Source organism: Pseudophryne corroboree, chromosome 3 (genome assembly GCF_028390025.1).
Source record: "Pseudophryne corroboree isolate aPseCor3 chromosome 3, aPseCor3.hap2, whole genome shotgun sequence".
NCBI lineage: Eukaryota > Metazoa > Chordata > Amphibia > Anura > Myobatrachidae > Pseudophryne > Pseudophryne corroboree.
The window spans coordinates 765,431,853-765,553,748 of NC_086446.1; the positions used below are offsets into that span (position 1 = coordinate 765,431,853).

Below are 121,896 nucleotides of genomic sequence, written 5' to 3' on the forward strand. Positions count from 1 at the left end.
TTTACAGATTAAACAGAAACTGAGAGACAGACAAATCCAGTACTCTATGTTGATCCCAGCTCGACTACGTGTGGTGTACGAGGGCTCTACGCACTTTTTCAACTCTCCGAGAGAATCTGAAGCGTGATTGGAACAGAGGCCCCACGCTCCTCGCTGAAACCGTCCTGATGTCTATGTCCTTTGTGATAACACCTAACCCATTTTTTTTCTTTTACAGGTTTCTTCTTGTGTATAGGTTTTTGTGCCTAGGTATTTTAAAAGTTTGGAGGTTTGCTACTATGCCTTATTACTGGGGGCCATCCTTTTTTTATTGGGAGGCCTTTGCTAGGATATAGCGTTTAGGAGTGTTTTTCATTCCTAATAATCCCCCTTTCACTATTTTGGCGTTTAGTTTAAGTGACGGGAGTTATAGTTGGGTTATAAGTATATCTAGGTTCCCCATGGATATACAGGGTGGGGGTGGTTGGGTTTTTATTTTCTTGTTGTTATTTTTTCTTTCAATTTAATTCACTTTAAGGTATGGTCATGTGCTGTTTATTATTTGTGTTTGAAGGGTACTTGCAATGTTCTATTGGAGAAATTTTGGTGCCTACAGTTGGTGACTCTTTTTTTTTTTTATAGGTGTGCAGCTGCTGATCTTCGGTTCATATACTATGCTGTGTCTCCCCCTATTGCTGAGTCTCCTCCTTCTCTCCCTTCTATTTTCTATTTTTCTCCTGTTTCTCTTTTCAATCTCTTCCAATGCCGGTGATACTTGAGGGGCTCCACCTACTCGGCTGAAACGTAAGAGGTCTCAACAACAAAATAAAGAAAGCGCTGGTCTTATCGTAAGTAAAAAAGTATAAAGCGGATATTGGCCCTCATTCCGAGTTGTTCGCTCACTAGCTGCTTTTAGCAGCATTGCACACGCTAAGCCGCCGCCTACTGGGAGTGTATCTTAGCATAGCAGAATTGCGAACGAAAGATTCGCAAAATTGCGAATAGAAATTTCTTAGCAGTTTCTGAGTAGCTTGACACTTACTCTGCCACTGCGATCAGTTCAGTCAGTTTCGTTCCTGGTTTGACGTCCCAAACACACCCAGCGTTCGCCCAGACACTCCCCCGTTTCTCCAGCCACTCCCGCGTTTTTCCCAGAACGGCAGCGTTTTTTCACACACTCCCATAAAACGGCCAGTTTCCGCCCAGAAACACCCACTTCCTGTCAATCACACTCCGATCACCAGAACGAAGAAAAATCCTTGTAATGCCGTGAGTAAAATACCTAACTTTTGAGTAAAATAACTAAGCGCATGCGCTCTGCGAACATTGCGTATGTGCAGTAAGCGACTAATCGCAATATAGCGAATTTCGGCAACGAGCTAACAACTCGGAATGAGGGCCTTTGTCTGCTTCTCAGAGACTCATCTTACTGGTAGCAAGACGTTAGCCTTGAAAAACCGTGGGTGGGGTGGTTGTTCCATTTTACCTTCTCACAAAATGCCAGGGGAGTCTCCGTGTTAATTAAAAAATTTGTAAACTTTCATTTGGAATATAGCCAAATAGATCAGTACGGCCGCTTTGTCTTCCTTAGGGCTTTTGTTAACCCTTACTTTTTGAATATTCTTGCAGTATATTCCTCCCCCCCCCCCCCCCCCCCCCCTTATAATTATGAGGTTTTGATACAGGTTGTATAATTTATCGCATTGTCACCCTCCACTCCCACGATTTGTGTTGGGGACTATAAATATGTAATGGACCTAATTTTAGATAGATGGAGAGAAAATCCCCACGCTGATCTCTCTTCTTCTTCCCCAACCCCTTTTTCTAAATTGGTGGTTCAACTTGGCTTAGTTATGTTTGGAGAGTTAGATTCCCCAGGGAAAGCCAGTACTCTTGCTACTCAGCTACCTTTAAAACATTTTCTCGTATAGATTTGGCTCTTCTATTCCCTAAGGTGGTTCAGGTTAGCTACTTGCCCAGAGGGATCTCTGATCACTTCGCTGTTTTATTAATATTAGATAACTTGGCTCCTCAGGGTGTTCAGCTCTGGAAACTTAACCCATTTTGGCTGTCAGTAATGGATGGTGGGGCTGATATACTTGATGTTTGGCTGGATTTCCATGACCATAATGCTTTTTATTCTACCCCCACTATTAAACATGACACATTTAAAGCTTCTGTTCGTGGTTCCCTTATCAAAAAAGTGGCAGCTATTAAACAATACAGTAGAGAGGAGGAGGGTCGTATTAAACGAACCTGTTGTCTATTAGAGGCTGAATATATTATGCTTCGATCCCTCTCTGTGCATGACCATTGGGAGGTGGCGAGAAAGGAATGGGCACAGTTTCTATTAGATAAATTCAAGCGTAGGTTGTTATTCTCCAGACACACTTTGTATTCACAGGCTGAGGTGGGTGGCAGCTATCTTGCCTTTCTCTCCAAGGAGTTGATGGGCAGTGTCACTGTCCAACAAATATATGACTCTCGGGGGGACCTGAAATACTCATGTTCTGATATTAATGATATTAAGTTTTTTTTCTGCCTATTTTTCTTCATTGTACACTTCCAGAGTGTCTTATACCGCAGATCAATTGAGTGATTACCTTTCCCAAATTCAATTGCTGCAATTATCTGAAGAATCCATAGATTTTTTTGGACTCCCCCTTTTATGGTTGAGGAACTAGACGCTGCTATAACTTCGTTTCCTAACAACAAGGCCCTTGGGTGTGACAGAATACCCATCGAACTATATAAACAGTTTAGGGAATGTTATACCCCAGATCTAGTTGAGTTATTTAATGCTCTCATTGAATATGGTTCTTTGCCCCCCTCAATGTCTGAGACCATTATAATTGTAATTCTTAAACCAGGTAAGGACCCCACCTCCCCAGACTCTTACTGCACTATCTCTTTACTCTCCACAGACGTTAAAATTTTAGCCAAAGTTCTAGCCATCCGTCTGAATTCTGTAATCACGTCTATTGTCCACAATGACCAGACGGGTTTTATGTAGAGATGAGCGGGTTCGGTTTCTCTGAATCCGAACCCGCACGAACTTCATGTTTTTTTTCACGGGTCCGAGCGACTCGGATCTTCCCGCCTTGCTCGGTTAACCCGAGCGCGCCCGAACGTCATCATGACGCTGTCGGATTCTCGCGAGACTCGGATTCTATATAAGGAGCCGCGCGTCGCCGCCATTTTCACACGTGCATTGAGATTGATAGGAAGAGGACGTGGCTGGCGTCCTCTCCATTTAGATTAGGAGAGAGAGAGAGAGATTGACCTGAGGCTGATACTGTAGAAGAGAGTGCAGAGTTTAGTGACTGACCACAGTGACCACCAGCAGTGCAGTTGTTTTATTTAATATATCCGTTCTCTGCCTGAAAAAAACGGTACACACAGTGACTCAGTCACATACCATATCTGTGTGCACTGCTCAGCCCAGTGTGCTGCATGCCTGCATCATCTATGTATATATTATATATCTGACTGTGCTCAGCTCACACAGCTTATAATTGTGGGGGAGACTGGGGAGCACTGCAGTGCCAGTTATAGGTTATAGCAGGAGCCAGGAGTACAAGACAGTCACATACCATATCTGTGTGCACTGCTCAGCCCAGTGTGCTGCATCATCTATGTATATATATTATATATCTGACTGTGCTCAGCTCACACAGCTTATAATTGTGGGGGAGACTGGGGAGCACTGCAGTGCCAGTTATAGGTTATAGCAGGAGCCAGGAGTACATATTATATTAAAATTAAACAGTGCACACTTTTGCTGCAGGAGTGCCACTGCCAGTGTGACTGACCAGTGACCTGACCACACTGACCACCAGTATAGTTAGTAGTATACTATATTGTGATTGCCTGAAAAAGTTACACTCGTCGTGTGACTTCACTTGTGTGGTGTTTTTTTTTTTATTCTATAAAAAACTCATTCTGCTGACAGACAGTGTCCAGCAGGTCCGTCATTATATAATATATATACCTGTCCGGCTGCAGTAGTGATATATATATATTTTTTATATCATTATTTATCATCCAGTCGCAGCAGACACAGTACGGTAGTTCACGGCTGTAGCTACCTCTGTGTCGGCACTCGGCAGTCCATCCATAATTGTATACCACCTACCCGTGGTTTTTTTTCTTTCTTCTTTATACATACATACTACTACATCTCTTTATCAACCAGTCTATATTAGCAGCAGACACAGTACAGTACGGTAGTTCACGGCTGTGGCTACCTCTGTGTCGGCACTCGGCAGTCCGTCCATAATTGTATACCACCTAACCGTGGTTTTTTTTTCTTTCTTCTTCATACATACATACTACGACATCTCTTTATCAACCAGTCTATATTAGCAGCAGACACAGTACAGTACGGTAGTTCACGGCTGTGGCTACCTCTGTGTCGGCACTCGGCAGTCCGTCCATAATTGTATACCACCTAACCGTGGTTTTTTTTTCTTTCTTCTTTATACATACATACTACGACATCTCTTTATCAACCAGTCTATATTAGCAGCAGACACAGTACAGTACGGTAGTTCACGGCTGTGGCTACCTCTGTGTCGGCACTCGGCAGTCCGTCCATAATTGTATACCACCTAACCGTGGTTTTTTTTTCTTTCTTCTTCATACATACATACTACGACATCTCTTTATCAACCAGTCTATATTAGCAGCAGACACAGTACAGTACGGTAGTTCACGGCTGTGGCTACCTCTGTGTCGGCACTCGGCAGTCCGTCCATAATTGTATACCACCTACCCGTGGTTTTTTTTTCTTTCTTCTTTATACATACATACTACTACATCTCTTTATCAACCAGTCTATATTAGCAGCAGACACAGTACAGTACGGTAGTTCACGGCTGTGGCTACCTCTGTGTCGGCACTCGGCAGTCCGTCCATAATTGTATACCACCTAACCGTGGTTTTTTTTTCTTTCTTCTTCATACATATATACTACGACATCTCTTTATCAACCAGTCTATATTAGCAGCAGACACAGTACGGTAGTTCACGGCTGTAGCTACCTCTGTGTCGGCACTCGGCAGTCCGTCCATAATTGTATACTAGTATCCATCCATCTCCATTGTTTACCTGAGGTGCCTTTTAGTTGTGCCTATTAAAATATGGAGAACAAAAATGTTGAGGTTCCAAAATTAGGGAAAGATCAAGATCCACTTCCACCTCGTGCTGAAGCTGCTGCCACTAGTCATGGCCGAGACGATGAAATGCCAGCAACGTCGTCTGCCAAGGCCGATGCCCAATGTCATAGTACAGAGCATGTCAAATCCAAAACACCAAATATCAGTAAAAAAAGGACTCCAAAACCTAAAATAAAATTGTCGGAGGAGAAGCGTAAACTTGCCAATATGCCATTTACCACACGGAGTGGCAAGGAACGGCTGAGGCCCTGGCCTATGTTCATGGCTAGTGGTTCAGCTTCACATGAGGATGGAGGCACTCAGCCTCTCGCTAGAAAAATGAAAAGACTCAAGCTGGCAAAAGCAGTAGCACCGCAAAGAACTGTGCGTTCTTCGAAATCCCAAATCCACAAGGAGAGTCCAATTGTGTCGGTTGCGATGCCTGACCTTCCCAACACTGGACGTGAAGAGCATGCGCCTTCCACCATTTGCACGCCCCCTGCAAGTGCTGGAAGGAGCACCCGCAGTCCAGTTCCTGATAGTCAGATTGAAGATGTCAGTGTTGAAGTACACCAGGATGAGGAGGATATGGGTGTTGCTGGCGCTGGGGAGGAAATTGACCAGGAGGATTCTGATGGTGAGGTGGTTTGTTTAAGTCAGGCACCCGGGGAGACACCTGTTGTCCGTGGGAGGAATATGGCCGTTGACATGCCTGGTGAAAATACCAAAAAAATCAGCTCTTCGGTGTGGAACTATTTCAACAGAAATGCGGACAACAGGTGTCAAGCCGTGTGTTCCCTTTGTCAAGCTGTAATAAGTAGGGGTAAGGACGTTAACCACCTCGGAACATCCTCCCTTATACGTCACCTGCAGCGCATTCATAATAAGTCAGTGACAAGTTCAAAAACTTTGGGCGACAGCGGAAGCAGTCCACTGACCAGTAAATCCCTTCCTCCTGTAACCAAGCTCACGCAAACCACCCCACCAACTCCCTCAGTGTCAATTTCCTCCTTCCCCAGGAATGCCAATAGTCCTGCAGGCCATGTCACTGGCAATTCTGACGAGTCCTCTCCTGCCTGGGATTCCTCCGATGCATCCTTGCGTGTAACGCCTACTGCTGCTGGCGCTGCTGTTGTTGCTGCTGGGAGTCGATGGTCATCCCAGAGGGGAAGTCGTAAGCCCACTTGTACTACTTCCAGTAAGCAATTGACTGTTCAACAGTCCTTTGCGAGGAAGATGAAATATCACAGCAGTCATCCTGCTGCAAAGCGGATAACTGAGGCCTTGACAACTATGTTGGTGTTAGACGTGCGTCCGGTATCCGCCGTTAGTTCACAGGGAACTAGACAATTTATTGAGGCAGTGTGCCCCCGTTACCAAATACCATCTAGGTTCCACTTCTCTAGGCAGGCGATACCGAGAATGTACACGGACGTCAGAAAAAGACTCACCAGTGTCCTAAAAAATGCAGTTGTACCCAATGTCCACTTAACCACGGACATGTGGACAAGTGGAGCAGGGCAGGGTCAGGACTATATGACTGTGACAGCCCACTGGGTAGATGTATGGACTCCCGCCGCAAGAACAGCAGCGGCGGCACCAGTAGCAGCATCTCGCAAACGCCAACTCTTTCCTAGGCAGGCTACGCTTTGTATCACCGGTTTCCAGAATACGCACACAGCTGAAAACCTCTTACGGCAACTGAGGAAGATCATCGCGGAATGGCTTACCCCAATTGGACTCTCCTGTGGATTTGTGGCATCGGACAACGCCAGCAATATTGTGTGTGCATTAAATATGGGCAAATTCCAGCACGTCCCATGTTTTGCACATACCTTGAATTTGGTGGTGCAGAATTATTTAAAAAACGACAGGGGCGTGCAAGAGATGCTGTCGGTGGCCAGAAAAATTGCGGGACACTTTCGGCGTACAGGCACCACGTACAGAAGACTGGAGCACCACCAAAAACTACTGAACCTGCCCTGCCATCATCTGAAGCAAGAAGTGGTAACGAGGTGGAATTCAACCCTCTATATGCTTCAGAGGTTGGAGGAGCAGCAAAAGGCCATTCAAGCCTATACAATTGAGCACGATATAGGAGGTGGAATGCACCTGTCTCAAGCGCAGTGGAGAATGATTTCAACGTTGTGCAAGGTTCTGATGCCCTTTGAACTTGCCACACGTGAAGTCAGTTCAGACACTGCCAGCCTGAGTCAGGTCATTCCCCTCATCAGGCTTTTGCAGAAGAAGCTGGAGACATTGAAGGAGGAGCTAACACGGAGCGATTCCGCTAGGCATGTGGGACTTGTGGATGGAGCCCTTAATTCGCTTAACAAGGATTCACGGGTGGTCAATCTGTTGAAATCAGAGCACTACATTTTGGCCACCGTGCTCGATCCTAGATTTAAAGCCTACCTTGGATCTCTCTTTCCGGCAGACACAAGTCTGCTGGGGTTGAAAGACCTGCTGGTGAGAAAATTGTCAAGTCAAGCGGAACGCGACCTGTCAACATCTCCTCCTTCACATTCTCCCGCAACTGGGGGTGCGAGGAAAAGGCTCAGAATTCCGAGCCCACCCGCTGGCGGTGATGCAGGGCAGTCTGGAGCGACTGCTGATGCTGACATCTGGTCCGGACTGAAGGACCTGACAACGATTACGGACATGTCGTCTACTGTCACTGCATATGATTCTCTCACCATTGAAAGAATGGTGGAGGATTATATGAGTGACCGCATCCAAGTAGGCACGTCACACAGTCCATACTTATACTGGCAGGAAAAAGAGGCAATTTGGAGGCCATTGCACAAACTGGCTTTATTCTACCTAAGTTGCCCTCCCACAAGTGTGTACTCCGAAAGAGTGTTTAGTGCCGCCGCTCACCTTGTCAGCAATCGGCGTACGAGGTTACATCCAGAAAATGTGGAGAAGATGATGTTCATTAAAATGAATTATAATCAATTCCTCTGCGGAGACATTGACCAGCAGCAATTGCCTCCACAAAGTACACAGGGAGCTGAGATGGTGGATTCCAGTGGGGACGAATTGATAATCTGTGAGGAGGGGGATGTACACGGTGATATATCGGAGGGTGATGATGAGGTGGACATCTTGCCTCTGTAGAGCCAGTTTGTGCAAGGAGAGATTAATTGCTTCTTTTTTGGGGGGGGTCCAAACCAACCCGTCATATCAGTCACAGTCGTGTGGCAGACCCTGTCACTGAAATGATGGGTTGGTTAAAGTGTGCATGTCCTGTTTTGTTTATACAACATAAGGGTGGGTGGGAGGGCCCAAGGACAATTCCATCTTGCACCTCTTTTTTCTTTTATTTTTCTTTGCGTCATGTGCTGTTTGGGGAGGGTTTTTTGGAAGGGACATCCTGCGTGACACTGCAGTGCCACTCCTAAATGGGCCCGGTGTTTGTGTCGGCCACTAGGGTCGCTAATCTTACTCACACAGTCAGCTACCTCATTGCGCCTCTTTTTTTCTTTGCGTCATGTGCTGATTGGGGAGGGTTTTTTGGAAGGGACATCCTGCGTGACACTGCAGTGCCACTCCTAAATGGGCCCGGTGTTTGTGTCGGCCACTAGGGTCGCTAATCTTACTCACACAGTCAGCTACCTCATTGCGCCTCTTTTTTTCTTTGCGTCATGTGCTGATTGGGGAGGGTTTTTTGGAAGGGACATCCTGCGTGACACTGCAGTGCCACTCCTAAATGGGCCCGGTGTTTGTGTCGGCCACTAGGGTCGCTAATCTTACTCACACAGTCAGCTACCTCATTGCGCCTCTTTTTTTCTTTGCGTCATGTGCTGATTGGGGAGGGTTTTTTGGAAGGGACATCCTGCGTGACACTGCAGTGCCACTCCTAAATGGGCCCGGTGTTTGTGTCGGCCACTAGGGTCGCTAATCTTACTCACACAGTCAGCTACCTCATTGCGCCTCTTTTTTTCTTTGCGTCATGTGCTGATTGGGGAGGGTTTTTTGGAAGGGACATCCTGCGTGACACTGCAGTGCCACTCCTAAATGGGCCCGGTGTTTGTGTCGGCCACTAGGGTCGCTAATCTTACTCACACAGCTACCTCATTGCGCCTCTTTTTTTCTTTGCGTCATGTGCTGATTGGGGAGGGTTTTTTGGAAGGGACATCCTGCGTGACACTGCAGTGCCACTCCTAAATGGGCCCGGTGTTTGTGTCGGCCACTAGGGTCGCTTATCTTACTCACACAGTCAGCTACCTCATTGCGCCTCTTTTTTTCTTTGCGTCATGTGCTGATTGGGGAGGGTTTTTTGGAAGGGACATCCTGCGTGACACTGCAGTGCCACTCCTAGATGGGCCAGGTGTTTGTGTCGGCCACTAGTGTCGCTTAGCTTAGTCATCCAGCGACCTTGGTGCAAATTTTAGGACTAAAAATAATATTGTGAGGTGTGAGGTATTCAGAATAGACTGAAAATGAGTGGAAATTATGGTTTTTGAGGTTAATAATAATATGGGATCAAAATGACCCCCAAATTCTATGATTTAAGCTGTTTTTTAGTGTTTTTTTTAAAAAACACCCGAATCCAAAACACACCCGAATCCGACAAAAAAAATTCGGTGAGGTTTTGCCAAAACGCGGTCGAACCCAAAACACGGCCGCGGAACCGAACCCAAAACCAAAACACAAAACCCAAAAAATTTCAGGCGCTCATCTCTAGTTTTATGACGGGGAAGTCTACGGTACAGAACCTCCGCAATCTCTTTTGTCATATACAGAGGGATGACCGACCCGAGTCTGGGGCAGTGGTGGTATCCTTGGATGCGGGCAAGGCCTTTGACTCGGTAGAATGGGCATATTTATGGAAAGTGCTTAATAAGTTCGCCTTCGGTCATAAATTTATTCGATGGGTCCAGTTGCTATATTCTTGCTATATTCTATCTCCGTCAATGGTCACGTGTCGAGACCCTTTTCATTGTTGAGGGGTACGAGGCAGGGTTGCCCGCTCTCTCCGGCTTTGTTTGCCCTTGCCATTGAGCATCTAGCAAGCTGTTTGTGTATGTCCTCAGATATTGAGAGTATTAAGGTTGGGGACCATATAGATGTTGTCGCGCTCTATGCTGACGACATGCTTTTATTCCATAGAGACTCTGGGAACTCATTATTCTCTATATTACAGATCATTAATCTCTTCGGGACCTACTCTGGCTTACAAATAAATTGGAACAAGTCCAGTATCTACCCTACATCTGGTATACTCCTTGCTGTGACGGACCCTAGTCCACTGCAGTCCGCTGCAGTGGACTCTCCGATTTAAATATTTGGGAATTTGGATCTCTCCTGCCCACAGGATTATGTTGCACTGAATGTGGAGCCTGTCACAGCTGACTTTAAAAAGAAAACTAATTTGTGGAAGAAACTCCCACTTACCGTTATGGTCCATATTAATCTAATCAAAATGTATATTCAGCCCAGGTATCTATATTTACTGAAGCATTCCCCTGTATATATACACCTAAAAAAAATATTTTCTACTATTGATAGTGTTCTATCCTCCTTTATATGGGGTAGTAGGGCACCCAGAGTAGCCATGAAAGCTTTGGTTTGGTCCAAACTGGATGGTGGGCTAGATCTTTCCAATATGAGCATATATTATTTGGCCTCTTAACTGGTCCATCTCTCTAGTTGGAACTTGGATAGGGGTGATGCTACGTTCTCTGGGTTCTATGCCAAGTGGGTGGGGTTCCCTCTCTCCCGCTTCAATTTCTGCTATCTGGTTCTGCTACTTCTGGTCTTCCTCCTAGCCTCCGGCAGGCTCTCTTGGTGTGGCGTACAACGCACACCTTTTTTCACTGGCATGACCTTGATGAGGAGACACCCTTGTGGTTTAACGCTTCATATAAAGAATTACTTCCTTTGTCTCCAGATAATTAATGGCTGAAGGTGGGAATTACAACAGTAACTCAGCTGTATGATAGTGGTAGCTTAAGGTCTTTTGAACAGCTACGACGGGACTATGATGTCGCTAATTCTGCCTTTTTCCGCTACCTTCAGTTACGCCATGCATTACAAGCTCAGTTTGGTAAAGCGCCCCTAGCTATTTCACTGTCTCCAGTCAAACAAGTGCTTCTTAATTTGGGCTCCAAGGGGCACGTCTCTACGGTGTATGCTGCATTGAATGGACGTATCAATTTACATCTATTTGACCCTTGGAAAACTAAATGGGAACACAATTTAGGTGAACTTTCTGATGAGCAATGGACGCAAGTGCTATGTTCCATTAAGTATACTACCCCATGCGTCAGATACAGGCAGATTTATTTCTATATAATGCACAGAGTATATCGTACTACAGTTATGCTCCACAGGGCTCACCTTCGTTTTGACACGTGCTGTCCAAAGTGTGGGGTGGAGGGGGCTGATTTCTGGCACCTCTTGTGGTCGTGCTCAAAGGTACTACCCTTTTGGACTACAGTTTGGGGTGATGTTACTCTTACAGAACCGTCCCTACCTATGCTAGACCCTAGACTGTGTCTATTCGGGTTGGATATCGAAGAGATGCACTCATTGGTCCTATACCGATATGTTTTGTGTTTAACCCCTATGGCACAGGTATTAATAGCAAGGAAATGGCTTTCACCTGAAACACCCATTGTCTCCCACTGAAGAGCTCTAGTCAATGATGTCTCTGGCCATGAGAGATGTTTAGATCTCGGGGTGCAATGTCTAAATACCATGATAAATGGGACAGATGGAACTTTTTGGTGTGGGATGGTCGGGGTGAGGAAGAGCTGAGTGAGATTTGATAATAGAGCTCAGGGGTCAGACACTCACCTTGTAGTTTAACCGGACCGAGATCTTCATACACACTTTCTATGCTGTACACCTTTTTTTTCTTTCCCATTAAATTTGTCTACATTTTCTTGTATCATCCTTCTCTCCGTGACTAATGGTGTTTTGTCTGTATGTTTGTTTGTGAAAAACTTCTAATAAATAATACCCAATTAAAAAAAAAAAAAAGAGAGGAGGGGGGCACACTCTGTTTAGCAGGGTATATTCTGTCATTATGACAAAGTCTACTGCACATGCACAGGGCTCTTGGACCATGCCACATTCCCAGTGACTTCTCTACTGCGTATGTGAAAATCATCGGGAAAATGGACACCGCATCGTCATGGGACTCTAGAGAGGTAAGTAATTATACATGGGTGTGTGGTGTGGGCCCCCAGGGGCCAGTGTGCACCACCACCCTGCACTAATAACCCACTAATGATATTAAGTTATAAATGTATTTAATCACAGGTTCGACAAGTGTCTTCTCAATGGCAACCCCAAATAAACCAACCTTCATAGGAGAAGCATTTTATTTCAGTCAAATTACTAAAAACCCATACATCCACCCAAAATTTCTACACTGCTGGCTACCTCCATAGTAAGTGCTGGACTGGTTGCTTATTACATTCAGGGCAGTCAGATGCATCATCACTACATGTCTGCAACAATGTAACAAGTGTAAAATATACCCTTTGGAGTAAATAAATGAGCCAGGTTGCATAATTGGTAATAACCAGGATAAAGGCCCATTCTTCATTAGAAATGTCCACATCCCATTTACCCCTGACGGAACAAGCCATTCAGAGATATTTACGACAACATTTAGGCATATAATAAAGATCTGGCTTTACAAGAGACCACCTTATTCAATGGTGGGCGAAAGTCAATCAACAGAAGCAGTGTACCCCTGAATTGAGCTATAATCACGTGATGTAATTTGGGGTACCATTAGAAATTAGGAACATTGGACGTCATTCAGTAAGGATTGTAGGCTTTGTGAATTGCAATTCGGGCGATGATCGAATGACTGCGATTGCGCAGCATTCACACTGCGCTCATGCTAGCAAAAATAGAGACTAAAATTGCGTACAGATCGTGATCACAATGCAGCCGCTGTTTCACAGGAAGCCGGCATTTCTGGGTGTGTCTGAAAAAACGCAGGTGTGCCCAGGTGGTTTTATGGAGGGCCTCTGACGTTAGCGATGACCACTTCCAGCCTCTTGTGTAGCAAAAATTGTGGATGACCTGGCCTGGCGCAGATAGGAAAAATCTTTGATGTTCCGGTAATTGCGTATAGTTTTGCGATCAGCCCGCATATTGCGATGCATTCACAAATTTTACAGTGGGCGTTTTTTCTCTAATTCTGGGCGGCCAGTTGGCTGCGACTGAACCCGGATAAAACAGAGGTCCTTATGATAAGACCGCAGCATAGCCAACCAACTGGTGCTTACACTCGGGGATTCAGAATTACAGACCAGTGATCGTGTGCGGAATCTTGGTGTTGTCCTGGATGGTGGCTTGACACTTAAACATCAGATATCAGCCACAATCAAATCCTCATTCTTTCACCTGAGAAACAAAGCCAGAATCAAGCACTTAATTTCCTCAGATGATCTGCCAAAAGTCATCCACGCATTTGTATCATCTCGATTAGACTACTGTAATGTCCTCCTACCTTGGTCTCCCAGCAAAAGAATTGCACCGCTTACAGCTGATGCAAAACGCAGCTGCCAGGCTGTTACCCAACCAGCCCCGTTCTAGCCACAGTACACCCATCCTCTATTCCCTTCACTGGCTGCCTGTAAGATGGCGAATCATCTTCAAGATTGGCTTACTGAGTTTCAAAGCATTACATGACCAGGGCCCAAGGTACCTGAAGCAGCTTCTGACCCCATACTGCCCCACTCGATTACTGCGATCTGTAGATGAAGGACTTTTAGCAGTACCTAGAATCTCCCGTAATTCATCCGGGGGTCGAGCTTTTAGTCATGCTGCTCCGACTCTATGGAACTCACTTCCCCGCACAGTGCGAGAGGCCCCACCTATAGAATCCTTCAAAAGTAGACTCAAGACTTTTCTGTTTACTCAAGCATTTCAATAATGTCCCTTTTAGTATCTTCATGCTTCTGTATTTTATGAAAATGTACTTCATTATTTTCTGTACTATATTATGCTATGTATCTGTTAAGCGCCTTGAGTCCTACTGGAGAAAGAACGCTATATAAATAAAATTATTATTATTATTATTATTATTTGATCACAGTAACTGCTTTTTAGCAGAAATTGCAATCCTTACTGAATGTGGTCCTTTGTACACTAAATTTCTCAAATGATTTAAAATGTTGCACAGAATAAATCTGATGGACCTTTTCCCTTGTCTACGGTACACCAAATAGTATCCTCAAGGAGAGTAAGTAACTTTGCATGCTGAATATTTAAACACTGTGGAGGCTCAGGGTCAAATACTTCCCAACCAAATGTTGTGTAGAAAATGTATTGACCTGTCTGATAATGGGAGCCACCTTATAGTAGTTACAATATGACGAGGAGAATCTGCTGGTGGTACTTGAGCACTGGAGTTGAGAACCCTTGCACTTGTGAATCAAGTAAATGTAAATAACTGATACATCTGGCCCTATATTTGTTATCTCCACATACAGGTCGCAGGACACTCCAGTTTATACCATGGAACACCCTATCCAGCAAATAGACAAGGTTGACAGATGTATGTAAGGCTTCTCCACCATTTTGATCTGACTAATTCTGCTAATCTCCCATTAGCAGGAGCTTATTCCATGAATGGGTTGTGGTTTTAATGTGTTTTGTCACCTGCTATCGCCTATATATTAGCCCTGTGACTCTGTGCCTGCATTTCTAACGCTGGGTGGAGTCACAGGCGCAGATCTGGGTGGCTGGATGCAGGCCAGGAACATTCCCCTCCCTCGGTCCGCCCATCCCCACCCAGTCCCCTCCCCATCTCCGCCGAGTCCCTTTTTCCCTCCTCCCTGTACACTCCCTGCACCCTGGTGACACTGCAGCCGGTGAGCCTTGCAGCTGCCGGACAGTCCGGATGAGAATGCCGTGGACGATCTCTGCCTGCCGCACCCCTCCCACCCGCGGCACCCACAGCCTCCACAACATATGCCCCCACCCGCGGCACCCACACCTGCAGCACCCCCCACCCTCCCCCACCTGCGGCACTACCACCCCTCCCCCACCCGCGGCAGACGCCCCTCCACCCACGGCACTCCCGCCCCCACCCGTTGCACCCACACCTGCAGCACCCCACGCCCTCCCCCACCCGCTGCACTCCCGCCCTTCCCCCACCCATGGCAGATGCCCCTCCCCCACCCGCGGCACTCCCGCCCCCTCCCCCACCCATTGCACCCACACCTGCAGCACCCCCCTCTCCCACCCGCGGCACTCCCGCCCCCACCCGCGACACCCCCGCCCCTCCCCCACCCGTGGCACCCACCACATCTGTCCTCCACCCATGGTATACGCCCCACCCGCACCACTCCCACCCCCTCCCCCACCCATAGCACCCACAAACCCCCGGCACCCCCGCCCCTCCCCCACCCACGGCACCCCTCCCCATACCCACCTCTCCCCCCAGCTACAACCCCGCACCCTCCCCCCCACCCGTGGCACCCACAGTATCCACCACATCCACCCCCCACGGGCGGCACTCCCACCCCCTCCCCCACCCATACCACCCACACCCATAGCACCCCCTGCCCCTCCCCCACCCGCCGCACTCCCTCCCCCACCCATAGCACCCACACCCGCAGCACCCCCCGCCCCTTCCCCTGCCCGCAGTGCATCCGGACCCCCACCACACTCCCACAGCTGCCACTCCCCAACCACAGCACCTCCGGCCCCCTCCCCCACCCACATCATCTATAGACACCTTCCCCATTCGTGGACCTACCACACCTCCCCCACCCGCAGCACCTCTGGACCACCTCCCACAGCACCTCCGGACCCCATCCACGGCTCCCATGCAGCCACCCCTCCTCCACCCGCAGCACTTCTAGAACCTATCACCCAACCTCACCCCCCTGCAATCCCACCTCCCCAAACACCCCCCCCCCACTACATCGCCCCTCCCCCACGTACACCACCTCCAGACCCCCTTCTTCATCCACAGCCCCCCGCACCCACCCCTCCCCCACCAACACATCTACACTCCCCTTCCACACTCACACCTCCCCCACCCACAGCACCTCTGCACCCTTTCCGCCATCCGTGCTACTGCACCCACCCCTCCACCACCTGCAACACCTCTGGACCCCCTCCCGCACCCACCCCTCCACCACATGTAGCACCTCGGACACCATCCGCAGCCACTACAAGTGATTCCCTGAATCGGAGTGATCAGCGGCACGGATAGGCACCTCCACCTCACTGAACCCACCCCCTTTCCAAACACCCCACACACACACTGAACCTCTGTGAGTATAGTTGCCACCAGTGGACATTGGATTAATAAAAAAAAAGTAATACTGTGGCCATTATGTGTCTAAGCGACACTGCTACCTGTGGCCATTGTGTATAAGTGGCGCTGCTACCTGTGGGCACTGTGTGTATACGCGGCTCTGCTACCAGTGGCCATTGTGTGTATAAATGACACTGCTAACCGTGGCCATTGTGTGTATAAGCGCCACTGCTACCTGTGGCCATTGTGTGTATAAGTGGTGCTGCTACCTGTGGCCATTGTGTGTATAAGTGACACTGCTACCAGTGGCCACTGTGTGTATAAGCGGTGCTGCTAAAAGTGGCCATTGTGTGTATAAGTGGTGCTGCTACCTGTGGCCATTGTATGTATAAGCGGCTCAGCTACCTCTGGCCACTGTGCATATAAGCGCCTCTGTTACCTATGGGAATTGTGTGTAGAAGTGGCACTGCTACCGGGGGCCATTGTGTGTATAAGCACCACTGCTACCTGTGGTCATTGTGTATATAAACTGCTTTGCTACCTGTGGGCACGTTGTGTATAAACGTCTCTGCTACCTGTGGGCACTGTGTGTATATGCGGCTCTGCTACCTGTGGGCACTGTGTGTGTAAGCTGCTCTGCTACCTGTGGGCACTGTGTGTATAAGCGGCTCTGCTACCTGTGGGCACTGTGTGTATAAGCGGCTCTGCTACCTGTGGGCGCTGTGTGTATAAGCAGCTCTGCTACCATTGGGTATTGTGTGTGTATAAGCTGCCCTGCTACCTCTGGCCACTGTGTGGATACGTGGCTCTGATACCTGAGGCCACTGTGTGTATAAGATGCGCTGCTACCTGTGGGTGCTGTGTGTATAAGCGGCTTTGCTACCTGTGGGTATTGTGTGTATAAGCGGCTCTGCTACCTGTGGGTAGTGTGTGTATAAGCGGCTCTGATACCTGTGGGTATTGTGTGTATAAGCTGCCCTGCTACCTCTGTCCACTGTGTGGATACGCAGCTCCGTTACCTGTGGCCATTGTGTGTATAAGCGGCTCAGCTACCTGTGTCCATTGTGTGTATACGCGGCTCTGATACCTGTGGCCACTGTGTGTATAAGCTGTGCTGCATACACTAGCAGTATATACTACACTATGTTATTCATTGTGCCCTGCGGCCACTCTTCACGCCCTCCATAAAGGCTACGCCCTCTTGACAATTGCACGCCCTTCCCCCTTGCAATATTTACCCAATAGCATAAACTTTTTTTCTCTAACGTCCTAAGTGGATGCTGGGGACTCCGTAAGGACCATGGGGAATAGCGGCTCCGCAGGAGACTGGGCACATCTAAAGAAAGCTTTAGGACTAACTGGTGTGCACTGGCTCCTCCCCCTATGACCCTCCTCAAAGCCTCAGTTAGATCTTTGTGCCCGAACGAGAAGGGTGCACACTAGGGGCTCTCCTGAGCTTCTTAGTGAAAGTTTTAGTTTAGGTTTTTTATTTTCAGTGAGACCTGCTGGCAACAGGCTCACTGCATCGAGGGACTAAGGGGAGAAGAAGCGAACTCACCTGCGTGCAGAGTGGATTGGGCTTCTTAGGCTACTGGACATTAGCTCCAGAGAGACGATCACAGGCCCAGCCTGGATGGGTCCCAGAGCCGCGCCGCCGGCCCCCTTACAGAGCCAGAAGGCAAAAGAGGTCCGGAAAATCGGCGGCAGAAGACGTCCTGTCTTCAACAAGGTAGCGCACAGCACTGCAGCTGTGCGCCATTGCTCTCAGCACACTTCACACTCCGGTCACTGAGGGTGCAGGGCGCTGGGGGGGGCGCCCTGAGACGCAATAATAAACACCTTGGATGGCAAAAAATGCATCACATATAGCTCCTGGGCTATATGGATGCATTTAACCCCTGCCAAAATACATAAAATAACGGGAGATAGGCTCCGCCCCCTTATCGGCGGCCTTATCTCCTCAGCACACTGGCGCCATTTTCCCTCACAACTCCGTTGGAGGGAAGCTCCCTGTCTCTCCCCTGCAGTCACTACACTACAGAAAGGGTTAAAAAAGAGAGGGGGGGCACTAATTACGCGCAGTATTAAAGATACAGCAGCTATAAGGGGAAAAACACTTATATAAGGTTATCCCTGTATATATATATAGCGCTCTGGTGTGTGCTGGCAAACTCTCCCTCTGTCTCCCCAAAGGGCTAGTGGGGTCCTGTCCTCTATCAGAGCATTCCCTGTGTGTGTGCTGTGTGTCGGTACGTTGTGTCGACATGTATGAGGAGAAAAATGATGTGGAGACGGAGCAGATTGCCTGTAATAGTGATGTCACCCCCTAGGGGGTCGACACCTGAGTGGATGAACTGTTGGAAGGAATTACGTGACAGTGTCAGCTCTGTATAAAAGACAGTGGTTGACATGAGACAGCCGGCTACTCAGCTTGTGCCTGTCCAGACGTCTCATAGGCCGTCAGGGGCTCTAAAGCGCCCGTTACCTCAGATGGCAGATATAGACGCCGACACGGATACTGACTCCAGTGTCGACGGTGAAGAGACAAATGTGACTTCCAGTAGGGCCACACGTTACATGATTGAGGCAATGAAAAATGTTTTTACACATTTCTGATAATACGAGTACCACCAAAAAGGGGTATTATGTTCGGTGAGGAAAAACTACCTGTAGTTTTCCTGAATCTGAGAAATTAAATGAGGTGTGTGATGATGCGTGGTTTTCACCCGATAACAACTGATAATTTCTAAAATGTTATTGGCATTATATCCTTTCCCGCCAGAGGTTAGGGTGCGTTGGGAAACACCCCCTAGGGTGGATAAAGCGCTCACACGCTTGTAAGGGCTCTACCCTCTCCTGAGATGGCCGCCCTTAAGGATCCTGCTGATAGAAAGCAGGAGGGTATCCTAAAATGTATTTACACACATACTGGTGTTATACTGCGACCAGCAATCGCCTCAGCCTGGATGTGCAGTGCTGGGTTGGCGTGGTCGGATTCCCTGACTGAAAATATTGATACCCTAGATAGGGACAGTATATTATTGCCTATAGAGCATTTAAAAGATGCATTTCTATATATGCGTGATGCACAGCGGAATATTTGCCGACTGGCATCAAGTCAAAGTGCGTTGTCCATTTCTACCAGTAGAGGGTTATGGACACGTCAGTGGTCAGGTGATGCGTATTCCAAACGGCATTTGGAAGTATTGCCTTATTAAAGGGAGGAGTTATTTGGGGTCGGTCTTTCAGACCTGGTGGCCACGGCAACAGCTGGGAAATCCACGTTTGTACCCCAGGTCGCCTCTCAACATGAGAAGACGCCGTATTATCAGGCGCAGTCTTTTCGTGGACAAGCGGGCAAAAGATTCCTCATTTCTGCCCCGTGACAGAGGGAGAGGAAAAAGGCTGCAGAAATCAGCCAGTTCCCAGGAACAGAAACCCTCTCCCGCCTCTGCCAAGCCCTCAGTATGACGCTGGGGCTTTACAAGCAGAATCAGGCACGGTGGGGGGCCCGTCTCAATGAATTTCAGCGCGCAGTGGGCTCACTCGCAAGTAGACCCCTGGATCCTTCAGGTGATATCTCAGGGGTACAAATTAGAATTTGAGACGTCTCCCCCTCGCCGTTTCCTAAAGTCGGCTTTACCGATGTCTCCTTCTGACCGGGAGACTGTTTTGGAAGCCATTCACAAGCTGTATTCCCAGCAGGTCATAACAAGGTACCCCTCCTGCAACAGGGAACGGGGTATTATTCCACACTGTTGTGGTACCGAAGCCGGACGGCTCGGTGAGACCGATTCTAAATCTAAAATCTTTGAACACTTACATACAGAGGTTCAAATTCAAGATTGAATCACTCAGAGCAGTGATTGCGAACCTGGAAGAAGGGGACTACATGATGTTTTGGGACATCAAGGATACTTACCTTCATGTCAAAATTTACCCTTCTCATCAAGGGTACCTCAGGTTTATGGTACAGAACTGTCACTATCAGTTCAGACGCTGCCGTATGGATGGTCCACGGCACCCCGGGTCTTTACCAAGGTAATGGCCGAAATGATGATATTCCTTCGAAGGAAGGGAATTTTAGTTATCCTTTACTTAGACGATTCCCTGATAAGGGTAAGAACCAGGGAACAGTTGGAGGTCGGTGTAGCACTATTTCAGGTAGTGTTGCGGCAGCACGTTTGGATTCTCAATATTCCAAAATCGCAGCTGGTTCCGACGACTTGTCTTCTGTTCCTAGGGATGATCCTGGACACAGTCCAGAAAAAGGCTTTTCTCCCGGAGGAAAAAGCCAGGGAGTTATTCGAGCTAGTCATGAACCTCCTAAAACCGAGCCAAGTCTCAGTGCATCAATGCACAAGGGTTCTGGGTAAAATGGTGGCTTCCTAAGAAGCAATCCCATTCGGCAGATTCCACGCAAGAACTTTCCAGTGGGACCTGCTGGACAAATGGTCCGGGTCGCATCTTCAGATGCATCAGCGGATAACCCTGTCACCAAGGACAAGGGTGTCCCTCCTGTGGTGGTTGCAGAGTGCTCATCTTCTAGAGGGCCGCAGATTCGGCATTCAGGACTGGGTCCTGGTGACCACGGATGCCAGCCTGCGAGGCTGGGGAGCAGTCACACAGGGAAGGAATGTCCAGAGCTTATGGTCAAGTCTGGAGACATCACTTCACATAAATATCCTGAAGCTAAGGGCCATTTACAATGCTCTAAGCTTAGCAAGTCCTCTGCTTCAAGGTCAGCCGGTGTTGATCCAGTCGGACAACATCACGGCAGTCACCCACGTAAACAGACAGGGTGGCACAAGAAGCAGGAGGGCAATGGCAGAAGCTGCAAGGATTCTTCGCTGGGCGGAAAATCATGTGATAGCACTGTCAGCAGTATTCATTCCGGGAGTGGACAACTGGGAAGCAGACTTCCTCAGCACGACCTCCACCCGGGAGAGTGGGGACTTCACCCAGAAGTCTTCCACATGATTATAAACCGTTGGGGAAAACTCGACAGGTATTGCGCCAGGTCAAGGGACCCTCAGGCAATACCTGTAGACGTTTTGGTAACACCGTGGGTGTACCAGTCAGTGTATGTGTTCCCTCCTCTGCCTCTCATACCCAAGGTACTAAGATTGATAAGATGGAGAGGAGTAAGCACTATATTCGTGGCTCCGGATTGGCCAAGAAGGACTTGGTAACCGGAACTTCAAGAGATGCTCACGGAGGATCCGTGGCCTCTACCTCTAAGAAGGGACCTGCTCCAGCAAGGACCCTGTCTGTTCCAAGACTTACCACGGCTGCGTTTGACGGCATGGCGGTTGAACGCCGGACCCTGAAAAGGCATTCCGGATGAAGTCATCCCTATCCTGATCAAAGCCAGGAAGGATGTAACCGAAAAACATTATCACCGCATTTGGCGAAAATATGTTGCGTGGTGCGAGGCCAGTAAGGCCCGACGGAGGAAAATTCAACTGGGTCGTTTCCTACATTTCCTGCAAACAGGAGTGTCTATGGGCCTGAAATTGGGGTCCATTAAGGGTAAAATTTCGGCCCTGTCATTTTTCTTCCAAAAAGAACTAGCTTCAGTCCCTGAAGTTCAGACGTTTGTAAAAGGGGTGCTGCATATACAGCCTCCTTTTGTGCCTTCAGTGGCACTTTGGGATCTCAATGTAGTTTTTGGGTTCCAAAAGTCACATTGGTTTGAACCACTTAAATCTGTGGAGTTAAAATATCTCACATGGAAAGTGGTCATGCTGTTGGCCCTGGCCTGGGCCAGGCGCGTGTCAGAATTGGCGGCTTTATCCTGTAAAAGCCCTTATCTGATTTTCCATTCGGACAGGGCGGAATTGAGGACTCGTCCTCAGTTTCTCCCTAAGGTGGTTTCAGCGTTTCACCTGAACCAACCTATTGTGGTGCCTGCGGCTACTAGGGACTTGGAGGACTCCAAGTTGCTAGATGTTGTCAGGGCCCTGAAAATATATGTTTCCAGGACGGCTGGAGTCAGGAAAACTGACTCGCTGTTTATCCTGTATGCACCCAACAAGCTGGGTGCTCCTGCTTCTAAGCAGACTATTGCTCGTTGGATTTGTAGTACAATTCAGCTTGCACATTCGGTGGCAGGCCTGCCACAGCCAAAAATCTGTAAATGCCCACTCCACAAGGAAGGTGGGCTCATCTTGGGCGGCTGCCCGAGGGGTCTCGGCTTTACAACTTTGCCGAGCAGCTACTTGGTCAGGAGCAAATACGTTTGTAAAATTCTACAAAATTGATACCCTGGCTGAGGAGGACCTGGAGTTCTCTCAATTGGTGCTGCAGAGTCATCCGCACTCTCCCGCCCGTTTGGGAGCTTTGGTATAATCCCCATGGTCCTTACGGAGTCCCCAGCATCCACTTAGGATGTTAGAGAAAATAAGAATTTACTTACCGATAATTCTATTTCTCGTAGTCCGTAGTGGATGCTGGGCGCCCATCCCAAGTGCGGATTGTCTGCAATACTGGTACATAGTTATTGTTACCAAAAAATCGGGTTATTGCTGTAGTGAGCCATCTTTTCTAGAGGCTCCTCTGTTATCATGCTGTTAACTGGGTTCAGATCACAAGTTGTACGGTGTGATTGGTGTGGCTGGTATGAGTCTTACCCGGGATTCAAGATCCTTCCTTATTGTGTACGCTCGTCCAGGCACAGTATCCTAACTGAGGCTTGGAGGAGGGTCATAGGGGGAGGAGCCAGTGCACACCAGTTAGTCCTAAAGCTTTCTTTAGATGTGCCCAGTCTCCTGCGGAGCCGCTATTCCCCATGATCCTTACGGAGTCCCCAGCATCCACTACGGACTACGAGAAATAGAATTATCGGTAAGTAAATTCTTATTTTAAGGTAATACTCCATATAATAACAATTATAGCACAGCTGAAGCCCGTGCAGGGGTTAACGGGTCGTAACCTCTTGCAACGCTATTTTCTGTCTAACACCTTCCCTCTCTTTATCCTCTCCCTACCTCCCTGCCTCTCCCTATCCTTTACCCATCGCACAGCATTTCTGTACATTCCCTTTCTCCCCCCCTACACCTGTCTATCTTTTCTTAACCGGAACCCATTTCTGCATGCCCTCTATACTGTCCTGCATTTCTGGATCTGTTATCTACCGCCCTGCGTATGTTCAAAGGCGTGCAGGGGTTAAAGGGGCGTAGCCCCTAATGACGGTGTGAAGAGCGCCCGTAGGGCGCGATGAATCGCCTAGTTATGATAATATTAAGCTTGATTGCAGAATAGAAAAGACTTGTAGAAAATGAAACAGTTCTGAGATCTTTTAACAGTGCAGAATATCTCAACAAAGAGGTGGAACAATTCTTGAGAAAATATGGAATAGAGCATAAATTGACATACAGTAGAGCATAATTGCCTATACTCCTGAGCAAAATTGTGTTAGTGAACGAACAAACCATACACTAGTTGAGAAAGCAAGATAGACGCTGAAGGATGCAGTCCTAAAAATAAAAAAATGTTCTCCAACAGTTGTCCTAAAACACCTAACATCTATTGAAGCCTGGTCAAAGAAAACTCAAATGTGAAACGTCTAAGAACATTTGGAAGTACTGCATATGTCCATATACCAAAAAGAGAGAAGAAACAAGCTAGATTCAAAATCAGTAAAGTGCATCATGTTTGGCTACTTCTATCAAAGTAAAGGCTACAGATTGTGGAATCCAAATACAAGAAAACTTGTCAAGTCAAGGGATGTTTTATTTAAAAAGAGAGCGCAAGTTTTGGATAGAGATGAGCGGGTTCAGTTCGTCGAGATCCGACCCCCCTCAACTTCACCTATTTTACCCGGGTCCGAGGCAGCCTCTGATCTTCCTGCCTTGCTCGGTTAACCCGAACGTGCCCGAACGTCATCATCCCGCTGTCTGATTCTCATGAGATTCGTATTCTATATAAAGAGCCACACGTCGCCGCCATTTTCACTCGTGCATTGGAGATTGAACGGAGAGGACGTGGCTGCGTTCTTTCACTGAAAAGCTCCATATCTGTGCTCAGTGTGCTGCAAATATCTGTGCTCGGTGTGCTGCAAATATCTGTGCTCCGTATGCTGCAAATATCTGTGCTCAGTGTGCTGCATTGTGGGGACCACCAGTATATAATTATAGTAGGGCAGTACAGTAGGCCATTGCTGTATCTTGCAGCTCTGTGTCAAGTATACTATCTCTGTGCTGCATTATTGTGAGCAGTATATAGTAGGACAGTGCAGCATTTTGGTGACCAGCAGTATACATATAGTACAGTACAGTAGGCCATTGCTGTATCTTGCAGCTCTGTGTCAAGTATACTATCTCTGTGCTGCATTATTGTGAGCAGTATATAGTAGGATAGTGCAGCATTTTGGTGACCAGCAGTAGTAGTACAGACAGTACAGTAGGCCATTGCTATTGATGTATTACTGGCATGTAATTCCACACATAAAAAAATGGAGAACAAAAATGTGGTGGGTAATATAGGGAAAGATCAAGATCCATTTCCACCTCGTGCTGAAGCTGCTGCCACTAGTCATGGCCGAGACAATGAAATGCCATCAACGTCGTCTGCCAAGGCCGATGCCCAATGTCATAGTAGAGAGCATGTAAAATCCAAAAAACAAAAGTTCAGTAAAATGACCCAAAAATCTAAAAAATGTCTGAGGAGAAGCGTAAACTTGTCAATATGCAATTTACGACATGGAGTGGCAGGGAACGGCTGAGGCCCTGGCCTATGTTCATGGCTAGTGGTTCAGCTTCACATGAGGATGGAAGCACTCATCCTCCCGCTAGAAAAATGAAAAGACTTAAGCTGGCAAAAGCACAGCAAAGAACTGTGCGTTCTTCTAAATCACAAATCCCCAAGGAGAGTCCAATTGTGTCGGTTGCGATGCCTGACCTTCCCAACACTGGAGGGGAAGAGGTGGCGCCTTCCACCATTTGCAAGCCCCCTGCAAGTGCTGGAAGGAGCACCCACAGTCCAGTTCCTGATAGTCAAATTGAAGATGTCACTGTTGAAGTACACCAGGATGAGGATATGGGTGTTGCTGGCGCTGAGGAAGAAATTGACAAGGAGGATTCTGATGGTGAGGTGGTTTGTTTAAGTCAGGCACCCGAGGAGACACCTGTTGTCCGTGGGATGAATATGACCATTGACATGCCTGGTCAAATAACAAAACAAATCACCTCTTCGGTGTGGAATTATTTTAACAGAAATGCGGACAACAGGTGTCAAGCCGTGTATTGCCTTTGTCAAGCTGTAATAAGTAGGGGTAAGGATGTTAACCACCTAGGAACATCCTCCCTTATACGTCACCTGGAGCTCATTCATCAGAAGTCATTGACAAGTTCAAAAACTTTGGGTGACAGTGGAAGCAGTCCACTGACCACTAAATCCCTTCCTCTTGTAACCAAGCTCCTGCAAATCACACCACCAACTCCCTCAGTGTCAATTTCCTCCTTAGACAGGAAAGCCAATAGTCCTGCAGGCCATGTCACTGGCAAGTCTGACGAGTCCTCTCCTGCCTGGGATTCCTCCGATGGATCCTTGAGTGTAACGCCTACTGCTGCTGGCTCTGCTGCTGTTGCTGCTGGGAGTCGATGGTCATCCCAGAGGGGAAGTCGGAAAAGACCACTTGTACTACTTCCAGTAAGCAATTGACTGTCCAACAGTCCTTTGCAAGGAAGATTAAATATTACAGCAGTCATCCTGCTGCAAAGCGGATAACTGAGGCCTTGACAGCTATGTTGGTGTTAAACGTGTGTCCGGTATCCACCGTTAATTCACAGGGAATTAGAGAATTTATTGACGTAGTGTGTCCCCAGTACCAAATACCATCTAGGTTCCACTTCTCTAGGCAGGCGATACCGAGAATGTACACAGACGTCAGGAAAAGAGTCACCAGTGTCCTAAAAAATGCAGTTGTACCAAATGTCCACTTAACCACAGACATGTGGACAAGTGGCGCAGGGCAGACTCAGGACTATATGACTGACATCCCACTGGGTAGATGTATTGCCTCCCGCAGCAAGAACAGCAGCGGTGGCGGCACCAGTAGCAGCATCTCGCAAACGCCAACTCGTTCCTAGGCAGGCTACGCTTTGTATCACTGCTTTCCATAAGAGGCACACAGCTGACAACCTCTTACGGAAACTGAGGAACATCATCGCAGAATGGCTTACCCCAAATGGACTCTCCTGGGGATTTGTGACATCGGACAACGCCACCAATATTGTGCGTGCATTACATGTGGGCAAATTCCAGCACGTCCCATGTTTTGCACATACATTGAATTTGGTGGTGCAGAATTTAAAAAAAAAACCGACAGGGGCGTGCAAGAGATGCTGTCGGTGGCCCGAAGAATTGCGGGCCACTTTCGGCATTCAGCCACCGCGTGCCGAAGACTGGAGCACCAGCAAACACTCCTGAACCTGCCCCGCCATCATCTGAAGCAAGAGGTGGTAACGAGGTGGAATTCAACCCTCTATATGCTTCAGAGGATGGAGGAGCAGCAAAAAGCCATTCAAGCCTATACATCTGCCTATGATATAGGCAAAGGAGGGGGAATGCACCTGACTCAAGCGCAGTGGAGAATGATTTCAACGTTGTGCAAGGTTCTGCAACCCTTTGAACTTGCCACACGTGAAGTCAGTTCAGACACTGCCAGCCTGAGTCAGGTCATTCCCCTCATCAGGCTTTTGCAGAAGAAGCTGGAGACATTGAAGGAGGAGCTAAAACAGAGCGATTCCGCTAGGCATGTGGGACTTGTGGATGGAGCCCTTAATTCGCGTAACCAGGATTCACGGGTGGTCAATCTGTTGAAATCAGAGCACTACATTTTGGCCACCGTGCTCGATCCTAGGTTTAAATCCTACGTTGTATCTCTCTTTCCGGCAGACACAAGTCGGCACATGTTCAAAGACCTGCTGGTGAGACACTTGTCAAGTCAAGCGGAACATGACCCGTCAACAGTTCCTCCTTCACATTCTCCTGCAACTGGGGCTGCGAGGAAAAGGCTAAGAATTATATTTTGTCTGCATCATGTGATGTTTGGGGCTAATTTTTTTTAAGTGCCATCCTGTCTGACACTGCAGTGCCACTCCTAGATGGGCCAGGTGTTTGTGCCGCCCACTTGGGTCGCTTAGCTTAGTCATCCATCGACCTCGGTGCAAATTTTAGGACTAAAAATAATATTGTGAGGGGTTCAGACTAGACTGGAAATGAGTGGAAATTTTGGTTAATAATACTATGGGATCAAAATTACCCACAAATTCTATGATTTAAGCTGTTTTTGAGGGGGTTTCTTTAAAAAAAAACACCCGAATCCAAAACACACCCGAATCCGACAAAAAAAATTCAGGGAGATTTTGCCAAAACGCCTCCGAATCCAAAACATGGCCGCGGAACTTAATCCAAAACACAAAACCCGAAAAATTTCCGGTGCACATCTCTAGTTTTGGAAATGCTGGACTTTGACATGCAGAACAAATATGTGTCACTGGTCATACCAGTAGCTGGAGATACATCTGAACCAGAGATTACCAGCATGGAATTTCAACTACAGAAAATATCATCTGCTAGATGGCAAGCAACCTAGAAGATATGATAAGGAATTTGCAAACATTGCATTTGGTGTACAGTACCTCAGGATATTTGTGAACCAAAGTCAAAGACAGATCGGTTCAAATGGAAGACCAAGAGACTTTGCAAAATTTAGGAGTAAAAAGTACAAAAGAAATCTAGAATCGCAACAATGATAGCAGTCCACAGTTGGTGAGTTAAGAGACTCTTGCCAAGGTCTGTGCAGTTAGTGAGAGAAGTCTTGCGGATACATCTGTCAAGAAGGCCGAGCCAAAGTTGTCTGATATGCTGATGTTCTTTATGTGTCGAACCTCACCTTTCTTACAGCCTGCTACATGAAAGCTTCAAATGTGAGTTTGTGTAACATGAAGAAGCTTGTAGCAATGGTTGCGTTAGAGTAGGAGAGTGCTACTGAGCAGTCTCCAACATGGCTCCTCCGGGATGATGCTTCATTCCCTTACCAAGATGGATACCACTACCACCACTACTACTACTACTGTGCATGCGCAGAGCCATCTTGTTACTGTGTATGAGTGAAATAGTGGAAGACATATTTCTCCCCCTTAGTTCCAAGAGACCTGTGACCATTTACCCCTCGATACTGCTGTTCCAGTATCCTGTGCCACTACCCGCTTACAGAAGACAATCACCAGCTGTTGAGCTGTCTGGACCCAGCTCTGTTTCATGCAACCAGTATAACAGTGAGTACATTTATCCAATGAACCCACACTGTCTGAATAAGCCATTGGACTTGTGATTGGGTCAACTACACTTCTGCCAAACCACCCAACTACACACACATTTCCAACAGTTAAGACCTTCTGGCAGATTACCCACAGTTTTAGAAAAAGAATCTACAATTGTGCAGTTTAATTTGGAAATATAACCACACATTACAAAATCAAATCAAATGTTGTATTCATATAATTTACATGCAAATATCTTATATATGTGATGACAATGAGATTACAGTTTATATTATATTACTAGCTGGAGTACCCGACGTTGCCTGGGATTTTAAGAATGTCTGTTTACAAAAATAAATGTAAATATTAATCACACAGTATAAATAACATTGTATATAGCTGAATACCCGTGCTTCGCTATGGGCTGAGGATGGTAAATTAGAATGTTAGTTTGTTAATGTACGTTGGTTGGAGATCTAGTATATAGGCATATCTTGCTTCCCTGACGCACTTTGTGTAGTGGCCGGACCCCTTTTTGTTCGCCCAAGGGACCCTGCTCTTCCCACTATACAACGCTCAGTCTGTGGCTTCTTGCTGCCTCCATTCCCCTCCTCTCATCATGTCAGTGCCACTGTGAAATTATCAATTTATTTACAGTTTCTTATATAGCGCAGCACATTATATTTCTCCTGATATACTCTGTGCTGCTGGGTGACTCTGCTGCTTCCACTATATAACTCTAAGTGTGTGGGTTTGTGCTACCTGCATTCCCCTCCTCACATCATGTCACTGGCCCTGTCACATGCAGCCCTGTCATCACTGACATATCATGCATGTCCTGATATAGTCTGTGCTGCTGCCCCACCCCTAGGGGTGCTAGTGGTGTGTTACCCCCACAGTGTTTGTTCCCAGAGTGTAAGTCATATGTGTACCAATTTTGTTGTAAATTGTTACAGGCATGCAGGAGTTATGCTGTCTTCTGAAATACTCTGTGCTGCTGTCCCACCCCTAGGGGTGCTAGGGTTGTCTAACCCCCACAGAGTTTGTTCCCAAATTGTAAGTCAGATGTGTTCCAAGTTTGGTGTAAATGGCTCCAGGCCTTCCACAGTTATGCTGTCTGCTGACATAATCTGTGCTGCTGTTTCACCCCTAAGGGTGCTAGGGGTGTCTGACCCCACAGTGTTTGTCTCCAGAGTGTAAGTCTTATGTGTATCATTTTTTTGAGTACATTACTCCAGCAAATCTGGAGTTATGCTGTCTGCCGATATACTCTGTGATGCTGTTTACCCCCCCCCCCCCCCCCCCACTCCCAGGGGTGCTAGGGATTTCTAATTGTTTTAGTTGCCTCCGCCATGTTTTAATTTGCTCGTATGTAAAATTTCACGATCATAGCTTGTAAACTGTGGATTTGTATAGAAAAACAGAAGGACAAATTTTTGCTTTTATATAGTAGAGATATATAGTATTATGATAATTGATCCCATAAGTGGTAAATCTATGAGGTACTGGGTCTACTATTGTGTCACCTCTTGTGTCACATAATAATAATAATAATAACTGATACAAGAAAAAAGTACTGAATCCCTCAGCACACTGCAATGGGCCAGTAAAAGAGACTTGCATCCTACATGATAATAGAATGCAGAGAACTCAGTCACAGATATTTGTATATATTTGATAAGCCACCAGTCGCATCAAGACTTCTCTGCTCATATGGTTCTACACTACATCATAATAGCCCCACATTGGGTCAAATATTCATGTGTTTCTAAAATGAGAGCCAACCCACCAAATGGCACTACAGGGCTCAGTTTTTTTATTACCCCGTCTCTAACGTGCAAAGTTGGACTGGCCCACAGGGGCACAGGGGAAACCCCCGATGAGCCCCTCCTCCAGGAATCAGGTTCCAGACTGTGGTCTTGAATTCTGCATTAAAATATATTCAAATGTTACCTTATATTGCACAGGGCTATGGTGTATTCTGTACAGTATATTGCCAATATTTATCTGCTACATTATCATGCATGCTCTAGCACTGTATATTTATCAAGGGCTCCAGCCCATGCACTCACTAATGGTCAGGCAAGTCAATGTAGCAGCTGACCACACCCCCTCTTGGAGACTGGCCATGCCCCTAAACATGGCCCCTACCACTGCATACCCCGGTTGACCCTTCATGCCCTAGTCCGACACTGCTTACATGCACCCGTAATGAGCCAATAATTTGATTATGAGCAACTTGCAGTTGTTTAATAATAACCTATACAAGAAAGAAGATTCAGATGTAGATATAAATCTACCAAAATGAACTCTCTAGTAGAGAATTTATTTCACAATTAACGTATATGTGACATCAACCGTAATTTTCTAGATTCTCATAATATTGATTGATTCTCAAAAATCATAATGTTCACAAATCCATTTTTGTACGTGGAATAAAAAACTATTATCCGTTAGTTTTGAGGTTTGTTTCTTTATTCCCGTACTCTAGTTTTTCAGATCTGTCAGGCAGTAGTTCCACGGATAAGGATTTCCAGGTGAAGTAATCATAATACTACAGGGTCATTTTCTGTTTTTGTCCTATGGAAAAATAAATCATCTACCTATAATATTTGTATTTAATCTTAACCACTTGCCTGGCGTTGTTGCATGTGATGCGACCAGAGCCAGGCGTACATTACAAGGCCAGATCGCATCACATGCAAGGTGCTGCCTGCCGTGTCCCCCGTCACGTGGAACACTGATCGTCAGTCTCCCTTGACACACACTTCACTACGCTCTGCATGTGGGGGAGGGGGGGGGGGTGTATGCCTATGGTGGTGGGGGCTGAACCCCATATATAGCAAATTGGGTTGGGAGAAGGGGAATAGCAAATGAAAAATGTAAAGGATTCTGTAGGGGGGAGGGGTTAAAATGTAAAAGAAAAAAAACATTGGTCACAGGGGTAACAAAAGGGTCTTTTTACAAGGTGGGGGGCTTATAAAGCATGGATTTTTATTATTATTTTTGCTACTAATGGGGCGTGGGGGTGACTATTATTAGGGTTTAAGACCACTGGGGTGTCTATTGCCAAATGCCAATGGGGGGATGGGAAGTTATTTTATAATAAGGGCCTATGGATACAGGGGGGATTGGGGGTGCAAAACACCCCCTAGATATTTTTTTTATATATAAAATATTTTAATCTATAAAACTATAAAAAGTAATGTAAAAAATTATTTCTGAGCGATTTTGAGGTGGAAAAATCATTTAAGTGGTTATATTACTCATCTGTAGATTTTCTCCATATGGCAATGTCAGATTTTCACGGCTTCCATTTGACATATAAATCTGTAAGTTAAATTACAGATACCAGAGTAATAACCAACTTTATTCGCCAATACACAGCTTCCTGTATTCCCTTTTATCTCGAACCTGTGTGGAAAATAATAAGACAAATGTAAATAATAATAATGTTATTTATAAAGCGCTTTTCTCCCAATAGGCCCGAAAGTGTTTCCATTTCTAATAAAAACAAATAAAACTAAATTCAAACACAACATACAGTACTAAATAAACTTAAGTATTAGAGTACAGAAAAGAGAGCTAAGCATTTGGGTTGAATTTTCTTTCTTTTTTAAAGTAAATTTTATTGCAGAGCATCACACAAAACCATACAAAATATGGCATACGGATACGGTACATAGAAATCCAATAGCATTGTAACACATGAGACCTGAACATCAACAGAAGCAATGCAGTTTTGATATATAGTATAAATATCAAAAAATGAGGCACTACATAACAGAATAACTGAGAAAGAAAATGAGAACCAAGGTAGAGGTAAAGGAAGAGAGCAGAAGAGAGAAGAAGGAGAGGAGAAGAAGAAGAGAGAAGAAGGAAAGGAAGAAGAAGAAGAAGAAGTATCGACCATATGAAAAAGATGGATATTGCAGGGATGAGCCTTAGTCTTCCTATATTCATCTTCTTAGGTCCCAGAAGATGGAGTGGAAAATTGTGCAAAACACAGGGACCGTATTCTCTCAAATTTGTCGCTAGAATCATGTAAGGCATGGGTGATGTTTTCCATAGAGATAATAAACCATATTTTAGATAACACCATATGCATAGGAGGATGGGAGGGTTGCTTCCAACTAGAGGAAGGGGCACCCCTAGCAGCATGTAGAATATGAAGAGCCAGTTTATTTGAGGGAGGGCACAGAGCTTCTATTGGATACCCCAATAATGACAACCATGGAATAAGGGTTCGACCAATAGGGTTGAATCTTAGGACCGTTCCACCAAATGTGGTAAAAATCTCCCTTTAAAACGCAATCGCGACAGCAAAGTGGTGAGAAGGTTGGGTAGATTTTGGAAAGCCTGGAGGGGACTAGGTACCATCTTGTATACATTTTGTATGAATTTTTTATTTAATAGAGGATATGGAGGAGTGAGCTACATTGTGTCTAATAATCTGCCACGCTTCCTCAACTGGCGGGGGGCCAAGGTCTCTTTTCCAGTCGCTTTCATTGAGAAGGATGGGCCTGCTGAGCATGGCATGGAATATAAACTAGAGATAATGCCCTTGCGGATAGGAGAGTGATAGCAAAGCCTCTCAAAAGGTGTCAGGTTTCTAAAAACAGCTGCTTTAGGTAGGGAACCTAAGAAGGATCTTAGCTGAGAATATTTGAAAAGTCTAGGGTGAGTGATGTGGGATTTCTTAGAGATGGTGTCAAGTGAGGACCAAGACTTACCCCCAATAAGATCTATAACAAATCTAGGACGAGTAGGAATTTGATACCACGAGTGTGAGTGAGCTTGTAAGGACCCCGGAGGGAAAGCAGGATTGTCCCACAGAGAATATGGAAAGGTAGTAAGACCAAATTGACGGGCGCTTTGGAGCCCAATGGAGCGAGAGAGGAAAGTGGCCAGGTTAGAAATTTGGTGGTCCCTAGATGAGACAGATGGTAATAGGATGGATATAAGTGAGGAAAGATTAGATTCAGCCAACTCTATTTGTACTCAGGGTAGGTCAGTGGGGAAAGCAAACCAAGTGAGGGCCTGGCTCAAATGGGAAGCCAGATAGTATTTCTGCAGGGCAGGTAAACCTCTTCTGCCTCTAAGCAGGCTTCTGGCTAAAATTTAAATTTTTAGTCTAGGATGTTTATCCATCCAAATAAATTAGCAAATTTCTTTCTGCAAACCGCAGTTCTACATGAGCAGGCCCGCCATCAGGGGGGTGCTGCGGGCACAGTAGTCCCGGATGCGGCCTCTCTAACACGCTCATGCCACCATCCGCCCGCCACTTTGCTCCACCCCCTTTTTCGTGCCCATGATCTGACACTGTCACAGGAGGGGGGAGAGGACGCTGCAAGCATCAATTTTAAGCGTCCCTCCCAAAATGGCCACTGCCTCACAGGAGACAATTATTAAAGATACTAGAGGAGGCTCCTCTAGTATCTTTAATAACTGTCTCCTCTGGGGCGACTGCCATTTTGGGAGGGACGCTTACAATTGAAGCTTGCAGCTTCCTCTCCCCCTTCCTGTGACAGTGTTAGAACTTGGGCATGAAAAGGGGGCGGTGCTATACGGACCAGGCTGGCTGCTACCACAGGGAGAGTAAGAGAGAGAAAGTGTATGTGTATGTATGGGTATGTGTGTGTCTGTGTGTGTGATCATTATGTGTAAGCAGCGCTATTATTGGAGGAATGTATAAGCGGAATCGCTAAAGGGGGCAGTTTGTGTTTAAGCGGCACCGCTATTGGGAGGCATTATGTGTATAAGCAGCACCGCTACTGGGGGCATTAATATGGTGCAAGGGGCATTAATATAGTGTTGCTCAGTATGTGCACAGGATTTATTTATTTTTATTTTATATATATATATATATATATATATATAAAATTTTTACTTTTTATATATATATATATATATATACTTTTTTTCTCTTTCTTTTTTTTTAGGAAGGGGGGGGGGGGAGCCTGCCTATTTTGTCAGTCCCAGGCCCCACAATTTCTGATGGCAGCTCTGTGCATGAGGTATAGGATTCTTGATAATATGTTCATCTTGACCGCAGCCATTCTGCCATACCACGAGATGATTTGCTTTCGACAAACCCTTAGGTCGGAAATTATGGTGGCAAATAAATTAGGGAAGTTTTCCTTATACAGGGAATTATATGAATCGGTGATGAAAATGCCTAGGTAACACATTTTTTTTTTGGTGCCATGTAAAGTTAAAATTACTGGCTAGTGTAGATTTAATATTAGCTCACTTGGTATAATTGATTTTATAACCAGAGAGAGAAGAATATAATGAAAGGACATGGAAAAGATTGGGAATGGAGATAAGGGAGGAGGATAGAGAAAGAAGGACATCTTCCACAAATAAAAATAATTTATAATCCACCTCCCCTTCATGTATTCCCCTAATGTCCAGGTCCAGACGGATCAATTGAGCTAAAGGTAGTCAGGGCAAAAATTAAAGGGGATAAGGGACAACCCTGTCTGGTGCAGTTTTGTATGGTAAAGTAGTAGGAGTCTCGGGAGGCGGTCAAGATCCCGCCGGACGAAATCCCGGCGGCCGAAATACCGACGCCGGAATCCCGACCGGCACAAATCCTGACATATTCTACCTCCGTGGGTGTCCAATATAATAGTGTGACGAGCGTAGCGAGGCACCGTGCCCGCAGCGTGGCGAGCGAAGCGAGCCCGCAAGGGTCTGCGTTCCGCTCGCCACCACTGTCGGGATTGTGTAGTCGGGATTCTGGCATCGGTATTTCGACCGCCGGGATCCTGTCCAGTGGGATTTAGTACTGATCCCAGAGTCTCTACCATTTACTCGTACCCTGGCCGATAGATTAGAGTACCTTGCTTGAACTCCAGATAGTAGGCTTCCTCCCAGGCCGAAACGGCATAAGGTAGCAAACCTAAAAGGCCAGAGAATTCTATCAAATGCCTTCTCGGCATCTAAAGAGAGAAGGATTGAAGGCAATTTACTTTTGTTTATGGAATAAACCAAGTTAATAGTGCGCCTTGTGTTGTCCCTTGCCTGTCGGCCTGGGATGAAGCCTACCTGGTCAGCATGAATTAAGCTGGGGAGGACACTATTCAACCTCATGGCCAACACTTATGAAAACATTTTAATATCCTAATTCAAACGAAAAATTGGTCTGTAGCTGGAACAGAGATTAGGATCCTTACCCGCCTTGGGAATTAGAATGATGCATGCTTCTAGAGTTTGGGGGGAAGGAGGGACACCTTTAAGAAAACTACTAAAAAGTCTACTTACTGTAAGTGGGGAAACAGGATACAGTGAAATTTCTTGTAGTTCGCTTGGGAGAGGCCTTACCAGGTTTTTGTAGTTTTAACACACCTTCCAGTTCTTCTATGGTAATTTCTGCACCCAATTTAGTAACTGTAGAGTGATTAAGTTTGAGAAGCTGGCATTTGGCCAGAAATGAATCAATGTTGTTATACAGGGAAGGGGAAACAGGGGTAGAGCCTCCGTTATAAATTGAACGATAAAATAATTAAAATGCCTTTGTAATTTTATCGGGATCATGAATCAAGTCCCCAGTTTGTTTTTGATGGAAAAAAAATTTTTAGAGGATAATTTGGCCCTCAGTTTTCCGAGCCAAAAGTTTATCCGTCTTGTCACCCTTCTCGTAGTATGTTTGGTTAAGGCGTCTAAGACTATACTCCGTTTTGTGTGATAACAGAATATTAAGTTCCCCACGGGCCTTAATGAGCTTATCAAGATCATCAGGGGACAGTGAAGAATTATGAATTGCCTCAAGGTGGTAAACCTGCTCAGTCAGAGTATTGATAGCTGGATTACGAATTTTCCGTAATCTGGAAGTGATTTGAATCAGGTGGCCTGTATTACAGCTATATGAGCATCCCACAATGTCAGGTCTCCCACCTCCGGCATCTTGTTTATAGAGAAGTACTCCTCTAATAACTGGGAAACAAGGGTGCACATTTCTTTGGATTGTAACACAGAGTCGTTCAGACACCAGGAGGGGGGAGAGGAGAGAGGGTCAATACCTAATAGAAGCAGGGATACAGGGGCATGGTCTGACCAGGTACAGGGATGGATAATGACATCTGTAAGTTTAGATGAGGGTCTTGATCCAAAAAAGATCATGTCTAGCCTTCTGTAGATCTTGTGAACATGGGAAAAGTGTATTAGGGACCCCCAGTGACGGAGAAGCCTTGTCGATCAGCCTGGGGGCTTAACCCTATATCTGCAGATATACGCAACTAAGATCTCTGTATTATCTGACTATTATGTCGGAATATTTTTCACTCGGTGTGCATTAGGGAACACAGTTTTTTCCTACACAGAATTACCCCTCCCTTTTAGCACCTGAGTGACATTACAATCTGATTGAGCAGCTTTCCATTTTGTGTATTGTATTTAGAGAGGCATAGATGGGTCAGCATTAGGAGGTATTGCTGACTCTATAGTGCCATAGGGGAAGCCAGGGGTATCCCCAGGTAAGCTGGCTCTCAGATGCTGTAGGAGCCATTACCATGTGGCCTTACACTGGGAATTTAACCCAGACATATTTGGAATTATTTATGGGGTGGGTGTGGGGTGCGGTGGCCCCTGTGTCGGTATGGCTGGGCTGCTTCAGGTCGGCACACCCTAACACTTTATTAACACTTATGATTTTCCCTATCACTTTGTATATATTATTTTAATCACACCACTTACATAGCACTTCTGTGCTTCTTATTAACCCCTATTAATTCTCACCTGTGTGCTGACCTGGGGTGGCCGACCTGTGCCGACATCGTGGGGTCCTGCACCCCGGACCCATACCTAGTATTAGGGACCCCCAGTGACGGAGAAGCCTTGTCGATCGGCCTGGGGGCTTAACCCTATATCTGCAGATATACGCAACTAAGATCTCCGTATTATCTGACTATTATGTCGTAATATTTTTCACTCGGTGTGCATTAGGGAACACAGTTTTTTCCTACACAGAATTACCCCTCCCTTTTAGCACCTGAGTGACATTACAATCTGATTGAGCAGCTTTCCATTTTGTGTATTGTACTTAGAGAGGCATAGATGGGTCAGCATTAGGAGGGATTGCTGACTCCATAGTGCCATAGGGGAAGCCAGGGGTATCCCCAGGTAAGCTGGCTTTCAGATGCTGTAGGAGCCATTACCATGTGGCCTTACACTGGGAATTTAACCCAGACATATTTGGAATTATTTATGGGGTGGGTGTGGGGTGCGGTGGCCCCTGTGTCGGTATGGCTGGGCTGCTTCAGGTCGGCACACCCTAACACTTTATTAACACTTATGATTTTCCCTATCACTTTGTATATATTATTTTAATCACACCACTTACATAGCACTTCTGTGCTTCTTATTAACCCCTATTAATTCTCACCTGTGTGCTGACCTGGGGTGGCCGACCTGTGCCGACATCGTGGGGTCCTGCACCCCGGACCCATACCTAGTATTAGGGATCCCCAGTGACGGAGAAGCCTTGTCGATCGGCCTGGGGGCTTAACCCTATATCTGCAGATATACGCAACTAAGATCTCCGTATTATCTGACTATTATGTTGTAATATTTTTCACTCGGTGTGCATTAGGGAACACACAGTTTTTTCCTACACAGAATTACCCCTCCCTTTTAGCACCTGAGTGACATTACAATCTGATTGAGCAGCTTTCCATTTTGTGTATTGTATTTAGAGAGGCATAGATGGGTCAGCATTAGGAGGTATTGCTGACTCCATAGTGCCATAGGGGAAGCCAGGGGTATCCCCAGGTAAGCTGGCTCTCAGATGCTGTAGGAGCCATTACCATGTGGCCTTACAATGGGAATTTAACCCAGACATATTTGGAATTATTTATGGGGTGGGTGTGGGGTGCGGTGGCCCCTGTGTCGGTATGGCTGGGCTGCTTCAGGTCGGCACACCCTAACCCTTTATTAACACTTATGATTTTCCCTATCAGTTTGTATATATTATTTTAATCACACCACTTACATAGCACTTCTGTGCTTCTTATTAACCCCTATTAATTCTCACCTGTGTGCTGACCTGGGGTGGCCGACCTGTGCCGACATCGTGGGGTCCTGCACCCCGGACCCATACCTAGTATTAGGGACCCCCAGTGACGGAGAAGACTTGTCGATCGGCCTGGGGGCTTAACCCTATATCTGCAGATATACGCAACTAAGATCTCCGTATTATCTGACTATTATGTCGTAATATTTTTCACTCGGTGTGCATTAGGGAACACAGTTTTTTCCTACACAGAATTACCCCTCCCTTTTAGCACCTGAGTGACATTACAATCTGATTGAGCAGCTTTCCATTTTGTGTATTGTATTTAGAGAGGCATAGATGGGTCAGCATTATGAGGGATTGCTGACTCCATAGTGCCATAGGGGAAGCCAGGGGTATCCCCAGGTAAGCTGGCTCTCAGATGCTGTAGGAGCCATTACCATGTGGCCTTACACTGGGAATTTAACCCAGACATATTTGGAATTATTTATGGGGTGGGTGTGGGGTGCAGTGGCCCTTGTGTCGGTATGGCTGGGCTGCTTCAGGTCGGCACACGCTAACACTTTATTAACACTTATGATTTTCCCTATCACTGTTATGATTCCAGCACTCTGGTCAGAGGAGATCTTATGGCAAGGACCGGAGCACTGGAACGGAATGCTGGGGAAGGGAGCAGGACAGGAAAATAGCCCCTGGCGCCCTAACTCTGTTGTCCGTGTTGTCAGAAATCCCCTGCGAGACTATGGTTTCTTGAGCCCTTGGCAGCCGCGTTTGAAGGGCGGATTATGTCTGCCCAACTCCGATGCCCCCCGGTCTTAATGAGAGACAAAGGGAAATCCGAGACAGGGTGATAACAAGAGGCCCTCTAACTAAACAACCAGGCCAGGGGCTAAGCTAACTCAAAACTAGAATATGTGCGGAGAAACCGCCAGGGAAAAGGACAACCAAAATATCCACTTGTCCAATACTCCTACCCGGCACCGCCGAGTACCAGAGAGGACTTGTGGAAGCGGAACCCTCCGCAAATGCTCCAAAAACAAAATATAAAAGGTAAAGCGGCTGAGCCGCAACACATGGCAGAGCCGCAACTCACGAACACCACAGGATATAAAACAGTGATCAGTCAGGACTCCAGGGAACCAAACGACCTCCTGGGATGAGATGACAACTCCCGAATACTGGACTTCTGAGGACAGGAATGACCGGGTACAGCAGGACTGGAAACAGACTCTCAGCAAACAAAGGCAGCATGCAGGAAGCTATTACCAGCGTCTGTGAGAAGCCCTGGGAGTGTATTTAACAAGGAGTCCTCCAATCAGCTGCTTAAAGGCTGATTAGAATAAATGCCGTGCAGCTGCCTTGCTGCACGGCCAGAGAGCAGGTGAATATATTAATTCCTAAAGCCTAGCAACGGGGAACGCGGTCCGCCAGTGGCGTCCCCGTTGCTAGGGTCCGTGCGGCTCAGCGCGCCCGGCGTCTAGCGTTGCTAGGGAGCCGGCGGCTGTACGCGCACGGCGTCTCTAGTTGCTAGGCGCCGGGCCGCGCAGACAAGAGGACCCCGGCGCCTAACAGTACTCCCCCCTTGAGGAGGGGTCAAGGAACCCCTAAAGCCAGGTTTCTGAGGAAATTCCCAAAAAAATGCCCTCTTGAGCCTCGGGGCATGAAGATCCTTATCCAGGACCCAAGACCTTTCCTCCGAACCATAGCCTTTCCAGTGAACTAGAAAATACAGCCGACCCCGGGACAATTTGGAATCGAGAACCTTCTCTACCAAGAACTCCTGTTGTCCCTGTACATCCACTGGAGATCTACCCTGAGAGATCTTCCGAGGAAATCTACTGGAAGAAACGTATTGTTTCAACAGGGAACAATGGAACGTATTTCCAATCCTGAGAGATCTTGGTAAACGTAACCGAAAGGCATCTGGGTTGACTCTTTTAATAATAAGAAATGGCCCAATAAATTTGGGTCCCAGTCTAGCCGAGGATTGTCGAAGCCTGATGTTGCGAGTCGACAACCACACCCTATCTCCAACCTTAAAAGTGCAAGGACGTCGGAGCCTGTCAGAAAATTTCTTCTCTCGAAAGGCCGCTTTTCTGAGAGCAAGGTGCACCTTTTTCCAAATGGCTCTGAGATGGGAGGTTAAGGTTAGCGAGGAGACTGAGGAATGATGAAAAAAAGAATTAGCTCTGGGGTGAAAACCAAAAACTGAAAAGAATGGAGACTCTTTAGTGGAGGAATGACAAGAATTATTGTAAGCAAATTCAGCCAACGGAAGAAACTCGGACCAATCATTCTGGAGTTTGGCTGAATACAAGCGCAAATATTGTTTCAATGATTGGTTAACTCGTTCGGTTTGCCCGTTGGATTGTGGGTGGTAACCGGATGTTAACGACAATTTCATCTTTAATGAGGCACAAAAACATTTCCAGAATTGTGCGATGAATTGTGGACCCCGATCAGAAACAATATCAGTAGGCAACCCATGAAGCCTGAATACATGGCGGAGAAACAAAACTGCCAACCCTTGGGCAGAAGGCAATCGGGGAAGAGCAATAAAATGAGCCATTTTACTAAAACGGTCCACTACCACCCATATGACTCGGAATCCGGCTGAAAGGGGAAGGTCACCCACAAAATCCATGGAAATATGAGACCATGGCCTGAGAGGAACATTTAAGGGCATAAGTTGCCCGAAAGGCAAGGAACGGGGAACCTTATGCTGTGCACAAACCTGACATGAATAAACAAATTACTTGACGTCTTTAGAAAGACCAGGCCACCATACTGATCGAGAGACTAACTCCAATGTCTTAGAGACTCCTGGATGCCCTGAAACTTTGTTATCATGGAATTCCGTTAAAACAGTAGCTCTCAAAAACTCAGGGACGTAAAGACGACCAGCAGGAGTAATTCTAGGAGCTTGGTGTTGAAGCTGTTTTAACTGGGTAAGTAAATCTTGTGTGAGGCCCGCCCAGATGACCGAAGATGGAAGTATGGAGGTAACAGGATTGTTATTGTGAACCGGAAGAAAGCTACGTGACAGGGCATCAGCCTTAGTATTCTTGGAACCAGGCCTGAAAGTGATTATAAATTTGAAACGAGTAAAAAATAATGCCCAACGTGCCTGCCGGGCATTAAGCCGCTTAGCCGATTCAATGTATTGCAGGTTCTTATGGTCAGTCAATACCGAAATAGTATGTTTTGCTCCCTCCAGCCAATGCCTCCACTCCTCGAAAGCCCACTTTACCGCCAGTAACTCCCGATTACCAACGTCATAGTTGGATTCAGCGGAGGAGAATTTCCTGGACATAAAGGCACAAGGATGTAACTCCAGAGACTCCGGATCCTTTTGAGAAAGGATAGCCCCCACTCCAACCTCCGAGGCATCAACCTCCACCACAAAGGGCAATTCCGGATTAGGATGTCTGAGGACTGGAGCCGAGACAAAGGCTTGTTTCAAGGCCCGGAAGGACAACTCAGCTTCACGCGACCAGTTGGTAGGATCCGCCCCTTTCTTTGTCAGAGCTACAATGGGAGCAACCAGGTCAGAAAAAGAATGAATGAACCTCCTATAATAATTCGCAAACCCTAAAAAGCGCTGAATTGCTTTTAAATTGGTGGGTTGCGCCCAAATAAGGATGGCCTGGAGTTTCTTTGGTTCCATGGAAAATCCCCGAGGGGAAATTATGTACCCTAAAAAAGATACTTCCGTGACATGAAACTCACACTTCTCCAGCTTGGCATATAAATGATTCTCACGTAACTTTTGAAGAACCAGACGCACCTGGGTAACATGTTGTTCCATTGATTCAGAATAAATCAGGATGTCATCTAAGTAAACGACCACGAATTTCCCTAGGAAGTCACGGAGCACATCGTTAATGAGGTCTTGAAAAACTGCTGGAGCATTGGACAGGCCGAACGGCATCACCAGGTATTCGTAGTGACCCGACTGAGTACTGAAGGCCGTCTTCCACTCATCTCCAGATTTAATTCGGATGAGGTTGTACGCTCCTCTAAGGTCGATTTTAGAAAAAATCACAGCAGAACGTAACTGATCAAAGAGTACAGAAATCAACGGCAAAGGATAGGTGTTTTTAACTGAGATCTTATTCAGGGCTCTAAAATCAATGCAAGGTCTAAGCGAGCCATCCTTTTTCTCCACAAAGAAGAAGCCTGCACTTAAAGTAGAGATGAGCGGGTTCGGTTTCTCTGAATCCGAACCCGCCAGAACTTCATGTTTTTTTTCACGGGTCCGAGCGACTCGGATCTTCCCGCCTTGCTCGGTTAACCCGAGCGCGCCCGAACGTCATCATGACGCTGTCGGATTCTCGCGAGGCTCGGATTCTATCGCGAGACTCGGATTCTATATAAGGAGCCGCGCGTCGCCGCCATTTTCACACGTGCATTGAGATTGATAGGGAGAGGACGTGGCTGGCGTCCTCTCCGTTTAGAATTAGAATAGATTAGAGAGACACTTGATTTACTAATTTTGGGGAGCATTAGGAGTACTCAGTAGTGTACAGTGCAGAGTTTTGCTGATAGTGACCAGTGACCACCACTTTTATTTATAATCCGTTCTCTGCCTGAAAAAAGCGATACACAGCACACAGTGACTCAGTCACATACCATATCTGTGTGCACTGCTCAGGCTCAGGCCAGTGTGCTGCATCATCTATATATATTATATATCTGTCTGACTGCTCAGCTCACACAGCTTATAATTGTGGGGGAGACTGGGGAGCACTACTGCAGTGCCAGTTATAGGTTATAGCAGGAGCCAGGAGTACATAATATTATATTAAAATTAAACAGTGCACACTTTTGCTGCAGGAGTGCCACTGCCAGTGTGACTAGTGACCAGTGACCTGACCACCAGTATATAATATTAGTAGTATACTATCTCTTTATCAACCAGTCTATATTAGCAGCAGACACAGTACAGTGCGGTAGTTCACGGCTGTGGCTACCTCTGCGTCGGCACTCGGCAGCCCGTCCATAATTGTATATACCAGTGACCTAACCGTGGTTTTTTTTTCTTTCTTTATACATACATACTAGTTACGAGTATACTATCTCTTTATCAACCAGTCTATATATTAGCAGCAGACACAGTACAGTGCGGTAGTTCACGGCTGTGGCTACCTCTGTGTCGGCACTCGGCAGCCCGTCCATAATTGTATATACCACCTAACCGTGGTTTTTTTTTCTTTCTTTATACATACATACTAGTTACGAGTATACTATCTCTTTATCAACCAGTCTATATATTAGCAGCAGACACAGTACAGTGCGGTAGTTCACGGCTGTGGCTACCTCTGTGTCGGCACTCGGCAGCCCGTCCATAATTGTATATACCACCTAACCGTGGTTTTTTTTTCTTTCTTTATACATACATACTAGTTACGAGTATACTATCTCTTTATCAACCAGTCTATATATTAGCAGCAGACACAGTACAGTGCGGTAGTTCACGGCTGTGGCTACCTCTGTGTCGGCACTCGGCAGCCCGTCCATAATTGTATATACCACCTAACCGTGGTTTTTTTTTCTTTCTTTATACATACATACTAGTTATGAGTATACTATCTCTTTATCAACCAGCCTATATATTAGCAGCAGACACAGTACAGTGCGGTAGTTCACGGCTGTGGCTACCTCTGTGTCGGCACTCGGCAGCCCGTCCATAATTGTATATACCACCTAACCGTGGCTTTTTTTTCTTTCTTTATACATACATACTAGTTACGAGTATACTATCTCTTTATCAACCAGTCTATATATTAGCAGCAGACACAGTACAGTGCGGTAGTTCACGGCTGTGGCTACCTCTGTGTCGGCACTCGGCAGCCCGTCCATAATTGTATATACCACCTAACCGTGGTTTTTTTTTCTTTCTTTATACATACATACTAGTTACGAGTATACTATCTCTTTATCATCAACCAGTCTATATATTAGCAGCAGACACAGTACAGTGCGGTAGTTCACGGCTGTGGCTACCTCTGTGTCGGCACTCGGCAGCCCGTCCATAATTGTATATACCACCTAACCGTGGTTTTTTTTTCTTTCTTTATACATACATACTAGTTACGAGTATACTATCTCTTTATCAACCAGTCTATATATTAGCAGCAGACACAGTACAGTGCGGTAGTTCACGGCTGTGGCTACCTCTGTGTCGGCACTCGGCAGCCCGTCCATAATTGTATATACCACCTAACCGTGGTTTTTTTTTCTTTCTTTATACATACATACTAGTTATGAGTATACTATCTCTTTATCATCAACCAGTCTATATATTAGCAGCAGACACAGTACAGTGCGGTAGTTCACGGCTGTGGCTACCTCTGTGTCGGCACTCGGCAGCCCGTCCATAATTGTATATACCACCTAACCGTGGTTTTTTTTTCTTTCTTTATACATACATACTAGTTACGAGTATACTATCTCTTTATCAACCAGTCTATATATTAGCAGCAGACACAGTACAGTGCGGTAGTTCACGGCTGTGGCTACCTCTGTGTCGGCACTCGGCAGCCCGTCCATAATTGTATACTAGTATCCAATCCATCCATCTCCATTGTTTACCTGAGGTGCCTTTTAGTTGTGCCTATTAAAATATGGAGAACAAAAATGTTGAGGTTCCAAAATTAGGGAAAGATCAAGATCCACTTCCACCTCGTGCTGAAGCTGCTGCCACTAGTCATGGCCGAGACGATGAAATGCCAGCAACGTCGTCTGCCAAGGCCGATGCCCAATGTCATAGTACAGAGCATGTCAAATCCAAAACACCAAATATCAGTAAAAAGCCTCTTTTTTTCTTTGCGTCATGTGCTGTTTGGGGAGGGTTTTTTGCAAGGGACATCCTGCGTGACACTGCAGTGCCACTCCTAGATGGGCCCGGTGTTTGTGTCGGCCACTAGGGTCGCTAATCTTACTCACACAGCTACCTCATTGCGCCTCTTTTTTTCTTTGCGTCATGTGCTGTTTGGGGAGGGTTTTTTGGAAGGGCCATCCTGCGTGACACTGCAGTGCCACTCCTAGATGGGCCCGGTGTTTGTGTCGGCCACTAGGGTCGCTAATCTTACTCACACAGCTACCTCATTGCGCCTCTTTTTTTCTTTGCGTCATGTGCTGTTTGGGGAGGGTTTTTTGGAAGGGACATCCTGCGTGACACTGCAGTGCCACTCCTAGATGGGCCCGGTGTTTGTGTCGGCCACTAGGGTCGCTTATCTTACTCACACAGCGACCTCGGTGCAAATTTTAGGACTAAAAATAATATTGTGAGGTGTGAGGTATTCAGAATAGACTGAAAATGAGTGTAAATTATGGTTTTTGAGGTTAATAATACTTTGGGATCAAAATGACCCCCAAATTCTATGATTTAAGCTGTTTTTTAGTGTTTTTTGAAAAAAACACCCGAATCCAAAACACACCCGAATCCGACAAAAAAAATTCGGTGAGGTTTTGCCAAAACGCGTTCGAACCCAAAACACGGCCGCGGAACCGAACCCAAAACCAAAACACAAAACCCGAAAAATTTCAGGTGCTCATCTCTAACTTAAAGGAGATTTTGATGGTCTAATAAATCCTTTCTCAAGGCTCTCCTTAACATAATCATTCATAGCCGCAGTTTCTGGCCCGGATAATGCATATAATCTTCCCTTTGGCAATGCGGCACCAGGAAATAACTCAATAGCACAATCATAAGGCCGATGGGGAGGCAGAATGTCCGCATTGCCTTTGGAGAAAACATCAGCAAACTCCTGGTATTCCACCGGAATGAGTTCTGGAAGGATAGCTGCTACTCTGACTGGAAACGTGATACATTCCTTATCACAAAAAGTACCCCATTGTGAAATCTCCCCCGACCGCCAATCAATGGTGGGATTATGAAAGGCCAGCCAAGGGTGACCCAGAACAACTGGAACTGCTGGGCAATGTGTAAGATAGAACTCGATTTTCTCGGAATGTAGAGCTCCTACTGTAAGTAATACAGGGGGTGTACGGAGAGAAATAATCCCATTGGACAGCGGACTCCCATCTAAGCCATGCATGGTGACACACCTACCCAAAGGTAACTGAGGAATGCCTAAGGCCTTAGCCCAAGTTAAATCCATAAAGTTTCCTGCAGCTCCACTGTCAACAAAAGCCGACACCGAAGAACTGAGGCTGCCAAAGGAAACTTTAACTGGGACTAAAAGGGAGTTATTCGAGGAGATAAGCTGCAGACCTAGGTGAACCCCCTCACAATTCACCTGGTCAAAGCGTTTCCCGACTTGTTCGGACAATTACGAGCAAAATGTCCCTTACCCCCACAGTACAGACAAAGACCGGAATTTTGCCTTCTGGCTTTTTCCTCAGGAGACAGCCGGGAGAGACCCATCTGCATGGGCTCCTCTACGTTTTCAGGAATGGAATATACACACGGACTTGACCTTACAGGTGCTCCTCTTTCAGCCCTCCGCTCTCTGAGACGATGATCAATCTTAATAGAAAGCTCCATGAGTTTATTAAGAGTCTCAGGAGCGGGGTACTGAAGGAGACTGTCTTTTATAGACTCTGATAAGCCGAGGCGAAACTGACTGCGCAGGGCTGGGTCATTCCAGCCACAGTCGTTCGACCAACGGCGAAACTCCGTACAATAAACCTCCGCAGGATTTCTACCTTGTTTGAGAGCGCGCAGCTGACTTTCAGCGGACGCCTCTCTATCAGGGTCATCATACAAGAGCCCTAAAGACTTAAAAAAAGCGTCAACTGTCAACAATGCAGGATCCTCTGCTCTTAAACCAAATGCCCAGGTCTGAGGATCCCCCTGGAGTAAAGAAATAATAATCCCGACCCGCTGAGATTCAGTACCCGAGGAAGTCGGTCTTAAACGAAAATAAAGTTTACAGGATTCTTTAAAATTAAAAAACTCTTTTCTATCACCAGAAAAACGGTCAGGCAAATGCATCTTTGGTTCAGGGACTACCCTTGGGGAAGCTCGCAAAAGATCTTCCTGCGACTTCACCCGAAAAGAAAGATCCTGAACCATCTGAGTAAGTTCTTGAATCTGGCTGACTAAGAGCTGACCAGGATTTGGCCCTAAACCTGTCGGATTCATGAGGCCGATAAACTCTCACAAAACTGAATGAGAAAAAATTAAACCCCGTTTAATTTTAAGTTTTGGTATGGCCGGTAATAATGTTATGATTCCAGCACTCTGGTCAGAGGAGATCTTATGGCAAGGACCGGAGCACTGGAACGGAATGCTGGGGAAGGGAGCAGGACAGGAAAATAGCCCCTGGCGCCCTAACTCTGTTGTCTCACCCGTGTTGTCAGAAATCCCCTGCGAGACTATGGTTTCTTGAGCCCTTGGCAGCCGCGTTTGAAGGGCGGATTATGTCTGCCCAACTCCGATGCCCCCCGGTCTTAATGAGAGACAAAGGGAAATCCGAGACAGGGTGATAACAAGAGGCCCTCTAACTAAACAACCAGGCCAGGGGCTAAGCTAACTCAAAACTAGAATATGTGCGGAGAAACCGCCAGGGAAAAGGACAACCAAAATATCCACTTGTCCAATACTCCTACCCGGCACCGCCGAGTACCAGAGAGGACTTGTGGAAGCGGAACCCTCCGCAAATGCTCCAAAAACAAAATATAAAAGGTAAAGCGGCAGAGCCGCAACACACGGCAGAGCCGCAACTCACGAACACCACAGGATATAAAACGGTGATCAGTCAGGACTCCAGGGAACCAAACGACCTCCTGGGATGAGATGACAACTCCCGAATACTGGACTTCTGAGGACAGGAATGACCGGGTACAGCAGGACTGGAAACAGACTCTCAGCAAACAAAGGCAGCATGCAGGAAGCTATTACCGGCGTCTGTGAGAAGCCCTGGGAGTGTATTTAACAAGGAGTCCTCCAATCAGCTGCTTAAAGGCTGATTAGAATGAATGCCGTGCAGCTGCCTTGCTGCACGGCCAGAGAGCAGGTGAATATATTAATTCCTAAAGCCTAGCAACGGGGAACGCGGTCCGCCAGTGGCGTCCCCGTTGCTAGGGTCCGTGCGGCTCAGCGCGCCCGGCGTCTCTAGTTGCTAGGGAGCCAGCGGCTGTACGCGCACGGCGTCTCTAGTTGCTAGGCGCCAGGCCGCGCAGACAAGCGGACCCCGGCGCCTAACTATCACTTTGTATATATTATTTTAATCACACCACTTACATAGCACTTCTGTGCTTCTTATTAACCCCTATTAATTCTCACCTGTGTGCTTACCTGGGGTGGCCGACCTGTGCCGACATCGTGGGGTCCTGCACCCCGGACCCATACATAGTATTAGGGACCCCCAGTGACGGAGAAGACTTGTCGATCGGCCTGGGGGCTTAACCCTATATCTGCAGATATACGCAACTAAGATCTCCGTATTATCTGACTATTATGTCGTAATATTTTTCACTCGGTGTGCATTAGGGAACACAGTTTTTTCCTACACAGAATTACCCCTCCCTTTTAGCACCTGAGTGACATTACAATCTGATTGAGCAGCTTTCCATTTTGTGTATTGTATTTAGAGAGGCATGGATGGGTCAGCATTAGGAGGGATTGCTGACTCCATAGTGCCATAGGGGAAGCCAGGGGTATCCCCAGGTAAGCTGGCTCTCAGATGCTGTAGGAGCCATTACCATGTGGCCTTACACTGGGAATTTAACCCAGACATATTTGGAATTATTTATGGGGTGGGTGTGGGGTGCGGTGGCCCCTGTGTCGGTATGGCTGGGATGCTTCAGGTCGGCACACCCTAACAATTTATTAACACTTATGATTTTCCCTATCACTTTGTATATATTATTTTAATCACACCACTTACATAGCACTTCTGTGCTTCTTATTAACCCCTATTAATTCTCACCTGTGTGCTGACCTGGGGTGGCCGACCTGTGCCGACATTGTGGGGTCCTGCACCCCGGACCCATACCTAGTATTAGGGACCCCCAGTGACGGAGAAGCCTTGTCGATCGGCCTGGGGGCTTAACCCTATATCTGCAGATATACGCAACTAAGATCTCCGTATTATCTGACTATTATGTCGTAATATTTTTCACTCTGTGTGCATTAGGGAACACAGTTTTTTCCTACACAGAATTACCCCTCCCTTTTAGCACCTGAGTGACATTACAATCTGATTGAGCAGCTTTCCATTTTGTGTATTGTATTTAGAGAGGCATAGATGGGTCAGCATTAGGAGGGATTGCTGACTCCATAGTGCCATAGGGGAAGCCAGGGGTATCCCCAGGTAAGCTGGCTTTCAGATGCTGTAGGAGCCATTACCATGTGGCCTTACACTGGGAATTTAACCCAGACATATTTGGAATTATTTATGGGGTGGGTGTGGGGTGCGGTGGCCCCTGTGTCGGTATGGCTGGGCTGCTTCAGGTCGGCACACCCTAACACTTTATTAACACTTATGATTTTCCCTATCACTTTGTATATATTATTTTAATCACACCACTTACATAGCACTTCTGTGCTTCTTATTAACCCCTATTAATTCTCACCTGTGTGCTGACCTGGGGTGGCCGACCTGTGCCGACATCGTGGGGTCCTGCACCCCGGACCCATACCTAGTATTAGGGACCCCCAGTGACGGAGAAGCCTTGTCGATCGGCCTGGGGGCTTAACCCTATATCTGCAGATATACGCAACTAAGATCTCCGTATTATCTGACTATTATGTTGTAATATTTTTCACTCGGTGTGCATTAGGGAACACAGTTTTTTCCTACACAGAATTACCCCTCCCTTTTAGCACCTGAGTGACATTACAATCTGATTGAGCAGCTTTCCATTTTGTGTATTGTATTTAGAGAGGCATAGATGGGTCAGCATTAGGAGGTATTGCTGACTCCATAGTGCCATAGGGGAAGCCAGGGGTATCCCCAGGTAAGCTGGCTCTCAGATGCTGTAGGAGCCATTACCATGTGGCCTTACACTGGGAATTTAACCCAGACATATTTGGAATTATTTATGGGGTGGGTGTGGGGTGCGGTGGCCCCTGTGTCGGTATGGCTGGGCTGCTTCAGGTCGGCACACCCTAACAATTTATTAACACTTATGATTTTCCCTATCACTTTGTATATATTATTTTAATCACACCACTTACATAGCACTTCTGTGCTTCTTATTAACCCCTAATAATTCTCACCTGTGTGCTGACCTGGGGTGGCCGACCTGTGCCGACATCGTGGGGTCCTGCACCCCGGACCCATACCTAGTATTAGGGACCCCCAGTGACGGAGAAGACTTGTCGATCGGCCTGGGGGCTTAACCCTATATCTGCAGATATACGCAACTAAGATCTCCGTATTATCTGACTATTATGTCGTAATATTTTTCACTCGGTGTGCATTAGGGAACACAGTTTTTTCCTACACAGAATTACCCCTCCCCTTTTAGCACCTGAGTGACATTACAATCTGTTTGAGCAGCTTTCTACTTTGTGTATTGTATATAGAGAGGCATAGATGGGTCAGCATTAGGAGGGATTGCTGACTCCATAGTGCCATAGGGGAAGCCAGGGGTATCCCCAGGTAAGCTGGCTCTCAGATGCTGTAGGAGCCATTACCATGTGGCCTTACACTGGGAATTTAACCCAGACATATTTGGAATTATTTATGGGGTGGGTGTGGGGTGCGGTGGCCCCTGTGTCGGTATGGCTGGGCTGCTTCAGGTCGGCACACCCTAACACTTTATTAACACTTATGATTTTCCCTATCACTTTGTATATATTATTTTAATCACACCACTTACATAGCACTTCTGTGCTTCTTATTAACCCCTATTAATTCTCACCTGTGTGCTGACCTGGGGTGGCCGACCTGTGCCGACATCGTGGGGTCCTGCACCCCGGACCCATACCTAGTATTAGGGACCCCCAGTGACGGAGAAGCCTTGTCGATCGGCCTGGGGGCTTAACCCTATATCTGCAGATATACGCAACTAAGATCTCCGTATTATCTGACTATTATGTCGTAATATTTTTCACTCGGTGTGCATTAGGGAACACAGTTTTTTCCTACACAGAATTACCCCTCCCTTTTAGCACCTGAGTGACATTACAATCTGATTGAGCAGCTTTCCATTTTGTGTATTGTATTTAGAGAGGCATAGATGGGTCAGCATTAGGAGGTATTGCTGATTCCATAGTGCCATAGGGGAAGCCAGGGGTATCCCCAGGTAAGCTGGCTCTCAGATGCTGTAGGAGCCATTACCATGTGGCCTTACACTGGGAATTTAACCCAGACATATTTGGAATTATTTATGGGGTGGGTGTGGGGTGCGGTGGCCCCTGTGTCGGTATGGCTGGGCTGCTTCAGGTCGGCACACCCTAACACTTTATTAACACTTATGATTTTCCCTATCACTTTGTATATATTATTTTAATCACACCACTTACATAGCACTTCTGTGCTTCTTATTAACCCCTATTAATTCTCACCTGTGTGCTGACCTGGGGTGGCCGACCTGTGCCGACATCGTGGGGTCCTGCACCCCGGACCCATACCTAGTATTAGGGACCCCCAGTGACGGAGAAGCCTTGTCGATCGGCCTGGGGGCTTAACCCTATATCTGCAGATATACGCAACTAAGATCTCCGTATTATCTGACTATTATGTCGTAATATTTTTCACTCGGTGTGCATTAGGGAACACAGTTTTTTCCTACACAGAATTACCCCTCCCTTTTAGCACCTGAGTGACATTACAATCTGATTGAGCAGCTTTCCATTTTGTGTATTGTATTTAGAGAGGCATAGATGGGTCAGCATTAGGAGGTATTGCTGATTCCATAGTGCCATAGGGGAAGCCAGGGGTATCCCCAGGTAAGCTGGCTCTCAGATGCTGTAGGAGCCATTACCATGTGGCCTTACACTGGGAATTTAACCCAGACATATTTGGAATTATTTATGGGGTGGGTGTGGGGTGCGGTGGCCCCTGTGTCGGTATGGCTGGGCTGCTTCAGGTCGGCACACCCTAACACTTTATTAACACTTATGATTTTCCCTATTACTTTGTATATATTATTTTAATCACACCACTTACATAGCACTTCTGTGCTTCTTATTAACCCCTATTAATTCTCACCTGTGTGCTGACCTGGGGTGGCCGACCTGTGCCGACATCGTGGGGTCCTGCACCCCGGACCCATACCTAGTATTAGGGACCCCCAGTGACGGAGAAGCCTTGTCGATCGGCCTGGGGGCTTAGCCCTATATCTGCAGATATACGCAACTAAGATCTCCGTATTATCTGACTATTATGTCGTAATATTTTTCACTCGGTGTGCATTAGGGAACACACAGTTTTTTCCTACACAGAATTACCCCTCCCTTTTAGCACCTGAGTGACATTACAATCTGATTGAGCAGCTTTCCATTTTGTGTATTGTATTTAGAGAGGCATAGATGGGTCAGCATTAGGAGGTATTGCTGACTCCATAGTGCCATAAGGGAAGCCAGGGGTATCCCCAGGTAAGCTGGCTCTCAGATGCTGTAGGAGCCATTACCATGTGGCCTTACACTGGGAATTTAACCCAGACATATTTGGAATTATTTATGGGGTGGGTGTGGGGTGCGGTGGCCCCTGTGTCGGTATGGCTGGGCTGCTTCAGGTCGGCACACCCTAACACTTTATTAACACTTATGATTTTCCCTATCACTTTGTATATATTATTTTAATCACACCACTTACATAGCACTTCTGTGCTTCTTATTAACCCCTATTAATTCTCAGCTGTGTGCTGACCTGGGGTGGCCGACCTGTGCCGACATCGTGGGGTCCTGCACCCCGGACCCATACCTAGTATTAGGGATCCCCAGTGACGGAGAAGCCTTGTCGATCGGCCTGGGGGCTTAACCCTATATCTGCAGATATACGCAACTAAGATCTCCGTATTATCTGACTATTATGTCGTAATATTTTTCACTCGGTGTGCATTAGGGAACACACAGTTTTTTCCTACACAGAATTACCCCTCCCTTTTAGCACCTAAGTGACATTACAATCTGATTGAGCAGCTTTCCATTTTGTGTATTGTATTTAGAGAGGCATAGATGGGTCAGCATTAGGAGGGATTGCTGACTCCATAGTGCCATAGGGGAAGCCAGGGGTATCCCCAGGTAATAAATACTCAGAGAAGCGCTACCAATGAACAGTCTAATAAATGTATTTATTAAAAAATATTTAATACAGTCTCAATGAAATAATCCGCTTATCCTGGAATGTTCAACATACAATACACACCAAACATTCAATGATTCCAATAATCACCTTTAAAAAGAACATAACCTCTTAATTCCCAATAAATGCTGTAGCAATTAAAATGTACTAGTACTTATAGGGTTAAGCTCCATGCATGGGCTAATTAATTCACGTGGGTTCCTTAGATGCTGTTTAGGAAGTCCATCCACAGTGAAGTATTTATATGGTATTAATCAGCTTGTATATTGCAGTCTTATCCAGATCACGTAGACTTTCTATGGGTAGCTTAATTTGTGCAAATTTCCATATATGTGCAGTGATAATTTAGCCAAATCACTGATTGTGCAGTCTCATATAATGAAGCTTACCCACTTTTGAATGATGGGAATTTCCCTTTAGTGTCTTTCCTGTAGTGGGCGCCGGCTGCCCACACCGCTGAACAGCGGCACAGCAAGGTGTCGGTATCACTGTTGAAGACTGCGCTTCACGGGGACCACTTCAGAGCGCGGCTACCTGAGACCAGAAAGCCGTTCGCGGCTGATGAAGTCAGGAGCCGTTCGCTCGTGCATCCGTAGCAGGAACCGCTGAATGTACTGTGGGTGTGCTGAATGTTGAATACCCAGGATACCGGGCAGGACGTCGGGCGGAATGCTTGACGCGTTTCTCAGCCTCTAATACCGGGGCTGTTTCTTCAGAAGTACCGCCTCAATGGTTTTGGGTATTTTTATACCCTGGAGCTCTCCAATTATTAAAACACATGCCTGGTGTTGTTCCACTAATTAAAACCCATATCAGGTGAATTGTACCACCAAACACTTGTTAATATTAAAACACATTTGTTTATAGGTAACTGGAACGGATTGGATTAATCTTTTTTTCTTTTCAGTAAGGACATATGTGGGGCTCCACAATTGGATATTAGAAATGTATATTTCTCTATAGAGAACACAAATGATTATAAACATATATAAAAACATATAGAATATATAATATATAAATAATATAATAATATTAATACAAATAATAATAATAGTAATAATAATAACAATAATAATGATAGGTGTCCTATAGCCATAAATTACCATGTTATTTTAATTTCTGTCAAAATAACAATTCTTAATAAAGCCATAATCTTATAATTATCATAACAAAATAAAATGAAAACTTTAAAAAATATATATAAGTACGTATAAAAGTATCAAAATAAATACAATTTCTTTAAAACTATAAGGATGTAGAGACAGTAATTCTATATAAGGATAGACATATATTATTATTATTAGCAGCATAAATTTATTTATTGGATCATAGTCTATCCCCACAAATTCCGATCACAAAATATTAATGCTGCATGTTCCTTTAATATTTCTTCCCTTGAAATTTTAGATCCAAAGATGGTGATACAGTATACTGTTCCAGCAAATCATCTGCAACTGAAGCAGTACTCTGTAAAACCACAAACCAGAATGAATGGGATCAAATAAAGAATAAAGCTATACCCAAAAATGGGGAAAAAGAGGGAGAAAGAGGAAAGGAAAGAAAAGGAAGGGAGATTTATATATTATTGAGTTCTATTGTGTCATTCAGACCTAATGGGGTCATAGTTCCAAGTTTGAATATCCAGAATGCTTCTTTACGACATAACTTTGAAAATCTATCCCCTCCTCTGACAGATGGAGGAATCTGTTCGATAGCTTGTACTTTTATATCTTTGAGAATCCCCTTAGGACATATTCTAAAATGACACGGTAGACTGTGTGTTCTATTCCCATTAATTAGAAATCTTCTATGTTCCAAAAACCGAACATTTAATGTTCTGGTGGTGCGGCCAACATATTGTAAGCCGCACCCACAAGAAATGACATAAATGACATAACTAGACTGACAGTTAAAGAAAGAACCTAACTCAAACGTTTCTTTATTGCTAAATGATGTGATGGTATTACATCTGTGTGCTGCATATTCACATGTGAGACACCTGGATTTCCCACACCTAAAAAACCCTTTTGGTTTTGGGGCTACATCTAACCAGTTACTTACAGCTGGATCCCTATTATGATCTATTTTCAACATACTGGGGGCTAATTTCTGTTTGAGACTATCAGCTTTTCTGAAAACTACTTTCCTAGAATCCTGTAGATCATTCTTTAGATACTTATCAAGCTTCAATAAACTGTAATTTTTGTTTATAATACGTTTAATATCCATGGCTGATGAATTATATTTGGTTATAAAGGTGAGGGGGCATTTAGAGTTAGTGTCCCTTTGTTGTGTAAAATTTGCAGTCTTATTCTTTTTAGAGACTAACAGCTCTTCCCTATTCATGGCACTGACTTCTATGAGGGTTTTATCTAAAAGATCTTTCGGATACCCCTGTTTCAAAAAAGATGTTATCATTTTGTCTATCTGTGTAGCAAAGTCAGTGTCATTAGAACAATTCCTGCGAACACGCATGAATTGGCCTTTAGGTATATTTGCCTTCCAACTACTGTGGTGGCAACTGTCAAAATGAAGGTACTTGTTGCAATCAACTTCCTTAGTAAATGTAGCAGTGTGAAGCTGATTATTAACCACTTTTAACGTTATATCCAAAAAATTAAGAGTGGAATCACTAACGTTATGTGTGAATTTTAAATTAAAATCGTTGTCATTCAAATTGTTAACCAAATCCGTGACTGTGTTGAAATCCCCATCCCAAATTATACATAAATCATCGATAAAGCGCCCAAAGAAGACCAAGTTCGCTCCATATCCGCCACCCCAGATGTGGCGCTCTTCGAAGCGCCCCATATAGAGGTTGGCGAAGCTTGGAGCGAACTTGGTCCCCATGGCGGTCCCCAGTGACTGTAAAAAAAATTGTGATTCAAACAAAAAATAATTGTGAGATAAAATAAACTGAATTGATGATAATAAAAGGTTACGCAATGACTCTGATATAGTGGGATCTCTCTGTAAATAATATTGTGCTGCCAATATCCCCTTGTCATGTGGGATATTGGTATATAGTGCTTCTACGTCACATACTACGATTTTATAAGTATCTTTCCAGACAAAGTCATTAACTTTGTTCAAAAAATCTGAAGAGTCTCTTAAATATGATCGAAGAGACGTTACATAACCTTGTAAATGTGCATCAACAAAAGAAGATAAATTAGTGGTAAGTGACCCCACACCAGAAATAATAGGTCGACCAGGTGGTAAAGAAATGTGCTTATGAATTTTCGGCAAATGATAGTAAATGGGTGTGATCGGGTGCACAGAAAATAAAAAGTGCCAAGTGTCCTTAGAAATCGTACCATCCATAAGTGCTTTATCAAGAAGGATTTTGAGTTCTTTCTGGTAGACAAAGGTGGGGTCTAATGCTAATATCTTATAAAATATTGTGTTATTCAACTGTCTATTTGCTTCAAAAAGGTAATCCTTTCTATTTTGTATCACCAGCCCCCCACCTTTGTCGGCCTGTCTGAAAACCAAATCAGTGTTACTCATTAATTTCTTAAGAGCTGACCTCTCTTTTTTCGTAAGATTATCCCCACAGAATTTACTTTTGCCCTGTCTAGATTCAATTTTTTGGCACAACTTCCTGAAATCTTCCATTGTAGAAGAGTGAAAACTCTCAACAAATGGCCCCTGATATTGAAGGGGGTAAAATTCAGATGGCTTCTTAAAGGATAATCCTTTACTATTCACATCGTAAAGTTTAGCCATTGTTTCAGGTATCTCATATCCTTCTACATTTTCTGAACGAAGAGATTCCAATATTTCTAGAGGGATTTGGTCATTGGAATCCAATATAATGGGATTCCCTGTTACAACCTTTTTGTTAAGTTCTTTTATTGCAAAGTATCTCTTACGACTCAAGGTTCTAACGAACCTATTGAGGTCAACAAAAAGACCAAACAAATCAGGTTTAGCAGATGGAGCAAATTTTAAGCCCTTTTTGAGTAAGGATATCTCTCCAGCAGTCAAAGAACTGTCAGAAAGATTAAATATCCCTGTGGGGCCTATCTCCTCCTGAAATTTTTTTTTTTTTGGGGTTCCTGTTGGACCTCCCCCCTCTACATCCCCTCTTTCTTCCACCTCTTCTCTTCCTCTCTTTCCGTTCCATCTTATCTCGTGGTCCTCCCTTTCTTGAACTTGTGGGGACCTCTGATGATTTGTGGGGTGACCCTTTCCTAAAAAACGTGATTGTTGTCGAGTGGATGGATGTTTCCTTCTTGCACCTCCATAAGGGGTGAAGGACTCAGATATTTGATCTGTTCTATCCTCAAGTGGCTCAAACCTATTATATATAGGGATGGCTCTATATTGAGTTTCTTTTGTCCTAATGTAATGTTGTTTTCTCTGGGGATAAGCATTATTTCTATAATTTTGTTGTCTGGATGGACTAGAGTAACGTTTCGTATAACCTCTCTGAACAGTGTTATCATAATCTCTCCTATTATTTATGTTACTTGAAAATTCCCTTTGAGGCAACTTGTAATTAGATCCTCTATCTTTTCTATTGTAGGTGCGGATCTGATCTCTATTATAATCTTCCTTATCCCTGAACATTTTTTCATCCTTTCTGTTAATTAGCTCTTTTTCAAAGTCTTCCACTCTGCTATTAATCCTACTGTCTCTCATCTCAAAACTGGGATGTTGTGAAAATTTCTTTAAATCCCCATAGACTAATTCAATCTCTTTCTGTATCTCTGAAACTCTTTCAGCTCTATATTTAATGAGCAATTTCATAAGATTTTTGGAGCAATCATCTAGAACACTAATCCATTTTTCCATAAATACCTCATCATCCTTAAATGAGGAATTTTTAAAGATTCTTAGACCTCTTGGGATCAGATCCTTGTCCAGATATTTCTGGAGAGTGATCTGGTCCCACCAATGGCGAGTCTCAGCTAGACATAGTGACTCCATTTTATTAAACAATTTAAACATGTCACTATTATCCTCTGAGACCATTTCATTTGTATTGTCTCCAAAACTAACAGTATATTTATTTCGTCTTTCTAGACGTTCCGAAATACATTTAAGACCTGTCATGATAATAACCAAGCTGCCCACCAATCAGCAAAAATCAAGTGCAAAAAAAGAGAGAAAGTGTGTGGGCGCTAGGAAATATGGCTAAAGGACACCTAAAATGTTATAGCTGTTCACTGGCTGCAGCCTCTCAAGGGCGAGATGCTGATCCTCAACCCAAAAAAATGCAGAACAATAAATACTCAGAGAAGTGCTACCAATGAACAGTCTAATAAATTTATTTATTAAAAAATATTTAATACAGTCTCAATGAAATAATCCGCTTATCCTGGAATGTTCAACATACAATACACACCAAACATTCAATGATTCCAATAATCACCTTTAAAAAGAACATAACCTCTTAATTCCCAATAAATGCTGTAGCAATTAAAATGTACTAGTACTTATAGGGTTAAGCTCCATGCATGGGCTAATTAATTCACGTGGGTTCCTTAGATGCTGTTTAGGAAGTCCATCCACAGTGAAGTATTTATATGGTATTAATCAGCTTGTATATTGCAGTCTTATCCAGATCACGTAGACTTTCTATGGGTAGCTTAATTTGTGCAAATTTCCATATATGTGCAGTGATAATTAAGCCAAATCACTGATTGTGCAGTCTCATATAATGAAGCTTACCCACTTTTGAATGATGGGAATTTCCCTTTAGTGTCTTTCCTGTAGTGGGCGCCGGCTGCCCACACCGCTGAACAGCGGCACAGCAAGGTGTCGGTATCACTGTTGAAGACTGCGCTTCACGGGGACCACTTCAGAGCGCGGCTAACTGAGACCAGAAAGCCGTTCGCGGCTGATGAAGTCAGGAGCCGTTCGCTCGTGCATCCGTAGCAGGAACCGCTGAATGTACTGTGGGTGTGCTGAATGTTGAATACCCAGGATACCGGGCAGGACGTCGGGCGGAATGCTTGACGCGTTTCTCAGCCTCTAATACCGGGGCTGTTTCTTCAGAAGTACCGCCTCAATGGTTTTGGGTATTTTTATACCCTGGAGCTCTCCAATTATTAAAACACATGCCTGGTGTTGTTCCACTAATTAAAACCCATATCAGGTGAATTGTACCACCAAACACTTGTTAATATTAAAACACATTTGTTTATAGGTAACTGGAACGGATTGGATTAATCTTTTTTTCTTTTCAGTAAGGACATATGTGGGGCTGCACAATTGGATATTAGAAATGTATATTTCTCTATAGAGAACACAAATGATTATAAACATATATAAAAACATATAGAATATATAATATATAAATAATATAATAATATTAATACAAATAATAATAATAGTAATAATAATAACAATAATAATGATAGGTGTCCTATAGCCATAAATTACCATGTTATTTTAATTTCTGTCAAAATAACAATTCTTAATAAAGCCATAATCTTAAGGCCACATGGTAATGGCTCTCAGATGCTGTAGGAGCCATTACCATGTGGCCTTACACTGGGAATTTAACCCAGACATATTTGGAATTATTTATGGGGTGGGTGTGGGGTGCGGTGGCCCCTGTGTCGGTATGGCTGGGCTGCTTCAGGTCGGCACACCCTAACACTTTATTAACACTTATGATTTTCCCTATCACTTTGTATATATTATTTTAATCACACCACTTACATAGCACTTCTGTGCTTCTTATTAACCCCTATTAATTCTCACCTGTGTGCTGACCTGGGGTGGCCGACCTGTGCCGACATCGTGGGGTCCTGCACCCCGGACCCATACCTAGTATTAGGGACCCCCAGTGACGGAGAAGCCTTGTCGATCGGCCTGGGGGCTTAACCCTATATCTGCAGATATACGCAACTAAGATCTCCGTATTATCTGACTATTATGTTGTAATATTTTTCACTCGGTGTGCATTAGGGAACACACTTTTTTCCTACACAGAATTACCCCTCCCTTTTAGCACCTGAGTGACATTACAATCTGATTGAGCAGCTTTCCATTTTGTGTATTGTATTTAGAGAGGCATAGATGGGTCAGCATTAGGAGGGATTGCTGACTCCATAGTGCCATAGGGGAAGCCAGGGGTATCCCCAGGTAAGCTGGCTCTCAGATGCTGTAGGAGCCATTACCATGTGGCCTTACACTGGGAATTTAACCCAGACATATTTGGAATTTTTTATGGGGTGGGTGTGGGGTGCGGTGGCCCCTGTGTCGGTATGGCTGGGCTGCTTCAGGTCGGCACACCCTAACACTTTATTAACACTTATGATTTTCCCTATTACTTTGTATATATTATTTTAATCACACCACTTACATAGCACTTCTGTGCTTCTTATTAACCCCTATTAATTCTCACCTGTGTGCTGACCTGGGGTGGCCGACCTGTGCCGACATCATGGGGTCCTGCACCCCGGACCCATACCTAGTATTAGGGACCCCCAGTGACGGAGAAGCCTTGTCGATCGGCCTGGGGGCTTAACCCTATATCTGCAGATATACGCAACTAAGATCTCCGTATTATCTGACTATTATGTTGTAATATTTTTCACTCGGTGTGCATTAGGGAACACAGTTTTTTCCTACACAGAATTACCCCTCCCTTTTAGCACCTGAGTGACATTACAATCTGATTGAGCAGCTTTCCATTTTGTGTATTGTATTTAGCGAGGCATAGATGGGTCAGCATTAGGAGGGATTGCTGACTCCATAGTGCCATAGGGGAAGCCAGGGGTATCCCCAGGTAAGCTGGCTCTCAGATGCTATAGGAGCCATTACCATGTGGCCTTACACTGGGAATTTAACCCAGACATATTTGGAATTATTTATGGGGTGGGTGTGGGGTGCGGTGGCCCCTGTGTCGGTATGGCTGGGCTGCTTCAGGTCGGCACACCCTAACACTTTATTAACACTTATGATTTTCCCTATCACTTTGTATATATTATTTTAATCACACCACTTACATAGCACTTCTGTGCTTCTTATTAACCCCTATTAATTCTCACCTGTGTGCTGACCTGGGGTGGCCGACCTGTGCCGACATCGTGGGGTCCTGCACCCCGGACCCATACCTAGTATTAGGGACCCCCAGTGACGGAGAAGCCTTGTCGATCGGCCTGGGGGCTTAACCCTATATCAGATATACGCAACTAAGATCTCCGTATTATCTGACTATTATGTCGTAATATTTTTCACTCGGTGTGCATTAGGGAACACAGTTTTTTCCTACATAGAATTACCCCTCCCTTTTAGCACCTGAGTGACATTACAATCTGATTTAGCAGCTTTCCATTTTGTGTATTAAACATGGGAAAAGAACATGAAGTCTTTGGAAAGGGGGTCAAGAGTGCACTAAGAATCATATAGCAAATGGTGTTTCATTAATGTGTGAAGGGTTTTAGAGTTGCAGTCGCTGGTGTGGGCCAAAGAAGCGGGGCATTGGTGGGATCGATCAAATTTGGGGTGAAGGGTAGTGTTGAAGTCCCCGGCCAAAATAACTGCACCGTTTCGATGATGGGTGATTTTAGCATTCAACATGGTAAAGAAGGAAGCCTGGTTAATATTAGGAACATAGATGTTAATTAGGTTTACAGGGACCTGGTTCAAAGAACCAAGATTTTCCTTTTTTCTTTTTTTTTTAGAAACTAAAAGGACATCAGTGAAACACGTGAGGGAACAGGAAAGTCTTTTGTCTGTTTTTGAAGGATTCTAGAGTGGGGGCCTCTTGCACTGTGCAAGGCCGCAAAGCTAAAAGCTCTACCCCCAGATGGATTCATGGAGACTCTAGTTACAGCTAAAGTTTTTCATCTGCAGATCTAGTTTCAAAGTGGTGGTGTAAGAAATTAGAAGCTGCATCAGGCACCTTGGGCCCTAGTCATGTAGCGCACTGAAAGTCAGTAAGACAATCTTGAAATAGATTTGCCATATTACAGGCATCCAGTGGAGGGAGCAGAGAATGGCTGTTATGTGGCTGGGACGGGGCTGGTTAGGTAACAGCCTGGCTGCTGCATTCTGTACTAGCTGTAATCAAGCATGATAATACTGTATGCATGTATGAGTGTAGGCAGATTATTAAAATGGGTTGGAAATATTGACAATTAAAACCAATTATAATATTGCAATGATTTACTGGTTTAACTCACACTCACAAGTTTAGGTGCATGAACTAGATAATAGCTCAATATTATAATGAACCTGTTTAATAACAGAGTCACTTACAGGCTGGTGTTATGATGTCCTCCGTGCACCCATATCCACCCATCTCCTGCCTTGTAAAGTCCAATCCAAAATACGTAGTCTGCCTTGGTGAGAATTCCCTGTATAAATCCCTGTAACAAAGTGACAGCATTGATCATATGTACAACTGAGTAATGCTATATTGAATTATAATGAAATAGAATATTGGATCTAAGCTGGCATCACCACGAATAGACAGTAGCCCATACCTGCTGTCCCTGGTCCTCTATGACTAGTAGGTGGCCTCCCATCATCTCACACTGCTCCTGGCTCTGATTCCATGTCCTCAGTGTATCATCTGAATAGTAATAACAGTTGTCCCCATACAGCAGCCAGTTATTAGGGCACAGTGCACACCCTGCAAGAAATGTTTTTGAAAATGTTTCTCATTTTTATTTTACAGTTTTACAAGTATGCAATTTTTCTTTCAGTAATAATTTTGGCTGTAGACAACATGTATTACAACATCAGAGCTCCCAGTATTACTGTTCAAGATGAGCTGTGGTATATTACTACACACCACTAATAGAACTTTCATGAATGGTGGCCGTTGGAAAGAGTATGGGGCAGATGTACTATATTTTGGAGAAAGATAAAGTGGATGGAGATAAAGTACCAGCCAATCTGCTCCTGTCATTTTTCAAACACAGCCTGTAACATGACAGCTAGGAGCTGACTGGCTGGCACTTTATCTCTCTTCACTTTATCTCTTTCCAAGACTTAATACATCTGCCCCTATGAGGCTCATTTATCAATGAGTGATAAAACACATTGTGAATGATAAAACTCAGCCAATCATCTCCCAACTGTCATTTTTCAAACACAGGACAGTTAGGAGCGGAACACAGGACAGTTAGGAGTGGAACACAGGACAGTTAGGAGTGGAACACAGGACAGTTAGGAGTGGAACACAGGACCGTTGGGAGCTGAACACATGACAGTTAGGAGCTGAACACATGACAGGAGCTGAACACAGGACAGTTGGGAGCTGAACACATGACAGGAGCTGAACACAGGACAGTTGGGAGCTGAACACAGGACAGTTGGGAGCTGAACACAGGACAGGAGCTGAACGCATGACATGAGCTGAAAAACAGGACAGGAGCTGAACACATGACAGTTTGGAGCTGAAAAACAGGACAGTTGGGAGCTGAACACATGACAGTTGGGAGCTGAACAAATGACAGTTAAGGAGCTGATTGGCTGGAGCACCATTTATCATTCACAATGAGTTTTATTACTCCAGAGGGTAAATATTGAAAAAATGGGTGCAGGGTGTGTGGTGAGGACCCCCTTACCCCGGGGGCCATGTGCACCGCATGCACTGCATCCATTATAAATATGCCAGTGCCAGGGGGAGAGGTAGAAGGCTGCGGGCCAAGGCATGGGTCAAGAATGGCTGACCAGGTATTGTGAGCATGGCAGCTGCTGGAAAAATGATTTTCCAGCAGCTGCCAGTGGGCGTTTCTGACACGGCCGCATCAGGTGTCACCATGTCAAGGAAAGCACAGCTTGGTATGGTTGCATCTGATCCAACCACGCCAGGCAAGTGGTTTAAGCAACACAACATACATCTACAGTTACTACTTTCTAACTCTTTGATAATGCTGATGCGAAAATGCTTGTCAAAAGCCTATTATGGATTTAAGCTAAAATGTCCCTGATTGTATGGTGGCAATATATTGCTGTAGACAGCACTGCTATAAGTGTGTCTTGTGACGCTGCTCTATAATTGTTAATCCATGAATTGATTGTCAGATTCACTTTGATGCAGAACTATGGGGGTAATTCAGGCCTGATCGTAGCAGCAAATTTGTTAGCAGTTGGGCAAAACCATGGGGGTCATTCCAAGTTGATCGCAGCAGGATTTTTGATAGCAATTGGGCAAAACCATGGCGGTAATTCCAAGTTGATCGCAGCAGGAAATCTTTTAGCAGTTGAGCAAAACCATGTGCACTGCAGGGGAGGCAGATATAACATGTGCAGAGAGAGTTAGATTTGGGTGGGTTATTTTGTTTCTGTGCAGGGTAAATACTGGCTGCTTTATTTTTACACTGCAATTTAGATTGCAGATTGAACACACCCCACCCAAATCTAACTCTCTCTGCAAATGTTATATCTGCCTCCCCTGCAGTGCACATGGGTGGTCATTCCGAGTTGTTCGCTCGGTAAATTTCATCGCATCGCAGCGATTTTCTGCTTAGTGCGCATGCGCTATGTCCGCACTGCGACTGCGCCAAGTAAATTTGCTATGAAGTTAGGAATTTTACTCACGGCTTTTTCATCGCTCAGGCGATCGTAGTGTGATTGACAGGAAATGGGTGTTTCTGGGCGGAAACAGGCCGTTTTATGGGCGTGTGGGAAAAAACGCTACCGTTTCCGGAAAAAACGCAGGAGTGGCTGGAGAAACGGGGGAGTGTCTGGGCGAACGCTGGGTGTGTTTGTGACGTCAAACCAGGAACTACAAGCACTGAACTGATCGCAGATGCTGAGTAAGTCTGAAGCTACTCTGAAACTGCTAAGAAGTTTGTAATCGCAATATTGCGAATACATCGTTCGCAATTTTAAGATGCTAAGATTCACTCCCAGTAGGCGGCGGCTTAGCGTGAGCAACTCTGCTAAAATCGCCTTGCGAGCGAACAACTCGGAATGACCACCATGGTTTTGCCCAATTGCTATCAAAAATCCTGCTGCGATCAAGTTGGAATTACCCCCCATGTGCACTGCAGAGGGGCAGATATAACATGTGCAGAGAGAGTTAGATTTGGGTGGGTTATTTTATTTCTGTGCAGGGTAAATACTGGCTGCTTTATTTTTACACTGCAAATTAGATTGCAGATTGAACACACCCCACCCAAATCTAACTCTCTCTGCACATGTTATATCTACCTCCCCTGCAGTGCACATGGTTTTGCCCAACTGCTAAAAAATTTCCTGCTGCGATCAACTTGGAATTACCCCCCATATGCACTGCAGGTGGGGCAGATATAACATGTGCAGGGAGCAGAGGCAGAACTCTGGGAGGCAACGGAGTCATCTGCCGCCGGGCTCCTGCTCTGAAGGGGGGCACCTCTCCTCCCATTCTGTGACACCATTGAATTAAGTTAATTGATAGCTGTCGCTGTCTTTTCAGTGGCCGACTTCCTCACTGGTCCCTGCACCTTACAGATCACACCCTCTTTATTATACGGAATATACACATTTTACAAGTGTCACACCCAGGATTAGAAACCACGACCTATTACACTTAAAGCAGACACCTTACTGATGAAGCTGTTTGCTCCTGTATAGGAAATATGAACATTTTAATTATATGAAGATACTTCTCTGACAATTACACGTAACTTGATATAGTTAGAATTCTCATGCTTCCCGTACAGGAGCAAATAGCTCCATCAGTAAAGTGTCTGCTGTCAGTGTAACAGGTCATGGGTTCTAATCCTGGGTATGACTGCTAAGAATTGTGTGATTTCAAATAAAAGTCAATTAAGTGTATAAATACAGTATATACATTTTTTTCAGAACACTACACACACACACACACACACACACACACACACACGCATACATTTATTTATCTTAATATAGGAAATAGGGGGGCATCAATATTTATCTTGCCTCCGGGCAACTGGGACGAATTTACGCCACTGGCAGGGAGCGTTAGATTTGGGTGGGGTGTGTTCAATCTGCAATCTAAATTGCAGTGTAAAAATAAAGCAGCCAGTATTTACCCTGCACAGAAACAATATAACCCACCCAAATCTAACTCTCTCTGCTCATGTTATATCTGCCCCCCCCCCCTGCAGTGCACATGGTTTTGCCCAATTGCTAACAAAGTTGCTGCTGCGATCAAGTCAGAATTACCCCCATGGTTTTGCCCAACTGCTAACAAATGTGCTGCTACGATCAGGTCTGAATTTCCCCCAATATTGGGGGTAATTCCAAGTTGATCGCAGCAGGAATTCTGTTAGCAATTGGGCAAAACCATGTGCACTGCAGGGGAGGCAGATATAACATGTGCAGAGAGAGTTAGATTTGGGTGTGGTGTGTTCAATCTGCAATCTAATTTGCAGTGTAAAAATAAAGCAGCCAGTATTTACCCTGCACAGAAATAAAATAACCCACCCAAGTCTAACTCTCTCTGCACATGTTATATCTGCCTCCCCTGCAGTGCACATGGTTTTGCCCAACTGCAAAAAAAATTCCTGCTGCGATCAACTTTGAATTACCCCCATTGCCTGAGACTGGATAGCAGAAAAGAAACTCATTAAAATTGGATTTAAAGTCATATTGCACTGCCCATTGTCCCCAATTTACTTATTAAATATAAGGACCAGACTGATTAACTTAAATGCACTTTAATACATATAATACATTTCCAAATACGCTTTATTAGAGTTGAATTATTTTAGTTGCAATCAGTTAAAGGCAGATTTCAAGTCAATATTACAACGTGCTAATTACCCCGGTTGGACTTGTTGGAGGGGTTCAGTTGCTGCTGCTGAGCATACAAATATATACAAATGCCATAAGCACTTCTAATTACATTATAAAGCACAATAGCTAATAGATCTGAAAGATATACCCAGAATGCAAATCTCAATATACCTCTGATTATCTACCAGCGTGGTTCAGTAGGTAAGGTAACAAGACCTCTCACATTTGTATTTCGCGGCTAATTCAACAAGGAACGCAAAACTGCTAAATTGTAAAAATTGTGAAAACCCGCATAGTGCGCATGCGCACGGAATGGTCATGCACAAAGTAAAATCTACATCTAAAATGACAACTTTTCAGATGTAGCAAAAACTGCATCTACACTACGAAAACTAGGCGTGTAGGGGGCGTACTAATGGGCTGGTCTCGCAAAAACTTCGAGCAGGGACGTGTTGTGGGTGTATGCGGATTTTCGATAGGCGGTGCATAAGCATTTTTTGCAACTTATCAACATGAGTGACTACAGGGCTACCTTAAAATCTGCACAAGTTGACCTCAGTTGTAGAATGTTGGATGTATACTGCAATTATGGCTTCATTACACCCAGCTAATACCGCTTTGACAATGCTAAATTCCTTGTCGTATAAACAACCCTTTATGAAGCTAAGAACACTGTACGCTGTTTGCTTAAGAAGTACCGTAATGGTACGCTATTGGCGTAGCGATCGCTCAGCCGTAGGCGAGACGCTCAAGCGTCACGTTCGCTCACGGCCCAGTGATCACAGGACACGTTATTGGCTATGTCTAGGGGAATGATTCGCTGTAGCGTAGCGTACGCTCGAGACCACGAGGAGGTCACCAGCGATGCAGACGCTCACAACACTATACCTTTATGTTAAAACCTTATACCAATGAAATACACTGAATACCTTAATGTGAGTACAGGGTGTAAGTGCAACCTTGTGTAACCTGACTAACTACAAAGCTGCTTGAGCGTCACCGACGCTCAAGTGAACACTTAACACTATAGAAAATACACAGATACTGGTTTAGGTTTCAAAGCCTATTAACTGTATTATATCTAATATACTTGAAAAAGGGGATAACAGTACAAATGATACACTACAATATAACAGAGACTTCCTAACCACAGAACTAAACAATAAATACAAAAAGACAATACTACTCTGACCTAAATGAAATACAATACAATACTATAATACTATGAGAGATATAAGAGAAAAGAGGAGAGAGAGAGATAGAGAGAGAGAGAGAAATTGGCTCACAGAAAGACAATGATTACGGAGAGAAACTTACGCACAAAGGGTATGATCGCCTGCGCCTCGATATCCAGCTCCCGGCTATCAGCAGATAACCGTTGATGAGAGAGTGAGAGCTGGATGTGGTCGGCCTGCCTATTTATGCCCCACACACAATGCAATCTCCTGGTCCTACAATCCCATTGTCCATTGGCCGAAGGAATTCGGCCCTGCATCATAACAAAAGGTCATAGGGTGATTCATACAGGTGGGCTGTGACGATTTCCAACAGCTCAGGTGGGTGGGAAACTGGGTTTCCCGCCGCATACCTGAGTATGTGTAAATAATAGAAATGGACATAAACTTCTTATGTCCATAACTATTCGCACGAGCGATTAATACGCTCCAAACCAACACCGGAATATTGCTAATTAAATACTCTTCCGATGGGTACCAAACACTGCTGTATGATTCCTGTTAGACCCTTCGTACGATATAAAGAGGGATTCCTCAGCTCTGGGACATTGTATTTTAACCAAACTTTCAGAATCTATCAAAGGGACCATGATCTATAAACTACATTAATTGTGAAAATATGTAACGAATGAGTCGCACGCTACGACCACATAAACTCTACCGTAAATACGCATACCGCGCCTGCGAGTGCACGCTATTGCGGGTATGCGCTTCCACGGGAGAGCGTACGCACGCGCAGCGCGGACCAGTGTGCGGTGCAAATATGGCAACGTGCATTGAGACATTTTTCTGACTTTGACAGTCCACCCTTTGGCAGTCAATAATAACTGCCACAAAACATTTAAGGAGAAAAATGTAAGTCAGGGGTTAATTGATTTCCATGGTTGGGTAGGGGAGAAGAGTGGAGTAGGTGTGAAGAGGGTATGACCTAGTGAGAAAGTAGAAGCATGTGTGTATGAGTCCATGTTTGGAGGGTCATGTATCATCGTGCCGTACGTGTGGTAAATCAAGCTTCGAGGTATTGCGAAGTATACATTTGAATTCCTTCTTATCCTGTGGTACAGGTCTGTGGATGGGCTGTCAAACTCTACCGAGCTCATTTCGGCTGTGGTTGTAACAAAATGGGGATGCACATTTTAGTTGATGATACATGAATGGGGGAGGTATGTGGTTGCTGCTATCTGTGCCTGTATTCCCTATCGTCTATGTGTGTCGTTACCTGGGGGTTGTAGAGATGAAGATAAAGAACACTTACGAAAAATGCAATGATATTCTATGTCAGGGAAATGTACATCTGTTGTTGAAGTTGTGTTCGGTATCTGTTGAGAGTCGTCTTCTTTGCGCTGTATTGCTCCTTGGGCATGAGCAAATAGCTTTGTCTGAGCCATCAGATTTACAAAAAATGTTGGGCTAGCGTGAGTTTAAAAATACTAGGGAAACTGGGGATCCATGGCAAAGTTCATCAAGTGTCCATATTTAAAGTTGTCAAATCTTCTTCTTTGGTGCTTGTCTGTTGTCTGTATAGCGTCTCGTCAACTTCCTCGTCCAAGGGGGTCTTTGTATCTTGGAGAAAAGCAGAAAAACAGGTGAAAGAAACGGACCGTATAATCGCATTTTCATCACATTCTGGTTTCTATCATTGGGTCATAAATCAAATCCAGGTTAATTACGGTTTCCTCACTCCTCAAGCTCATCACTTTTGTACTTTGTTTGCACCTCATTAAAGCCTGCCCGCATCTAAATATCAATCCAATCGATATAATGACACCCAGGATACATAGTAGAAACTTTCCAACATCCATTATGACTCCTTGAGCCCAGTCTCCTAAACCGGAGAACCAATTTCGCGGGTTCAACCATGACACCCAACCAGTCAGCTCATTACCTACAGCAGCAAGGGTGAGATTGTGTTTTCGACGAAATTCCCACTTCAATTGGAGAATATCATCCATCTTTTGGTCTATGACCTCTACCGGATCCTCGGTGCTATTTGTGATATACGTGCAACACTTTATGCCGTACTGTGTTGCCAATGTAACACAATATCCGCCTGTTACTGCTGTAAGATAATTGAGAACCATCCTATGCTGAACTAGTTCTGTTTTGTAAGCTTGAAGTTCTCTTCCAGTGTATCTAAACGTGTCATCATACATTTCAGTGATATTATCTAACAAATTGGCGAGTGCGGAAATGTATCTATAATTCATCACACCTCGAGCGGTGCGAGTGAAATCTAACGCTACCAGAACCTGAATCCCGGTGGATTCATGGATAAGATCAGAGGCCGGATGCTCTAACCTTTCTGACAGTTGTCTTTTAACTCGGTGCTCGTAATGAGTGTGAGTATAAGGAGCTTGGGCACCACGGTGTATGTCCTTCATTTTGTCATGTGTAACAGTCATCACTTCAGGCAATACTTTTCCAATATAACACAATCCTTCAGAGTTTGGGGCAAGCCACTTGTACGCCTTTCTCCCGCATATGAAATATGCATCATCGGGGAGAACATATGGGACGGAGAAGGACATGACCATGTTACAAACCTTCCAGGTGAAATCTCCTGACCCTAATTCTTCCATCTGCCTAATGCACGTATCGGTTTGTACGATATGTGCACAGTATCCTGGTGATACCTCTCCAACTCTAGTAATCCTATTTCCTAAGGTATATCGATACCGGAAAGATTTTCCTCTACTGGCTATGTGGCGTACGAGCTCTGTATCTGTAGGCATTCTATCTGCTCTGTGTGAAAAGGTCATGGTAAGGTTGCTCCATGACACTTCCCAATTTCCCGGTTTTCTGGGATTGGAGATGTTAAAACATAAGAGGGACCTATCCACATGGTATTGGTGGAGCTTCAAACTAGGAGGGCTGGAGATGTTAAACCTCCGGTCCACCGGTCTCCCACCACTTAGCTCAAGTACCTCCCCTAACGTTAAAGGAAATGGTACTAGCCCTGATTTACTGTGACCCTGAGGTACTTGAGAGCATACCCAACAATCTGTTTGGTTTAACACGTTACCCACTAGAGAGTGATAGTCACTCAATGGATGCCGGTCCATATGGATATTAAAACTAGATTGGCATTTCTTTATGCATCCATCTTCAACCAGATTATCACAGAGCCTACAGATACAATTTTCTTCAGCTAACAATCCATCACAATTTCTTCTATCGGATCGTTTTCTGATACTCGCCTTTGCTTGTTGGTTTGGTTGATCTTGGAAAACTACGCCTCCATCATCATAATCGGAACCCATTCCAGAACCTCTCTCGACCTCTATGGTACTCTCGCCGGAACAGACTGCTCTGGTCAACATCATGGTTAACATCAAAATCCGGATCACAGTCTCTTGGGGCAAGTCCATCTTTGAGGAGGAAATAGAGAAGAATGAGAAGGGGGAAAAAGAAATTTTAAGGGAGAGGGGATGGGAAGTGGAGAAAACAATAAAAGGGAGAGGGGAGTCGACAGCTGCTTTCGATCTTCAAGGCTCAGGTGCCGCCTCAGTCCTCCTGGAACAGACACTCCAGTGATACAACCTCTACCGTCTGTTCCTTGTCACGGGACTTCTCGGGATCAGCAACCTTTTTGCAGTGGGATGAATGGACCCAAGTCTCTCTCTCAGCAACCTTCAATGCTGTGGTGCTAGTCAATAAGACCTGGTATGGTCCTTCCCATCTATCAATAAGACAACCTGAGCGTAGAAAATTTCGTATCATTACATAATCCCCAGGTTCAATGTCATGACAATTACTATCTGGTAAATCAGGAATCACCAACTTCAGATTATCATTTTGATTCCTCAACTGCTTACTCATGTTAATCAAGTATTTTACAGTTACTTCATTGTTACATTTCAAATCATCCTGAGGGTTAATCATGACATGCGGTTGTCGACCAAACAGAATTTCAAAAGGAGACAGATTAAGAGGGGACCTGGGAGTGGTTCTGATGCTATACAAAACAATGGGTAAAGCTTCTGGCCACGTCAATCCTGTCTCTGCCATTACTTTACTCAGTTTATTTTTAATAGTGCTGTTCACTCTTTCGACCTTCGCACTCGCCTGTGGACGGTACGGAGTGTGCAGCTTGCTATCAATTCCCATCAACTTACACATTCCTTGAAAGACATCACCTGTAAAATGGGTACCCCTATCACTTTCAATGATTCTAGGGATACCATATCTACATACAAATTCCTGCACAATTTTCTTAGCTGTAAACATAGCGGTATTTGTAGCTGCTGGAAAAGCTTCGACCCAATTCGAGAAAACATCTATACAAACAAGTACATATTTCAAATTTCGACATGGGGGTAATTGAATGAAGTCAATTTGTATTACTTGAAAAGGGCCGCCGGCAGGTGGGATATGGGATGGTTCTGTAGGTATTGCCTTTCCAATATTCTTTCTCAGACAGGTAAGGCATGACATTGCTCTCTTACTCGCATGAGAGGAGAATCCTGGGGCGCACCAGTATGCTCTTACCAATTTGCACATCCCCTCCTTGCCTAGATGAGTCAGCCCGTGAGCTGCTTCAGCCAGACATGGAAGGTATGCCCTGGGGGCCACTGGTTTACCATGTCCATCCGTCCAGAGCCCTGAGGACTCCTGGCCATATCCCTTTGCCTTCCAGACTGCTCTTTCCTGTGTGGAACACAAATTCTGCATCTCACACAACTTCTGTGTGTTGATGGTATTAAATACCATCAACTGTGTGGTGTCTGTCCGTGTGGGGGTAGCAGCTGCAAGCTTTGCGGCTTCGTCTGCTCGGCTGTTACCAAGGGATACTGGGTCTTGGCTATATGTATGTGCTTTACATTTGATAACAGCCACTCTGTCGGGTTCCTGTATCGCTGTTAGAAGCCTTTTTATGTGAGCTGCATGCGCTATCGGTGTACCAGCTGCCGTCATGAAATTTCTGAGACGCCATAGCGCTCCGAAATCATGTACTACCCCGAACGCGTATCTAGAATCGGTGTAGATATTGGCAGACTTACCCTTAGCCAATTCACATGCTCTGGTTAGGGCGACCAGTTCAGCAACCTGGGCTGAGTGAGGTGGGCCTAGCGGTTCCGCTTCTATGGTGTCTTGGTCATCTACGACTGCGTATCCAGTACACAAGTCTCCCGAGTCTGACTGTCTGTGACAACTACCGTCCGTGTAGAACGTGAGTTCTGCATCTTCTAGTGGATTGTCACTGATGTCAGGCCTTGCGGTAAAATTTTGGGTCAAATATTCCATACAATCATGTGTATCTTCCTTTGCATTAAATCCTCCTTCCCCATCACTCTCACCTTCCACCCTTTGTGTCTGACCAGGCACACCTGGGAGAAATGTTGCAGGGTTTAATGCACTGCATCTCCTTATGGTGATGTTTACGGGGGCCATTAATGCCAATTCCCATCTTGTAAACCTTGCTGATGAGACGTGTCTGGTTTGGGCAGAATTCAATAAGGCAGATACCGCATGCGGTGTATGGATTGTGAGGTTGTGGCCTAGCACGACATCTTCGCTTTTCGTCACTAGCAATGCTATCGCCGCAACGCTACGCAAGCATGTGGGGAGGGATCGCGCTACCGTGTCTAGCTGAGCGCTGTAGTATGCAATTGGCCTGCTGGCATCACCGTGTTTTTGTGTTAGTACACCTGCTGCGCACCCAGCACTTTCTGTTCCGTATAGTTCAAAGGGTTTCCCATAGTCTGGCATACCTAGTGCTGGTGCCTGCGTTAGACACTGTTTGAGTCTCTCAAATGCTGTTTCGGATTCGTCTGTATGCGAAATCCGATCAGGTTTGTTTGAAGAGACCATTTCCTGCAAAGGTAGCGCCAATATGGAAAACCCTGGGATCCAATTACGGCAATACCCACACATTCCTAGAAACGTCCTGATCTGTTGCTGGGTTTGTGGCAGTGTCATGTCTCTAATGGCTTGGATTCTATCAGCGGTCAGGTGTCTCAGTCCTTGTGTTAGACAGTGTCCCAAATATTTTACCTTTGCTTGGCATAGTTGCAACTTGTCTTTGGAAACCTTGTGACCTGTGTCTGAAAGATGAAACAGGAGCTGTTTCGTATCCTTCAGGGAAGCTTCCAATGAATCAGAACACAGTAGTAGATCATCCACGTACTGTATCAACACTGATCCACTCTCCGGTTGGAAAGACTGTAAACAATCATGCAAAGCTTGAGAAAATATACTTGGACTGTCTATGAAACCTTGGGGTAACCGAGTCCATGTGTATTGGACTCCTCTGTATGTGAATGCAAACAAATATTGGCTGTCAGGGTGCAGAGGTACCGAAAAGAAAGCGGAGCAGAGGTCAATAACAGTGAAAAATTTGGCAGTGGGAGGAATTTGCATTAGGATGACAGCTGGATTAGGCACTACGGGGAACTGACTCTCAACTATTTTGTTAATCCCCCTTAGATCCTGCACTAGCCTGTAACCCCTCCCCCCACTCTTTTTAACAGGGAAGATGGGACTATTTGCTGTGCTGGACGTTCTTACTAGAATGCCCTGTTGTAGCAAGCGCTCTATTACTGGGAAAACTCCTAACTCCACCTCTGGCTTCAGAGGATACTGTGGGATTTTTGGAGCTATCCTACCATCTTTTACTTGTACAACTACTGGAGCTACGTTTGCCATTAATCCAGTGTCTTGTCCATCTTTTGTCCAAAGTGACTCTGGTATCTGAGATGTCATCTCTTCTACTTGGGATGGATTCCTATTTGTCATAATGGAATGTGACATTAATTTTGATGGGGAGTCTAACATGTCTCGTACTTCCTGAGCGTGATTCTCAGGAATGTCCAAGAATACACCTTCAGGAGTACAATAAATGACGCAACCCATTTTACATAGTAAGTCTCTTCCCAGGAGATTAGTTGGTGCAGATGCAGCCAGCAAAAAGGAATGCTTGGTATGCAAAGGCCCTATTGTAATCTCGGCTGGTTTGCTAACAGGGTAGTGCTGGACTACTCCTGTTACTCCCATGGCTGGAATTGTCCTACCAGTGGTTCTCATGCCCACTGTCGAATTTATCACTGACTTGGCCGCCCCTGTGTCTACAAGAAAGTTTAAAGTTTTACCAGCCACATTGATTGCAATCTCTGGTTCGCTTCCAAGACTGGCAATCAACTTAACTGGCTGCAGATTACAGGTATGGCCACACCCCTATTGGGTATGCTGACCTCCCTGAATCCCATTGGCAGCAACTACTTGTGGGGGAGTTAGCTGGGAACTACCAGAGGCATGCCAATCTCTGTTCGGGGGATATCTTTTTGTTTCCCCTGTATGTGGCTCAAAACTCCGCCTCTGTGGACCCTGCTCCCAATGTCGTGTGTTGTGTTGTTGTCTAGGGGGTTGAAAAGATCTTTGTACATTCTTTGTTCTACATTCTCGTGCATAGTGTCCCGGTCTGTTACAAGAAAAACATGTTATTACACTTGCCTTACCCACAGGATTCGGTGGTACATACGCAGGCTGCCTTGTGGTCAGCGCCTGTATACTTACGGACATCAACTTATCACTTTGCGATTCCCTGTGCCTAGTGATGTTTCTGTCGTGATCAATAGCAGCCTCTCTCAAGCCGGACACTGACAGACCTCGCCAGCATGGTTGCGTGGTCTGAACCCTAGTCTTTAATGTTTCCTTTAAACCATCCATCAGTACAGATACTGCTACTTCTCGATGGTTTGGGTTGGTCTTAATGTCTTCTATACCAGTGTACTTTGCCATTTCTAATAGTGCCCGGTGAAAATATTCTATTGCCGTTTCGGACTCCTTTTGCTTAATGGAAAATATTTTATTCCATTTAACAACGGCAGGGAAATACTCTTTTAGCTGTAAATTTATCCTTTTTACATTATCCTTGTTGTACACGTCTGTAAGCGGTACATCTTTATCCAATGCACAATCAGCTAAAAACTGAGTTGCATCAACATTGGAAGGTAAACAAGCTCTTAGCAGTATCTGCCAATCCTTGTTGTTGGGTTCTACAGTGTTATCTAAATCCCTGATGTATTTTTGGCTAGCAACTAAGTCCTTTCTGGGGTCAGGAAATTCGGACACTATTGTTCTTAATTCCATTCTGGAAAATGGAGTGTACATGGCAATGTTCCTTATGGGAGTGGCTCCAGACACATCTGTTTTTCCATTGGGAACTGCTATTACCCTTACAGGAGCAATTCTAACAGCCTCTTCCTGTGTAGATTCTACAGCTTGTTGTGGTACAATTGTTTCAGTGTAGTGCATGGTGCCGTACTTACCCGTTGACACGACCTCACCTATCCCTCCGCTAGGGGCTTTCACTAATCTCGTGGGTGTCGCTGTGCCTACTGTGGTCTCTGCTATGGTGGCTGCAAGAGAGAGAGCTGAAATTGTTGCTGAATCGTCTTCTTGATCACACTCCTGAGGAAGGTTCAAAACAGGGTACAACTTGCACGGGTTAATACTTGCATGAGTTATTTGGTTAACATCATTAACATTTACAGTGTTACTAAGAGTTTGTGTTTTACAACCCAGTGCGTTTCTCTCCGCAATCAACTTCTCTCCTGCAATGTATGGTGGAGGAGGAGCTGTGGCAATCAACTTCCTGACTGCCCAGATCCTGCCGCCAGAGCCAAACCTCTCTGTATCTCACCTTCCTGGTGCCATAACTGTAAACAATCATGATGCTGAATTCGTCTCTTTGTTGATTTTACGAGACATATCCTCCTCCTTAAATTTTGTAACACTTCTGGACTGAAGCTACCTATTCTTGGGAATTTGTCCCTGTCTTGTACAGTCATTCTCTCCCATTCATCACATAAAACCTCTGTGTGACTACCGTATTTTTCACACATTACATATCGTGCCGACCCAACTGGTCGGTTCTCTGAATCAACCCGAACCGAGGTTGATCGCCCCCTACCGGAACAAATGGCCCCCATAATCTGCAGGCGTTGCTTATTCCTCCTTGGATCTTTATCTCAAGGTTTTCAGCGAACCCTTACAAACAAACCAAGATGTCCTTGGGCAGGCCGGCGGTGGTGGTTTATCAAGTACCCCACTTACTTCTCGCCCACGTTGGCCAGTACTGCAATCACTGTAACCAGAGCTGCTGTACCCAACCTAGGGCCCCTGTGAACCTTTATTTACTGGGGCGCGTTCCCCAGCAAGTATCGGTTGTTGGATAGTTCCTGAGTGACCAGCGAACTTCCCTTCCAAAAATAAAAAATTACACAAATCACGTCAGAATGTACAAATAGCGTTTGTGACCACTTTACTCTAATGGTATTAGGTCAGATTACTAACTACTGCACACAATTACGTGCGGTCCAATCGTTCAGTACACGAGCACTACTTGTCATGTACTGAAAGATCAATGGAATCGATGTTTCCGGCCGCGATTCCTTCAGCAAGAGCTTATGGCCTATATGGGTTCTGCACCAACACCCCAGGCGTTGTGCCACTGGACTTTTATAGCGGACCTTTTACCTTACGACCTCCTGGTCTTGTTCCTTATGACCTCCTGGTCTTGTTACCTTATGGTCCACTATACTCTAATGCTCAAATATTATTTAACCAGGGATGCCTCCCTAGCCACCGTATATGTCACTTACACGTATGTCCCTTGACGAGTACCCGGCTTTCCTTTTGGTTCCACCTTAAAGTTGTATAAACACACTCACTCAACACATGTACACTTTGTTTCTATGTCTATTTCTGCGCAGAAATTGTCTTTAGGCCAAAAGTGTTACCAATTAGGAGCAGGATCTGTTAAACTAAATTTCAGATTTTTCCAAAAATAGATTTGCGTTATTTACCGCGTCGCATTATCTACCGCTGTGCGTTACTTATCGCCTTTGCGCTAATTATCGCTTTGCGCTAATTCAACTTTTCGTGACGAGCTACGTGGGCGTAACCAGACGCTACGTTGCGTAATGTACGCTGCGTGCGTCTGCCTTTGGATTGCGTACGCTAGTCTTTGTTAGTGACACGTGTACGCAATGCAAAGATCCACCGTAACACAATATATACTTTTATCAATGTAAATGATCCCTGATCATCTACCGCAATCCACACTGACTGCCTTATCTCCTAGACAAACCGTGTGTTGTTCTATACTTTAACTATTACCTCTACTATTAAATAACAGCAAATCTCTTTTTAGCACTTTCTATCAACTATAAAATTGGCAAACAGGAATAGTGATATACGAAAATGAAACAGAATGCAGATATATGCATGCGTACGCAAGACAAAAGAAAAATAAACAGTTTTAAAAAGACACAAGCGTTTTGTTCTTACTTCCGGTTCCCGGATTCCTTCAGCACTCTTTATCTAAGCGAAGCAGACGCTTATCCCGTCAGCAACTGCGAGACAACCTCCCACCCTTTTGCTGGAGGGATAATGTCTGCTGATCTACCTAGTGCAGATATGAGAAGGATAGGACGAGTCCCCAATTGACAATGCTAAATTCCTTGTCGTATAAACAACCCTTTATGAAGCTAAGAACACTGTACGCTGTTTGCTTAAGAAGTACCGTAATGGTACGCTATTGGCGTAGCGATCGCTCAGCCGTAGGCGAGACGCTCAAGCGTCACGTTCGCTCACGGCCCAGTGATCACAGGACACGTTATTGGCTATGTCTAGGGGAATGATTCGCTGTAGCGTAGCGTACGCTCGAGACCACGAGGAGGTCACCAGCGATGCAGACGCTCACAACACTATACCTTTATGTTAAAACCTTATACCAATGAAATACACTGAATACCTTAATGTGAGTACAGGGTGTAAGTGCAACCTTGTGTAACCTGACTAACTACAAAGCTGCTTGAGCGTCACCGACGCTCAAGTGAACACTTAACACTATAGAAAATACACAGATACTGGTTTAGGTTTCAAAGCCTATTAACTGTATTATATCTAATATACTTGAAAAAGGGGATAACAGTACAAATGATACACTACAATATAACAGAGACTTCCTAACCACAGAACTAAACAATAAATACAAAAAGACAATACTACTCTGACCTAAATGAAATACAATACAATACTATAATACTATGAGAGATATAAGAGAAAAGAGGAGAGAGAGAGATAGAGAGAGAGAGAGAAATTGGCTCACAGAAAGACAATGATTACGGAGAGAAACTTACGCACAAAGGGTATGATCGCCTGCACCTCGATATCCAGCTCCCGGCTATCAGCAGATAACCGTTGATGAGAGAGTGAGAGCTGGATGTGGTCGGCCTGCCTATTTATGCCCCACACACAATGCAATCTCCTGGTCCTACAATCCCATTGTCCATTGGCCGAAGGAATTCGGCCCTGCATCATAACAAAAGGTCATAGGGTGATTCATACAGGTGGGCTGTGACGATTTCCAACAGCTCAGGTGGGTGGGAAACTGGGTTTCCCGCCGCATACCTGAGTATGTGTAAATAATAGAAATGGACATAAACTTCTTATGTCCATAACTATTCGCACGAGCGATTAATACGCTCCAAACCAACACCGGAATATTGCTAATTAAATACTCTTCCGATGGGTACCAAACACTGCTGTATGATTCCTGTTAGACCCTTCGTACGATATAAAGAGGGATTCCTCAGCTCTGGGACATTGTATTTTAACCAAACTTTCAGAATCTATCAAAGGGACCATGATCTATAAACTACATTAATTGTGAAAATATGTAACGAATGAGTCGCACGCTACGACCACATAAACTCTACCGTAAATACGCATACCGCGCCTGCGAGTGCACGCTATTGCGGGTATGCGCTTCCACGGGAGAGCGTACGCACGCGCAGCGCGGACCAGTGTGCGGTGCAAATATGGCAACGTGCATTGAGACATTTTTCTGACTTTGACAGCTTTCAGATCGCAAATGCCGGATCCCACCCGGTAAAAGAAACGTGTCCGTACCGGGTGGGATCCGGCATTTGCTCCCCTCTGCTGGCTTTCCGACCCGGCAATATACCGGGTCGGTTGCCATAGCAGCGGGGGGGGGGGGGGCGCAGCAGCAGCAGGGCGGGGTTGGAGGCGGCGCTGGGAGATGAGCTCATCTCCTGCGCCGCCTCTCCCTATGCTGTGAATGGGAACCGTGTCGCATCGACGCGGCTCCCATTCACACTGCACCTGACCCGGTATTCAACCCGGGTATAATCCTTCTTTTATACCGGGTTGAATTACCGGGTCAGGCGACCCGCTAATTCCGGCAGAGTGCTTTCACATCGCACACTGACCCGTATCGACACCCCAATATGCCGTTTCGATACCGGGTTATTTGTGCGATGTGAAAGGGGTATGAAGCAGCTCACGCTGCTGACCAGTTATTCAGCTGCATTGAAACTGAACAACATGTAAGGGAGCTTTAAACTATTTAACACATGTATTACCCTAAAACACAGGTTCTCAAACTCGGTCCTCAGGACCCCACATGGCAGTGGCGTGCGGTGAGGTCAGTAGCTGGTGAGGCACTACAGCCATAATGTCCGCTGAATCCTGCCGATGACCCCAACTGCCGCTGAGCCAACGCCCGCTGCCACCGTCAATGGCTTACAAACTCGGCCACCATCAACTGACCCAGCCCTCCGCCACTAATTTGCATCTCAGTCCGATGCCTGCCTGCTCATCATACTTGTGATATATTGTACATTTTTATAGAAAAAAAAAATTGTGTTTGGGACTGGGAAGGGAGTGGGAGGAGGACATGAATGCAATTTTGTTGTCCAGGGCTTCCATTAACTTAATGGAAAAGGGTCTGGTTGTTTAAATACTGGAGAAAAAATTGGACAGGGGTTCCCCGTATTTAGACAACCATCACCGGGCTCTTTGTCCGGTCCTGGTTCCAAAAATATGGGGGACAAAAGATGTAGGGGTCCCCCATATTTTTAAAACCAGCACCGGGCTCCACTAGCCAGGGAGATAATGCCACAGCCGGGGGACACTATTATATTGGTCCCTGCGGCCGTGGCATTACCCCCCCAACTAGTCACCCCTGGACGGGGTTCCCTGGAGGAGTGGGAACCCCTTAAATCAAGGGATCCCCCCCTCCAGGCACTCAAGGGCCAGGGGTGAAATCCCGAGGCTGTCCTCAGCACCCCTGGGCGGTGGGTGCCGGGCTGATAGCCATAAGTGTGTAAAAAAAGAATATTGTTTTTTGTTGTGGGACTACAAGGGCCGGCAAGCCTCCCCCGCTTGCTAGTACTTTGAGAACCTCAAGTACCAGCATGCGGGGAAATAATGGGCCCGCTGGTACCTGTAGTGCTACAACAACAAAAATATCCAAATAAAAACACAACACACACACCGTGAAAGTAAAATTTTATTAAAACACACTTACACACTCACACATACATACCTACATCCCACGCTGATCACGTCCACTTGTCCATGTAGAATCCAATAGGGGTACTTGTACAAATGAGAGAGAGATTATTTGCCTACATCCCACGCCGATGACGTCCAACCAGGGGTGGATTCAGAAGAAAATGATAGGGGGGCACCACGGAAGGGGCAAGTACATTTGCGTGCAGCTTCGGTGCATGTGAGGTGCAGGGGGCAGCATTTGAGGGGCAGGGGGCTGTGTGTGAGGTGCTGGGTACAGGGGGCAGTGTGTGAGAGGCAGGGTATTGGGGGCAGTGTGTGAGAGGCAGGGCGCAGCGTGTGAGGGGCAGGAGGCAGCATGTGAGGGGCAGTTGGCCCCCAGTAATAATGTCCCCCAGTAGTTTGCCCCCAGTAGATGCCCCCCAGTAATTATGTCCTCCAGTAGTTTGCCCCCAATAGATGACCCCTCAGTAATAATAATAATGCCCCCAGTAATAATGTCCCCCAGTAATAATGTCCCCCAGTAAAAATGTCCCCCAGTAGTAATGCTCCCCAGGAGTTTGCCCCCAATAGATGACCCCCCAGTAGTAATGCCCCCAGTAGATGCCCCCCAGTAATAATGCCCCCAGTAGTAAAATCCCAGTAGATGCCACCAGTAATAATGGCCCCCAATAGATGACCCCCCCAGTAGTAATGCCCCCAGTAGATGCCCCCCAAGTAATAATGCCCCCAGTAGTAATGCCCCCCAGTAGTAATGCCCCTTGTTGAGGTCCCCCCAGTAGTTTGCCCCCGCTGCACTAAGGAAGAAAAACATACTTACCGAGCCCCGTTCCTGCTTCCAGACCGCTGCAGTCCTCCTCCTCTCTGGGCGTCCGCTCCTCAGTCAGCACTATGAGAGAGACGTCATGACTGACGTCTCTCCCATAGCGCATGCCACACAGTGACAGCGCCGGAAGCCGGAGCTCAGTACTGAGCTCCTGCCACCGGCTCATGGTGAGGAGAGACGGGCGCCCGCTGGTAACACAATCTCAGCGGGTGCCCGTCATTTCCCTGTGCGGCGCCAGGGATGCATAGGGTTGGGGCCACAAATGACAGGGGGGGCACGGGCCCGAGTGCTTCCCCCCCCCCCCCCCCTGGATCCGCCACTGCGTCCAACCTGCAAAAATGTAAATTATACTTTATACAGGAGGGGGAAGAAAGAAGAGGGAGAGGGAGGGAGAGAGAGAGAGAGAGAGAGAGAGATAGAGAGAGAGAGAGGGGGGGGGGGGGACACACAAAAACACACACCAACCTGCCTATTATGCTGCTGCAGCTGCAGCTGCTGCTGCCGGGCCGAACGGGAGGGGAGAGAGCTGCTCGCCGTACTTCCCTTGAGATGTGGTCATTACATGATGAACATTAAAAGGTTCCTAGCTGCTGGTTTAGGCATGCCTTGTGTCCTTTCTGAAAATTGTCAGGTAACCAGATGATGCCTCCTACGTGCCACCCTGGTGAAACGTGCACGTAGGAAGCATCATCTGGTTACATGACCATTTTCAGAAAGGACACAAGGCATGCCTAAACCAGCAGCTAGGAACCTTTTATTGTTCATCATGTAAAGACCACATCTCAAGGGAAGTACAGCGATTTTATTGAAAGCATGTCACATTATTTTGTTACAGAAAATACTCATTTTCAACTCTTTTTTTACTCTTTGCACACCAGCAATCCCTTTCCTTTATTTCTCTTATGTCACTCATGGTACCCGCTCACTGGTCATTCGATGTTTGGATTATTCAAGCGGGGGAACTTTGCACCTTCTAGAAAAATGTTTTTCTGTAACTGGTGATTAGTGAAACAATACAGCCTCTGACTTTTTGTTCTTATAGTGCACTCTCATTGGTTGTATAAATTGCATGCAGACGGTTACCACAAGCAACCGACAGTAGTTGTACTTTACTTACTTACAAATATCAATTACACTCGCTCACTGACCACCCGATGTTCCAATGATTTATTATATGATGGTGAGAAGCAGCAGTGCATAATAACTTGTGGAAGGTTATCAATTATAATGCACTCGCTCACTGGCCATTCGATGTTGGAATTGTTGGTAATCAGATGGTGAGAAGCAGTGCCATAACTAGGCATTTTAGCGCTGTGTGCAAGAAACGACAGTGGCGCCCCCCATGTAAGACAGGGGCAGTGCGCGCCGTAGGCGCGTGAAAAATGTATAGGGGCATGGCCACAAAATAACAGCAATTCATACTACGGTGCACAGTAGTCTACATTATTCAAATTACGCTGCACAGTAGCGCCACTACACCAGGTAGAGCCCCTTTTATACATTACAGCAGACAGCATCCCCCTTTTTACACATTACGGCAGCCAGTCCCCCTTTTTACACATTGCGGCAGCCAGCCCCCTCTTTACACATTGCGGCAGCCAGGCCCCCTCTTTACAGATTGCGGCAGCCAGACCCCCTTTTTATACATTGCGGCAGCCAGGACCCCTTTTTACACATTACGGCAGCCAGTCCCCCTTTTTACACATTGCGGCAGCCAGGCCCCCTCTTTACACATTGCGGCAGCCAGGCCCCCTCCTTACACATTGCGGCAGCCAGGCCCCCTCTTTACACATTGCGGCAGCCAGACCCCCTTTTTATACATTGCGGCAGCCAGGACCCCTTTTTACACATTACGTCAGCCAGTCCCCCTTTTTACACATTGCGGCAGACAGGACCCCTTTTTACACATTGCGGCAGCCAGGACCCCTTTTTACACATTGCGGCAGCCAGACCCCCTTTTTATACATTGCGGCAGCCAGGACCCCTTTTTACACATTGCGGCAGCCAGGACCCCATTTTACACATTGCGGTAGCCAGGACCCCCCCTTTTTACACATTGCGGCAGCCAGGACCCCTTTTTACACATTGCGGCAGCCAGGACCCCCCCTTTTTATACATTGCTGCAGCCAGGACCCCTTTTTACACATTGCGGCAGACGGTGTCCCCCTGAGAGAGAGAGAGAGAGAGAGAGAGAAAGAAAGAGAGGGATATACTTACCTTCTCCCCGCTGACAGGCTCCTCGTGCTGGCAGCTCCCTCGGTGCAGGCAGTGAGATGAGACGGAGGAGGAGGGAGGGGGAGCAGGGAGCCGCAGCAGCGCTATTTGATTATTTATTTATTATTACCAGTTATTTATATAGCGCACACAAATTTCGCAGCGCTTTACAGAGAATATTCGGTCATTCACATCAGTCCCTGCCCCAGTGGAGCTTACAATCTATATTCCCTATCACATGTACACACAGACACATTCATGCTAGGGTTAATTTTGTTGGGAGCCAATTAACCTACCAGTATATTTTTGGATTGTGGGAGGAAACCGGAGTACCCGGATGAAACCCACGCAAGTACGGGGAGAATATACAAACTCCCCACAGTTAGGGCCATGGTGGGAATCGAACCCATGACCTCAGTGCTGTGAGGCAGTAATGCTAACCATTACACCATCCGTATGGTAGTAAGCGCCGCTGCAGCATCCCCCTCTCCTTCTGTATTGGCTGCCTGGCGCTGCTGTGGATGCTGGGATGCCAGCATCCATAGCAGCGCCGGGCAGCCAATACAGAAGGAGAGGGGGATGCTGCAGCGGCGCTTACTACTAATCAAATAGCACTGCTGTGGCTCCCTGCTCCCCCTCCCTCCTCCTCCTTGAACCCGGCGCTGGTCTCTTCTCCCTCCAGCCGCGCACGGCGCACACAGAGGCGGCCACTGGCGTGCGCAGCTCATTTTATTAGGGGGTGCACCGTCAGAGGGGTGTGTCTAGCATCGCCTTTTGGGCGTGTCTAGCACCATCTATCGATGGTCAACGCATATAAAATATCCACCTTTGTACCAATCCTAACAAAGCAGATACATTGTCAGATGTTGTGGTGTGCACCAAACAAACACCCCTGATGGCACTCACTGCAATTACACTGCTCCTCCTCAGCCTCGTCTGGCTCCCCCACTCTTTCCCCTGCAGGCTGCAGCAGCTTACTTATAAGTCGGTAACTAAACTGACACTGACAGTCGCAGACTAGTACTGCTGCTGCTGGAAAAACGAGTGACGTGTCAATGCTGCTGCCGACCGCCTGCCAGTATTGAATTTGTCTTCCTAAGAGGAACGCTGGCTGCATGCTGCTCCTCATCAGTGGCTGGCGTTGGCATAGCACAGAAGGAGAGAGGTGTGTATGTGACGGGTGGGCATGCAAGCAGCATGACGTAATCACGTCACATCACAGTTTTTGTACATGGAGGTGGAGCTGGGAATTTGAAAGCGGTGTCAGTTGCACCCTTGAACAACCAAGGCATCTGGTCAGTAATGCAGTCCTGACAGGGTGCAGCGCAGAGGGGACAGTAATCAGCCTGCTCGGCGATCGCTGCATCAGGCATGTGAGATCGGGGTGCCAGACATTAGGGGGTGCCTGTGCGCACCAGGAACCCCCCCTGCGCACACCTATGGAGGCGGCATGTAATGAGTCAATTTGACTCATTACATGCCGCTGGCCGTTGCGCCCCCAGGGCAGCTGCGTTGTGTGCCAAGCCCACTTGGCACACACGTAGTTACGGCCCTGGTGAGAAGCAGCGGTGTATGATATTTCTTTATGAGGCTCGATCACTTACCTATTCCTACTGGCTTTCAGTGTCCTTCCCTATTCTATATACACTTTTCATATAGAATAAACATGAGACAATTTGATGTGAACACACAGCATGAAAAAATGTTGTACAAAAATGTTTTTACCAAGGGTAACAGGTTGTAATGCGACCATGATTATTGATTTGGTCACAAATGTGATAAAGTATCAGTATAGTGGCAACATTTGATGGAGACTTGAATCGGATTATTTTGCTGCCATTTTTCCATGTATGTGGATAAAGATTCTGCATTGTTGCACTGTATAGCAGACACATTTTCAGTGACAGTACTGTCTTAATGCACAATGCTTAGATAATTGATTCCTGCACAAAAAAAGTCTTCTATATAGAATTTGTACCATTTTGATGTCGCAGAAAGAATGTTTGAATTGTAATATGTGGTGCTACAGAGGAGTTTGACTCTACATATGGCTATACAATTCAACTCATGGGCAACACAAAAATCATAGTTTGCCAATACAGGTAACACCTAGTAGAGCAAGGGTCCTTCGCACAATATATAACAACCCGCATTACTAAAATTATATGATAAGATACATTTTGGGTTCTATGGATGCTAATACCCAATTTGTCCACAAATTTGACCCAACCAGTCATAGTTTATATGTTAAATGTATTTTTGTCTGCAAGTGAGTCCATACATAAAAGTTAAGTTTCAGCAATATTATTGAAAAGTGCCCCATAAAAGAGAGTTTTCTTTTGTTCTTATTTTTTGTACATATTGGGGGTAATTCCAAGTTGATCGAAGCAAGACATTTTTTAGCAGTTGGGCAAAACCATGGCCCTCATTCCGAGTTGTTCGCTCGCAAGCTGCTTTTAGCAGCTTTGCACACGCTAAGTCGCCACCCTCTGAGAGTGAATCTTAGCTTCTCAAAATTGAGAACGACAGATTCGCAATATTTGCGATTAGACCTCTCTTAGCAGTTTCTGAGTAGCTCGAGACTTACTCTGCCATTGCGATCAGTTCAGTCAGTTTCGTTCCTGGATTGACGTCAAACACACCCAGCGTTCGCCCAGGCACTCCCCCGTTTCTCCAGACACTCCCGTGTTTTTCCCAGAAACGGTAGCGTTTTTCACACACACCCATAAAACGGACAGTTTCCACCCAGAAACACCCACTTCCTGTCAATCACATTACGATCACCAGAACGAAGAAAAACCCTCGTAATGCCGTGAGTAAAATACCTAACTGCATAGCAAATTTACTTGGCGCAGTCGCACTGCGGACATTGCGCATGAGCAGTAAGCGGAAAATCGCAAAATAACGAAAATCGGCTACGAGCGAACAACTCGGAATGACCACCCATGTGCACTGCAGGGGGGGCAGATATAACATGTGCAGAGAGAGTTAGATTTGGGTGTGGTGTGTTCAATCTGCAATCTAAATTGCAGTGTAAAAATAAAGCAGCCAGTATTTGCCCTGCACAGAAACAAAATAACCCACCCAAATCTAACTCCTTCTGCAAATTTTATATCTACCCCCCCTGCCGTGCACATGGTTTTGCCTAACTGCTAAAAACTTTCCTGCTGCGATCAACTTGGAATTACCCCCCTTGTTCTAACTCTTAGGGAGTACCACTGGCATCTATACGAGGACTCTTCTCCTATTTTGAGACTCGCATGATATTTACATCTGGATGTGATTTCAAAATAATAGATTTATTCTGTTGTATTACGGTTTTCTATTAACCTCTCACCTACTAACTGGGTGACTATACCAGTGGCGCTGCCTACTCCCCGTTTTTCTCCTACAGTTAATAACAAACCAGGTTTGTCAGGAACATTTTCCTACAAACATGTACAATACCATTTACATTTGCAACTTCAAGCAAGTTTTTATTTTTGTTAGGTTAATGGCTTTTTCTTTTTTTAAACGGAGTTGTTTTATGATTTAAAGCGACAAACATTTATTTACAGGAAACATACCCACATACATGTGTAAGGTTTTTAAAAAAAAAATTCCCTTGACAAACAAACATATGTTCAATAATCATTGTTGAGTAGGAAACATCGTTGTTTTGTTTGTAAGTAGGTAGTGCAATATTTGTGGTTAAAATACAGTTGCTTTGCAAAAATTGCGACATGGGAAACCTTAACGCAAAAAAATGCTGATTATTAAATCTCAACGCAAAATTTGCGATTTTGACAACTCCACCTTTTTTGTAACATTATTAGTTTTATTTTTTTATTATCAATTTCTTATATAGCGCAGCATATTCAACTTAAAATAGGATTTTAATTACCTACCAGTAAATCCCTTTCTCGTAGTCCGTAGAGGATGCTGGGGTCCATTTTAGTACCATGGGGTATAGACAGTTCCGCAGGAGCCTTCGGCACTTTAAGACTTTTCAACAGTGTGAACCGGCTCCTCCCTCCATGCCCCTCCTCCAGACCTCAGTGTAGGAACTGTGCCCGAGGAGACGGACAACTCAGAGAGAAGAATTTACATTAAACTAGTGGCGAGATTCACACTAGCTCACCCCACAAAAAACATTCCGCCTAACATGGCTTTCAACCCTAACGTGCATGCATATCAAAACAGCAACTGCTGTGAACATCTTAACACATGAGAACCTGTGTAAAAAGACAAAACATAATTTGCAGGAAAAATTAGCACTTGGCGGGCGCCCAGGATGTACCAAAGCTCCCAGTATGTGCGGGAAAGTTCTAATGTTCCTGCAGAACTGACTGACCAAATTGAAGGTCGTCAGCAGCCAAGGTGTCAAACCTGTAAAACTTAGCAAACGTGTTTGCCCCTGACCAAGTAGCTGCTCGGCAAATTTGCAACGCCGAGACACCCCGGGCAGCCGCCCAGGAAGAACCGCTTTCCTTGTAGAATGGGCCTTTACTGAACTCTGTAACGGAAATCCTGCCGTGGAATAAGCGTGCTGATTGGTACCTCTAATCCAGCGCGCAATAGTCTGCTTAGCAGCAGGACCCCCCATCTTTTTGGGGTCATAGAGGACAAACAAAGATTCTGTTTTCCTTATCCGAGCCGTTCTTGCAACATAAGTCCTCAACGCTCTGACGACATCCAAGGACTTTGAAGCGGCTGAGGTGTCAGAAGCCACTGGCACCACCACAGGTTGGTTGATATGGAAATAAGACACAACCTTTGGAAGAAAATGCTGACGCGTCCGCAGTTCAGCTCTATCTTCATGAAAAATTAAATAAGGTCTCTTGTGTGACAGAGCCCCTAATTCAGACACCTGTCTGCCTGAGGCCAAGGCCAACAGCATGACCACTTTCCAAGTGAGAAACTTCAACTCTACCAGGGACGTGCAGTCAGGGGAGGCAGTGCCTCCCCTGTCATAATGATTAAAATAATAAAAAGAAGATATTTATAACACAGTCTGTTATAAATATCTTTTTTTATTATTTTAATAATCTCCCCCCCCCCCCCCCCTTTCCTGTGGTTGCGTGTGAGGCAGCGGGAGAGGTGCCTCCCGCTGCTAACACTAAAAGTCCGGGGGGCGGGCAGGGGGCGGGGCGAAGCAATGGGCTGTGAAAGCCCATTGAAAATTAATGGAGAAGCGGCACCTATACTGGTGCCGCAATGACAGGGGCGTGCGAAGAATGCACGCCAATGTCCGTGCCCCAGATGTGATTGGCCCAGCGGATCCAGTGCTGGATCCGCTGTCCAATCACCCCCTTCCCGGCTGCAGCAGGCGCCGTGGGCTGTGTGGGCGCCCGCTGCAGCCAGCACCGCTACTATGGGAGAGACGTCATGAGTCATGACGTCTCTCCCATAGTACGGCAGAGACGAGCCGACGGACGGAGACGGAGGACGGCACTGCAGGAGCGGTAAGTATGTGTGTGTGTGTGTGTTTTTTATTTTTTTTATGTGTTTGTGTTGGGGGCAGCAACAGGGGCACAGCAACAGGGGCACCGCAACTGGGGGGCACAACAACAAGGGGCACAGCAACAAGGGGCACAGCAACAAGGGGCACAGCAACAGGGGTACAACAACAAGGGGCACAGCAACTGGGGGGCACAACAACAAGGGGCACAGCAACAAGGGGCACAGCAACTGGGGGGCACAACAACAAGGGGCACAGCAACAAGGGGCACAGCAACAAGGGGCACAGCAACAGGGGCACAGCAACTGGGGGGCACAGCAACAAGGGGCACAACAACAGGGGGGCACAGCAACAGGGGCACAGCAACAGGGGCACAACTATAAGGGGCACAGCAAAAGGGGCACAACTATAAGGAAGGGGCACAACTATAAGGGGCACAACTACAAGGGGCACAGCAACTGGGGGCACAACTACAACGGGCACAGCAACTGGGGGCACAATTACAGGGGGCACAGCTATTGGGGGCAAAGCTACAAGGGCCACAGAGACTGGGGTCACAACTACTGGGGGGCACAGCGACTTGGGGCACAGCTACAGGGGCCACAGCGACTGGGGGCAAAGCTACAAGGGGCACTGCTACAAGGGGCACAGCTACAGGGGTCACAACTACTGGGGGCACAGCCACAAGGGGCAAAGCTACAGGGGGCACAGCTACAAGGGGCACAGCGACTGGGGGCACAACTACAGGGGTCACAACTACTCGGGGCACTGCTACTGGGGGCACTGCTGCAGGGGGCAAAGCTACTAGGGGTACAGCTACTAGGCTCACAACTATTGGGGGAGCCTGCTCCATCATCCCAGTTAGCAGCAGCACTCTCCCCTGTCTGTGCTAACGTCCTCCCGCGTCAGCGAGTGTATAATATTCATTCATTTCTCTCTCTCCTCCTGTGAATTACTTTGTTTGTAAGTATAATTTTCATTTTTACAGGTACCGGCCCTATTGGATTCTACTGGACAAGTGGACGTGACCGGCGTGGGATGTAGGTAAGTAATCTCTCTCTTATTTTTACAGGAACCACCTATTGGACTCTACATGGACAAGTGGACGTGACCGGCGTGGAATGTAGGTAAGTATGTGTGAGTGTGTAAGTGTGTTTTAATAAATTTTTACTTTCACGGTGTGTGTGTTGTGTTTTTATTTGGGTTTTTTTGTTTTGTTGTAGAACTGCAGGTACCAGCGGGCCCGTTATTTCCCCGTATGCTGGCACTTGAGGTTCTCCAAGTACCAGAAAGCGGGGGAGGCTTGCTGGGCCTTGTAGTTCCACAACAAAAAACAATATTCTTTTTATACACACTTATGGCTATCAGCCCGGCACCCACCACCCAGGGGTGCTGGGGACAGCCTCGGGCTTCACCCCTGGCCCTTGGGTGCCTGGAGGGGGGGACCTCTTGATTTAAGGGGTCCCCACTCCTAAGGGGTCCCCACTCCTCCAGGGAACCCCGGCCAGGGGTGACTAGTTGGGGGGGTAATGCCACGGCCGCAGGGACCTACATAAATGTGTCCCCCGGCTGTGGCATTATATCCCTGGCTAGTGGAGCCCGGTGCTGGTTTTAAAAATACGGGGGACCCCTACATCTTTTGTCACCCGTATTTTTGGAACCAGGACCGGTCTAAGAGCCCGGTGCTGGTTGTCTAAATACGGGGAACCCCAGTCCAATTTTTTTCCAGTATTTAAACAACCAGGACCGGCTCAAAGAGCCCGAGGCTGGTTATACTTAGGAAGGGGGATCTCACGCATTTTTTTTTTACATTTTTTTAACCCATTCAGACCTTTCTCCATTAAGTTAATGGAAGCCCTGGACAACAAAATTGCATTCATGTCCTCCTCCCACTCCCTTCCCAGTCCCAAACACTAATTTTTTTTTTTTCTATAAAAATGTACAATATATCACAAGTATGATGAGCAGGCAGGCAGCGGGCATTGGCGGCATCGGACTGAGGTGCAAATTAGTGGTGGAGGGCTGGGTCAGTTGATGGTGGGCGAGTTTGTAAGCCATTGGCGGTGGCGGCAGGCATCGGCTGAGTGGCAGTAGCGGGCATTGGCTTGGCTGCGGTAGGGGTCATCGGCAGGATTCGGCGGATATTATGACTGTAGTGCCTCACCAGCCTCTGACCTCACCGCACGCCACTAAACTCTACCTCCTGTAGAGGCTCAAACCAGTCTGATTTAAGGAACTGCAACACCACATTAAGATCCCATGGCGCCGCAGGAGGCACAAAGGGAGGTTGGATGCGCAGAACCCCCTTCACGAACGTCTGGACCTCAGGAAGGGAACCGAACTGTTTCTGAAAGAAAATGGACAAGGCCGAAATTTGAACCTTGATAGACTCTAATCTCAAGCCAGCATCCACACCCGCCTGTAGAAATAGGAGAAGACGTCCTAATTTAAACTCCACTGCAGGAGACTTCTTGGATTCACACCAAGATACATATTTTCTCCAAATACGATGTTAATGTTTGGATATTACCCCTTTCCTGGCCAGAATAAGTGTGGGAATGACTTCATTGGGAATACCCTTATGGGCTAGGATCTGGCGCTCAACAGCCATGACGTCAAACGCAGCCACGGTAAGTCTTGATAAACAAATGGCCCCTGCAGTCAGTATTCCGGTATCGGCATTGAGAGTGATATTGGTATGGCAGCGCTGGTGTTCTGGCCATGGGTTGGGATTCCGGCGTCGGATTTTGAGTGCCAGCATCCTGACTGCCGGAATGCTAACCGCACCCCCCCTTATATGCCTGAATCTGCCTGCCTAATGTATAAAAAAGGTGGACTCTGCTGATGTAATGTGTAAAAAAGGTGGACTCTGCGGCCTAATGTGTAAAAAGGGGACTCTACTTGCTTAATGTGTAAAAGGGGGACTCTGCTGATGTAATGTGTAAAAAAAGTGGACTCTGCGGCCTAATGTGTAAAAAGGGGACTCTACTTGCTTAATGTGTAAAAAGGGGGACTCTGCTACTGTAATGTGTAAAAAAGGGGAATCTGCCTGCCTAACGTGTAAAAAAGGGGCACTCTGCTGCCGTACTGTGTAAAAGGGAGTTCTGACTAACGTAATGTGTAAAAGGGAGCTATGTGGCCACACCCCTTCCCCATGAAGCCACGCCCCTATATTTTTGGCACGCGCATTGACCCTGTTTTGTGTATGGGGGGACGCCGATGCTGTTTCCTGCACACAGCGCTAAAAATTCACGGCACTGGCTGGCTTTTTATCACTCTCCAAGGCTTGATACATCTTCACGCAAGTGCCTCCATAAATGTTCCCCTTTCCTGTTATCTCATCATAGTATTTCAGATGTCATTTTTCTTCTAATAATGCATTTACAGTACCTGCAGGTGGATCCGTATCTGTTACACAGAGCTGCTTCTTTATCTTTGTATTCTCACTCCTTGAGGACTGGTTTTGATAAACTGAAAGAGGAAAAAAAATTGTAAACACAGGAAACTGTGAACCCACAAAGCCACTGTTTCTTACATGAAGCACAATTACACTATAACAGTAATTTGCAGTATGTCATTAACGTACAGCATTTTCTGAGAGGGGGGAACATTTTCTGAGAGGTATATTGTGATAACGCCATGTCCTCCACTCTCTGCCCAGACCAAGTGTAATGTGCTCCACTATTAATTCTAACCAATGTAATGTGCCCCACTGTCTGCCCTAACCAATGTAATGTGCCCCACTCTCTGCCATAACCAATGTAATGTGCCAACTATCTGCCCTAACCATTATAATGTGCCAACTCTCTGCCCTAACCAATGTAATGTGCCCCACTATCTGCCCTAACCAATGTAATGTGCCCCACTGTCTGCCCTAACCAATGTAATCTGCCAACTCTCTGCCCTAACCAATGTAATGTGCCCCACTCTCTGCCATAATCAATGTAATCTGCCAACTCTCTGCCCTAACCAATGTAATGTGCACCACTATCTGCCCTAACCAATGTAATCTGCCAACTCTCTGCCCTAACCAATGTAATGTGCCCCACTATTTGCCCTAACCAATGTAATCTTCCAACTCTCTGCCCTAACCAATGTAATGTGCCAACTCTCTGCCCTAACCAATGTAATGTGCACCACTATCTGCCCTAACCAATGTAATGTACCCCACTATCTGCCCTAACCAATGTAATCTGCCAACTCTCTGCCCTAACCAATGTAATGTGCCCCACTAGTATCTACCCTAACCAATGTAATCTGCCAACTCTCTGCCCTAACCAATGTAATGTACCCCACTGTCTGCCCTAACCAATGTAATCTGCCAACTCTCTGCCCTAACCAATGTAATGTGCACCACTATCTGCCCTAACCAATGTAATGTACCCCACTATCTGCCCTAACCAATGTAATCTGCCAACTCTCTGCCCTAACCAATGTAATGTGCACCACTATCTGTCCTAACCAATGTAATGTACCCCACTATCTGCCCTAACCAATGTAATCTGCCAACTCTCTGCCCTAACCAATGTAATGTGCACCACTATCTGCCCTAACCAATGTAATGTACCCCACTATCTGCCCTAACCAATGTAATCTGCCAACTCTCTGCCCTAACCAATGTAATGTGCCCCACTATCTGCCCTAACCAATGTAATCTGCCAACTCTCTGCCCTAACCAATGTAATGTGCCAACTCTCTGCCCTAACCAATGTAATGTGCCCCACTTTCTGCCCTAACCAATGTAATCTTCCAACTCTCTGCCCTAACCAATGTAATGTGCCAACTCTCTGCCCTAACCAATGTAATGTGCACCACTATCTGCCCTAACCAATGTAATGTACCCCACTATCTGCCCTAACCAATGTAATCTGCCAACTCTCTGCCCTAACCAATGTAATGTGCCCCACTAGTATCTACCCTAACCAATGTAATCTGCCAACTCTCTGCCCTAACCAATGTAATGTACCCCACTGTCTGCCCTAACCAATGTAATCTGCCAACTCTCTGCCCTAACCAATGTAATGTGCACCACTATCTGCCCTAACCAATGTAATGTACCCCACTATCTGCCCTAACCAATGTAATCTGCCAACTCTCTGCCCTAACCAATGTAATGTGCACCACTATCTGTCCTAACCAATGTAATGTACCCCACTATCTGCCCTAACCAATGTAATCTGCCAACTCTCTGCCCTAACCAATGTAATGTGCACCACTATCTGCCCTAACCAATGTAATGTACCCCACTATCTGCCCTAACCAATGTAATCTGCCAACTCTCTGCCCTAACCAATGTAATGTGCCCCACTATCTGCCCTAACCAATGTAATCTGCCAACTCTCTGCCCTAACCAATGTAATGTGCCAACTCTCTGCCCTAACCAATGTAATGTGCCCCACTTTCTGCCCTAACCAATGTAATCTGACAACTCTCTGCCCTAACCAATATTACGTAATGTGCCCCACTCTCTGCCCTAACCAATGTAATGTGCCAACTCTCTGCCCTAACCAATGTAATATGCTAACTCTCCACCCTAACCGATGTAATGTGCCCCACTCTCTGCCCTAACCAATGTAATGTGCCCCACTCTCTGCCCTAACCAATGCAATGTGCCCCACCAGTGCCGTAACTAGACATTTTAGCGCTGTGCGCAAGAAACAGCATCGGCGCTCCCCCATACACAAAACAGGGTCAATGCGCATGCCAAAAACATAGGGGTGTGGCTTCATGGGGGAAGGGGTGTGGCCACAGAGCTCCTTTTTACACATTACATTAGTCAGAACTCCCTTTTACACAGTACAGCAGCAGAGTCCCGTTTTTTACAAATTACGGCAGCAGAGTCCCCCTTTTTTACACATTACAGTAGCAGAGTCCCCCTTTTTACACATTAAGCAAGTAGAGTCCCCTTTTTACACATTAGGCTGCAGAGTCCACCTTTTTTGCACATTACATCAGCAGAGTCCACCTTTTTTACACATTAGGCAGGCAGAGTCCCTCTTTTTATACATTAGACAGGCAGAGGCCCCCTTTTTTTACACATTATGGCAGTAGAGTCCTCCTTTTTTACACATTACAGTAACAGTCCCCCTTTTTACACATTAAGCAGGCAGTCCCCCCCCCTTTTTTTTTTTTTTTTTTACAAATTACATCAGCAGAGTCCCCCTTTTTTACACATTAGGCTGCAGAGTCCCCCATTTTTTTTTTTTACACATTAGGCATTCATTCCCCCCTTTTTTCAGACATGAGAGAGAGAGAGGAAGGTGTGTGTGTGTGTGTGTGTGTGTGTGTGTGTGTGTGTGTGTGTGTGTGTGTCTGTCTGTCTGTCTGTCTCACCTGGGGGGGGCACGATCCAGCATCCATAGGACGCAGAGATTCTCATCGGGTCTGAGAGCTGGCATTTAGCATTCCGCAGTCCTTTACAGATACGGAAGGAGACAGGCGGCGCCAGAAGGACACATTTCTCCCGAATTGCAGGGGCGCCGAGCCTGTATTCAGGTCTGGGCCAATTAACAGAGCCAGGCGGAGGTAGACACTCATCCCAGGCCACCAGTTTATGCGTCCTTTAAAGAAGCAGCGGCGGCGGTGGATGACGGGACACAGGTGGCACCGTCAGCTTGACACAGACAGCGATGTCAGCTTGACACAGGCAACATCCGCCAGCGGGAGACGGGTGGCGCCGCCACCGGCAGTGAATGTGTGTACTATGGAGTCAGTAGATAGCGGCCTTGTGGGTGTGCTGCCAGATGGTGCGCCCTCAGTGCATTTGCGCTGTGGGCAAGGCACCATCGGCACACACCTAGTTATGGCCCTATGCCCCACTCTCTGCCCTAACCAATGTAATGTGCCCCACTCTCAGCCCTAACCAAAGTAATGTGCCCCACTCTCTCCCTACCCATTGTAATGTGTTCCACTCTCTCCCTACCCATTGTAATGTGCCTCACTCTCTCCCTACCCATTGTAAAGTGTCCCACTCTCTCCCTACCCATTGTAATGTGTCCCACTCTCTGCCCTAAACAATGTAATGTGTCCCACTCTCTGCCCTAAACAATGTAATGTGTCCCACTCTCTCCCTACCCATTGTAATGTGTCCCACTCTCTGCCCTAAACAATGTAATGTGCCCCACTCTCTCACTACCGATTGTAATGTGCCTCACTCACTCCCTACCCATTGTAATGTGCCCCACTCTCTCCCTACCGATTGTACTGTGTCCCACTCTCTCCCTACCCATTGTAATGTGCCCCACTCTCTCCCTACCCATTGTAATGTGACCCACTCTCTCCCTACCCATTGTAATGTGCCCCACTCTCTCCCTACCCATTGTAATGTGACCCACTCTCTCCCTACCCATTGTAATGTGCCCCACTCTCTCCCTACCCATTGCAATGTGACCACTCTCTCCCTACCCATTGCAATGTGACCCCTCTCTCCCTACCCATTGCAATGTGACCCCTCTCTCCCTACCCATTGCAATGTGACCACTCTCTCCCTACCCATTGCAATGTGACCCCTCTCTCCCTACCCATTGCAATGTGACCACTCTCTCCCTACCCATTGCAATGTGACCCCTCTCTCCCTACCCATTGTAATGTGTCCCACTCTCTGCCCTAAACGATGTAATGTGCCCCACTCTCTGCCCTAACCAATACAATGTGACCCACTCTCTCCCTACCCATTGTAATGTGCCCCCTCTCTCCCTACCCATTGTAATGTGTCCCCCTCTCTCAAAACCCATTGCAATGTGTCCCGCTCTCTGCCCTAAATAATGTAATGTGCCCCACTCTCTGCCCTAACCATTGTATTGTGTCCCACTCTCTGCCCTAACTCTTGTAATGTGCCTAACTCTATTTGTGTGCGAAGTTGGAGTTGCGATCAGGGCTGGCAGAGGGTCAAAGGGGACACCTATACCAGGCTCCAAGGATCATATGGGCCCCAAGGATACATCACTTAGTGCCCAACGGGAATGTGAGCCGTCTTGTCCAAATTGTACAGCGAGCTGCAGGTGGTGTGGGCCTGAGTGGCAGGAGCCTCTCACACACAGTGACTGGGTGGCACGAGTGTGCGCCCGCCCTTCTGGGTCCAGCTCTGTTGCAGGCAATTACGGGACATGGCAGCAGTTTTGCTGGCCAGTATTTCCGTGCCCATGCCGGCTTCTTCTGGTGGTGTCTGCTGTGCAGTATTTGGGTCTGGGTACTGGACAGAGCAGCGCAGGTGAGTCTTTCCCTGGGGTAAGAGTGGCTTGGTGAGGGGATACAGGGCTTTGGGATGGGCTGGAGGAGCTGGGAATGCAACATCGAGTTATTGAGGAGAGACTGTGGGGTGCGTGGGAGGAAGGAGAGAGGGAGATGGACTGTAGTGTGTGTGGGTGAGGAAGGAGAGATATACATATTTATATATGTGTATATATATATATATATATATATATATATATTTAAAAAAAATCTGAGAAGGCCCCAGAGATATCACTGTCCCGGGCCCAAAGATTTCTGTTGCCGGCCCTGATTGCGCTTGGGGCACTTGGGAGAGAAATGTGTTGAGAATGGAGGTGTTCCCGGGTGGTGACAGGGATGTGTCCTAGCGCACGCATGGAGATAGTCCATTTTATGGGTGTCATGGAGTGTAGTGGAAAGCGCGCCTGCCATAGGGCTGCTGCAAATTTCGATGGTGCGACTGGTGGTGATTTCTAAATATTCACCAATCAGTATTTCAGCATCTACAGGTGCTGACTATGCGTCTACACTGACAGCGGGCGTCTCATTCCTGGCAAATTTCAACGCACGGATGTACACCAGGGAAGGGCATTGTAGTGGCATTTGCATAAAGTCGCAGATGGGTGACCGTCAATAGTTGCGTATGCGTCCGAATAAGAATCAGCCGCAAAGTATCACAAGTATCAGTGTCTGTAGCTTATAGAGTTCTATAGAATACTGTCTTGTATACTTGTTTTTTACTCTTTATGTTAGGCGCCGGGGTCCGCATATCCGCGCGGCCCGGCGCCTAGCAACTAGGGACGCCGTGCGCGTTCAGCCGCCGGCTCCCTAGCAACGCTAGACGCTGAGCCGCACGGACCCTAGCAACGGGGACACCACGGGCGGACCGCGTTCCCCGTTGCAGGGTCTAATTTCCTGCACGCACACTGTCCTCTGGCCGTACAGCAAGGCAGCTGCACAGCATTTATTCCAATCAGGCTCTGAGCAGCTGATTGGAGGACTCCCTCTGAAATACCTTCCCAATGCTTCTCACAGACGCCGGTAATAGCTTCCTGCATGCTGCTTTGGTTTGCAGAGAGTCTGTTTCCAGTCCTGCTGTATCCGGTCATTCCAGTCCTCAGAAGTCCAGTATTCGGGAGTTGTCATCTCATCCCAGGAGGTCGTTTTGTTCCCTGGAGTCCTGACTGATCACCGTTTAATATCCAGTGGTGTTCGTGAGTTGCGGCTCTGCCGTGTGTTGCGGCTCAGCCGCTTTACCTTTTTTATATTTTGTTTTTGGAGCATTTGCGGAGGGTTCCGCTTCCACAAGTCCTCTCTGGTACTTGGCGGTGCCAGGTAGGAGAATTGGACAAGTGGATATTTTGGTTGTCCTTTTCCCTGGCGGTTTTTCCGCACATATTCTAGTTTTGAGTTAGCTTGTAGCCCCTGGCCTGGTTGTTTAGTCAGAGGGCCTCTTGTTATCACCCTGTCTCGGATTTCCCTTTGTCTCTCATTAAGACCGGGGGGCATCAGAGTTGGGCAGACATAATCCGCCCTTCAAACGCGGCTGCCATGGGCTCAAGCAACCATAGTCTCGCAGGGGATTTCTGACAGCACGGGTGAGACAACAGAGTTAGGGCGCCAGGGGCTATTTTCCATTCCCGCTCCCTTCCCCAGCATTTCGTTCCAGTGCTCCGGTCCTTGCAATAAGATCTCCTCAGACCAGAGTGCTGGAATCATAACATTATTACCGGCCATACCAAAACTTAAAATTAAACGGGTTTCATTTTTTCTCATTCAGTTTTTGTGAGAGTTTATCGGCCTCATGAATCCGACAGGTTTAGGGCCAAATCCCGGTCAGCTCTTAGTCAGCCAGATTCAAGAACTTACTCAGATGGTTCAGGATCTTTCTCTTCGGGTGAGATCGCAGGAAGGTCTTTTGCGAGCCTCCCCGAAGGTAGTCCCTGAACCAAAGATGCGATAGAAAATAATTTTTTAATTTTAAAGAATCCTGTAAACTATATTTCCGTTTAAGACCTACTTCCTCTGGTACTGAATCTCAGCGGGTTGGGATTATTATTTCTTTACTCCAGGGGGATCCTCAGACCTGGGCATTCGGTTTAAGGGCAGAGGATCCTGCGTTGTTGTCAGTAGATGCTTTTTTTAAGTCTTTAGGGCTTTTGTATGATGACCCTGATAGAGAGGCGTCCGCTGAAAGTCAGCTGCGCGCTCTCAAACAAGGTAGAAATCCTGCGGAGGTTTATTGTACTGAGTTTCGCCGTTGGTCGAACGACTGTGGCTGGAATGACCCAGCCCTGCGCAGTCAGTTTCGCCTCGGCTTATCAGAGTCTATAAAAGACAGTCTCCTCCAGTACCCCGCTCCTGAGACTCTCGATAAACTCATGGAGCTTTCTATTAAGATTGATCGTCGTCTCAGAGAGCGGAGGGCAGAAAGAGGAGCACCTGTAAGGTCAAGTCCGTGTGTATATTCCATTCCAGAAGACGTAGAGGAGCCCATGCAGATGGGTCTCTCCCGGCTGTCTCCTGAGGAAAGAGCCAGAAGGCAAAATTCCGGTCTTTGTCTGTACTGTGGTGGTAAGGGACATTTTGCTCGTAACTGTCCGAACAAGTCGAGTTCTATCTTACACATTGCCCAGCAGTTCCAGTTGTTCTGGGTCACCCTTGGCTGGCCTTTCATAATCCCACCATTGATTGGCGGTCCGGGGAGATTTCACAATGGGGTACTTTTTGTGCTAAGGAATGTATTACGTTTCCAGTCAGAGTAGCAGCTATCATTCCATAACTCATTCCTGTGGAATACCAGGAGTTTGCCTATGTTTTCTCCAAAGGCAATGCGGACATTCTGCCTCCCCATCGGCCTTATGATTGTGCTATTGAGCTAATTCCTGGTTCCGCATTGCCAAAGGGAAGATTATATGCATTATCCGGGCCAGAAACTGCAGCTATGAATGACTATGTTCAGGAGAGCTTACAGAAAGGTTTTATTAGACCATCAAAATCCCCTTTAAGTGCTGGTTTTTTCTTTGTGGAGAAGAAGGATGGCTCGCTTAGACCATGCATAGATTTTAGAGCCCTGAATAAGATCTCAGTCAAAAACACCTATCCTTTGCCGTTGATTTCTGTACTCTTTGATCAGTTACGTTCTGCTGTGATTTTTTCTAAAATTGACCTGAGAGGAGCTTACAACCTCATCCGAATTAAATCTGGAGATGAGTGGAAGACGGCTTTCAGTACTCAGTCGGGTCACTACGAATACCTGGTGATGCCGTTCGGCCTGTCTAATGCTCCAGCAGTTTTTCAAGACCTCATAAATGATGTGCTCCGTGACTTCCTAGGGAAATTCGTGGTCGTTTATTTAGACGACATCTTGATTTTTTTCTGAATCGATGGAACAACATATCACCCAGGTGCGTCTGGTTCTTCAAAAGTTACGTGAGAATCATTTATATGCCAAGCTGGAGAAGTGTGAATTTCACGTCACGGAAGTATCTTTTTTAGGGTACATAATCTCCCCTCAGGAATTTTCCATGGAACCCAAGAAGCTTCAGGCCATCCTTAATTGGGCGCAACCCACCAATTTAAAAGCAATTCAGCGCTTTTTAGGGTTTGCGAATTATTATAGGAGGTTCATTCATTCTTTTTCTGACCTGGTAGCTCCCATTGTGGCTCTGACTAAGAAAGGAGCGGATCCTACCAACTGGTCGCATGAAGCTGAGTTGTCCTTCCGGGCCCTTAAACAAGCCTTTGTCTCTGCTCCAGTCCTCAGACATCCTAATCCGGAATTGCCCTTTGTTGTGGAGGTTGATGCCTCAGAGGTTGGAGTGGGGGCTGGCCTTTCTCAAAAGGATCCGGAGTCTTTGGAGTTACATCCTTGTGCCTTTATGTCCAGGAAATTCTCCTCCGCTGAATCTAATTATGACGTTGGTAATCGGGAATTACTGGCAGTAAAGTGGGCTTTTGAGGAGTGGAGGCATTGGCTGGAAGGAGCAAAGCATACTATTTCGGTATTGACTGACCATAAGAACCTGCAATACATTGAATCCGCTAAACGGCTTAATGCTCGGCAGGCACGTTGGGCATTATTTTTTACTCGTTTCAAATTTATTATCACTTTCAGGCCTGGTTCCAAGAATACTAAAGCTGATGCCCTGTCACGTAGTTTTCTTCCGGTTCACAATAACAATCCTGTTGTTACCCCAATACTTCCATCTTCGGTCATCCGGGCAGGCCTCACACAGGATTTATTTACCCAGTTAAACCAGCTTCAACACCAAGCTCCTAGATTTACTCCTGCTGGTCGTCTTTACCTTCCTGAATTTTTGAGAGCTACTGTTTTAACTGAATTCCATGACAACAAGGTTTCAGGGCATCCGGGAATCACTAAGACATTGGAGTTAGTCTCTCGCTCAGTATGGTGGCCTAGTATGTCTAAAGACGTTAGGGAATTTGTTTTTTCATGCCAGGTTTGTGCACAGCATAAGGTTCCCCGTTCCTTGCCTATCGGGCAACTTATGCCCTTAAGTGTCCCTCTCAGGCCATAGTCTCATATTTCCATGAATTTTGTGGTTGACCTTCCCCTTTCAGCCGGATTCCGAGTCATATGGGTGGTAGTGGACCGTTTTAGTAAAATGGCTCATTTTATTGCTCTTCCCCGATTGCCTTCTGCTCAAGGGTTGGCAGTTTTGTTCCTCCGCCATGTGTTTAGGCTTCATGGGTTACCCACTGATATTGTTTCTGATCGGGGTCCACAATTCATAGCACAATTCTGGAGATGTTTTTGTGCTTCTTTGAAGATGAAACTGTCATTAACATCCGGTTATCACCCACAATCCAACGGACAAACCGAACGAGTTAACCAGTCATTAAAACAATATCTGCGCCTGTATTCAGCCAAACTCCAGAATGATTGGTCTGAGTTTCTTCCTTTGGCTGAATTTGCTTACAATAACTCCTGTCATTCCTCCACTAAAGAGTCTCCATTCTTTTCAGTTTTTGGTTTTCACCCCAGAGCTAATTCTTTTTTTTATCATTCTCCAGTCTCCTCGCTTGCATTGACCTCCCATCTCAGAGCAATTTGGAAAAAAGTGCACCTTGCTCTCAGAAAAGCAGCCTTTTCGAGAGAAGAAATTTTCTGACAGGCTCCGACGTCCTTGCACTTTTAAGGTGGGAGATAAGGTGTGGTTGTCAACTCGCAACATCAGGCTTCGACAATCCTCGGCTAGACTGGGACCCAAATTTATTGGACCATTTCTTATTATTAAAAGAGTCAACCCAGTTGCCTATCGGCTACGTTTACCAAGATCTCTCAAGATTGGAAATACGTTTCATTGTTCCCTGTTGAAACAATATGTTTCTTCCAGTAGATTTCCTCGGAGGATCTCTCAGGGTAGATCTCCAGTGAATGTACAGGGACAACAGGAGTTCTTGGTAGAGAAAGTTCTTGATTCCAAATTGTCCCGGGGTCGGCTGTATTTTTTAGTTCACTGGAAAGGCTATGGTCCGGAGGAAAGGTCTTGGGTCTTAGATAAGGATCTTCATGCTCCTAGGCTCAAGAGGGCATTTTTTCAGGAATTTTCTCAGAAACCTGGCTTTAGGGGTTCCTTGACCCCTCCTCAAGGGGGGGGTACTGTTAGGCGCCGGGGTCCGCATATCCGCGCGGCCCGGCGCCTAGCAACTAGGGACGCCGTGCGCGTTCAGCCGCCGGCTCCCTAGCAACGCTAGACGCTGAGCCGCACGGACCCTAGCAACGGGGACGCCACGGGCGGACCGCGTTCCCCGTTGCAGGGTCCAATTTCCTGCACGCACACTGTCCTCTGGCCGTGCAGCAAGGCAGCTGCACGGCATTTATTCCAATCAGGCTCTGAGCAGCTGATTGGAGGACTCCCTCTGAAATACCTTCCCAGTGCTTCTCACAGACGCCGGTAATAGCTTCCTGCATGCTGCTTTGGTTTGCAGAGAGTCTGTTTCCAGTCCTGCTGTATCCGGTCATTCCAGTCCTCAGAAGTCCAGTATTCGGGAGTTGTCATCTCATCCCAGGAGGTCGTTTTGTTCCCTGGAGTCCTGACTGATCACCGTTTAATATCCAGTGGTGTTCGTAAGTTGCGGCTCTGCCGTGTGTTGCGGCTCAGCCGCTTTACCTTTTTTATATTTTGTTTTTGGAGCATTTGCGGAGGGTTCCGCTTCCACAAGTCCTCTCTGGTACTCGGCGGTGCCGGGTAGGAGAATTGGACAAGTGGATATTTTGGTTGTCCTTTTCTCTGGCGGTTTTTCCGCACATATTCTAGTTTTGAGTTAGCTTGTAGCCCCTGGCCTGGTTGTTTAGTCAGAGGGCCTCTTGTTATCACCCTGTCTCGGATTTCCCTTTGTCTCTCATTAAGACCGGGGGGCATCGGAGTTGGGCAGACATAATCCGCCCTTCAAACGCGGCTGCCATGGGCTCAAGCAACCGTAGTCTCGCAGGGGATTTCTGACAGCACGGGTGAGACAACAGAGTTAGGGCGCAAGGGGCTATTTTCCATTCCCGCTCCCTTCCCCAGCATTTCGTTCCAGTGCTCCGGTCCTTGCAATAAGATCTCCTCAGACCAGAGTGCTGGAATCATAACACTTTACATATGAGAACTTGCGATACTCACAGAGGTCAACTCAATTAGGATTGATGTACAGGTGATGCCCACTGTGTGTCATTGTAACGGCGTGTGAGCATCGGCAAAAGCATCGGCATCACGCCTAATCACCACAATATCACAGAAATCACACATTTTCGTTTGCAGCTCCATAAAGGTGCATATGAATATGCATGATCTGAGGGTAATGTATGTACAGAATGCATGTGTGCTGCAAATCACCCACACATCATACAGAATGGGCAGTTTTGTAGGTTCTGAGTGACTGTACGACAGCAAAGGAAGTTCTACTGTAATATCCCTATAACACATATCCAGGAACAAACTGAATCACTGTACACACAGTGTCGGACTGGGGTATGAAGGGCCCACCGGGGGAATGCAGTGATAAGGGCCCATACTTAGGGGTGTGGCCAGCCTACAAAGGGGGTGTGGCCAGCCTCCACAGAGTCTTGAAATACACAATAGTCTAGTGCAGTGTAATGCAACATATCTACCATGTATAATACAAGTGCACAGTCTGGAACCTGATCCCTAGAGGAAGGAGTGGGCACTCAGGCAGTGGGGCCTACCGATGGTTTCCCTGGTACCCCTGTGAGCCATTCTGACCCTGAATACATACAATATACCGGCTGTTGGGATGGTGGCTGTCAGTATCCCAACAGCAGCATCCCATCTGCCGGCATACCGGCAACGAGTGCAGTGAGTCCCCATGCAGGCTTGCTGCGCTCACCATGTATCGGGCCCAATGGCGAGCTTTACTCTCTACTGGTTATATTCCCACCACCTGAGTGGGAATATGGGGCTGCAGTAGGGATTCTGACCGCCGACATTTAGGTGCCTGCCGGGATTCTGGGGTCGAGATCCTGAACACCGGCATCCTGACGGACGGTATATTAACCGTATACCTTTACAAAATACTTTCTGTTCTGTTTTGACTCAACATTATTCTTGTTACCAAACGTACTGTACTGTAAGAGACATGAGATCCTGGCCACCAGAATGCTGGAGGGGAAGGGCGATCGCAACAAAGCCCCTTGCAAGCTCGCTGTGCTCACCACAGGTTCTATTCCCTCTCTGTGGGTCTCGAGTGGGAATAGTATCTGTAAGTTGCATTCCGGCTGTCAGCATGTGTAGCGGTCAGGATTCCGGTGTCAGTATCCTGACAGCCAAGATCCCGACCGCCGGCAAACGTAACTACATCCCACTACAACTCTATGTTTTCTATCCTGTAACCAACGATTCAACCATCTTAGTATCCAATCCATGCTTTCAAGTTTATTTAACTGTCTAGATAAGATATATCTACAGACCCCCCATTATCTATTACTTTAGTCCCCCCCTCCCCCCCAGTAAATGCTGTTTGGGATCCTGTAGCTTGCTGGAATTGAGAAACTCTACAACTTTCTTTTAAGAGTGTTGCCATCAATATCCCTACTACTGATGTAAGGCTTACTGGTCAGTAGTTGCTTGCCTCTTTGCTTCCACTTTTGTGCAGTGGGACTACGTTTGCTCTTTTCCAGTCCTCTGGAATTACTCCTGTAGCTACTGACTAGCTGAATAATTCTGTTAATGGTGCTACCAGCACCCCTTTAAGCTCTTATAGTATCCTTGGATGTATCCCATCTGGCCCCATTGATTTATCCACTTTCAGTTTTGAGAGTTCTTTTAGGACCTTCTCCTCTGTAAATGTACTTGTTTCTACTTAATTTTTCTGAATATACCTACAACTTAAATGGTCTCTTCACCTCTCTTTCAGTAATGAATACTGAGCAAAAATCATTATTAAGATGATCTGCTATTACATTGTCTCCCTCAACAAGACTCCCACTCTCTTACTTTAGTCTTATTGTTCCACCTTTTTGTTTTTCTACTTTCGCTTATATACCTAAAAAAAAGTTTTGCCTCCTTTACCCACTGACTGGGCCATTTTCTCCTCAGCTTGTGCCTTTGCACATCTGATTACCTTCTTAGGGGTATATTTACTAAGATTTGTGTTTCTCCTGATTTGGTTAGAGTCTGGGTTCGAATTTCATCATTCGTGTTTTTCTGCAACTTTTTGTGGTAACAATCGGTAATTTACTAAGCTCCCACGTTTTTGGTTTTCATATTTTCTGATGTCGATGGTATTCGTATTTTAAAATGAATTTCACGTCCGGATTAAGGTTGTTCAGCCAGGCATGGGTGGTTGTTCCTTCAGATTCATAACTTTACTAACGCGGCAGTTTTTTTTTGTTTGCGGACGTGTTTCCACGTGTACTTTAATTTTTGACACTCAGTTGTGATTGGTTGAGTTTCGGACGCAGGAGTGTCTTTGCGCAACCATATAAATACTCCCCAAACCGCTCGAACCTCTGGGTTTAGTTCGTGGAGAGGTGAGAGGTTGTGTTCTGTGGAGTTGGTGAGTAGGTTGGTGGATTTGTGGTTTTTGCCAATTTCTGAGTGCTGTAGTGTGTGTGAGAGTTGTCTTGTTATTCTGGTTGTGTAGTCATTTAATAGTTTGTCTGAGTTTTGGTCCTTGTCTTATTTGATTTAAGTCTCGTGTGTGTGTGTGTGTGTGTGTGTGTGTGTGTGTGTGTGTGTGTGTGTGTGTGTGTGTGTGTGTGCTGTGTAGAGGTAGTGGAGGACTGTGTTGTTTGTTCTTTTATTTCTCAGTGTTCATTGTTGTTTGTCTTAATGATGTCTGACTCTGAGGTGGAGGAGGTGAGTGAGAGGGAGGGAGGGAGGAGGTAAGTGAGAAGGAGGAGGTTAGTGAGGTTGAGGAGGTGGGAAAGGTTGCTGCTGCATCCTCTAGAGACAGTGACAGTGATGCAGCTCCGCAGCCACACACCACTAATAAGACTGTCCGCAATGTGAAGTTTGATTTTGCTGAGAATGTGGCTTTGTTGCATGAGCTGATGAAATATCATCTTCAGCTGTTTGGGCCTGAGTCATTGAAGGTGACAAAGTAGTGGCAGCTGTGAATAGTGAGGGCATTGTCAAGCGGACAGAGGACACGTGACATCAAGCGGCATGTCAAGGCTAAAATGGCCAAGGAGGCTCGACAGATGGTGGTCATCCATTCATCGCTACATATCTGGAGTACGAGGAACCCATGAGGAGCCTAATATCTCCAGAAGTTGTGAGGGCTACTTATGTCCGGGATTCGGACCGGCCCAGACAGGATAGTGAGTGTGTTTTTATGTGTTTTAAAATGTTTTGCTTGTTTTTTTTGTGGGTATTTTTGTCACCATGTATTGTATATTTTTAGAAAAAATGCTGCAAGTCACTTTCTGCATATGTGTATTGTAGTTGTGCTGTTTTTTTGTTTTTCCCTTTATTTTATTTTTTTCATTTGCCACTTAATAAGTATATTCACATTAGTGCAGTAATGTTTTGTTGTGCAATGTATATATTTTAATACTGTATACTTATTTGTCTGGGTCATGAGCCTGTGCGCATTACTCTTGTTTTTTTTTTTTTTTTTTTCTATTATGTTCAATGGATGTATGGCGTTTAAGTTTGCCATAGTTTGGTGTTTTGGAGTAGTTAGTGTATTTGCCTATGTACTTGTTGTTGTTTATGAATAATTTTTGGTAACTTTGTGTTTAAAACGATAACACCACCTCTTTTCCTGCTTTGTTTGGTTGAGGCCATTTTATTTTGGTATTGTAAAGGACTAGTTCAATCCTGTATATGTTCTAGGGTCATTTTGCTAGGTGAAATAGGGTTTTTTTTAATTGGTTCTTCATACTGTTTATTTTCAAAAAACCTTTTTACTTTTTGGCTCACCATTATTTGGCAGCATTATTGCCATTTGTAGTGTTGTCTTGTTTTAGCATTATTTATTTAATTTTTTTGCGGGTGTTATTTTGTGGTTTAACCATCAACTAACTGTGTGCAGTTATGTGTATTTTTGTTTATGAGTATGTCCAACAAAAATACTCTTAAACAAAGGAAATTATTATTTTTAAGTTTAACAATGTGTGTATGTCAAAGTTAAAAAACTAATTATGCATAATAATTTCCATGGCAACTTTGAATTTAAAAACACATGTCCCATATTTATTTCCAGTGGCCAAAAAGACTGCAACAGTGTGCCCTGCCCCTACTCAGCCAGAAGACGAGGATGATGGGAAAGCTGGTAAGTATTTCTTGTTTTGATTGTTTAAGTAAGCAAATGTCTTGCATGATATTAAGTGGTTGTTTTTGTTTAGGTCCATCCACACAACATTCTCCCCCCAGAAAGTGGCGTCCAGATGTTTTGACCAGGCCAAGACACATGGGCCACAAGAAACACAGCCAGGATGTGCACACCAGGCCACACAATTCACCACCACAACGGCGCATTTCTGATGGGTCCTCAAGGCCACCACTCCAACTATTGGATAGTCCTCCCTCAAGGTCACCACATTCCCCACAGCTGCCTGGTAAATAAAAAAAAACACAACCTTAGGGCACATACTTACACAGAGCAGCTCCACAGCATCAGCCGCATTATGGAGCGTCACACTGCAGCAACAAGAGACCTCAATGCTACACTGAGTAACCTGAGCCAGCACCTCACAACAGCTCAGGGACACCAACTACATTAATTTCCCCAGTTACCTCCCCCCAAGGCGCTCAACCCGTACATTGCAACACGTCACTGGAAAAGGCGCAGCTTCATCAAAAGGAGCAAACAATAAACTGTTGTGTGAGAGTTCATGCTGTTGGAAAAACAATGACATGTTAACAGAGTAATTGTCATGTTTTCTCATTATTACAAGGCCATCTATGCTCTTCTTTACAGTATAACCAAAACTCATTATTACAAGGCCATCTATGCTCTTCTTTACAGTATGACCAAAACTCATTATTACAAGGCCATCTATACTCTTCTTTACAATATGACCAAAACTCATTAGTACAAGGCCATCTATAATCTTCTTTACAGTATGACCAAAACTAATTAGTACAAGGCCATCTATACTCTTTATTACAAGAACATTTCTCTTAAATTGAAGGTCATGTTTTTTTACTACAATGCCATGTTTAAACATTAAGACAAGGCCATGTTTTTGCATTATAACAATGCCATGTTTTTACATTATGTCAATTAAATGTTTTCTCTTTATGTGGTTTTGTTGCAACATTATGTTGTTTCTTAGCAAGCATGATTACAAAGAACAGAGTAAATTGCATGTTCTCTTACTACCGTATATACTTGAGTATAAGCCGACTTTTTCAGCACTTTTTTTTGTGCTGAAAAAGCCACTTCGGCTTATACTCGAGTCAGTATTTAGGAGGGACACGGAGAGCACAGCGCACGGCTCTCCTGTGTCCCTCCTGCGTCTCCGGCGGCAGCGGCGTGTGTGTGTGTTAAAGGAAGTGCACGAACCGGCACTTCCTTTAACACACGCCGCTGCCACCGGAGACGCAGGAGGGACACAGGAGAGCCGCGCGCTGTGCCCTCCATGTCCCTCCTTCAGAAGACAGCGCGGGAGCGTTGGAGGGTATGTAACTGGGCTGGCACTGTGGGGCATATCTGGCACATCTGGCATTGTGTGGCATATCTGGCAGCATTGGGGCATATCTGGCAGCATGAGGGCATATCTGGCACATCTGCCACTGTGGGGCATCTCTGGAAGCATGAGGGCATATCTGGCAGCATGAGGGCATATCTGGCACTGTGGGGCATATCTGGCACTGTGGGGCATATCTGGCAGCATGAGGGCATATCTGGCACATCTGGCATTGTGGGGCATATCTGGCAGCATGAGGGCATATCTGGCACTGTGGGGCATATCTGGCAGCATGAGGGCATATCTGGCACATCTGGCATTGTGGGGCATATCTGGCAGCATGAGGGCATATAAGTTTTCCCAGGTTTTTGTAGTAAAATTAGGTGCCTCGGCTTATATTCGGGTCGACTTATACTCGAGTATATACGATATGTGGTTTGCCACAATAATTATGCTGGGTTTCCAGAAAAAAAAACACAAGTAAATGTATTTTTGAGTATTTGTTGGTTCTCTACATTATTCTTCCATTCCCAACACACATAACAGTAACTGTAGCCTAAACATATATTACACATGCAGCAATTGAAATTAACAAATGCAATGTTATTTAGTCAATATATATGTGTTTTTACGTATAACAAAAAACCACAGAAAATACAAAGTGACACAAATATCCTTACATAAAAAATGATGATCAATGAGTTCCTGCCTTACCCGCCTCTCTACAACTGTACTCCAAAAGCTTCGCCAGGGGCTTAGGACCCTTTTCAAGGCAACCAAATTCTGGTGTGATTAATGGGTAAGCTGAAAGACATGTAAACACGCCAGCCCAAAGCAGTTCTATTTGAAAACACAATTTTTTTACAATTCAAGTTTTTTTGCTGCCGCAATTAAGGATTCCCGTTCAAGTTTACAAATACAAATCCTTGGTAAATAACCGTGTTGTATAAAATAACAGCCGCGTTTGACCGATGGTCTATTCAGTCGTATTTGTGTACTCAACTGGGAAAAACAATACGAATGGCCCCAACACTTCCGAGATTTGTGTTTCGTAAATTCCCGAGCTGACACTTAGAAAAAAAAAAAAAAACTTGAATGGAAACGGAAGCTTAGTAAATTTTCACCTTAGTCTCCTTCTGTCTAACAAGATACGCCTTCTGTCTTCCTTCTTTTGCTTCTGCTTTTATTTTCTAAAGGCCATCTGTTGTACTTTCATAATACTTGCTACTTCTTTTGCAAACTACACTGGCTTCCTCTTCCTTGTGTTTTTCCGAACACTTTTGATGCAAAGGTCTGTTGCCTTTAATATTGCACTTTTTAATGTTTCCCACCTCTCCTGCACTCCTTCCAAGTTCCTCCACTCTGCCAAAGAATCACTTACACATTTTCCCATCCCTACAAAATCAGCCTTCCTAAAATCCAACACCTTTGTTTCTGTATGGGACGAGTCAGTCTTTGTCTTTATGCTGAACCATACTGCTTGATGATCACTGGATCCCAGGTTTTCACCCACTTTTACGTCAGATATTCTGTCTCCATTTGTAAGTATTACATCTAATATTGCATCTTTCCGAGTGGGCTCCCTCACCAATTGCTGAACTGATGCTCCCTGCAATGATTTCAGAATGTCCCTACTTCCAGGGCCGAAACTAGGATTTTTGTCACCCGGGGCAAGGTAGTCATTTGACACCCCCCCCCCCCCCCCCCCCCCGGCAAAAAAAAAAAATATTTTACAATAAATAAATAAAAATAATAATAAAAATTAAAATAAATAAATACATGAATAAAAATATTATATATATATATATATATATATATCTCTTTCAGAACTTTTTTACCTGAAAAATTGCCTTTTCTAACATGAATTTCATATCCAGGAAAAAGTGTCCCCATTGTACACAGTACGACAGGCAAGTGTCCCCATTCCCCATTTTACACATTGCGGCAGACAGGTGACCCCATTTTACACATTGCGGCAGACAGGTGTCCCCATTTTACACATTGCGGCAGGAAAAAGTGTCCCCATTTTACACATTGCGGCAGACAGGTGACCCCATTTTACACATTGCGGCAGACAGGTGTCCCCATTTTACACATTGCGGCAGGAAAAAGTGTACCCATTTTACACATTGCGGCAGGAAAAAGTGTCCCCATTTTACACATTGCGGCAGGCACAGGTCCCCATTTTACACAGTACGCTGGCAAGTGTCCCCATTTTACACATTGTGGCAGGAAAAAGTGTCCCCATTTTACACATTGCGGCAGGCACAGGTCCCCATTTTACACAGTACGCTGGCAAGTGTCCCCATTTTACACATAGCGGCAGGTACAGGTCCCCATTTTACACATTGTGGCAGGAAAAAGTGTCCCCATTTTACACATAGCGGCAGGCACAGGTCCCCATTTTACACAGTACGCTGGCAAGTGTCCCCATTTTACACATTGTGGCAGGAAAAAGTGTCCCCATTTTACACATTGAGGCAGGCACAGGTCCCCATTTTACACATTGCGGCAGGCGCAGGTCCCCATTTTACACATTGCGGCAGGACGGTGGTGGAGGGAGAGAGAGAGAGAGGAAGGGAGAGGGGCTGACTTACATTTGAAGCGGTTCTCGCCGCTCTTCAGCCGCCTCTCCCTCCTCGTCCAGTCTGCGCGGCTCCCCCTTCTCCCTCCTCCGGCGGGGTTTCGTGGAATGACGCGTTTGCGCCGTGACGTCACGACGCAATCGCGTCATTCCGCGAAACCCCGCCCCCCGAGCTGGGCACTCGGGAGAAGGGGGTTTCAACGTTATAAAAGTGCCGCGGCGGGTGTTAGGGGGTCTCGGCGCCCCCTCCAATCCGGCGCCCAGGTCGCCTGCCCCCCTAGCCCCCCCCTAGTTTCGGCCCTGCTACTTCTATAGGAACTAGCGACACCTCCCAGTTTACATCAGGTAGATAAAAGTCTCCCGTGACTATTACAGTACCTCTCGTTTTAATGCCATTTTAGTTATGTCCTGCAGTAGGTTCACTTCTCATCCACTTCCTCTTCCTGACCTGGTGGTGTTTATGTCACCCCCAATACAAAGAACCTCCTTCTTGCCTGTTTGTATGGTCACCCAAAGGGACTCTGTTTTTTCTTCACTACTTTGTATTAAGATAGTATTTTTTTTAAATATTATTATTATTATTATTATTATTATTATTATTATTTATTTATTACCAGTTATTTATATAGCGCACACATATTCTGCAGCACTTTACAGAGAATATTTTGTCCATTCACATCAGTCCCTGCCCCAATGGAGCTTACAATCTATATTCCCTATCACATGTACACACACACACATTCTGAAACTTTGTGTCAGAGGAAAAAGGGACCCTTTGCGCGGCTACGTAGCAGCACCCCGCCAGGAAAAGGGGGGTGGCCTCTGAAAAGGGGGCATGGCTTCGCGGGAGTGCCTCGATCGCGAGCCACGCCCCACGGTTTTCGGCACTGAGGGGGCATGCCCAGCGCTCTGTGAGCTGCTGGCATGCTCTCTCTCCCTCAGCATCTGTTCACCGCTGCTCTGCTAAGCAGGGCAGCGGGTGACAGAGCCTCCCAACTGCCCCCTCCCCCTACCGCGGAACCCTGCAGCCCGCAAGTGGGACAGCGGGACAGTCCCCAAAAATCGGGACAGTTGGGAGGTATGACACTAGGGTTAAATTTGTTGGGAGCCAATTAACCTACCAGTATATTTTTGGATTGTGGGAGGAAACTGGAGGAAACCCACGCAAGTACAGGGAGCATATACAAACTCAACACAGATAGGGCCATGGTGGGAATTGAACCCATGACCTTAGTGCTTGGAGGCAGTAATGCTAACCATTACACCATCCATACTGCCCATTTATGCTTTTTAACATACATTGCTACCCCCCTTCTTACCAATCTCTCCTAATCTTGATACTAGTTACCATCCCGTCAAAATCACAGAACAACATCACTGTAATGTCAGTGCGGCAGCTGTGCACATAAAAACGGAGGAACACTTGAATTGCTCTGTCAGGTACCATCTAGTGGCCGTCTGCATGCAAAACGCTTGAATTCCCCCCTAGAGGTAAGGAGTATAGGATGTATGAGAGAAATAGTTAAATTGAATATACTGTATGTGAATCCTTAGAGAGTATATCACCTGATAATATGAAGACGTTGATCAGGAACACATTTTGGGCCTAATTAAGCCTGATTGTAAAAGCTAAATCTTTCTCTAATGGGCAAAACCATGTGCACTGCAGGTGTGGCAGATGTAACATGTGCAGAGAGAGTTAGATTTGGGTGGGTTATATTGTTTCTGTGCAGGGTAAATACTGGTTGCTTTATTTTTACACTGCAATTTAGATTTAAGTGTGAACACACCCCACCCAAATCTAACTCTCTCTGCACATGTTATATCTGCCCCCCCCTGCAGTGCACATGGTTTTGCCCATTAGAAAAAAATTTTTGCTGTTGTGATCACGTCTGAATTAGGCCCTTTGTACTGATCTTTATCAGATAAATACTATACATGTGTTAATAGTTGTGAGGCGATCAAGGTAGGAGGTCTAAACAAACAGCAGCCCGGGAACAGCACACCAGTACAGGGTTTTTTGTTAGTGCTGCAAGTATGGCGGTACAGGGCGGTACGGCGTACCGTTAAGAAATTCACAGCCGGTATGCAGCACTGCCGGGTCGTCCACCATACCTGCAGCCCGCTGCTGTGTGAGGGAAGGAGAGCGCAGCGCCTCTCCTGCCCCTCAATGCTCTGTGAAGTCCGGTCTCCAGCGGCGGGGGGTGAATCTCAATAAGGCACTGGTTTGTTAGCCAATCAGAGCTTGTGGACGGGCAACAATGGCTTCTGATTGGCTGCTGGTCCGCAAGTTCTGATTGGCTAATGAACCGGCGCCTCATTTGAGATGCCCGCCGCCGGAGACCGGACTTCACGGGCATTGAGGGGCAGGAAGGCGCGTGCTGCGCTCTCCTCCCCTCACACAGCAGAAACAACAGATGCAGTATTGAGCATCAAGGGGGGGCATTCTGGGGCAATGTGTATCTGGCACTGTGGGGCAATGTGTATCTGGCACTGTGGGGCAATGTTTATCTTGCAGTGGGCAATGTGTTTCTTGCACTGGGGCAATGTGTATGTGGAACTGTGGGGCAATGTGTATCTTGCACTTGGGCAAAGTGTATCTGGCACTGTGGGGCCATATATGGCACTGCTGGGGGCATTTATGTATCTGGCACCATGGGACATTTGTGTATCTGACACTCTGGGGCAATGTGTATCTGGCACTCTGGGGCAATGTGTATCTGGCACTCTGGGGCAATGTGTATCTGGCACTGTGGGGCCAGATATGGCACTACTGGGGGCATTTGTGTATCTGGCACCATGGGGCATTTGTGTATCTGGCACTCTTGGGCAATGTGTATCTGGCACTGGGGCAATGTGTTTCTTGCACTGGGGCAATGTGTATGTGGAACTGTGGGGCAATGTGTATCTTGCACTGGGGCAAAGTGTATCTGGCACTGTGGGGCCATATATGACACTGCTGGGGGCATTTGTGTATCTGGCACCATAGGGCATTTGTGTATCTGACACTCTGGGGCAATGTGTATCTGGCACTCTGGGGCAATGTGTATCTGGCACTCTGGGGCAATGTGTATCTGGCACTCTGGGGCAATGTGTATCTGGCACTCTAGGGCAATGTGTATCTAGCACTCTGGGGCAATGTGTATCTGGCACTCTGGGGCAATGTGTATCTGGCAATGTGGGGCAATGTGTATCTGGCAATGTGGGGCAATGTGTATCTGGCACTTTGGGGCAATGTGTATCTGGCACAGTGGGGCAATGTGTATCTGGTGAGAGCACTCCTTTTTCACATACAGCAGACAAAGAGAGAGCACCCCTTTAAGATACAGCAGACAGAGAGCACCCCTTTTTCATATACTGCAGACAGAGAGCACCACTTTTTTAGATACAGCAGACAGAGAGATCACCCCTTTCAGATACAGCAGAGAGAGCACCCCTTTCAGATACAGCAGATAGAGAGAGCACCCCTTTCAGATACAGCAGACAGAGAGAGCACCCCTTTCAGATACAGCAGACAAAGAGAGCACCCCTTTCAGTTACAGCTGACAGAGAGAGAACCCCTTTTTCAGATACAGCAGACAGAGAGAGCACCCCTTTTTCAGATACAGCAGACAGAGAGCACCTCTTTCAGATACAGCAGACAGAGAGAGCACCCCTTTCAGATAAAGCTGAGAGAGAGCACCCCTTTTTCAAATACAGCTGACAGAGAGAGCACCCCTTTTTCAGATACGGCAGACAGAGAGAGGACCCTTTTTCAGATACGGCAGACAGAGAGAGCACCCCTTTCAGATACAGCAGACAGAGAGAGCTCCCCTTTCTCAGATACGGCAGACAGAGAGAGCACCCCTTTTTCAGATACAGCAGACAGAGAGAGCACCCCTTTTTCAGATACAGCAGACAGAGAGAGCACCCCTTTTTCAGATACAGCAGAGAGAGCACCCCTTTCAGATACAGCAGGCATAGAGAGCACTCCTTTAGATACAGCAGACGGAACACCCACGCAATGCCAGACACAGTACTGGAAACGGACACGTCTGTCCAGTAAACTCTCCAATGCCGTAGTGAATATGGCGCAGATCACCAGGGACTTATATAGAATCCAGAACCCACGAGAATCTGACAGCGGGAATATGATGTTTTGCCATGTTTTGGGATCCAAGTAAGGCGGAAAGTCCCGAGCCGGACACGGATTCCGGCTCGGATTGCAAAGTTCGGGGGGGTTCAGTGCCTCGGGAACCGAACCCGCTCATCTCCATCCAAAACCATATATTTTGCCCGGTGCGTACCCCTAAATAGATGATCACATTTATTGTCCATTACATCTGTGTTTTTATTGTGCTTTTATAAACAAATGTAAATCTTGAGAGCTGAACTGCTGATAATAAAAGTCGCAGAGCTGCTATACTGGAGAAAAAAGAGGACATAATAACATATGCAATCCTTGGCGTATAGACACTACTATTATTATTATTATTATTATTATTATTATTATTATTATCAAAATTACTTTTTTACTTTAACTTTTTGTTTAACATAGAAAATCTTTCAGAAATGGAAAGAAGCCCAGAAGAAATGTCAGTACCCTCCATATCCCCTGACTAAAAGGAGACATCTCAGTACCTCATCGGAGTCCAACAGAGATCACCAGAGGAGGAATACAGATGCCAACAGTTAAACCTACTGGTCCAACAAGTGAACCGAGATGGCATTCCAGGTAGGCATCATATTAATTCAGCCTTTTTCAACTGGTGTGCCGCGACCAGTTGCTAGGTATGCTGCCGCCCGCCAGAGGTGCCCGTCGCACAGACCCGCCGCCAGCCAACCAGACCTGCCACTGGCCACCAGAGACCCGCCGCCCGCCAGCCAGTACCGCAGCAGCCGGCAGCCAGATATGTAAGCCTGCTCTTCCGTTCTGCAACATCTGAACCGTGACCTATGAGTCACCATAGGTCACGGGCCGGATGTCGCCGAACGGAAGAACAGCGCTGGCTGAGCAGGCTTACATATCTGGCTACGGTAGATGCTAGAATCAAGTGGGCTAAGGGACCTTTTCCGTAAGGGGGAGGAGTTACGACGCAAGGGGGAGGAGCTAGGCCAGCGGGATAGTTCCTCTACTATCCACGCCACCAACTATTACCTTTAGTAATTAGGTGGTGAGCGAAGCGGAGCGGAGCGAGCCACCGTGCCCGAAGCGTGGCGAGCGAAGCGAGCCCGCGAGGGTACTTTTCGGGTACCTTGTTCGCCCGTAGCTCCTCCCCCTGGTGACATAGCTCCTCCCTCCAATACGTCACAAGGTCCCTTCAGCCCCTCCGATATAGAACCAACCATCTGGCTACCGGCTGCTGTGGGACTGTCTAGCACCAATTGTCGCATTCCTGCTCTACCACCCACCCACTCACACACTGCTGCTCTGTGCTGCCTGGTGCGGTCCTAGCGCTCCTCCCTGAGAGATTTCACGTTTATTATTAGAAATTATTATGGGGGCTGAAGGCAGGTGTGTGCAATTACTATGGGGGGGGGGGGGGGGCAGGTGTGTGGAAATAAGAGGGGCATGTGTGTGGCATTACTATGGGGCCAGGTGTGTGGAATTAAAGTGGGGGGCATGTGTGCATAATTACACTGGGGGGCAGGTTTACGGAATTGCAACGAGGGACATATGTGTATAATTATGCCGGGGGGGGGGGGGGGGGGGGGGCAGGTGTGTGCAATTACAACCATCCATCCTTGATCATGAGACATCACCAAGCGCAGGTTTTCCAATGAGATTCTTATGTAAGTAAAACCTGTTTATTGCTACTCATTGTAAGAGAAATAGTAACAAATATTTATCAACATATTAAATATATGTTGATATTTGTTATTATATGTATTATATTTGATTAAAAAAACTGATGGTGTGCCTTGGCAATTTTCTGATCTTGTTTAGTGTGCCACAAGTTTAAAAAGGTTGAAAATCACTGTATTAATTGATTTGATTTTTGAAGCCTGCAGCCATATGTTATAGGCTTCCTGTCAGGGTTGAACTGGGTAAGGATACAGCACATTGCTGTCATGGAATTGTATATGTAACCTGATAGACATGGGTTCTTGGTTCACTTCTAAAGATTTTACCAAAAATCACCTAATAGCCAAGCATCTGTGGTGGCGGGCCACACCCCTCTGCTGAATGACCACACCCCTCATGCCCCAGTCTGACATTGTTTCCTGTGTCCATCCTTATTTCCAGGATATATTGAAAACAATCCTGACTACCCCTTGGCATACCCCTGTAATTTCAGAGTGCTTTCACGCATTTTTACCAGTCTTATGTTTGTGGCAAGTTGATTTAAACTGGATGTCACGCAGCCGCCCCGAAAACGGTCCTATCCGGCCCCCGTTTGCCCCCCCCAAAAAAAAATATGCCACATCGCCACCCCACAAACACCCATCACTATCAATCACACTGCGGCCGAATCCCTCTGGGATGCGACCGCAATGTGTAAGGTCGTGCACGCGCACTGCAGCCAGTGTGCATGTGCAGACCAGATGAACGCATCCGCTGCGTCGATCTCAGAATCAGCGCCTATATACAGTCAGCAGCATTTAAAAACCGAAAGTCGTACATTGAAGGAAATACAGTAGTTGACAGAACGGGCTATAATACAGAAGAAGAAATGGCTAATGACAGCATTAACTGTGGTCAGGATATCACTTACTGATGATGCGAATGAGGATAATATTGATCGTAATGAGAATGGTAATGATGACGCCATTCCAGGAAGGGACCCAGAGCTTCGCCTTGAAAGTTTGATCTGGGTGAAATAAACACAAGAACTGATCAGGACAGTTGTGGTGATCTGGATTTTCAGGATTGCATTGTGCACCAGCATTATATAGAATGAATCACTACACCGGTTGGACATAGCCATACCAGAACTGAATGCATGTTATAGTTTGGAATATGCTATAAGTCTTACATGTTAAATCCCACCTCTACAATCTTTTTCCCTGGTCTTGGTTGTTCATGCTCACTGACACCTACCTCAGTCCATCAGGGAAACAGAAGACACATCTCCCCCAACGGTCAGCGCAGTGGAAGTGGACTATGAAGGCAGAGGTGGATTTACAAGACAAGGGGCCCTAAGCAAGTTACCGATTTAGGGCCCCCTCCCTCAAACAATCCACAGCACTATATTTTCATTCCTTATTTCTGCCCTTACATTATTTGTTGTTTTCCTCCATATATAGTATCACAGTATATTACTTACCCCCTCACTGATTGCCCCATGTCCCCTCAAATCTAATTCCCATTATTATGTAGCAGGTTCTCATTAGAGATGAGCGCCTGAAATTTTTCGGGTTTTGTGTTTTGGTTTTGGGTTCGGTTCCGCGGCCGTGTTTTGGGTTCGACCGCGTTTTGGCAAAACCTCACCGAATTTTTTTTGTCGGATTCGGGTGTGTTTTGGATTCGGGTGTTTTTTTTAAAAAAACACTAAAAAACAGCTTAAATCATAGAATTTGGGGGTCATTTTGATCCCATATTATTATTAACCTCAAAAACCATAATTTCCACTCATTTTCAGTCTATTCTGAATACCTCACACCTCACAATATTATTTTTAGTCCTAAAATTTGCACCAAGGTCGCTGGATGACTAAGCTAAGCGACACTAGTGGCCGACACAAACACCTGGCCCATCTAGGAGTGTCACTGCAGTGTCACGCAGGATGTCCCTTCCAAAAAACCCTCCCCAATCAGCACATGACGCAAAGAAAAAAAGAGGCGCAATGAGGTAGCTGACTGTGTGAGTAAGATTAGCGACCCTAGTGGCCGACACAAACACCGGGCCCATTTAGGAGTGGCACTGCAGTGTCACGCAGGATGTCCCTTCCAAAAAACCCTCCCCAATCAGCACATGACGCAAAGAAAAAAAGAGGCGCAATGAGGTAGCTGACTGTGTGAGTAAGATTAGCGACCCTAGTGGCCGACACAAACACCGGGCCCATTTAGGAGTGGCACTGCAGTGTCACGCAGGATGTCCCTTCCAAAAAACCCTCCCCAATCAGCACATGACGCAAAGAAAAAAAGAGGCGCAATGAGGTAGCTGACTGTGTGAGTAAGATTAGCGACCCTAGTGGCCGACACAAACACCGGGCCCATTTAGGAGTGGCACTGCAGTGTCACGCAGGATGTCCCTTCCAAAAAACCCTCCCCAATCAGCACATGACGCAAAGAAAAAAAGAGGCGCAATGAGGTAGCTGACTGTGTGAGTAAGATTAGCGACCCTAGTGGCCGACACAAACACCGGGCCCATTTAGGAGTGGCACTGCAGTGTCACGCAGGATGTCCCTTCCAAAAAACCCTCCCCAATCAGCACATGACGCAAAGAAAAAAAGAGGCGCAATGAGGTAGCTGACTG

The 121,896-nt window shown here is 46.0% G+C and overlaps 1 protein-coding gene across 1 annotated transcript; it reads right to left on the reverse strand.

Moving 5' to 3' along the window:
- Positions 1-31,063: 31,063 nt before the first annotated feature.
- On the reverse strand, positions 31,064-120,255 carry LOC135058242 (killer cell lectin-like receptor subfamily B member 1B allele C). Its single transcript, XM_063963781.1, has 5 exons — positions 120,194-120,255; positions 93,991-94,071; positions 63,338-63,486; positions 63,111-63,220; positions 31,064-32,060 (listed from the first exon to the last, which is right to left on the reverse strand). The coding sequence occupies exons 3-5, from the start codon at positions 63,380-63,382 to the stop codon at positions 31,943-31,945; spliced, it is 273 nt and encodes a 90-aa protein (XP_063819851.1). The 5' UTR covers positions 63,383-63,486; positions 93,991-94,071; positions 120,194-120,255; the 3' UTR covers positions 31,064-31,942.
- Between the last annotated feature and the right edge of the window lie 1,641 nt (positions 120,256-121,896).

Coding starts and splice junctions, on each gene's coding strand:
- LOC135058242 (XM_063963781.1), bottom strand. CDS start 63,382: ATGATGGGAGGCCACCTACTAGTCATAGAGGACCAGGGACAGCAG. Junction 63,221..63,337: donor TAGAGGACCAGGGACAGCAG/GTATGGGCTACT, acceptor ACTTTGTTACAG/GGATTTATACAGGGAATTCT. Junction 32,061..63,110: donor GGACATCATAACACCAGCCT/GTAAGTGACTCT, acceptor TTTTCCACACAG/GTTCGAGATAAAAGGGAATA.